This window comes from Dama dama, chromosome 20 (assembly GCF_033118175.1).
Source record: "Dama dama isolate Ldn47 chromosome 20, ASM3311817v1, whole genome shotgun sequence".
In the NCBI taxonomy this organism is placed as follows: domain Eukaryota; kingdom Metazoa; phylum Chordata; class Mammalia; order Artiodactyla; family Cervidae; genus Dama; species Dama dama.
Window position 1 is genome coordinate 64460856 of NC_083700.1, and position 144179 is coordinate 64605034.

Here is a 144179-nt window from a genome sequence, read left to right on the forward strand (position 1 = left end):
CGGACACAACTGAGCGACTTCACTTTCACTTTTCACTTTCATGCATTGGAGAAGGACATGGCAACCCACTCCAGTGTTCTTGCCTGGAGAATCCCAGGCACGGGGGAGCCTGTTGGGCTGCCGTCTATGGGGTCGCACAGAGTCGGACACGACTGAAGCGACTTGGCAGCAGCAGCAGCAGATGCTGTGATTAGTCGCTCAGTCGTGTCCAACTCTGCGACCCCACGTACCGTAGCCAGCCAGACTCCTCTGTCCATGGGAATTCTCTAGGCAAGAATACTGGACTTGGTTGCCATGCCCTCATTCAGGGGATCTTCCCAATCCAATAACCATGTCTCCCACATTGCAGGCAGATTCTTTACTGTCTTAGCCACCAGGGAAACCCAAGAATACTGGAGTGGGTAACCTATCCCTTCTCCAGGGGAACTTCCCCACCCAGGAGTTGAACTGGGGTCCCCTGCACTGCAGTCAGCTTCTTTACCAGCTGAGTTACCCGGGAAGCCCCTCTCCTGTGTTAATACGCACATTTTGCATTACAGTAGCTATACAGTATAGATGGGGAAACAATGGAAACAGTGAGAGACTTTATTTTCTTGGGCTCCAAAATCACTGCAGATGGTGACTACAGACATGAAATTAAAAGACACTTGCTCCTTGGAAGAAAGCTATGACCAACCTAATCATTATATTAAAAAGAAGAGACATTACATTGCCGACAAGTGTCTGTCTAATCAAAGCTATGGCTTTTCCAGTAGTCATGTGTGAATGTGAGAGTTGGACTGTAAAGAAACCTGAGCACCAAAGATTTGATACTTTTGAACTACTGTGCTGGAGAAGATTCTTGAGAGTCCCTTGGACTGTAAGGAGATCCAACCAGTCAATCCTGAAGTAAATCATTCCTGAATATTCACTGGAAGTACATACTGAAGCTGAAACTGCAATACTTTGGCCACCTGATCCAAAGAACTGACTCATTAGAAAAGACCCTGATGCTGGGAAAGATGGAAGGCAGGAGAAGGGGACAACACAGGATGAGATGGTTGGATGGCATCACTGACTCAATGGACATGAGTTTGAGAAAGTTCCAGGAGTTGGTGATGGACAGGGAAGCCTGGTGTGCTGTGGTACATGGGGTCACAAAGAGTCAGACACGACTGAGCGACTGAACTCAACTGAACTGAGTTTAAGTCCTTCAGCTTAATTTTTCAAGATTGTGTTGGCAATCCTATAGATCCTTTACATTTCCATATAAATTGTAGAATTCATTCAGCAGTTTTTTTTAAAATCTGCCTTCTTATAGCTTATTCTAACATAATGTTTATCACAATATATCATCATGATTTGTTTAAATACCTGTTTGTCTTCTACTGCGAGATCCCTCAAAGAAATGAATGTGTCTTATTTATTATATTCTTAGAATCTAGACTCTTATTATAGAGAGTGCACTTTTGAGATTTCTGATTATTTGTTAACTGACTAATACAATTAAGTCAGCCTTGAGTTGGTTCTTATGGTGTCTATGAAACAGAGTACAATCTTTCTCATAGGTTTTCCCCTAGGAAGCAACAATTAAAAAAAAAAAAAAGTGTCCTTTGTATTTTAGCTATTTGAGACTATTGAGCTTGTCTCCCCACTCCTTACCTATGATGAAATTCATTTTCCTAAATTGATCCATTTTCTCTAAAGATCCAAATTACTGATTGATCTACTAAGGTTAGAACATATTGCCACTTACCCAATAGGTCAAAAATGGCCAATATACACAACACTGTTGAGAAAAATTAACAAAGACCTATATTATAAACATGCTGTGCTCATCGGTTAAAAGACTCAATGTCATTAAAAATGTCTATTCTTCCAAATTGATCACAGAGTCAGCATAATCATTACCAAATATGATTTGGTAGTGAGAGATTGGTGAACTAATTCTAAAATTTATTTGGAAACATAAAGGATCCAGAATTACCAACATAATCTTGAAAAAAGAGAAAGTTGAAGTACTAATCTCAGATTTACTGTGAGACTCATTGTGAAGTTACTTCAGTACAAAAAAAAAGTGCTATTGATATGAGGATCTGTTCTGCTCTGTTCAGTCGCTCAGTCGTGTCCAACTCTTTGCAACTTCATGAACTGCAGCACGCCAGGCTTCCCTCTCTATCACCAACTCCCAGAGCTTATGCAAACTCATGACCATAGAGTGATGCCATCCAACCATCTCATCCTCTGTCATCCCCTTCTCCTCCTGCCTTCAATCTTTCCCAGCATCAGGGTCTTTTCCTTTGAGTCAGTTCTTTGCATCAGGTGGCCAAAGTATTGGAGTTTCAGCTTCAGCATCAGTCCTTCAGTGAATATTCAGGACTGATTTCCTTTAGGATGGACTGGTTGGATCTCCTTGCAGTCCAAGGGACTCTCAAGAGTCTTCTCCAATACCACAGTTCAAAAATATGAGGATAGACCAATAGAAAAAATAATAGAATCTAGGGATAGACCCACATATAGACATTCAATTGATTTTCAATTAAGGTGCCAAGACAATTCAATAGCATCAGTGTTTCTAATAAATGACATTGGAACAACTGCATATTCATATGGAAATAAACCTAAGGTACCCCATATACAAAAATTAATTTAATAAAGTCCGTGTACCTCACACAAAACTCACAACCATAAGTTCTTAGAATAAAACATAAAGAAATAGCTTCTTTTCCTTTTATTAGGCAAGAATTTTTTGGATAACACACAAAAAAGAAAAAAATAATAAATTGGACTTCATCAAAATTTTAAAGTTTTTTCAATCCAAAGACACTACTAAAGTGACAATAAAAAAGATGAATGACCCAATTAGAAAACAGTCAAAACACTTGAACAGACACTTTATAAAATAAGATATATAACTGGTCAACAAGCACATAAAAAGATGCTTAATGTTTTACTTCAACTCCTTTTTACTTAAGAGAAATTAAAACACAGATGTCTATCAACAGAAAAGCTTAGCTTTGAATGCTCACAGCAGCTTTAATAAGCCCCAAATATGGAACAGACCAAATATCCACCAACAGGAAAATAGATGAGCAAATTGTGGTAAGTTCAAGCAAAGAAATACCACTCAGTTAAAAAATAGAAGGTGATGCAAACAAATTACTAATCCATGAGTTAATCTCAAAAACATTTTGCTGAGTGAAAGAAGGCAGACACAAGAATATATACATATATAATTCCCTTCATGTTCCTTGTAAGAATAGGCAAATTGATCTCCAGTGATACAAGTACATGGAGGATTCTACAAATGAGACAGCCTTCTTGGGGCTCCATTAGCAGAAATGTAATAATAGCAATACTTTCCACAGAACAGTTATGATGATAAAATAAGACCATGTATGAAAAAATAGTAGCTGTCAGTAACATGAATCGAGTATGTAATATGTGCCAGGCACTATGCTGTTTGATTTATGGATTCTTCCATGTACTTGAACTTGATTGGTTTCCATGCTGATTTCCTCAGATCAAACATGGCTTCACTCCTAACTTTGTGAACAGGATTCTAAGCCAAAACTTAGGATTTAATAAGTATTTAGGCTCATCAAACACCTTGAGTTATCCCAAATGCAATAGCACCCCTGACCTAATCTGTTAAATAATTATTACTCCTAAGTTCTCACTCATCTTATCACGGCACAAGATTCCAGATGTATTAAAACACACACACACACACACACACACACACACATAAGTAGATTTGCTGCCTTCATTTCCACTTTTAATGTTTCCACACTGATTTCTAAAGTACTCAGTACAATATTCTTCACCTAGTGAGTTCTGTCATGCATAGTGATGATTAACTGACATTGAAGAGGTACATACCAACAAGATTAGGTTGATTCTACTAATGATTAATGTATTCTATTACCCTATAAAGGATAGGCCTTTTGGGATTCTGGTATTTTTAGAACATCTTTAAAATATCATATGCCTATTCAATATCTCGAAAATATCAAACACTTTGATTCCAGAAATACATTACTGAAGCATTCAAGAGATGAATGCCCAGTGATCAAAAACCTTTAGCAAAAGAGTTCCCATCATGGATTTTATTTTGCCAGTTCCAGGATGGGATGGGCAAGGGCTGGGGGAGGGGGGTTGGTAACCCTTTATTTGCCAAAAGCATCTAATAAAACCAATTGCTTTACAAACTAATGAGAAAAACTGTAAGAACCAAGCAGATCTTCTTGAAATATTACTTGTAGGATAAATAAACCACAGAGTAGGAGAAAATAACATATTCAGCCACACAATTCACTTTTTTTCTTTCCAGCAACATGCATTATCTGAAAGTTGAACCAGTACCAAAGAAAGGCATTCTAGGAAAATGAAGCAGAGAAAGGAGGAAAGAAGAAGCTAGTATATTCACTTAGAAATCCTGAAGGCACAGAATACCAAAGTGAAAAAGAAAATGTGGATATTGTACCACAGCCTTTCCCAGTGTACAAAGCAGTTGCCAGATCTCTAAGACTGAGTGATTCCTAAAACAGCGTCTTGCTCTCCTGTCCCAAGTGATGACATGGTCAATTCTCTGTGATTTTTCTTTAGATAACCATCATCTGCCCCAATGAAAGAATGTGGTAAAATAATTTTTAAAACTGGGGATTTACAAGCTTCTAGCATCTCATTGTTTGCCACAGTTTGGTAATTCTCAGATTAAAGTCATTTAACATTCCCATTACTTTGCCAACAAAGGTCTGTAGAGTCAAAGTTATGGTTTTTCCAGTAATCTTGTACAGATGTGAGAGTTGGACCATAAAGAAGGTTGAGTGCCGAAGAAGTGATGCTTTTGAACTGTGGTGTTGGAGAAGACTCTTGAGAGTCCCTTGGACTGCAAGGATCAAACCAATCCATCCTAAAGGAGATCAGTCCTGGGTGTTCATTGGAAGGACTGATGAGCTGAAGCTCCAATACTCTGGCTACCTGATGTGAAGAGCCAACTCAATAGAAAAGACCCTAATACAGGGAAACAATGAAATCAGGAGGAAAAGGGGACAACAGAGGATGAGATGGTTGAATGGCATCACTGACTCAATGGACATGAGCTGAGCAAGCTCCAGGAGATGGTGAAGGACAGGGAACTTTGGCATGCTGCAGTCCATGGGGTTGCAGAGTCAGACATGATGGAGCAACTGAACAAAGTTCCCATGACAAAAATTAACTTAGATCTCACAGGGAGATTGACTATCTTTAGATTTCTCTTACCTGCCACTACGACTTTGTTAGTGCAATTCTCCTAATAGTTTTGGGGGGTATTGGAGGGAGGGGTACTAACATAATTCCCCACTATATTAATATTTAATAGTAATGTTATGGTATGATAAACGCACAAGCCTCTTGGAGATTTACGAAGCACTTTTTGTTTACTTCAGTTTCATTGTAAAATATTGACAGTAATATATGTCTCATGGGGTTTTCTTATTTATTTATTTTTGTTTGCACTGGGTCTTCACTACTGCACACAAACTTTCTCTAGTTACGAGTTGGGGTTACTCTTTGTTATAGAGCATGGGCTCTAGATTGCCGGCTCAGTAGTTGTGGAGCAGGGGCTTAGTTGCTCCATGGCATGTGGGATCTTCCTGGACCAGGGATTGAACCTGTGTCCCCTGCATTGGCAGGCAAATTCTTAACCACTCTACAACCAGGGAAGTCCTCAAGGGGTTTTTTTGAGGGTTAAAAAATGTCCAAGTTCAACTATTGGAATGAAGAATACTCCAAAATTGTGTTTCCCACCCCTCTGTGCACACACACAATAGCCCCCTTTACCCAACTGCCCACTTGGTGCCCAATTGGTGTAGAGGTATATGAACATTAGTAATGTCAAAGGATGTTATTAGCCCTAAATTTCTAAGAGCCAATTATCAACTAGAAATGAATATTTCTTTTTTAAAAGGTATATTCATCCTGTACATAAATAAAAAGTATTTATTCTTTTTTTCTAGAAACCATAAATAAAACTTGTTGATTAAATGTACTTACAATGCAGAGTTTCAATTTAGGAAGGTGAAGAATTTGGGAGATGGATGCTGGTGAGAGTTTTACAACAATGTGAATGTACTAGTGCCATTGGACTGTATGGTTAAATAGGATTAAAATATTAATAGTATGCTTCATATTATGTGACTACTGCAATTAAAAAAACATTTAAAATATAGGCATAGCAAAAAAAAAAAAAGATGGGTGAGTATATTTCTAGAAGAAAACAAAGAAAGTGGTAAAATAATGAGTAGTATTTGGAGTATATACACTACATAATAGAATCTTTTAATCATTAAAAAAAAAAAAAAAAACACCAGGGTAATGATGGTGCTAGAGGTGAAGAATCCACCTGCCTATGAAGGAGATGCATGTTTCAATCCCTGAGTTGGGACGATACCTTGGAGTAGGAAGCAGCAACCATTCAGTATTCTTGCCTGGAGAATTCCATGGACAGAGAAACCTGGTAGGCTACAGTCCATGGGGCCACAAAGAGTCAGACACGACTTGAGTGACTGTGCAATGGAATTGTCAATCATGGTATCGATGTCCAGTCCTATAGACTATGTAATTTATACAGCTCTTTATTTATATCACCACATTAAAAATTACTTCTCATAGCATCAGTGTAGCCTCGATCTTAAGAGACTGGTGTTTTAATCCTCTCTCTGTGCTTTTAAGCAAATATTTTCACCAAATTATAGATTTTGTCTATTTAAAATGATGTAATAGTATAATGGAATAATACTACCAAGTACGGATCAAATTAGGTCACTGATGAGCTTATAAATCTAAAATTTCAGGCAGGAGAATTTGATTTCCAGAACTTGATAAAGGGGCCTACTTGCGGTCAAATTCAATTAGTCTCAGAGTACAAGCATAATTAGGGGCTTCCCTGGTGGCTCAGAGGTAAAGAATCTACCTGCAGGAGATGTGGGTTCAATCCCTGGGTTGGGAAGATTCCCTGGAGAAGGAACTGGCAATACACCCCAGTATTCTTGCCTGAAAAATCCTATGAACAGAGGAGCCTGTAGGGCTATAATCCATGGGGTCGCAAAGAGTTGGACACGACTGAGTATGCAGGCATTCACAAGCGTAGTTATTGGTAAACACACCTGAAAAGTAGAAGGGGACTCAGAAATCTCAGAGAAGGGAAAATGGTTTATTGGATTACCCAGACTCTCCAGAAAAGACCCACTAAAGACAAGATAATGAAGAACTTCGTTTGTGATGCTAAGTAATTTGGACAAATTTGATAGTAATGAAGACTGGAAATAATTTAAAGTCAGTTTGTAACTGTTGTTCAGTCACTCAGTTGTGTACAACTCTTTGCAACCCCGTGGCCTGCAGCACGCCAGGTTTCCCTGTCCTTCACTATCTCCTGGAATTTGCTCAAACTCATGTCCATTGAGTTAGTGATGTCATCCAACCATCTCACCCTGTTGTCCCCTTTTCCTCCTGCTCAAAGTGTTTCTCAACATTAGGGTCTATTCTAATGAGTCAGCCCTTCACATCACATGGCCAAAGTATTAGAGCTTCAGTTTTGGCATCAGTCCTCTCAGTGAATATTCAGGGTTGGTTCCCTTTAGGATTAGCTGGTTTGATCCCCTTGCTGTCCAATGGACTCTCAAGTCTTCTCTAGCACCACGGTTCAAAGGCATCAATTCTTTGGTGCTCAGCCTTATTCATGGTCCAACTCTCACATCCATACATGATCACTGGAAAAACCATAGCTTTGTCTAGACAGACCTTTGCTGGTAAGGTGATGTCTCTGCTTTTTAATACACTGCCTAGGTTTGTCATGGCTTTTGTTCCAAGGTGAAAGCATCTTTAAATTTTATGGTTGTAGTCACCATTTGCAGTGATTTTGGAGCCCTAGAAAATAGTCTGTCACTGTTTCCATTTTTTCCCATCTATTTGCCATGAAGTGATGGAAGCAGATGCCATGATCTTTGTTTTTTTGTGTGTGTGTGTGTGTGTGATCTTTGTTTTTTGAATGTTGAGTTTTAACCCAGCTTTTTCACTCTCCTCTTTCACTTTGATCAAAAGGCTCTTTAGTTCTTCGCTTTCTGCCATAAGGGTGGTGTCATCTGCATATGGTATTGATATTTCTCCCTGCAATCTTGATTCCAGCTTGTGCTTCATCCAGTTCGGCATTTTGCATGATGTACTCTGCATATAAGTTAAATAAGCAAGGTGACGATATACAGCCTTGACGTACTTCTTTCCTAATTTGGAACCAGTCTGTTTTTCCATGTCCAGTTCTAACTGTTGCCTCTTGACCTACATACAGGTTTCTCAGGAGGCAGTTAAGGTGGCCTGGTATTCCCATCTCTTTAAGAATTTTCCACAGTTTTTTTTGTGATCCACGCAGTCAAAGGCTTTAGCATTGTTAATGAAGCAGAAGTATGTGTTTTTCTGGAATTCTCTTGCTTTTTGCATGATCCAGTGGATGTTGGCAACTTGGTCTCCGGTTCCTCTGCCTTTTCTAAATCCAGTTTGTACATCTGGATGTTCTTGGTTCACATACTGTTGAAGCCTATAGCTTGAAGGATTTTGAGCTTTACCTGGTAAAGACTTTCCCTAGTAGTCCAGTGGTTAAGATTTTGCCTTCCAGTGCAGGGAGTATAGGTTACATCACTGGTCAAGAGATAAGATCCCACATGCCTAGAAGCCAAAAGAAACAAAACATAAAACAGAAACATTGTTGTAAAAACTTCAACAAATAAAGACCTTAAAAATGGTCCACATCAAAAAAACAGGTAACTAAAATAGAAATATTTTTAGGAGGAAAATTCCACATTCAATGTAAATGGTCAAAGTGGTTATTCTTTGTGCACAAAGTGGTTATAAAAAACAGTTAGGCAGACATAGATCAGGTGAAACATAATTCTTGATTGCAGTGGGAATTATAATGAAGAGCAAAATTTAAAAACTTACACGTTGGGACTCAACAGCCCTCTGTTAATCATCAGAGCAAAGAATGACTTGTATCCATAAAGAAATGTGTCACTGGGCAAGTGAAGGTCAAACCACACAGGCTCAGATGGTATTAATAGTTACAAATTTAATAATGAGACTCTCACTGACTTGCAAAACTTTTCAGAATTACAATTGAAATGCTGAATTTCAGGGGGTCATCATCTTGTAAAGAATTACTGGCATTGCTTATGAAAGTTGAATTATTTCCAAGGGCAGTGTTGTAATATAATGGTGTATCATCATCCATTTCTCCTTTTTAAATTAATTTTTTTGGAATATAGTTGCTGTACAATGTTTAGTTTCTACTATACAGCCTCTACTATATATAGTATATATTCCACTATAGTCTCTACTATATATTCAATTCACCACAGTGCATTAAAAGTAGAATTCCCAGTAACCTGCCAGGCTCCTCTGTGGAATTTTCTAGGCAATGATACTGGAGCAGGTTGCCATTCCCTTCTCCAGGGGATCTTCCTCACTCAAGGATTTGACCCGTGTCTCTTATGTCTCCTGCATTGGCAGGCACTTTCTTTACCATTAGCACCTTCTGGAAAGCCCAGTAGTATACATATATATATGTCAATCCCAATCTCCCTATTCCTCCCACCACCCCACTTTCCTCCTTGGTATCCATACATTTGTTCTCTATGTCTGTGTCTCTATTTCTGCTTTGTTATTCTTCAGATCTGCAGAAGTTTTTCTTCTGAGGCTAAAGACAATAATTCTTTTCCCGTGATGCTTACTTCTCACAAATTAAAATTCAGAAAACTTTCTAAATACCTACAGTGATTGACTGCAATGCCAGCACATAAGCTAAGCAACTGATGCCGCTTCATTAGGTCAGAATGAATTGCTGTCTCACTTCTGAACCGAATCACAATCCATGGTAGGTTCTCTTGAGAGGTAAAGGCAAGCTGGTCCAAAATGTATTTCTATTTTAGTCAGACATAAACTATAATGGGTTTAAATCAGTGGAGGGCCAACAATTTATCATCAAAGGTGTAAAGGATGGACTAGCATGTTTAGAAAAAAAGCCAATTGATACCTCTTGGCGATAGCACAAAACCACAACCAATGCACAGATACAAGCTGCTCTTCTCCTCAAGGCTTTGGCACGTGGAGTTCCTGGAACACCCGTCCCGATCACCACAAGTTTCTGATTAGTACAATTAATACGGGCTGGGAGATGAGTGCCACATACCAGAAAGAGGGTAAGACCCACAGGAGCCACAGTGAGATCATCTGGCGCATGCTCCCTCATGGGAAATGCCACTGTTTCTTAAGGCATCACTGAAAGCATCACTCAATGACAATTTTAATATCTGCTTAACCGCAGTTTGGAAAGCAAATAGCTATGCAGTGCTTCTAATTTTAGCTTCTTTAATTCTCAGGACCTTTTTGCTCTGTGTAGCATTTTCTTTTGAGCATTGCTGTGAGGAAATCACTAATCTTATAAAATAAAATCATAGAGTGATGACAAATGTCACAATCTTCAGGAAACTGCATCCAGTTGCTATTTTCCACTCTTTTAATAGTGCCATGTTTTACAGATTAGTGTATTTGGCACTGAGATTTCAGAATGATATATTTATTTAAAGAAGTGGCTACTTAAAACATGTTTATCTGTGTTTATGTTACCTTGTAAGTCTCCCAGTAACCAATGATACACTATTCTTGAGAGGGAGAGGAGCTTCCCTGGTAGAACCTTGTCTTGAAAAAGCGCAGCCAGAGCCTTTGCTTCTGTAGGTTTTTCCCTTTACCTTAGAAATACCATTTATTTGGTCTTGCATAACAGACCTTGTATTCTAACACCTTTAGAATGAGATTTTGGGTTCAAGTATTTTTATTTAGTTTTGGTCTGTTTATTGTCTACGGTTAGTCTAATTTAATTAACTTGACCCAAAAGCATTAGTATTATATTTTATTTGGAAACTGAAACATTTCAGTACCCCTCTGGGAAGCCAAAAACTGACTAAAGGTTTATTTTACCAAAGCAGCAAATTATTTTAAGATTAACTGAACTCAAGCAAGAGTAGAAAATGTGAAGATCAAAGAAGATTGTAAACATTGAAAGTGTAGGCAGGAAAATACAAAATTTATCCAAATAGCCTTGTAAAAGGTTTTTGGTTAGGGTTATAAAGGGTAAGCAATATTTTTGGGCTACTACGGGAATTTTGCCAGTGTACAACACAAAACTTCCTTTGACACCTGTAAGAAATTAACCAGCTAAACTGTGGCCTCACTTATATCTCCTTTGTCTTTTTGAATATGATTTTTACTGTCAATCTATATCATCCCATATTCTCCTAGCCTCTTTCTAGATAGCTCTTAAATTTTTCAAGCAAATTTTTTGGGATTGGAGCAAAAAGAGTGTTTATGAAAGGAATTAAATTACCAGTACTAAAACAGTGATACCATTTTGCCCTGTCAAAAAGTTGTTTCTTGGTTCATTCTGAGTAGCTGATAGACCAGTGGCTCTCAGAGTGTGGTCCTCAGACCAGCATTGCCTAGGGACATTCCCCTGGATCTTGTTGCTACTGCTGCTAAGTGACTTCAGTCGTGTCTGACTCTTTGCGGCCCCATAGACTATAGTCCAACAGTCTCCTCTGTCCATGAGACCCTCCAGGCAAGAGTACTGGAATGGGTAGGCATTTACTTTTCCAGAGGACCTTCGCAAAGCAGGCATCAACCCTCGTCTCTTACATCTCCTGCATTGGTAGGCAGGTTCTTGTTCAGTTCAGTTCAGTTCAGTTCAGTTGCTCAGTCAAACTGAGCAACTCTTTCTGACTGTTCTCAACTCTTTTGAGCAACTCTTTGTGAATGTTCTACTCTTTGTGACCCCATGCACTGCAGAACACCAGGCTTCCCTGTCCATCACCAACTCCCGGAGCTTACTGAAACTCATGTCCATTGAGTCTGTGATGCCATCCAGCCATCTCTTCCTCAGTCATCCCCTTCTCCTCCTGCCTTCAATCTTTCCCAGCATCAGGGTCTTTTCCAAATGAGTCAGTTCTTCACATCAGGTGGCCAAAGTTTTGGAGTTTCAGGTTCAGCATCAGTCCTTCCAATGAATATTCAGGACTGTTTTCCTTTAGGTTGGATCTCCTTGCAGTCCAAGGGACTCTCAAGAGTCTTCTCCAACACCACAGTTCAAAAGCACCAATTCTTTGGCATTCAGCTTTCTTTATAGTCCAACACTCACATCCATACATAACTACTGGAAAAACCATAGCTTTGACTAAATGGACCTTTGCTGGCAGAGTAATGTCTCTGCTTTTTAATATGCTATCTAGTCTGGTCATAGCTTTTCTTCCAAGGAGCAAGCGTCTTTTTATTTCATGGCTGCAATCACCATCTGCAATGATTTTAGAGCCCCCCAAAAATAGTCTCTCACTGTTTCCATTGTTTCCCCATCTATTTGCCATGAAGTTATGGGACCAGATGCCATGATCTTAGTTTTCTTAATGTTGAGTTTTAAGCCCTTTTTCACTCTCTTCTTTCACTTTCATCAAGAGGATCACTTTCTCCGTAAAGGTAGTGTCATCTGCGTATCTGAGGTTGTTGATATTTCTCCCAGCAATCTTGATTCCAGCTTGTGCTTCATCCAGCCCAGCATTTCTCATGATGTACTCAGCATAGAAGTTAAATAAGCAGGGTGACAATATAAAGTCTTGACTTATTCCTTTCCTGATTTGGAATCATACTGTTGTTCCAGTTCTAACTGTTGCTTCTTGACCTCCATACAGATTTCTCAGGAGGCAGGTCAGGTGGTCTGGTATTCCCATCTCTTGAAGAATTTTCCACAGTTTGTTGTGATCCACACAGTCAAAGGCTTTGGCGTAGTCAATAAAGCAGAAGTAGATGTTTTTCTGATATTCTGTTGCTTTTTTGATGATCAAACAGATGTTGGCAATTTGATCTCTGTTCCTATGGCTTTTCTAAATCCTTCTTGAACATCTGGAATTTCACAGTTCACGTACTGTTGAAGCCTGACTTGGAGAATTTTGAGTATTACTTTGCCAGCAAGTGAGATGAGTGCAATTGTGCAGTAGTTTGAACATTCTTTGGCAGTGCCTTTCTTTGGCATTGGAATGAAAACTGACCTTTTCCAGTCTTGTGGCCACTGCTGAGTTTTCCAAATTTGCTGGCATATTGAGTGCAGCAGTTTCACAGCATCATCTTTCAGGATTTGAAATAGTTCAACTGGAATTCCATCACCTCCACTAGCTTTGCTTGTAGTGATGCTTCCTAAGGCCCACTTGACTTTGCATTCTAGAATGTCTGACTCTAGTCCAGTGATCACATCATTGTGGTTATCTGGGTCATGAAGATTTTTTTGTATAGTTCTTCTGTGTATTCTTGCCACCTCTTCTTAATATCTTCTGCTTCTGTTAGGTTCATACCATTTCTGTCCTTCATTGTGCCCATCTTTGCATGAAATGTTCCCTTGGTATCTCTAATTTTCTTGAAAAGATCTCTAATCTTTCCCATTCTATTGTTTTCCTCTATTTCATTGCATTGATCACTGAAGAAGGCTTTCTCATCTCTCCTTGCTGTTCTTTGGAACTCTGCATTCACGTAGGTATCTTTCCTTTTCTCCTTTGCCTTTAGCTTATCTTCTTTTCTCAGCTCTTTGTAAGTCTTCCTCAGACAATCCTTTTGCCTTTTTGCATTCCTTTTTCTTAGGGATAGTCTTGATCCCTGCCTCTTGTCTAATGTTATGAACTTCCATCCGTAGTTCTCCAGGCACTCTATCAGATCTAATCTCTTGAATCTATGTGTCACGTCCACTGTATAATCATAAGGGATTTGATTTAGGTCATACCTGTATGGCCTAGTGGTTTTCCCTACTTTCTTCAACTTAAGTCTGTATTTGGCAATAAAGAGTTCACGATCTGAGCCACTGTCAGCTCCCAGTCTTGTTTTTGCTAACTGTATAGAGGTTCTCCATCTTTGGCTGCAAAGAATATAATCAATCTGATTTTGGTATTGACCATCTGGTGATGTCCTTGTGTAGAGTCTTCTCTTGTGTTGTTGGAAGAGGGTGTTTGCTATGACCAGTGTGTTCTTTTGGCAAAACTCTGTTAGCCTTTGACGTGCTTCATTTTGTACTCCAAGGCCAAATTTGCCTGTTACTCCAGGTATCTCTTGAGTTCCTACTTTTGCATTCCAGTCCCCTATAATGAAAAGGACACCTTTTGGGGGTGATTCTAGTTCTAGAAGGTTTTATAGGTTTTCATAGAACCATTCAACTTCAGCTTCTTCAGCATTACTTGTTGGGGCATAGATTTGGATTACTGTGATATTGAATGGTTGGCCTTGGAAATGAACAGAGATCATTCTGTCATTTTTGAGGTTTCATCCAAGTACTGCATTTCAGACTCTTTTGTTGACTATGATGGCTACTCTATTTCTTCTAAGGAAGTCTTGCCCACAGTAGTAGATATGATGGTCATCTGAGTTAAATTCACCCATTCCAGTTCACTGATTCCTAAAATATCAATGTTCACTCTTGCCATATCCTGTTTGACCTCTTCCAATTTGCCTTGATTCATAGACCTATCATTCCAGGTTCCTATATTGCTCTTTACAGCATTGGACTTTACTTCCATCACCAGTCACATCCACAACTTGGTGTTGTTTTTGCTTTGGCTCCATCCCTTCATTCTTTCTGGAGTTATTTCTCCACTAATCTCCAGTAGCATATTGGGCACCTCCTCACCTGGGGAATGCATCTTTCAGTGTCCTATCCTTTTGCCTTTTCATACTGTTCATGGGGTTCTCAAGGCAAGAATACTGAAGTGGTTTGCCATTCCCTTTTCCAGTGGACCACGTTTTGTCAGAATTCTCCACCAAGACCCATCCATTGGGTGGCCCTACACAGCATGGCTCATAGCTTCATTGAGTTAGACAAGGCTGTTGTCCATGTGATCAGATTGGTTAGTTTTCTGTGATTATGGTTTTCATTTTGTCTGCCTTCTGACAGAGAAGGATAAGAGGCTTATGGAAGCTTCCTGATGGAAGAGACTGACTGAGGGGGAAACTGGGTCTTGTTCTGATGGGCGGGGCCATGCTCAGTAAATCTGTAATCCAATTTTCTGCTGATGGCTGTGTTCCCTCCCTGTAGTTTGACCTGAGGCCAAGCTGTGGTGGAGGTAATGAAGGTAATGGTGACCTCTTTCAAAAGGTCCCATGCACGCACTGCTGCACTCAGTGCCTCCAGCCTGCAGCAGGCCACCACCCACCCATGACTCCACTGGACACTCCTGGACACTCACGGGCAAGTCTGGGTCAGTCTCTTCTGGGGTCACTTTTCTCTTTTCTCTTGGGTCCTCTCTTGGGTCAGTCTCTTCTGGGGTCACTGCTCTTTTCTCTTGGGTCCTGGTACACACTAGATTTGTTTGTGCCCCCCAAGAGTCTGTTTCCCCAGTCCTGTGTAAGTTCTGGCAGCTCTCTGGTGGGGTTAATGGTGACCTCCTCCAAGAGGCTTATGCCATAGCCAGGTCTGCTGCACCCAGAGCCCCTGCCCCCGCAGCAGTCCACTGCTGACCTGCACGTCAACAGGAGACACTCAAACACAGTTCTGGCCCAGACTCTGTGGGGTCTCTGGGTCCTGGTGTGCACAAGATTTGCTTGAGCCCTCTAAGCATCTCTGGCGAGTGTGGGTTTTGATTCTAAATGTGATTTCACCCCTCCTACCATCTTGCTGGGACTTCTCCTTTGCCCTTGGAGGTGGGCTATCTTTCCTTGGTGGGATCCAACATTCTCCTGTCTATGGCTGTTCAGCAGCCAGTTGTAGTTTTGGAGTTCTCACAGGAGAAGATGAGTGCACATCCTTCCGCTCGGCCATCTTGCCACATCTTGTTAGAAATGTAAATTTGGTGGTTCCTCCCAAGACCTACTGAATAAGTCAGTGGAATAGAGTCCAGCAATCTGATTCAGCAAGACGTTCAGGTTAAAAGGGTTTTCCAGGTGACACAGTGGTAAAGAATCCACCTGCAATGCAGGAGGCCTGAATGCAGCCTCCATCTCTGGGTCAGAAAGATCCCCTGGAAAAGGAAATGGCAGCCCACACTAGTATTCTTGCCTGAGAAATCCCATGGGCAGAGGAGCCTGGCAGGTTATGGGGTCTCAAAAGAGTCAGACATAACATATCAATTAAACAACAGCAAGGTTAAATGAGATCCCCAGGATGGACCCTAATCCAATATTACAATATTATCCTCATCAGAAGAGGATATTAGACACAGACAAAAGACCATGTGAAGATAAAGGAAACGGACAGGGAGACAGGCTTCATTAGAAATCAACTTTACTGACACCTTGGTCTCAAACTTCTAGCCTCCAGAAATGTGAGGAAATACATTTCTGTTGTTTAAGCCACCTAGTCTGTGGTGCTTTATTACAGCCCCAGAAAAATAATATACCTCCTAATTAACCCACCTAACCACCTGGAAACTACTCACAGTCATGGAAGACATATGGCAAACAGGAAAAATGGTATTACATAAATATTCTTTACTCAAAAAACAATTCAAATGCTGAGTCCTAGTAGTGATAGTGGCATTGTTTAATACTAAGGGTACTATTGCTTTTATTATTGTGTGGTCTAGACCACTGTTTCCCATTCTGAGTTAATAATAGAGGCCAGGTGAGCTAAGTGCAATATTTCAAAAAGCCTAGTGGAAATCTATCCAAGATAAGACTTCAAAAATATAACTTAGAAAAAAAATTCTGAAATTACTCTCATGATGTGGGATCTATTGGTTATATATCTGGAATTTAAAAAGAAAAGTTAGAGGCCCATTTCACATGACATACAAACATACATTCCATGAAAACTACACAGTTTAAAGATTAAAAACAAAACTCAAATTGTAGAAAATGACATAAGGGGATATATTTATAATCTTTGAGGACAGAAAGTCTTTCTAAACAAGAAACAAAAGAAGGAATCCATTAAAGGTTAGTTCTGCCTAAGTGAAAATGTAAAATTCTTATGTGCTGAAAGACACCTTCAATGCAGAAGAAAGTGGCAGCCTGATAGAAAAGTATTTGTAGCAAACATAGAAAAGTATCAATACCTGCTGTGGACACAATCATGTCTCCCTCGCACCAAATTCCTACGTGTAAGCCCTGTCTCCCAATGTAATGGTATTTAGAGATGGGGCCTTTGGGAGGTAATTTAGTCTTTATTTTTTAATTAACTTTCATTGGAGTACAGTTGCTTTAAAATGTTGTGTTAGTTTCTACCGTACAGCAAAGTGAATCACCTATAATATACATATATCCCCTCTTTTCTTAATTTCCTTCCCATTTAGGTCACACAGAGCACTGAGTTTCCTGTACTATGACAATAGGTTACCATTTGATGAGGTCCTGAGGGCAAGGTCTTCATAAGGGAATTAGTGACCTTAGAAAAAGAGACCAGACAATTTGCTTCCTCTCTCCGCCAAGTGAGGACATAGCATATAGGATATAGCAAGAAGATGCTTAGAAGGAGAGCCCTTGCCAGTTAATTGTCTAACACCTTAATCTTGGTTTTCCTGTCTCCAGAACAGGGAGAAATAAATTTCAATTGTTTAAGCCATCTAGTCTATGGTACTTTGTTAGAGAAGCCCAAGCTGACAAAGATAATATCCTTAATATACACAGTCTTCCTGCAAATCAAGAAGAAAAAATGAGCATATTAAAAATGGATAAAGGTCAGGGACAGGAAATTTACAGAGGAAGCGCAAATGACTCATAAACGTATAAAAAGTTGCTCATCTTCATTAGCAATGGAAAATGCAAGTAACCTCAAGGATGACTTAAATATAATTTATTTTTTGCCAATCAGATTGGTGACAATACAAAGATTGCTGGAATACACAATACCTGATGTCACGAATAGGGCATCTTCTCTTAAAAGAGGATGGGGGTACACATTGCACAATTTAGCAATGCAAATGAACATTGAAAATGAGCAAGTCTTAAGTTAGCAATTCCACGAAACACACATACACAAAAACATAAAGGTGTGCATATCAAAATAACATCATTTTTAAAAGGGAAATAACTGAAAACAAAAACTTTCCCTCAAATAGGAAAATTGTTAAATTATAGCACATTTATATTATGTAACACATTTATAAATGTGTATACACATATATTTATATTATTTATATGATGTAATGCTATTTAACTGTTAGCAGTATTCTGAATATATTGACATGGACTACAGGAGATCCAACCAGTCATTCCTAAAGGAAATCAATCCTGAATATTCACTGGAAGGACTGATCCTGAAGCTGAAGCTCCAATACTTTGGCCACTTAATGCAAAGAGCTGACTCGTTCAAAATGAACCTGATGCTGGCAAAGATTAAGGCAGGAGAAGAGGATGACAGAGAATGAGATGGTTGGATGGCATCACGGACTCAAAAGACATGAGTTTGAGCAAGCTCCAGAAGACAGTGAAGGACAGGGAAGCCTGGCATCCTGCAGTCCGTGGGGTTGCAAAGAGTTGGACATGACTGAACAACTGAATGACAAATTGAAATTAAAAAGTGCAGAACACAACAGCATGTCTTATATGATCTCATTCGTTAAAACTAATATGATGCAGGTGTGTATTAGTGTAAAATTGTCTCCTTTAGCATGGGAAAGGTAGCAACATAACAACAGGTGCAATTTGCTAATTTGTAGTTTTACCAATCAGACATTAAAAATAACTCAGATGAAATTAAATATGAAACTCTAAGATTGAGTTTATGTCCTAAGTAGAAAAGTAAAGGGCACTTCAAATCCAAAATACAGTTCCTTCAGATTTCAGTAATTCTATGTCTCCTTTTTATGACTAAGATGCCTATAAAACCAATGCATAATTTTCCTTTTCCAGCCAGTACAGAGCTACTTGGAGGCTGGTAGGGGTGGTGAGGTCCGAAGCAGCTTCTGTTTTTCTGAGCAGCCCTGGTCAGTACAAAATGGACCCAGTAGTCTTGAGTTACATGGACAGTCTCCTGCAGCAGTCATCTCACTACTGGATCCTCCAAACTGGCTCAATGACCACATTACTGGGTTTTCCTTTGAGCACCTTGCCAACAGTCAATTTCATGACTGCTCTGACCATGTCTGCTTCATCAGCCCTGAAGTTACTCAGTTCATCAAGTGGCTGTCAACCCAGCAGAGATCACCGTGTTCCTTGAACCCTTGGATCTCCCCAACAAGAGAGTTGTATTTTTAGCCATCAATGATAATTCCAACCACACAGTTGGGGGAACCCACTGGAGCTCGTTCGTTTATCTGCAAGGTAAAAATGGCTTTTTTCATTATGATTCTTATGGTAGCAACTCATTCCATACAAAGCAGGTAGCAGAAAAACTAGAGGCTTTCTCAGGCAGAAAAGGAAACAAACTGGCCTTTGTGGAGGAGAAAGCTCCTGCTCAACAAAAACAGCTGTGACTGTGGGATGTACGTGATATGTAACACTGAGGCCTTGTGTCAGAACTCCTTTAGACAACAGCCAGAATCACTATTGCAGCTAAATCACTCCTACATACATCACAAAGAATAGAGAAGAATGGACAGATCTCACTGCCAGACTCGCTTAAAAATTAGCTGTTGAAATATATTTGACTTTTGAAGTCTCTTTTGCCTGTCCCCATGTATTGGAGGGCTGCAGTCTCAGTGCCTGAGGGAAGATGCCCAGGAGAGAAAAGCTTAGAATGTTTTCCTTCCCCTGAGAGAAGGTTGTCCTCTGCACTATCCTAATGGAAAGTTTCACTTTAACCCTAACTTCAGAGCAAAATGTTCTGTGAAGAAGTCTTCAAAATATGCACCAAAACTGATTAGTTCCCTTTTGGGCTCCCTCATCCACACTGGTTTATTACAAAGAAAAAAGATTGATCTGTAAAACAAATTAAGAATACATTACATCTAGAAGCAAGAAGAAAATCATAGAGCAACCAAAAACCAAAAACCACAGCCCACATATTTCAAGAGATCAACTGGCTAGAAGCAGATTAAGACCTAACCTAATTCACAATCAAAGTATTATCAGTTACTCAGTTCTGTGACATCTCTTCCACTCAACAAGCAAAGGCTTTTCCAGGCATAACCTTTGCCAATACTTGATAAAGGTGATGTAAGCCCATAGTTGCCCATCTGATTCCTGGAGCACTTTAAGTGTGTTGAAATAAATGTCTGTGGTGGACCTCTTGTTTTGCTTCTGAAACTTACTATAAGTTGGTTTATTTTTGAGATATAAAAGAGAAAAAGTGACCTTTCTCAACTCTTTCACTTAATTCAAAATGCAGACAATGTAATTTTTGAAATGTGGAACCAAGAGTAAAAAAGAAATGCTATTCCTTCTAAATTAAAAAAAAATGCGTAATTTCACTATTTTTCCCACAATCTAGATGAGTAACTAAAAATTATACTTTAGCAAATATTAAATTTTTGATCATATAAAAATCTTCCAACTATTAATACTTTTTCATAATTGCATATCATATCTTTATCATATTACTTTCAGTTGATATTTTTGCAGGGTAGAAAGACAACTCTGCCAGAAATTCTTTACAATAACTTCCTACAGAATCTTTGAACAAAACATTCACTATACATAAACTTATATCTCAAGATTCCTAAGATTTCAATTTTGCCAGGTTTCTGATTCATTTCATATACTGTCATGTTTGGGTTCAAAATGAAGCGACTTGGTGAAAAAGAAAAGAAATATAGTTTAATCTTATTCTAGTGCTATTATCCTACTTTGGATTTTCTAACAGTTTGATAAAATTCAACAGCAAAGAGTATATTAAGGTATCAAGATATTCTAAAAGTGAAAGTGAAGTTGCTAAGTCGTGTCTGACTCTTTGCAACACCATGGACTGTAGCCTAATAGGCTCCTCTGCCCATGGGATTTTCCAGGCAAGAATACTGGAGTGGGTTGCCATTTCTAAAGAGACTGAAAATGCAAAGGTAAAAGTAAATTTCAAACATCTTCATTTATTAGAAAAAGAACTATTTCAGACAATGTTGCAACTAGGCTATTCTTGGCATTGTACAGAATGTTTTACTCCCTGCATTTTTAAAAACCAAGCTTTTCACTTTTTATTCTGTGGTGTCATCTAAAATTTCTATTAATTGCAAAAGGCTTGTGGAATATATATGGCATTCATTCTGCTTTTTCTTTGTAGATTACAAGATTCTTAAATAAATGAGACCTAAATATTAGGGATGTTTCTAAATACATTAAAAAAAAATTTTTTTTAACCTGGTTCCAGTTTGAATGCTCCTAGGAAGTCAATAATGAAAAAAAAAAAACAAAAAAAAAACCCAATTACCTAATATGGAAATCACTACTGCTATCCACCAATTTTTCTCAGCCCTCCTTTGAGATATTTCATAGTATTACACTTACCTGCCCTGCTTGAAGTTAGTGGGGCCATTTTACTTGCTTTGGCCAGAGATATGTGAGCAAAAGTAATATGTGTCACCTAAAGGTGGACGCTCTTAGAGCCAGTGCCTGATTCATCGGGCTGTTTTTCCCTTTAGCACCACAAACAGCAACATCTAAGATTACTGCTGCTTCGTCCCAAGGTCTCTGAGGGCTCCTCTTCTGAGTGGACAGTATCCACGGGTGAGATCCAAAGCTTCCTGGATTTATGGCACTGAGATTTGGGGGTTGTTTGTTATTACACGTATACTTGTGCCACTGTGTTTTGGAAATGATCAAATTCCCATCGGAATTATAACCTACCTACGTAAGATGAGGCACAGGAAAAAGAAAGAAGGCAGATGTCACAGAAGAGCGGACAGGAAAGGGATAGCAGAAGGAAAATAAGCTGAAATCCTTAGTTTAGGTTTCAGGAACCTAAACCTGAAAGTTCAGGTTCCAGAGTCCCAAACTGTATGTGATCTTCCTAAAAATAACCAGTCTTGATAAACACCAAAAGTTTATTTTTTAGGAATCATTTGTTTGAGGTTTTAAAAAAGTCAAAGCACTAAAATGACATGAGTTGCATACTGATGGAAGACACAAAATATACATATCACTATTTACTCTCTTATACAATCCAACAAGTATGAAGAGCATAAAATACATTTATTCACATAACACATTTCATCAACTGTTAAAATATGTCAATGACAAGTTGAAGTCCAACAATATTATTTACCAGGCAGTAGAATATTCCGACCCCCAGTGAAGCAGGAAAATGTACACTCCCATCCTTTATAGTCTCACCTTAGAAAATTAGTTTTGAACAATAATGATAATATATATGTGAAGCTTGCACTAAGTTTCACAAAAAGTTCACTCCACTTACTAAATGATTTTACTTGGACTCTGAACTCAGGTTGGGCACAAAACTAAAGCAGGTTTATCATTTTCATACTGAAAATGATCAAACAAGATCATTTGTTTTACAAGACAGATATATCTATGTATACATGTATATGTGTTAACTTAGTATTTTTCACTTCAGCAACAACAGATAATTAGAAGCAACTTTCTGCTTTTATAAAAAAAAAATGTTTAAAGAACATATTTCTATCATCTAGTTAAACCCATCAGTAAAAAGTCTGATATTTTGGGATATACTTAAAGCTAATTATGAAACAGCACTCTCTTTCTGTACACCTAAACACATCTGCTGGGGGTTTTTAGTCTCGTTTTCTTCAAGTTCACTAACATTAGAAAAAGCCTGCTTTTTCAAGTAATCTGCCTAGAAAAACATAATCCCCCAGAAATAATGTAATCAAATTGTATATGAAGTTGCTTAGATACTATTTTATCCAGTGAGAAGGGAAATTCAGTTACTCTGATGGTCTAACGATAAATTTTAAAGTAGACTGTAAAGCTTTAAATGTGGTAAGCTTGCTGAACACTACTTCCAGTCATTTGAACAAATATCCTTCCCCTTTGAACAAATATATGAAAGTTATTGGTAGATGCTCCACTTTATTATTCATTATATAATAAATTGTCAAACCACATGGAAATATATATAATAACAGAAATAAAATTGTGAAGTCAGATATGCATATTGTTGTGCTCATTTCATTTTCTGTGGACAAAAAAGCCTAACACAATGTAAGCACACACATTCTTTGACTATTTTTTTTCCCGATTTTTGGTGTTTATTTCTTGAGTTTAACAGCATCATGAAACCGATCTAGCTGTTCTAAACCTAAGCTCAGATAATAGAGATAACCCTTCCAGGATATGCAGAGAATGACTGCCCTGTCACTCCCCAAAATCTTGCATGCTAAGCTCATGCACTCCCATACACAGCCATGTCACAATATCTCCTCAACACAGACACACATGGCCAGAGCGACATCACAGCAAGAGAGAAACAATTCTGTCATTTGTCTTCTCAAGGAGAAGAGGCCTAAAACTGAGGTTTTCTCCTCCATATATCTCCTAGATTAGGCTCTATGGAACTGTTCACTGCAGCATCCCAACCAGCCTGAGGAGAAAGGATGGAACTCTGATTCCTTCTACCTCAGCTCACAGAACACCAACACTCTCTCAAGGAACTGCAGGAAATACATATCTCCTCTAAACCATCTATAAATTCTTTTAGTCTTTAAGTGCTCCTAAAACACGTGAGAACATTTATGTAATATAACAGCAATCACAAATTGCAACGGCTTTTTAAAAAGTATATACACTGGAGATAGATAGATACATACATCTTAAAATAACCAACATGTAGTTGTCAGCTTAAACTAAAAGTACACAAAACCTTTGCACTTCCATGCTCATTGGTACCAACATATCCTTTCCAGTAGTTCAATTTGGCAAGTATCAAGCATCTACTATGTGCTCTATATATGTGAATGACCTAATTTGGTGTGATTCATCATTTACTGGTCATAAACTAAGAATATCATATACCAGTGTGTATATGCATGTTGCCCTACTTTAAATTCATTGGGAAAGAAAACAGTTGTCTTTAAAGCTACACTCAGGCTGTTTGCTTGAACAAACATTCTTCTAGTGTATTCATTACATTAAGCATACATTCTTTTAATGTATTCATTAGAATTTACCAACATCACCAAAGTAAACAAGAACTTTTAAACTACCAGTCAAAAGCAAAAATTTGTAAAAATAGTAATTTAAGTCTAATTGATCTGTACAGATTTCCTAGAGAATCTAGTCAGTTTCACAAAGAGGATTAATATTAAAACAGACCCCAACTAATGAAAAAACCAGTTTTTTATAGAAATGCATTTCCTGACTATAAAGCAGAACTAGCTACCCTATGCTCTGACAGACTCGGGACATTTTGAATGATTGCTAAAATTCTTCAAGTTCAATTACACAAACAAGCAAAGAAAAAATTTAAAGTATTATTAGGAAATTTGGAGAGAGATTTTTATCCTTTGGGTAATCATTATAAGGGTCTCAAAATGTCTGGCTAATTGCCAAACTTCCCCTTGACACTGGTAGTACAGGCTTTGGAAGACGCCATCTTACAGATTTAAGGAATTCTTCTCAACTGAAATTTCTGATGTCCTTGGTGTGTGTGAGAGGATGTGTGTTTGTACAAGTGAGAAGAAACACTAGCTGCAGATGGTCTTGAATATTTTCCTCTAGAAGTTGTTTCTTTTGTTCCCTGACACAGAAATGACACTGTGTCAATGGCGCTCAGGTAAAGCACCTTTACCAATGTTCTGTGAACCCATCACTTGGGGTTTAACTTCTGCTTGTTTGCATCATCCATGGCTGAGCCCCTTAGGAACTGCTACAATGCAAGTCACCTCTACACCTGCTCACACAGACTTTGTTTCTCTACAAATTACTGACTATCCATGAGCATTTTCAGAGGAAATGGTGATTACTTGAAAACTGTGCAAATCTATGACTTAACAAGAATATCTTCAAACAAAAACTGACCTTCATATCAATAAATGCAAGCAGTCATATCTGTCAAATATGACAAAGAAAAGTTCATTCTAAACAGGCTCACAAGATCAGGCAACCTGACAGCCAACCACATATGTGGAAGTCATTATAAGAAGCCACAATCAATCCCCTGTGACATGACAACACATGTATTAACTGAGGCTATGTAATGAGGAGTAAAACAGACCAGATCAAAAGAGGTGCCCCATTTCACTGTGCCTGGTCTACATAAAGCAGTGACCCCCTAATTAGCCATTTCACTGTGCAGGTAGTAGACCAAATACATGCTTCAGGCGTCAAGAGAGTCACTCATTTCAAAGGCAACAATACCACAGATAAGGCCCAAACTGCTTTCAGTTTGACTCCTATGGCATTATTTTATCACATTTACCTCCAGTTGACAAAAGCATGTTAAAATATGTAATTATACAGCTAATTTAACAAATTTAAAAGCCAAGTCTGACAAAAGTGCCCCCATACTATCTGGGTAAGGGCTGATTTTTCCAGTTAGACTTTCTCTATTTATACAATTAACTGAAATATTGCCAACACTTTTTTAAATTTGGTCCTAGACCTACACTGATTTACCATCCTATTCAACTAGGTGCTTGTTTGCTGAGTTACTTTCTCTGTAACTGGTAAATCAGAAATAGCAGCCACCTTTAAGGAATTTTTAATGGAGCTAAGCTCCCAAACATGCAAGCTGATGACATGTACTCCACAACAGCGTCTGGTACACACATAGAGATTCCTAAGGACAGCCTTCCGGAGAAGAATATACACCCAAGGATCTAAGATTTGATTCCATGTTGCCATTCGAAGAGTAAAAAGGGTTCTTTCACAGGAATCCTTAAAATCTTGTATATTCATCCCAATGCTGGCCATTGTCACCTGCAAAACAAACAAAATAGAGAAATCAGTTGATAAGACATTTCCTCAGTCCTACAGTTTTTTAACTTAACAAATTGCTACATGGTATTTATTTCACTTTCCACAAACTGATGTTATTTTGCAAAACATTGAGAAAAAGAAATGATAGCAGAATAGCAGAAACATTGACACAGACATCTAAATCCTTTGAATTCAAACTGACGCCAGAACTACGAAAATGACAACTTGTACGGCAAGTCAAATGCGCACAAACAGAATGACCAAAGGGCAGACACTGATCCTGGTAACAGACCTTTTCTTACCTCTGGGAATAGAAAATTCAAAGCCAACATATTTGCAAATTTCGATGAAAAACTAAAGTTTATTTATGCAAATAGATTAAAGTATAGATAAGCTAAAGTTTATATAAACTATAGATAAGAGTTTTTAAATTTTTATTTAGAACAGCTGTACATTGTCACTAAGTCATGTCTGACTCTTTGCGACCCCGTGAACTGTAGCCCTCAAGGCTTCTCTATCCATGAGATTTCCCAGGCAAGAAAACTGAAGTGGGTTGCCATTTCCTTCTCCAGGGGATCTTCCCAACCCAGAGATCCTATCCATGTCTCTTGCATTGGCAGGCAAATTCTTTACCACTGAGGCCTATATACACCAGGGAAGCCCTAGCTATAGATTAGAACTGGTCTAAGCACTGAGCCTCGCTTTAACTTCTCAATGAACATTTGCAGAACAAACAAGATGTCTTTGAAAACACCTTGGATATAAAAACAAATAACAAATAAATGAACAAAAGGTAAAACTGAAAACTTAAGGGGGATTACACTATTATGTCAGCAGGATTAAGAAACAATGTAAAAGCCTAAAACCCAAATGAAAAAAAAAAAATCAAGTCTTCTTGGTCTTCTTGATGGGTCATTATAAAAAATAAAATGTTTCAATTTGGCTGGTGATACTCATGGTTGAAGGAGAAATGTCCCTTACCAAAACCCTCATTGTCTACACAACAAAATACAAACTCCTTAATTGCCTTCTTGATGACGCATCTGAAATCCATCTCTATAACCTCATCTCTCCTGCCAACACCCTATGCTCCAGCCACAGTAAAGGCCTCAACTGTCCCAGATCCACCATGCCCTTCTGAGCTTTGGCTTGTATGACTCTCATTTTGAACCTCTACTCACCATTTCTCTACCTGACAAACTCCTATCCATCCTTCAAACCCCATGTCATAATGGGCTCACCTCCATGAAACTTTTCCCAACTTCACTGAGATGAATTAGCAAGTTGTGCTGTCCCAGCACCCTGTCCCTACTCAGCTGCGTCACATGCCACACTGCATGATAACGATGCATTATTTACTTGCAAATCTATGATCATCTCTTCTTTTTATTTCTAATATCTGGTACAAAGCTGTCACCTAAGATGTTCTCAGTCAATGGTAAAATGACCAAAATTATATTAGTTTTTATTCACTGAGGCTGTTTCTAGAAGAACAGCATCTAGTCATCAGAGAAACATCTGCTCATCCATCACAATGGTCTGATATTTTGAGGCCTAGAATGTTTCTAAAAGTAAAGGATTCCAAGGCAATTTGTTGCCACTAAAAGTAACAAGATCTTGCAGTCCATGCAGATCCTTTGGGAAATTTTTTTTTCCTTTATGGTTCCTCTTGTAGGGGAAAAAATGGTCAAAGAGCAGGTCTAAAGATTCTCTAGCTAATAAAATCAACCAAGTTTCACTGCAAAGATAATTAATCCTCAGACAACAGTACCTGGGTTAGGTCCAGACTCTTCTATCACTTCTCCCCAAGTTAGCTAACAGGATTGAAGAAATAAGCCTATATGAGCCCTGTTTCTCTTAAAAGAAAGAAGGGCCAAGGCCCAGTTGGCAATTGACTTGAGATACTCTCATTTTATGTTTTTTCTTTACTTATCAAATATTTGTTGATTTGCTATGTGCCAGGCAATGTGCTAGGCTCTGAGGACACTGTGGCAAACGAAGCAGGTATTGCCTATCCTTATGGAACTTACAATCTATTTGCTTCGCCTTTTTTTTTCCTGGATGGGGGTTGGGGAGGAGTGGGTTCAAGAATGAAAGAAGCAATAGTTCTCATGCCTGATAAATATTAAGTGAATGCATTTCCTGTTAATGACTGCATGTGTTCCTAGAGATCTCAAAGCCCAGCAAAGACACTGCTCTCAAAGTAGCTGGGAACAAAGATGCTTGGTGCACTTGGATGAAACAGCTGGGCCTAGTTTAGAAACATGCAAGCTTAACATGTTTCAGTTACATGACATGCACTTCTCTGACTCTCCTCCGTCCCTTTCAAACACCAATGTGGTCACCAGCCATGAAAAAACATTGAGTCTTCTGCTGAGGGCAACTAGTACCCAGGGTTTTTTCCAGAATACCAGGGTAGTGGCCAGACACTCCTCACTCTCCCCTTCCCATGACCCCAGCCCCAGCCTGGAAACATGGTTGCTCTAGAACCTAGCTTGGGAGAAGCACCAACCAGTTACCCACCAATAAAGATGTGGGTGGAGTATTTTTGTAAAAGAAAGATCATTAGTATATTGTTGACAATAGTATATTATTGAAAATTCAGGACAACCCACGTATGCAACAAATCATAAATTATGGTAATTTCATGTAGTGGAAGATATGTAAGCATTTATGTTTGTGATTCAGTCTTATTTTAATATTTATTTTTATTTATTTATTTGGCTGGACTGCGTCTTAGTTGCAGCATACAGGACCTTTTCTTTTTAGTTGTGCTATGCAGGATCCTTTTAGCTGCTAACTCTCAGCTGTGGCATGTAGGATCTAGTTTCCCAATCAAGGATCGAACCCAGGACCCCTGTATTAGGAGCTCAGAGTCTTAGTCACTGAGCCACCAGGTAAGTTCTCAATTTTAATTTTTTAAGGCAAGTTACCAAACTATATTGACTGTCTGATCCCGATTTTGAAAAACTTTATGTAATTTTGTGCTCACATAGAAAAAAAGCTAGTGTATTTCAATGGGTTATCTCGGTTAACTCTAGATAGTAGAATTGCAGAGGACTTTGATTTTCTCCTATGCTTTGTCTCTAATTCACTACTTTGTTCGATTATGAATCACTTCATAATCTGTAATTTTTTCCTCAAGTAATCTGTTGAAATATACAAGCATACTTTGTTGTATTGTGCATACCTTTATTGTGTTTTGCAGATACTGTATTTTTTTTTTTTTTCCTACAAATTGAAGGTTTATGGAACCTCGTGTTGTCAGATGATGGTCAGCATTTTTTAGCAATAAAGTATTTTTAATTAAGGTATGTATATATATTGTTTTTTTAAACATAATGCTATTGCAAAGTTAAGAGCTTACAGTATAGTGTAAAACATAATTGATTGAAGATTGTTTGCCCTGGGAATCTAAAATTTCATGACTTACTCTATTGTGATATTCACTTTACTGTGGTGGTCTAAAACCAAACTCATGATATCTCCAAGGTTGTTGTTGTGGTTTTAGTCGCTAAGTCATGTCCAACTCTTGGCAACCCATGGACTGTAGACCATCAAGGTACTAAGTCCATGAGATTTCAGGCAAGAATACTAGAGTAGGTTGCCATTTCCTTCTCCAGGGGATCTTCCCAACCCAAGGACTGAATCTGCATCTTTTGCACTGGCAGGCAGATTCTATACCACTGAGCCATCAGGGAAGCCCTTGATCCCCAAAGTAGGCCTGTACTATTGCACTAAAGTCTCAGAACTAATGTTGATCATTTACGAATGTCTATGTTTATGTGAGTGGGGTACTAGAGAATTGCTGGGGAATTTCAGCCCTGATAAGCCTGATAGAAAGTTGGGAATTGGGGTAAGAGCAGGAATGTCTCCATTTTCCCCAGGCTCCATCAACGGTCACCTCACAAAACTTGAAAGCATTCTTCTCTGGCTGGCTCACTGGAACTTGGATCCCAGAGAGTTGTGCATAGATTCTCATCACTCATGCAGTCTTTCATCTAGTTTCTAAGAGCTACTTGACACGTAACTATGCTGTGTTATTTTCTAAAATATATTCCTTTAGAGCTTGGCAGGTTAGTCAGTCATCTTTGTTAATGATTATAACTCTAACTGAGAATTGAAAAGGCCAAGTGTTTAGATACTCTATGGAAAAACAAATGAATTAACTTGATACTTCTCAAGACACTCAACATTAAGACAAGAGAGAAATAATGAAATCAAAGAAGCATGTGGGCCAGAATGTTTGTGTTCATTGCTAGTTGCAAAGAGCAAAACAGACAGATGATACAATAAGATCTCCACTTATTTGGGCCACATAATACAATTAACTGTTAAGGTGACTTCATATTTCCTAGAATTAACATCTAAAAAGATGACCTTTTCATCTTAGGGGATGGGAATGCAAAGGTAGGACATCAAGAGACACCTGGAGTAACAGGCAAGTTCCGACTTTGAATACAAAAGGAAGCAGGGCAAAGGTTAACAGAGCTTTGCCAAGAGAACACACTGGTCATAGCAAACTCCCTCTTCCAACAACTCAAGAGATGAATCTAGATATGGACATCACCAAATGGTCAATACCAAAATCAGACTGATTATATTCTTTGCAGTCAAAGATGGAAAAGCTCTATACAGTCAGCATAAACAAGACCAGGACCTAACTGTGGCTTAGATCATCAGCTCTTTATTGCAAAATTCAGACTCAAATTGAAGAAAGTAGTAAAAACCCTAGACCATTCAGGTATGACCTAAATCAAATCTCTTATGATTATACAGTAGTGACAAATAGATTAAAGGGATTAGATCAAATAGAGTGCCTGAAGAACTATGGATAATTATTCATAACATTGTACAGGAGGTGGTGACCAAAACCATTCCCAAGAAAAAGAAATGCAAAAAGGCAAAATGGTTGTCTGAGGAGGCCTTACAAATAGCTAAGAAAAGAATAGCAGCAAAAGGCAATGCAGAAATGGAAAGATACACCCATCTGGATGCAGAGTTCTAAAGAACAGCAAGGAAAGATAAGAAAGCCATCTTAAGAGAACAATGCAAAGAAACAGAGGAAAGCAATACAATGGGAAAAACTAAAGATACTTCAAGAAAATTAGAGATAACAAGGGGACATTTCATGCACAGATGGGCACAACAAAGGACAGAAATGGCAGGGATCTAACAGAAGCAGAAGAGATAAAGAAGAGGTGACAAGAATACACAGCAGAACTGTAAAAAAAAAAGGTCTTAATGACCCAGATAACCATCATGGTGTGGTCACTCACCTAGAGCCATACATCCTGGAGTGTGAAGTCAAGCGGGCCTTAGGAAGCATCACTACGAACAAAGCTAGTGGAGGTGATGGAATTCCAGCTGAGCTATTTCAAATCCTGAAAGAAGATGCTGTGAAAGTGCTGCACTTAATATGCCACACCATGATGGTTATCTGTGCATGAAATGTCCCCTTGTTATCTCTAATTTTCTTGAAGTATCTTTAGTTTTTCCCATTGTATTGCTTTCCTCTGTTTCTTTGCATTGTTCTCTTAAGATGGCTTTCTTATCTTTCCTTGCTGTTCTTTAGAACTCTGCATCCAGATGGGTGTATCTTTCCATTTCTTAAAAAACTGGAAATAGAACTGCCATATGACCCAGCAATCCCACTTCTGGGCATACACACTGAGGAAACCAGATCTGAAAGAGACACATGCACCCCAATGTTCATCGCAGCACTGTTTATAATAGCCAGGACATGGAAGCAACCTAGATGCCCATCAGCAGATGAATGGATAAGGAAGCTGTGGTACATATACACCATGGAATATTACTCAGCCGTTAAAAAGAATTCATTTGAATCAGTCCTAATGAGATGGATGAAACTGGAGCCCATTATACAGAGTGAAGTAAGCCAGAAAGATAAAGAACATTACAGCATACTAACACATATATATGGAATCTAGAAAGATGGTAACGATAACCCTATATGCAAAACAGAAAAAGAGATATAGAAATACAGAACAGACTTTTGAACTCTGTGGGAGAAGGTGAGGGTGGGATGTTTCAAAAGAACAGCATGTATACTGTCTATGGTGAAACAGATCACCAGCCCAGGTGGGATGCATGAGACAAGTGCTCGGGCCTGGTGCACTGGGAAGACCCAGAGGAATCGGGTGGAGAGGGAGGTGGGAGGGGGGATCAGGATGGGGAATACGTGTAAATCTATGGCTGATTCATATCAATGTATGACAAAACCCACTGAAATGTTGTGAAGTAATTAGCCTCCAACTAATAAAAAAAATTTTTTTTTAATTTTAAAAAAAAAGAGTATGCTGTTAAAGTCTTGTACTCAATAGGCCAACAGATTTGGAAAACTCAGCAGTGGCCACAGGACTGGAAAAGGTCAATTTTCATTATAATCCCAAAGAAGGGCAATGCCACAGAATGTTCAAACTACCATACTATTGCACGCATTTCACATGCTAGCAAGGTAATGCTCAACATCCTTCAAGTTTGGCTTGAAATACATGAACTGAGAACTTTCAGATGTTCAAGCTGGATTTAGAAAAGGCAGAGGAACCAGAGATCAAATTGCCAACATCCGTTGGATCATAGAAAAAGAAAGAGATTTCCAGAAAAACATCTACTTCTGCTTCATTGACTACACTAAAGCCTTTGACTGTACGGATCACAACAAACTGTGGAAAATTCTTAAGGAGATGAGAATACCAGACCACCTGACCTGCCTCCTGAGAAACCTGTATGCAGGTCAAGAAGCAACAATTAAAATAAGACAGGAACAATGGACTGGTTAAAAACTGGGAGAGGAGTATGTCAAGGCTGTATATTATCACCATGCCTATTTAACTTATAAGCACAGTACATCATGCAAAATGCCAGACTGGATGAATCACAAGCTGGAATCAAGATTGCTCGGAGAAATATCAACAACATCAGATATGCAGATGATACTACCCTAATGGCAGGGTACAAAGAGGAAATAAAAAGTCTTTTGATGAAGATGAAAGAGGAGAGTGAAAAAGCTGGCTTGAAAGTCAGCATTCAAAAAACTAAGATCATGGCATCCAGTCCCATCACTTCATGGCAAATAGATGGGGAAAAAATGAAAACAGTGTCAGATCTTACTTTCTTGGCCCCCAAAATCACTGTGGACAGTGACAGCAGTCATGAAATTAAAAGACACTTGCCCCTTAGAAGAAAAGCTATGACAAATCTAGACAGCATATTAAAAAGCAGAGACATCACTTTGCAGACAAAGGTCTGCACAGTCAAAGTTGTGGTTTTTCCAGTAGTCATGTATAGATGTGAGAGTTGGACCATAAAGAAGGCTGAGCACTGAAGAATTGATGCTTTTGAACTATGGTGCTAGAGGAAGACTCTTGAGAGTCCCTTGGACTGCAAGGAGATCAAACCAATCAATCCTAAAGAAAATCAACCCTGAATATCCATTGCAAGGACTAATGCTAAAGCTGAAGCTCCAATACTTTGGCCTCCTGTTGTGAAGAGCCAACTCACTTGGAAAAGACCCTGATGCTGAGCAAGATTGAAGGCAGGAGGAGAAAGGGGCAATGGAGGCTAAGATGGTTGGATGGCATCACCGACTCAATGGTGTTCTGTGGTCCCTGAAATCACAAAGATTCATACACAACTTAGTGACTGAAAGATGACAACTGCCTATCCCGGCTTCCCTGGTGGCTCTGTGCTAAAGAATCCACCTGCCAATGCAGGAGATGTGGGTTCAATCCCTAGCTTGGGAAGATCCCTTGGAGAAGGAAATGGCAACCCACTCCAGCATTCTTGCCTGGAAAACCCCATGGACAAAGGAGCCTGGCAGGCTACAGTCCATGGGATTGCAAATGAGTTGGACATGACAGAAACTAAACAGCAATTCTGTATCAAACATTAAGGTCACCAAATTAAACAATCTTCCAGGCCACTCTACTCATACTCACAGAGCTCACATTCATTAAAGTTTTATTCTGGAAGTTACTCCATCGTCCCCTACCCTGTCTTCTGTTGACTGGAATCAGTACTCCAGTGTCTATTAACAATTATAAGCAATGTTAAATTAAGAATTATGCTTCTGTTCCTCTGAGTAATCATGAAAGTAAATCAATCCATTAGTGAACAGTTTCTTAGAGTATACTCCGTCCAGTCCTTCCAGTAGATGCCAGTGATGCAAAGAACAATAGTTAGAGAAATCTCAACATATGACATATTTTGCTTCTTTATTTAGATTTTGTCTCTGCAACTAAAATATCATCTTCGAGGCATGTATTTTTATCTGGTTGTCTGCTGTATACCCAGCACCTGGCATACATAGGACAGATCAATATTAGTTGAATGAATTAAATGAATGAAATCCCTATGAGTAGAGACTGATAAGAAAGCAAACAGTTATATTATTGTAAGTAATATAATAGAGACATATAAAAGGTGCCACAGGCAGAGTTACTTGCTAGTACATGATCACAGATGCAGTCATTAAAGTGGTGAGTTTTTGTAATTTTTCTAGGACATAAAAACTTCATTTAGTCAGACTTGAATAACTTTGCATTTATGGTGATTCTGCAGCAGTTTGTCTGTACTTCTCCTTAGCACCATTTTTTTAAGGAAATTTAAATCAATATATAATTAAAAACCCATTTCTGATAGAATGTTCAGCTTCTTTAGATACCAAGCCATTTTTAAGAATTTTATCAACATCTATTTTCAAATGAACAATGTCTATGACAACTATACATGGGTCTCATCTAGTCACTAAAACAGATAGTTTCATACATAGTTATCTCACTCCAAGAAGCAGACCATTCCTTCCTCCTTTCCATCATCAGAGAAGATTTAGTTCAGGGACACTTTTTTGGGGGAATAAAAGCATGCACAGAGGTAGAGTCCACTGATTTTCAAGTTATTGTCCCTTATAACATTGTTATCCAAAGACTGATCTTTAGGTTTGGCACTTAAATAACCACAGAGATGAGGGCTAATTCTGATTATGCAATTACAATCCAGTCTTACCATATGATGACAAAGGTCCATTTGGAAGTTTTACCAAAGAACCACTTCCTTATACCTCCATGTTTAAGAAGTTCAATCATTGTATAAATTTAGATAACTAGTGATAAAGAATGATGGATAGATGAGGGATTTTTAAATGTCATAGTACCTACAAAAATTCAAAAATTAAAAATTTAATTTTCATTTAATTTCATTTATATTGCCATAATGGCAATTTTTAAAAGGTACATAATCACTGAGTATAATCACTGAATCTGTCTCACTAGAACAGGTAACTTTTAAAGTTAAATATACTTATGGTGATTTAACTATAGCATTTATGCCTAAAATAGAATATTTTATCTCTACAACAGTGACTACAAGAACCTTGAGAAAAAAAAACTTAACTCTAGTTAAAAAAAACTTAACTCCTACATAATATTTTTAAAAAGTAACAAATTGAAATGTAGAAGCTCTAGCAGGATATATCTTTCAATTATGAACTTTTTCCATATCTAAATTTTATAAATTCTACATTGTTGAATATAGAAGGTAATATTTCAATAATTTCCTATTTATTGAGTACTCATTAAAATTAAGACAATATTTGTACTTGGTGAATGATGATGCAGAGATAAGTAAAAGAGAAATATTACAGTGTTGGGAGAAACAGACAAAAACATATATTATTTCTTACAACACAACTCTACAATATCTGTGAAATGTTACCTACCTCCAAAGTATACATTTATGCTGCATGATACAAACACTTGTACAAATAATCTTTTTTCTGTTTGATTTGTTGATAGATTAATCAATGGTCCAATCAACAGTGCATTTTTGTCTCTGTCTACAGACTCTGACAGTTACAAAGAAATGAGAAAAATGTGCATACTGCATTACGACAGCTCCCCCCTAGAATGCGACCATCCTAAATTATACTATTTTACATGCATCTTTGCTCCTTCCTGACAGCTGAGGAAATGAGGTACAAAGCAAAGAGCAGGAAAAATTTTCAACTGAACAGTACGTAAAGAAGAAAAAAAGTGTAACACTTGAAAAACAAAACTATTAATCTTTCCAGACAAGGGTAATTTGTAGAATACATGATTATCATTTTGTATTCCAGTATCTTCTGCCAGACCTGTACTTTTTTTGAGTCTGCTTAGAAGGAAAATTTATGCCAGAATTTCTAGGAATAATTGTCCACATAGGCCCCTGCTGCTAGTCTTTACCCCTGCAAAAGTTGTAATTTTTTGACACTTTTCAAAGGAATAAAATATAGTCATCCAAGAATACCAAACATAAAAAAATTTCTCAATAAAATGTTTACTTTTATATATATACATATACGTGCATGCTAAATTGCTTTAGTCATGTCCAATTCTTTGCAACCCCATGGACCCATAGCTTGCCAGGCTCCTCTTCCATGGGATTTTCCAGGCAAGACTACTGGAGTGGGTTGCCAAGCCCTCCTCCAGGGGATCTTCCCAACCCAGGGATCAAACCTGTGTCTCTGGCACCTCCTGCATTGGCAGGTGGGTTCTTTACCACTAGTGCCACCCGGGAAGCCCATATATATATATACATAGATATATATCACATGTGATCATTTCTCTAAGGAAGGCTATTGTTGTTCAGTTGCTCAGTCACGTCTGACTATGCGACCCCATGGACTGCAGCACACCAGGCTTCCCTGTCCATCACCCTCTCCTGGAGCTCGCTCAAATTCACGTCTATTGAGTCGGTGATGCCATCCAACCATCTCATCATCCAACCAACCTCTGTCATCCCCTTCGCCTCCTGCCTTCATTCTTTCCCAGCATCAGGGTCTTTTCTAATGAACTGACTCTTCACATCAGATGCCCAAAGTAATGAAGCTTCAGCATCAGTCCTTTCAATGACTATTCAGGGCTGATTTCCTTTAGGATGAACTGGTTGGATCTCCTTGCAGTCCAAGGGACTCTCAAGAGTCACATGGACATTTTTCACAAAGTAATGTCTCTGCTTTTTAATACACTGTCTAGGCTTGTTATAGCTTTTCTTCCAAGGAGCGAGAATATTTTAATTTCATGGCTGCAGTCACCATCTGCAGTGATTTTGGAGCCCCCAAAAAACTAGAGTCTGTCACTGTTTCCATTGTTTCCCCATCTTTATGCCATGAAGTGATGAGCTTCCCTGGTAGTTAAGCGGGTAAAGAATCCGCCTGCAATGCAGGAGACCCCAGTTCAATTCCTGGATCAGAAAGAACCCCTGGAGGAGGGCATAGCGATCCACTCCAGTATTCTTGCCTGGAGAATCCTCATGGACAGAGGAGCCTGGCGGGCTACAGCCCGTGGGGTCCCAAAAGAGTCTGACATGACTGAGCGACTAAGCACAGTACCTCTTAGGAGAAGGAAGGCTATGGATATGTGCTATGCTTAGTTGCTCAGTTGCGTCTGACTCTGCGACCCCATAGACTGTAGCCTTCCAGGTTCCTCTGTCCATGGGGTTTTTCAGGCAAGAATACTGGAGTGGGCTGCCCTTTCCTTCTCCAGGGGATCTTCCCAACGCAGGAATCAAACCAGTGTCTCCTGCACTGCAAGCAGATTCTTCACCCACTGAGCCATCCAGGAAAAAAAAAAAACATAAGAAATGTGAAACAAAATAAATCAAAAGATATGTTCCATGAATCAAACAGAGATTGTACTGAGTTACAATGAGAGCAACTTACTCACAACTGAATAACAGACTCTACAGTTAAAATAAAATGTATTACCAACTGTAGACTCTACCATAGAACTGGACCAGCATCAAAACACATGCCAGGACCCAGTCATAGGAACTGTCATACTGGTAGTTATGGGATACTAATTCTCAGCAAAGACAGACAGGCTGCTGTAAACTAGAGCAACATGCTATAGAACCTAAAGCAAGAGATACAGCCATGAATAATAACAACGAAAATCAGAACTGAGTATTGCCCTGGACTAGGAAAGCTCTTTTATATAGTAGGTCAAATAATCTTCATAATGACCGTATGACTATGTACTAATGTCATCTACACTTTGCAGATAAGAGAACTGTGGTTCAATAAGATATGGGACTAGTCCATGTGAAGTGCTGGGCTTGAATGAAAACATACTCAGGACCTGTCCTTCTAATTACTACACTAGACTGCCTAGGGGCCCTGCAATTTACTTGCTCAATATTCTTGCCAAACTTCAGGAGAGTAAAGAAAGCTTCTTAGGGAGAGGGAGACACTGGGAGAGAATCTTACCTGAGGGAACAGAGCTCTCACCACACCCGGGCCTAGGGAAGGAGGCCCCTGGAATCTAATGCTCCAGCCAACGTTTCCATCTACCTTGAGGAAGTGGTGGGGATGGAAGGAGAAACGGGTTCAGGATTGAAGTCCTGCTCCAGCTGTAAACATACCTGAAAAAGCCCTTCTCTTTTTCCTTTCAGAGTAACACAAATATATCCAACTTGCCACTGAAAGAGGTCAAGAATGAGCTCTTCTGTCCATGGGATTTTCCAGGCAAGGGAACTGGAGTGGGTTGCCATTTCCTTCTCCAGAGGATCTTCCCGACCCAGCGATCAAACCCGGGTCTCCCGCATTGTAGGCAGACGCTTTACCATCTAAGCCACCAGGGAAGTCCTCAAGAATAAGGCAGAAGCTACAAAACATGGTTTAGGATTGATGTCTCTGAGTCAGAGGGGTCTGAAGAACTATGTTAATGTTTTTGTGACCCAAATCCAGTCATGAGTAAATGATTATGTGTTTCTGCGATCACTACAGCTAAGATCCATGTTCATGTTTCAAAGATAGAATTTAATTGATTCTGAGAGTAGGAAAAAACAAAATGTGTTCCACTTATTATATACACATGGAACTGTCTCCATCACTTCACCTGAAAAGAAAAAAAATCACAAAATCTTAGACAACACAGGAAAGTCTCCTTTATCTAGTCCAGTCTTCTCCACAGAGCAGAAATTCCTTAATTAACTGTGAGAAAGACTCAGCGTTACTCATGAAAGAACCTCCTCCACTTTAACTGTGTGGGTTGTTGAACATTCCCTATTATCACAAGTTAAAATTTACTCTATGTATCTTATTTTTCTGCTCTCCAAAGCATCATGGATTAAGTCCACTTACTAAATGTCAGCCTTTTACATACTTTACTTTAAAAACAATACTGGTCTACCGTAATATAAAAAAGAAATAAAAAATATGGTATCTGAAAAAAAGAAAAATAATACTGATTGGTCTTACATTTTCTTCAACTCCTAGTTCTTCAACTACTTCTCATACAACATGGTTTGCAAACTCCTGGCTGTCTTCCTCTCATACCCTAGTCTGAATCCTCCTTTTAAAAAACTCACTAGTCAGAAATAAAATTAATGCTCTATGTATGGTCTAATAAGTACAAAGTTCAGTGGAACAATTATTTCCTGGGATCTGAATTAACTGCCTACCTGTGCCTCCAGTATTACGTCAGCTAGTTTCTCCTTTGCGTGCAGCCGGTGAATTGATTCTAACTCCTAGTATATCACAGGAAATTTAATTCCTCCCTGGGAATGACCTATCCTTCCACACTTCCTACACCGCCCTCACTAGGAAGCCTTACCTAAGCTGCCTATAGCTTGGTAATCTCTCGTTCTAGATTCCCATCAAGCTTGGCACCACTTCATAAGCACTGACAGACATAGTATCAGTATAACATGAAAAAAATATATTACAAAGAGATAATGACAGTATATGTATACTAGTCCTCCCCTATATTGTAAAAGCCTTGAGTAGGAATTATACTTTCTCAACTCCTTCTCTCTACGATACACAGGAGAACAGGGAAAAGACTCCCATAGCTTAGGTAAGAAAGACAAGAAGAAACAGGCCATTTCAAGAACAGAAGTTCAGAGATTTAAGCAGAAAGCAGGCCTGGCAACCCCAGATCCAAGTCAAGGACACAAGGTGAAAATCAACAGATGTAAAAGAAAGCTTATGTGGACGTGTGTTTCAAGGATTACCTCAGATCTTTGAGGAGAAGGCAATGGCAGCCCACTCCAGTACTCTTGCCTGGAAAATCCCATGGACGGAGGGGCCTGGTAGGCTGCAGCCCATGGGGTCTCGAAGAGTCAGACACAACTGAGCGACTTCACTTTCACTTTTCACTTTCATGCATTGGAGAAGGAAATGGCAACCCACTCCAGTGTTCTTGCCTGGAGAATCCCAGGGATGGCGGAGCCTGGTGGGCTACTGTCTATGGGGTCGCACAGAGTTGGACACGACTGAAGTGACTTAGCAGCAGCAGCAGATCTTTGAGACCATTAATTTCTAGTCTGCCCAAAAGTGTCTATTTACTTCAAGAGACTTGGTTAAAGTGAGTTCTAAATACTTAAAATTTTTAAGGTTAGAAATCAAACATCTTCTCAGAAACCTTTCCTGTACTTAGGGAAGGGTCATAATCTCAGGTCAAAACTGAGAATGATTTGGGAGGGTGAAGAGGAGCGATATAGATCAGAGATTTCTGACTGGCCAGATTCCAGAAGGACTAAGGAGCTTGGGAGGAGGGGAAATGGGCGCATCAAGGTGCTATAACACAGACCTCTCTGTCTTACAGGTTAAAAAGCTTGTGTTGATTATCATAGTAAGTGAAATAAGTCAGACAGAGAAAGATAAATCTCATATGATGTCACACTGGAGTCTAAAATAATGATACAAATGAACTTATTTACAAAACAGAAATAGAATCAGACATAGAAAACAAACTTAGTTACTAAAGAGGAAAGGGCGAGAGTTAAATTGGGAATTTGGGATTAACAGATACATACCACTATACATAAAATAGACAAACAACAGGGACCTACTGTATAGCACAGAGAACTAAATTCAAAACTTCATAATAACCTTTAATGGAAAAGAATTTGAAGTAGAACATATATATATGTTATATACATATATATATATACACACATATATAATTATATGTGTTATACATGTGATATATATGTGTTATACACACACATATATATACACACATATACTTTTCTGTACCCTTAAAATACTGTAAATCACTATATGTCAATTTAAATAAATAAAAGCCAATAAACAAGCAACAAAAGAGAAACACTGCATATCTATACAAGTACTGTAAAAAAAAGGTGTAGGACACTCGACATATCCTAATGGGGCAGTCTCCATGGTACGTTGTTAAGGATAAGACAAGCAAGGTGCAGGCCAAGGAGTTCAGCATGGTGCTCTGTGATGACCTAGAGGGGTGGGATGGGGTGGTGGGAGGGAGGCTCAAGAGGAAGGGGATATATGTATACATAGAACTGTTTCACACTATGTACAGCAGAAATTAACACAACATTGTAAAGCAATTACACTCCAGTTTAAAAAAAATTAAGAATCAAGGTTGCAGAAAAGCATTACATTTTGTATGAAGGAGATACAAGTTTATACATATAAATTTATGTTTGCATGCATATTCATAAAATGTCTTTGGAAGAACAAATAAACCAGTATCAGTGATTGCCTGTCAGGGATAGGACAACAGTGAAACAGACTTACCTTTTTAAAGCTTTTGAATCTTGAACCAAATCAAAACATAATGCAAACAGTAATTCAAATGGAGACAAATAAAACTGAAACTCCCCCCAAAAAAACTTTTCTAAAACCCTGATAAAATAATTATCTTACTTCATTAAGATAAAAAAATTGCATAATCTTTAAAAATTGGGAATCACTATACTGTACACCTGTAACATATAATATTGAACATCAACAACTTTGAAAAGATTTTTAAATTGTCTAAAAATTGTATCATTCCTTGAATAAGACTGTAGTGTTTGCTATCATTAAAAATAAAAAGAGCTTGTGCTATGCACCTTCTACATAATACATTGTCAGATTCAACCACTGTTAAATCAAACTCACTGGTAACCACTTAGGTTGATTTAATTTTAGAGAAGCCACCTAGCACCACTGGATTGGTACTAAGCCATGGGATATTCCCTTCTTTCACTGTCTGACACTTCTAGTCACAGGAGCGGAGCAGGAAGACGAGATCTGCTGGGGTGGCTTGGGCATAGTAGGAATAATAGAATTCTTTTACTCCACTCTGTCTTCAATGAAGGGCAGAAAGGGAAAGGAAAATTCATATTGGCACTTGATATATATTGACAAAACTCCCAAGGAGTTTTGAGACTATTTTTATAGTCTCAAATAGTCAATAGGGACTATTTTTCTGATACTACAGATAAGAAAACCAAATCACAAAAACATTAATTTGCCTGAGTTTACTCTGCTGGTAAATAGCAGAGGCAGGATTTAAACCCAAGTCTACCTGGCTTCAAAGCCCGTGACTTTTCACTGTACCATTCCCAGTAATGAGGCCAGTAGCGGTATATCATGTCCACAAACAAGATGATAAAAAGAAAATAAATAACATTCAGTGAATACTTATTATGTCCCAAGCACTGCTTTAATACTTTATTATCATCTTTAAGCCTGTCAACAATCCTTTGAGGAAAGAAGTATTATTCCTATATCAAGATAAAGAGACTGAGGCACTGAGAAGTTAGGTAACTTGCCTCAGGTCATGCAACTAAAACATGGTTGAGTCAGGATTTGAGAAACTGGAGATGATGAGGAACGACTCATGTACTAGTCTCCCTGGCATTGGTATGTCTCATTTTTAAATCTCTAGGTTTCTATTTCTGTCTGCCTATGTCTAGTTGTCTTTCTAGCAGATTCTGGCACTCTCTCACCCAGTATTCCTATTAATATACTTTTACTAGTATCACTTATTTAAATCAGGAACATATGCTTATAAATGCATTGCTCCAAATCTCTTGTACCCGAAATAACACACGCAACCGACAGGTAAGTCATATGAGCTGAGTACCACACAACTGAGGTGCTCTTCAGAAGGATGGTTGTCAAAAAGATGCAAGAGCAGAGGAGAGCTATCCACTCAGAAAGGAAAGGTATTTTTTAGCATTAACTGGGAGATGTAAAGTGATACAATAGACAAAGCTCTGCTGTGTGCTGTGCTTGGTCGCTCAGTCGTGTCTGACTCCTTGCGACCCCATGGACTGTAGCCCACCAGGCTCCTCTGTCCATGGGGATTCTCCAGACAACAGTACTGGGGCGGGTTGCCATGCCCTCCTCCAGGGGATCTTCCCAACCCAGGAATCAAAGCTCAGAATCTTTTTATTTTCCTTTTTTCATATCTACCCCATGATGAATGGCATGATTATTACTTTATTAGTCTCTTTCTTCTCATCCTTTTGACTGGTCTTCAAATACCCTTTTGGATCTTTTTTTTTTTTTCAGTTTACTTTTTTAAAATCCACACTTCTAAATTGTTATCCTTAGTCGATTATTTCCGTTCTTTGGCAATAATGAAAATTAAAAAATAGTAGGCAAAAATTTCAGGCCTTAGAAAAAGAAAACACCTGTATGAAAATACATGTTTCTTTATATGTCCTACCTGTTATAAAAGTGATATGAAGTATTTTACTTTGAACTATGCTATAGTAATACTGTAAACTCTGGCTTTTTCTAGCTATGATTATCTATCTCAAACCCATAATTAGACTTTAAAAAAAAATGGTTATGCTCTAAACATTAGCACTGATAGATACATAAGGTATTTTCATCCTAAGAAATGTTTATCTTAAATGTCATGACTAAAGTAATTATTAGCAAGTCACCTATGACTTAAAGGGAAAACAACTAGTTCAAAATCAATTGTAGTATTGGAGGAACAAAAGACTACTTTGTTTGACTGCTGGTAACATTGTTTTAATAGGAAAAGCAGACTGTAGCAGTAAGGTGTTTCAGACTGGATGTTAGGGTGTTTCAGTAAAACATCCACCCTGAAACACAATGTTTTTCCAAAGGGAAATTTACAACAAGCAAAGTTGGTTTGTTACCGCAGAAGTTTGGAAAGATTTTCTAAAGCCTCTTTTAGGCTCCAGCACAATAATTTATTATGTAACAGGAATTTTTAATGAAATGAAGGTACCTTCAAAGAGAAAAGATATCCACCATTTTTAAGAGAAAACTGGTCATTGAAAAACCCACAAACCAACTGCAAAGGCTCTCAACAACTTTATGGGTATGTTGGTCACATACTCTTTATAGATGAACAAATTGAGACACATAACACATAACTAGGTAGTCTGGGTCAGGATTATAACAAATGTCTATTTAACTAGAAAGCATAATATAAGTATAATTCAAAATGAAATCAACATATGCTTCTGCTCAAGAGAAAGAAAACAGACCTTGCAGATTATCCAGTCAATTTAGTTAAAAATAATTCTGTTTCATGACAGCACTTGAGTCACGTGTCTGTCTTGAGTCTGGTTGTTTAGTCACAAAGATAAGTTAAAAATGAATTATCAATCATTTACTGATAAATGATTAACAATAATATTAATCATTGAGATTATTTTTTACTTTCTGATCTTAATTATCTAGAGTTACATAATCACACTTTTAATTTTTCTTCAGGTTATCTAAGTAGCAAACTGAAATTCATCTTCCTTAGTTGTAAGTCAGTGTATACACTAGCATTCTTTTGACAACAGGCTACTGGCCTAAATCCAATAAAATTCACTCTCTTCCATGTGATTTTCAACACTTAGCCACAAAGCTCTGTTCCAAATCCATTTCCTCTATGAAACAATCTAGTGCAATCATTATCCCCCACATGGTTCTTTCTCTTGATACTTTGTTCTGTATTACCCAATCACCAACCATTTCACAAGCATATACCATGGCCCCACTAAACCATCAACTCTGCAAAGAAAAAGACTGTCTGACTTGTAAATCTTCATCCTTAGTGCCCCCCTCAGTGTGCAATACATAATAGTGAAAAAGTCGCTCAGTCGTGTCCGACTCTTTGCGACCTCATAGGCTATACAGTCCATGGAATTCTCCAGGCCAGAATACTGGAGTGGGTAGCCTTTCCCTTCTCCAGGGGATCTTCCCAATCCAGGGATCAAACCCAGGTCTCCCACATTGCAGGCAGATGCTTTACCAGCTGAGCCACAAGGGAAGCCCAATAAATACCAAATGGAGGAATGAATGAGAAGAAATTTCATGGTCCATGGAAGCCACACAAACCACGACTCTTCCTTTACACTGCACTGGGCACATAGTACTGCCTAGTTGTTAACTGGCATACATCCTTCGCAGTAATGCCGAAAACTATCCCAGTTGGCTTCAATAGTTGCATCAGCGTCATAAATCAATGAGTAGCCAACATTCATCAACTTTATGATACTGTTATGTTCAACATCCAATAGAAAGCAAAGTTAATGAGTTGTAGCATTTGGGAAGAGAGGATCTTTTAAAATTTATTTTATTTTATTTATTTTTGTCAAGAGACTAAGTGAAGTGGTAAACTTGGACCTTGAAAGTCTAGCATAAATATGTCACTGATGTGTCTCTTTGGCATGATTTTAGGAAATGCAATTACAATGACATTTTGCATTCCATTAATCATATTTCCCTAAGACTTTAGAAAGGCTGTCATTTACTGGTGTATTAGCATCATCATCATCAAAATTTTACAATAAAACTTTTGTTAGTTTAAAATACAGTTAAGACCCAGAGGCCAGCAATAATTGTCTAAAAATTAAACCATTTTACTACAATATGAAAAATTATTGCTATTCACTGGTAAAAAGATTTAACCTTTTATCCCACAGCTTTCTCAAAAGTCATAAAAAATCTAACTTGTAAATAAAAATATTTATTTTTTTGTGCAGTATATACAGTTTTTAGGTTGAGTTGATAATCTTTCTGAAAATAAAGTAAATAAAGTACTGACTGCAAGATCTCTGTCTTTTATACAGCATTTTATCTTACCTAAAAATTCATAGCTGATACGAATCGTATGGCTTGTGGGAAAGTATAAGAAGAAGACTTTGAGAATTTGCCAAAGCGGTCTACTGGAAAGGAAACATCAGTCATGCTATTTGCTATTTGATGAACTTTTGTTCATCCTTAACAAGGGTTACACAGCCTTGTGAAATTTGCCTTTTATGAAGCAGATTGAATCCTCTACCTATCTTATGGATAAGTTATGGTTGTCTCCACAAGTCACACAAACGCATTCTCTTCCTTTTAATGAGTGACTGAAACCCACCCATTAAAAACCTCCTTGACTCACTACTGACCATACTTTTGCTCTACCAGACTCTTCACTCCTATTGCTATCACAAATCACTGTGTCTGTTATGGCTATTTCTTGCTACACAGTGACACAGGTGGTGATCTCATTCTTTTCACTTGTCCCAAATGAGAATCTATGTTTTAAAGAATATGCAGAAATGCCAGTGACCCAACTTCATTCTGATAAAATTACTGGTGTTCTTGTCCTGCCCCTCTATGTTCAGAAGGACCTATAGGTGAAACTGTTTGGGACCGTGGATGTCTGTGGCAAACTGGGTATTAGCGCGATTCACTAACAACACACATTTCGATCATTCCTCACTGACAAATGATGCCAAACAAAGCAAAAGGCAAGAGCACTAGGACACATCTAGCAGGATTCAGTCCTCTCATTTAAGATGTGTGGGACTGTGTCATGCCTATAATGGAGGTGCAGGAATGTTCCTCCCTTATCTACTCTCGGTGTGGAGTTACACTTGCTACATCAACCCTGCACTTCAGCAGCCTCTCAGAGAAATGTATTGGTTGTCTTCAATTTTTTATCACCACATAGGACACCACTTTGAAATAAAGATCTAGCAGTAAATTTTTAGTTTCAGGGAATAACATATTCTGTATAGTTCTTGCAGTATTGGGCAGGGCCTGGAATTTTTGTTTGTTTTTTGCTCATAAAGGCATATTGCCAATCTAATAAAAATAAGTATCAGTAATAGATTTAAACCAACTAGAGTACTCCTTGGTGCAAGCATTATATAAACAGTTATTGATATTATACAAGCCTATCACTAATTTTCTGGTTTTAGAAAAGGCAGAGGAACCAGAGATCAAATTGCCAACATCCGCTGGATCACTGAAAAACCAAGAGAGTTGCCGGGAGAAATATCAATAACCTCAGATATGCAGATGACACCACCCTTATGGCAGAAAGTAAAGAGGAGCTAAAAAGCCTCTTGATGAAGGTGAAAGAGGAAAGTGAAAAAGTTGGCTTAAAGCTCAACATTCAGAAGACTAATATCATGGCGTCTGGTCCCATCACTTCATGGGAAATAGATGGGGAAACAGTGGAAACAGTGTCAGATTTTATTTTTGGGGGCTCCAAAATCACTGCAGATGGTGATTGCAACCATGAAATTAAAAGACGCTTACTCCTTGGAAGGGAAGTTATGACCAACCTAGATAGCATATTAAAAAGCAGAGACATTACTTTGCCAACAAAGCTCTGTCTAGTCAAGGCTATGGTTTTTCCAGTGGTCATGTATGGATGTGAGAGTTGGACTGTGAAGAAAGCTGAGCACCAAAAAACTGATGCTTTTGAACTGTGGTGTTGGAGAAGTCGCTTGAGAGTCCCTTGGACTGCAAGGAGATCCAACCAGTCCATCCTAAAGGAGATCAGTCCTGGGTGTTCATTGGAAGGACTGATGTTGAAGTTGAAACTCCAGTACTTTTGCCACCTCATGCGAAGAGTTGACTCATTTGAAAAGACCCTGATGCTGGGAGGGATTGGGGGCAGGAAGAGAGGGGGATGACAGAAGATGAGATGGCTGGATGGCATCACCGACTCGATGGGCATGAGTTTGAGTAAACTCCAGGAGTTGGTGATGGACAGGGAGGCCTGGCGTGCTGCAATTCAAGGGGTTGCAGACAGTTGGACATGACTGAGTGACTTAACTGAACTGATCACTAATTTTAGAAGATTGCTTATAATTTATAACTAGTGAATTGAAACAGCTTCAAAGATTTCTAAGCAGCAAACAAAATATTGTGATACTACCCTTGGTCCTGTAGTATAATAAAGAATTTGGGTGGCCATTGTCCCCTGGTTCCTGGGCAGTAGTCTCTAAGCCCTTGAAATTTCCCAAATGATAAATGTGTCTATTATTCATGGTGGGCCCCTGGAATCAGGCCTGAGTTTATGCTAATGAGGTGACTCATGGTGGTCCCTTAAATAATTTCAGGATGGGAACAGGCCATGCTGGAAAGACCATTCACGTAATTAGTGGGTTGGAGCTTTGAACCACGTGAGATCACCCTGACCTCCTGGAGGCTGACATGGTCAGTAATTCAATCAATCATGACTAGGCAATGAAACCTAATTAAAAACTCTGGACACTGAAAGCTTGGGTGAGCTTTCCTGGTTGATGCTGCACATTGATGTTTTGGGAGGGCGAAACATCTTGAAGACATGTAAACTTGATATTGTGGGACGCTCCCAGATCTTGCCCAATGGGTCTCTTCCTTTGGCTAGACTCATTTGTATACCTACTCTACAGCAAAACACTAAAGATAATGCTTTCCTGAGTTCTATGAGTCACTCTAGAGAATTATCAAACCTGAGGAGGTAGGAGGAATGTCTGAATTTATTTCCAGTTGGTCAGAAATGCAAGTGGCCTGAGAATCTCCAAGCTTGCAGTGAGTGTTTAAAGTGAGGGCAGTCCTATAGGAGACTGTGCCTTTAATCCATAAAATCTGAAATACCTGTGACCAGTTAGCATCAGAATTGTATTACAGGTCCCTTGTTAGATCTTTGCACATGTACGTGTGATAAAGGTTAAGACTGGAAATATTATAAAAGTCCTGGACTGCTTTAGTTTTGGCATCCTGATATTGATCTTACACATGATGGAATTTGTGATCAAGATACCATTTTCATACCTTTAAAAGGCAGTCAGAGGATATACGTGAACTAAGTCATGGTGGATACCATAGGCATTGTGCTTATTCGGGTTGAGGTGCTCAGTCATGTCCAACTCTGTGGCCCCATGGACTGTAGCCTGCCAGACTCCTCTATCCATGGGATTTTTCAGGCAAGAATACTGGAGCGGGTTGCCATTTCCTACTCCAGGGGACCTTCCTGTCCTGGGATCGAACCAGCATCTCCTGCATCTCCTGCATCAGCAGGTGGATTCTTTAGCACTGACCACCTGGGAAGCCCACCCTAGGCATAATCACTAGCAAAAAAATTCTTGCATTTGTTCAAAGTATAGAGTTTCCGATAAAGTTATTATGATTCCTTTCTGATTGGCATAAGATAAATACTTTATTAGAAAAGTATAAAGGATGGAGTCAGAAAAAAACCTTAAAAATCATATACCTTGGCTATTTGTTTCACAGGGAATAAAATAACTGAGGAAAAGGACATTAAGTGATTTGCCCAATAGCTATTTAACATCGGAGCTGGGACTAGATCTGTAACATCTCAAATCACACTGTGATGTCCAAACTCCTTGTGGTGAAACATGTTCAGTTACCAAGGCAGATAAATTGTAGTCTAGTAGTTTTGCCAGTGAGAGAGAGCGAAAAATAGCTATGTGGGATACAATCATATGCTTTGTCTTTCTTCTGTTGATCATTAAAGTAGCACTTTTCATATTTTCTTTACATTTCTGCTGACTTACCTAACAAAAGAGGTAGCCAATGCAGAAAACCACTCATTTTATAAGCACTTATAAAGCATCTATTATAAATCATATATTATAAACCTGTACTAGGTACTTAGAGATGTCAAGATTAATTATTAAGCCCCTCTTTTCTAGTGAGGAGAACTTGATCCTTCATTAAAAAATAAACACAGTTGTATAAGTCCTGTGGTGGCAGCCATGAGAAAGCAAAGAGAAGAAGGCTGGGGATATCACGGGTGGGTCTTCTCTAGCCATCTAAGGAATTTGGCCATTATTCTGTAAGCCTGACAAGCCATTAAAGGGTTTTAAGCAAAACAAACAAAACACAAACAACAACAAAACAGAGGAAAAAAACAAAACCCTCCTTTATTGCATATTTCCCTAATGCGTACATGGGATATGACTGCCAACTTGCTTGACTCTCTTAATAGAAATGTTTTCTTATCTTGCTGCTTTTCTTTCCACATAGCTCAACAACCTCAGTGGTTTTGCTAAAACTATGAAGGAAGCCAGGTACACTCTAACTTAGTGTTTATTCAATCTCTATCATGCTCCTGCTGTTGCTGCTAAATCACTTCAGTCGCGTCCGACTCTGTGCGACCCCATAGACAGCAGCCCACCAGGCTCCCCCGTCCCTGGGATTCTCCAGGAAAGAACACTGGAGTGGGTTGCCATTTCCTTCTCCAATGCATGAAAGTGAAAAGTGAAAGTGAAGTCGCTCAGTTGTGTCCGACTCAGCAACCCCATGGACTGTAGCCCACCAGGCTCCTCCGTCCATGGGATTTTCCAGGCAAGAGTACTGGGGTGGGGTGCCATCGCCTTCTCTGAATCTCTATCATAGAAGTCTTATAATAAAGAAGGTAGAACCAGTTCCTTGTCTGAACAGTTAAAACTCAGTTTTGCAATTCCTGGCTCAAGTGAGAATCATGATGGAATCTGAACCAGGCAGACAGTAAAGGAATCAGGTACCCACCTGAGTGTATAAGCACCTTCTAGAGCCCCTACACGCCTGTGGCCCACTGCGTCTCCAAGGCACTGTCCAGGGAGAAACCAAGTCAGAGATTTCTGGTCGCAGAAAACCTTCCAACACATAGCTCTCCGTTCCATAAGGAACGTGGGAGGCGTGCTGCTATTTGCAGAATCCTTGGGTAGCTCCTCAGGATTCCAGGGACGAAGAATAATACAGTCCATCAAAACAAACACACAAGTATAAATTATTTACACAAAAAGTTAATTCAGTCTTGGTTTAGAGGCCTAGCAGTTAAGACTATCAGTCTATGATCCAGAGCTAAAGCCAAACTGAGGAACTTCCTACAAACTAATGACAAAAACTCTTCAAAAGTGTCAAAGCCATAAAAGACAAGGAAAGACCATGAAATTGTCACAGAGACTAAGGAGACATGACCAAGGAGTCACATCAGTGTAATACTGGATCTCAGATTGGACCTGGAACAGAAAATGGTCTTAAGTAGACTCCAAATAGAGTCTATATTTAAGTTAATTATATCATACCAATGTGATTTTCTTAGTTTTGATAATTGTTCTATGGTAAAGCAAGATATTAACATTAGGGGAAGCAAGGTGAAGGATTTCTTTGCAACTATTAGTAAATCTATACATATATTTTTTAAAACAATAAGCTTGTATGGTTTTTTGGGTTTTTGGGGGGGGGTGGGTTTTGCGGTTGTTCTGTTTGGGGAGGTTTTAGCTTCTTGTTGTTGTTGTTGTTTAGTTTTTAAAGGAATATACGTTTATGGAAAAAACCACTACAATACTGTAAAGTAATTAGCCTCCAACTAATATAAATAAATGGGAAAAAAAAAAAGGAATATAGGTTTTAGAGTCAAAGTCTTGGGTTTAAAACTTAGTTCTATTTCTTACTAGCAATGTAGCCTTGGGCAACATCCTTAATCTCCTTTAATCTCTGCACTTTACTTTCATTATCAGTAAAATGAGAATGAGCTTTCCCAATGGTTCAGAAGGTAAAGAATCTGACTGTTATGCAAGAGACCAGGAGAGGTGAGTTTCATGGTTGGGTTGGGAAGATCTGCTGGGGAAGAAAATGGCAACCCACTCCAGTATTCTTGCCTGGGAAATCCCATGAACAGAGGAACCTGGTGGGCTACAATACATAGGGTTACAAAGGGTCAGATATAACCAAGAATGCAATCTGACATTTGAAAATGGGAATAATAAAAACATATTTGTAAGTGAATAAGGTTAAATAAGATATTTAAACACAGTATTGTGTCAGGTACATAAATTCCTACAAAGTTATATCTAGTATTTGCTAATGAACATTACCATAATTATTAAATTTACCATTATTATTGTTGTTATTATTAGGATTTTCTGGTTCTGGAGTCACTTCAAGAACTAATAAATGAGCAGTGGTATTATAGATAGCATACATTTACTCTCTTGCTCATTCTGTGGGAGTCAGAAGGAGTAAACGGGCTCCAGTATCTTCTGGGGTAAATTAATTAATCAAGCCTAGGGCATGTAACGTTGCTGAGTGTGGTGTGAGAGGGGTGGAGGCTGAAGTGGACAAGTACATGGATGGAGGCGGCTTCACCAGCCTATAACAAATGCCCTCATCAATTTATATAATTCTCTTTCAATGAACAGATGATTATCCTCAATAAGCTACTATACCAGCTGCCTGAAAGGTACCATCAAGATTAAGAAATCCATGAATTGTTGTAAACTGTCAGTTACAACCAGATCTTTGTGTTCCAAAGAGCTGATGAGACTTTGTCTTCAGAAATCTGGTATTGATATTTTTGCTGCATTGCAGGCCACATTTAGACATACTAGGAGTACAGTTCCCAAGAGTTAAGAGTGTATAAGGACAGCATTTGAACAAATGAGTGACTGAGTACTTTAAAAACTTTCTGGACCCATTCTTTAAACAATGAAACATAAACAGTACCTGATATACAAACTTTTGAAATATCACTCATTTATCAGTTACTTTTTAGAGTACAGAATACAGCTCACATAACAATGCAGAATCAAATTTAAAATATTTTGCATTGACACAAAATATTAACTAAAATAAAATTCTGTTGCAATGTTAGTAATCCTTACACACACACAAAGTTATTTTGTAAATTGAACTTTATATCATAACTGAGGGCTTCCGTGATTGCTCAGTTAGTAAAGAATCCACCTACAATGCAAGAGACCCCAGTTCAATTCCTGGGTCGGGAAGATCCGCTGGAGAAGGGACAGACTACACACTCCTGTATTCTCGGGCTTCCCTTGTGGCTCAGCTGGTAGAGATTCCACCTGCAATGTGGGAGACCTGGGTTCCATCCCTGGGTTCTGATCCTTAGAGTTCCGATATTCCAGTTAATCCAAAGACACTTATACTTGTCCTTCACATTCTCCTTTTCCCCAGATGCTATTCTCCAATGCAGAATTTTTATTCCTGACCACCACCTCCCCATGAGCTCTGAATTGAACTGTTTCTCCTCCTTTGACTGCTTCAGGGTACTGGCCACCTTGGACTCAGTCTCTAAAGATATTACTCCCTAATTTTACAACTTTTTAAAGATGTAAGTGAGACTTCTGGTAGAAAGGAGAGGGAAGTCTACAAACTAGTTTAATCTGTCTGTAGGACAATTTGGCAAAATACATCATATGTCTTTATAAGATATTTTCCCTTGAAACTATCAATTTTATGTCTACAAATTTATTCTAAGGGAGTAATAGGAAGAGTGTGCAAAAATCCACAGGAATCTCATCTCAGTGTTGTTCGTAAACAGAAAGCAGCCTCTAGAAAAAAGAAGCAACCTCTAATAAGCAGTAATTTGTAAAATAGGTTATAGAATAGCTACAAAATGGGACAGCATGCAGCCATTAAAATGATGTTGCCTAAGAATGCTTACAGAAAAGACAAAATATTTACATTGTAGTTAAGAAAATAAAATTACAAAATAGTAGCATTTTAGTTTGATTATAATAGTAATGACAATAGCTGAAATTTACTGCATAATTACTACATGCCTTCTGAAATAGGTACTACTAATAATCCCATTTTAATTACAAGGAAAAAGAGACAAAATAAAATTAATCAACTTGCCCAAGGTCAAATGGTTAGTAAAGACAATCTGACTCCCAAAATTACACATATAATACAGCCTCTTTAATACATGTGTATATGCTTTGAGAAAAGCATGGAAGAATTTAACAGAAAGATAACAGTACTTAACAGAGGTTGGGTATGTACCTGCCATAAGCAGAATTTCTAGACTGACCCCTAAAGATATTCCAACCCAATCCAATGTAATGAGATGTGCCTCCCATGATTATGCTATATTATAATAAGGTACATGGACCTTAACACAGTGAGATTGTCCAGGTGGACCTAATCTAATCACAAGAGCTCTGCTAAAAGCATAGAACTTTCTTCAGCAGGTAGGAAGGAGTCAGCGAGATCCCAAGGATTCAGTGTGCAATTTCTGCTTTACTGATGGAGGGGACCACATGAGAAGAGAGGTCAGCTGCCTCTAGGACCAGAGAGCAGCCCCCAGCTGACAGCCAGGAAATAGGAACTTCAAATCTATGGCTGTAAAGAACTGGACAACAACCGGAATCAGTTTGGCAGAGGATTTTTTCCCCAGGCCTCTAGGCTGGAGCCCAACCTCACTCTTACTTTGATGTCATTCTCAGGGCAGAGAACCCAGGTGAATTCACCCAGACTTCTGATCTCCAGAACTGCGAGGTAATAATGTTGGCAATTTCACACTGCTAGGAAGGACTGATGTTGAAGCTGAAACTCCAATACTTTGGCCACCTGATGCGAAGACATGACTCATTTGAAAAGACCCTGATGCTGGGAAAGACTGAAGGCAGGAGGAGAAGGGGACGACAGAGGATGAGATGGTTGGATGGCGTCACCGACTCGATGGACATGAGTTTGGGTAAACTCCAGGAGTTGGTGATGGACAGGGAGGCCTGGCATGCTCTTGTCCATGGGGTTGCAAAGAGTTGGACACGACTCAGTCATATCTGATTCAGTCCACGGACTCAGTCAGACACAGACTCAGTCGTATCTGATTCAGTCCATGGACTGCAGCAAATGAGTCAGTTCTTTTTAAGCCACTCGGCTAAGTTTGTGTGAATTTGTTATCTAGCGATAGAAAACTAGAGTACTCACAAGGGACTTAGAATTAGGAAACAATAAAATTTATATATTAAAAACCTACAACAGCATTATACTTGAAGGAGAAAATCAAGTACAGACACTTTTTAAGATCTGGAACAAGGTAAGGACATGTGTTATTACTACCATTGCCTGAGTATTGTAATTCCTGGCCAATGCTATTTTTTAAATGAGGTATATAAGAATTAGAAAAGAAGAGATCAAATTTTGTCATCTTGAAATGATTAGAATCAATAAGTGATTGGAAGCAATAAGTTTATCAAAGTTGCTGAATACATGATCAAGTCAGAAAGATAGAAAACTTTTCTCTACACTGACATAACCAACCACAAAATATAAGAGAAAACTCATTCAAAAGAGCATAGAAATTATAAACTATCTAGGAATTTACTTAAACAAGAAATAAACAAGCCCAATAAAGGCCCTTACATTTTTTACCTCTCCTTTTCCATATTTTCCAAAATTTATTTAATGAACACATATGGCTTTGCTAATAAAAATATACCATATCAATGGCGATACTCAAAATATTTAGAACATTGGTACCAACCAGAATGGCATGGGCAATAAAGAAGTCACTCAGCCATTCAGGTATTTGACAGGTGAAGAAGAGCCTCACAACCTCTAATTGTTAATTATTGTATTTCTCTCCCTGAATTGGCTGGGAAGAACAAACTTCAGCCTTACACTTTATTTGAAAATTTTCTCTCAATTAATTATTTTTTCCTGTGCTCACAAAGAAAGAGAGGACAATTAAATCAATAAGGCAAGCTGGCTTACTTTAAAAACACATGAAACAAACAAAAAAAACATAAGTGGCATAGAAGGGAAAAGGCTATGTTCGCATGGTTTCACATGGGATGGAGAATGAAAGAGTAATAAAGCAAAACCAGGGAATTCCCTGGCGGTCCAGTGATCAGAACTCGATGCTTTCAGAACTTGGTGCTTTCACCGTAGTGGCCTGGGTTCAACCCCTGGTCAGGGAATTAAGATCCCACAGGTTTCATGGCTCAACTAAAAAAAAAAAAGTAAAATCAGCCCATGTGGCCTGCACATGATCAGTAGGCTGAGCATGTTATCCTGCCTGCGGGAACAGAGTAGAAAGGTATGGCTCAGATAACATGTCCCACATGAACCCAGTCATTCAGAAATGCAAACAGGAGGGCCTTGCAATTACTTGCCTTCAAATTATGAAATGACCAGATTAAAAATCCTTGGAGCTTGATTTTCAGACCCCGGAGGAAGCAAAAAGACAGTAATTAAAGCATGTGAGCATATTAAGTAAGTACTTTTATAAAATCCACCAGAGTGGTAAGTGTAACAAAAAGTAACTTAAGAGGTCAAATTGGTTTTTTTTCTTTTTATCACAATGCTGGTATCCCCAACAGATAGCTTGTTTCTCTTAATTCAGAATTGTTTTAGAATGTCAACACATGACTTCTAAAAACATGCCATCTCAGAATTTTGCACTTACTCCTTTCCATCTTTGGAGAGTTTTCAATATATTATTCATGCAACTAGTTCACTATCAAACATCAATGGTGCCTAACAATATTTGGCCTTGCACAAAGCCATAAAATATTTAAAACTGAGAAAATGCACATATCCACTTTACAAAACAGAAACAGACTCACAGACTTAGAGAATGAATTTATGGTTACCAGAGGGGAAGGGATAGATTGGGAGTTTGGGGTTAACATGTACACACTGCTATATTTAAAACAGATAACCAATGAGGTCAAATTGTTTTCATTTTACAAAAACATTCAAGGAGCATCAGAGAGAAACACCCTCTGTTTACTTTAACCACAACTGATCCCAAACTGAAGGCAGTTTGCTGTCAAATTGCACTAATTCATATCACTCAGAAAGGTCTAGCAAGTCTGAAAATGACCACCAAATGTATCAAGACTGTTCTTCCCTTAGGAGACTGTCAACAAATGCTCCGGAAATTTCGTCCTTGCACTACCATAAAATTGTGGTTCCATGCCACTCCCTTCTTTCCAGTATATAAATTCCCTGTTATTTTTTCCATCAAGCTACCAAGTTTTCTGGTATTATTTGTGAAACCAGAAAGCCAAGACCTTCCTCTGTGGTTATATAGAAGATACTGTATTCCTAAGAGGTTTTGCAAATAGTACCACAAAAATTGTCTTGCTTAAAAGAAAATATTTCCCAGAAATAAACAAGAGGAGATAAACATATGGAATCAACAAGAAATCAGGCTTTGCATTCAGGTAAGTGTTTTGATAAAGGACTGAACTAGCCTTCAGATTCCTCTGCTTGGGTTAACCAGTGAAAGATACAAGATCCAAAACCCTGACTTGCACAGGTCCAAAATCCCAAAAGGTAAAACGGTGTCAGGTTGGCACCTTCGAGAAGAACTGACCTTATTAAATGCATTCATATTAAGAAGCACATCATGAAAAGGACGGACGCAGTAGAAACTGAAAATGACATTTACAACAAGTTTATGGAAAAGAAATCCGTGTGGGCAAAAGATGAGATCATTTAACCCAAGGAAGAAAAGAAAACAAAACGTTTATAAATCAGTGATTGAATCATAAAACAAGATTTGCAATTCTAGACGAGAACTCAATCTCATGGTTGGTAGTTAAGAGCCTGCTTCACTAAACCTAAAGACCACCAGAGATCACATAAGCCTGAACTCAAGGGAGCTTTAGTCAAGAACTCTCTACCCTCCACTGCTAAGTGTAGACTAAATACAGATGAAGGTGTCAGCAAAGCTGCTCCTTGGAAGGTCATGGGCACTTGTTCACAGGGTACTTCTGTAATATAGTCAGTTCTGCTCATGCCTCCCCAAATAAACCACAAATTCCTTTGAAGTTAGGATCCCATTTTATTCATGTTTATATACCCACAAAGCACATGTGCAAATGCCCATGGTACACACTTAGTGACAGTTCTTCAAATTACTACTTAGCTTTACTAAAGTACCATATGGAATAATGGTCATAATAATAATCAAAACAATCACACGGCACCTCTCACTGGATGCTTACCAGGTATCATGTGAAGATTCACAGGATACTTAATCAGTGATATAGTCAGTAATGTCATCCATATTTTACAGAAACTAAAAGTGAAGCCCACAAAGATCCTCAATAATTTGCCAAAGGAGATGTGGCTAGTCATAGGTTGGGAATCAATGCTGATCCTTTCTTCCCAGCAACTGAAGCTGAAGAATAGTTAAGCACTTTGACTTAGAAGGCATAGTCTCTATACAAGTCAGAATTTGCTGAGGCTTTTTACGGGGGGCTTGTTCTTTTCCTCTGCCCTTAAATACTTTAAGCCCCTGTAGAAAAAGTCTATAAAATAAAATGCCCCGTGATGCTTCACACAATTTAAACAGTGGGAACTATAGTAATAAAATAAATAGTTACATTTTTTAAAAAGTGTTTCTTATTCCAGAATCAAAGCCTGAAAACCCCAAACAAGGGATCTGTAAATACTTGGCTCATGGTCCATCTGACATGGAATATACACTCTCCTAGAAATAAATGTCATTCTTCACACTGTAGTCACAGACACAGTAATGGTTGAATGTTTCTCTTTTGTAGTCAAATAATTAGTAGGGCATTTCAAAACTGATGTCTCTAGAGTCAAGAAACAGAAAATCACTTGTAACTAAAGCATGGAGTTATGTAATTTGTGTGTACGTGTGTAGCTGTGTCAAACCAAAAAAAAAAAAACAACTCATAATAAAGGGAATCAAAAAAGAGTCAAACAACCTCATCTCAAAAGCAACACAAAATGGATAATTGCATATTTTCAACCAAACAAATGATCATCAAAATGCCCTGTGGTAAGTCGGTAGAGAAGACATACTGAGATTATTGACCAAGTAGAACAGATAAGATATAACTAACTGTTTTTCTTTAAAATTTTTGCCACACAATATAATTGCACATTAAGCCTTAAGAAGAATTGTTTTCAAAGTATTTCCTTTGTTACTCACAAGTTAAATCGTGATTTATTATTTGCCTTATCTCCCAACATAAGTTCTAGAAAAGCATTGTATTCATTACACATATTTCAAGTGAAATTTTTCAAACAACTTTCTGCTCTGTTGTAATCCATCCTGCTCTGTTGTAATCCATCCTCTATGCGGTAGCCAAAGTTATCTTTTAAAATCATACATCAGATCATATTTTTATCTTGTTAAGAAAGCATTTCAACCAAATTTAATCCAAACTCAGTGACCGAAAACATCCTCGACAATCAAAGGTCCCCGACAATCTGACCCTCGCCTTCCTCTCCATCCTCAAATCCTACCACCCTCACCTGTGCACCCCTTGTTTCAGTTAATGGTCTTTGCCCTGTTTCTCACTACAAGGAGCTCATCCTCACTGCTAACTTTTTGTGCCATTTGTTCCCACTACCCGACCACCCTGCCAGTATATCTTCCTGTGGTGGGCTCCTTTCTGTCATCCAGGGTTAGCCTCATCATGAGGCCTTCCCTGACCACCCAACATAAAAGGGCCCCAGACCCACCCTGAGCAACAGCACTTACATCTATATGAAGTTATTCTGTTAATTTCCTTGGTTACTTCTCTCTCTCTCTGTCTCTATCTCTCTGTCTTTGTCTCTCTCTCTCCAAACAGTCCCTACCCCTGGCAACCACCACCGTTAGACAAATGGAACCTCCATGAAAGAGGGAATATTGCTGTCTTGTCCAGCATCATGGACTTCCCTGGTAGCTCAGCTGGTAAAGAATCTTCCTCCAATGCGGGAGATCTGGGTTCAGTCCCTGGGTTGAGAAGGTCCCCTGGAGAAGGGAAAGTCTATTCACTCCAGTATCCTAGCCTGGAGAATTCCATGGACTGTATATATAGTTCATGGAGTCATAAAGAGTAGGACACTCACCATCTAGCACCATAGTCCTAGAATACAGAACAACGCCTGACACATGGAAGGCCCTAAGAAAAATATTTATTGAATAAATGAACATTTCTAAACATATTATATTTATGGATGCATTTTAGTTGTTTTTAATAGTGAATTTTCACTAAGGCCCTATCTTCAACTGCCTAAAAATCAAGCACGATGGCTTCCTCCAACTGCAAATATGTCTGACTATGACTGACTGCAAGACATTTGGAATAAACAGGCTGTTCAGTGAGAGATGAACACATTTTCAACATAAAAGTTTGTTTTGTAGTAATCAAAATTCTGAAACTGGCTCCTCATGGCACCCTCTGGTTTTAATCAAGCCTCACTGGTCCCTCCAAACATTCAACAAGGACAGTCTCCTCTGATTTCAACTTTCAATGCTGGAAGAGCAGAGAAAAACACTTCTCAATGGGTGGAAAAAAAAAAAAAATCTGTACATTATCTAGGCTACTTTTGATATTTAATACCAACTAACAGAGCTGTCATTATTATTTTAAATTTACCCAGATAAATGAGGACACATTTAGGTTAAGGACAGCAGAAAAAGCTAGAAGACTAAGGACATAGTCAGTGCTCTGGAAGGGAGAAGAGAAGCAAATTCTTTTTTCCAATTATTGAAGGCAGACTTGTTAGCATACTTGTTCAAAGACTTACTCCCAGTCAGGACCATGTCAGGATAAGAGTGGAGTACAAAAATAATCCTCCTTTTAGTCCTGTTCACCTTTTTCTACAAATCACAACCTGCTCAGTGTCTTTCAGCTGTCTTCATGTCAGAGCTCTTATCTGTGAATCTTGACTTTCTGAAGATATTTTAACTAAAATTTGCATTGTAACATATGGCCAGTGATGTTACAACTGCTTATGATGCTACATGCAAATAACATCCAGTCTTATATGACTGGATTCTTTGGGGAAACCTTCTGAACATAGAGAATTATAGTTTCCTTGTATGAAGAAATATAGAACTGAAAAGGCAATAGGGATTCAGTGCACTAACATCATGGCTGCTGCCATGAAATTAAAAGACACTTGCTCCTTGGAAGGAAAGTGATGACAAAACTAGATAGCATATTAAAAAGTAAAGACACCACTTTGCCAACAAAGGTCCATATAGTCAAAGCTATGGTTTTTTCTCAATGGTCATGTATGGATGTGAGAGTTGGACCATAAAGAAGGCTGAGCGCTGAAGAATTGATGCTTTCAAATTGTGATGCTGGAGAAAACTCTTGAGAGTCCTTTGGCCTACAGGAAGATCAAACTAGTCAATCCTAAAAGAAATTAACCCTGAATATTCATTGGGAGGACTGAAGCTGAAGCTCCAATACTTTGGCCACCTGATGCGAAGAACCGACTACTGGAAAAGACCCTGATTCTGGGAAACATTGACAGCAAAAGGAGAAGGGGGTGGCAGAGGATGGGATGGTTAGAAAGTATCACCAACTCAATGATCACAAATCTGAGCAAACTCTAGGAGATAGTGGAGGACAGAGGAGCCTGGCGTGCTGCAGTCCACGGGGTTGCAAAGAGTCAGACACGACTTACTGGCTGAACAACAGCAACAAACATTTGTAAAGTGCTAAGAGTGTTGTCTGGCATATGTCAGGAGCTATATGTGAAGAGTTTTAATTAATTAATTTTTATATTACAAAACAAAATTTCTAGGCAAAAGCTTTACATTTAAAATGATCACAACAATTACAGTTTCTAGTTATATTTCATGGAGAAGGAAATGGCAACCCACTCCAGTATTCTTGCCTAGAAAATCACAGACAGGGGAGCCTGGCTGGCTATAGTCCATAGGGTCACAAAGAGTCAGACACGACTGAGCGACTAACACTTTCACTTCAAAACTAACATTTAAAAACAAAATCCTGATGTGACATCATATGAATTTAATAACCACCATTATAAGGATGCTGTTTCATTCACTAATTTCATTTGTGATGAAAAGATTCTAAGAGATGAGCTGCATTTTCCTTGAACCTCTGTAAGTAGTGTACCATGCACAGCAGGATAAATAAAGTAGAAAAATATGGCCCTGACTATGTCATCAAGGGCTCCTTGTTTGTTTGCGAGATTAGACAGTTATAAGACAAGTAGTGCAAATTTACAACTATATAGAAATTTGATGCTATACTTTCCCCATAGGAAGAGAGATAAATATGGGCTATAATAATCAGAATAAGTCATGAAGAAAATCATTACAGATATAAAAAACAAATCAAGACTTCCAGAACTGTAATTCTCTAAAAAAAAGAAAATCAGATGTGCATCAGTGTAACATGTTATAACAACACATTCTCCTAGAGAGATGATCTTTAGCCAACAGCCACATATACATTTGATTATACTTCATGCTAAACCATGCAATTTGGACATTTTAGTTATGAAATTCAGATTTTCTTTAATAAATTTTGGAAGGAAAATTACATTACTTAATCAACATTTGTATATGAGCATTCTGATTTTGGGCTTCCCTGATAGCTCAGTTGGTATACAACCCGCTTGCAATGCAGGAGACCGGGTTCAATTCCTGGGTCAGGAAGAAGGGATAGGCTACCCACTCCAGTATTGCTGGGCTTCCCTTGTGGCTCAGCTGGTAAAGAATCTGCCTACAATGTGGGAGACCTAGGTTTAATCCCTGGGTAGGGAAGATCCCCTGGAGAAAGGTTGATTTTAATTATAAAAGCATACTCACCTGTTCTTAAAGTCATGCTAGCACATTAATTTCTCCCTCCCCTCCTCAAGCTGGGGGATAGGTCTGTCTCTGAAAAGGGAGGCCTAAGACCGAACTTTTCCCTCTACCCACCTCAAAGAAGGCTCTTGTTTCCCACAGATCCCAATGGCCTTCGTGGACAGAAAAAATGAGGCTAATTCCAAAATACAGACCTTCATCCTTCAAACTGAAACATTTCTGTTTTGGCTGTGGGGGAGGGGTGATGGGGCATTGGACCAAGAAACCCCTCAGGACTCATTAGGTTCTATTACTTTGCTCAGGACATGAATATACAGGGCATCCTTCAGAAATCACTTTGATGCATGAATTTCAATTGCTTGTTTGCTTGTCTCATTATCCTGTTTAGCATATAAATAATCTCTGGGCGATTTGAACTGCTGTGTATTTGAGTTTTCAGCAGCTATGTAAAACAAAGCAAGAAGTCCAAGAGAAAGGTGACACCAATGCCATGGTTAAGCTTAAATCAATTCATACTCAAAGCAGATATTCAAGACCAGGGCACCGATACAGGTAAACCAGGTTATTCATTCATCTTAACAGCCAAACATAAAATGGCTTGCTAAATCAACCATGAAATCCACATCAATATAAAACCGTAGAAATAAGCAGAGTAGCTTTTGCATTCCTACCATTTATCTTAGACAGACCTAAAGCGGGCAATCAGGAGAAGGTCAATAGCACACAATGGAAATTACACCTCGACAGACAGACTACTGTCTTCTCTACCACTCAGGAGAGATTTTAGCAAGTAGTTCTGGCATCCATAATCACACATCAGCCTGCTTCGAGCTGAGAGAGATGTACTAAAAAGGCGAAGATCTCCTCTAAATGTCATGCATTTTAAACTGCCTAGTTTTTTGGTTTGTTTGTTTTTGACTGAAAACTGCAATTCTTTATGTTGTTCAGTTGCTAAGTCATGTCTGGCTCTTTGCAACCCCACGGACTGTAGCTCGCTAGGCTCCTCTGTCCATGGAATTCTCCAAGCGAGAATACTGGAGTGGGTAGCTATTCCATTCTCCAGCAGACCTTCCCAATCCAGGGATCGAATCTGCGTGTCCCACTTGACAGGTTGATTGTTTACCATCTGAGCCTCCAAGAAAGACCCAAGGTCCACTGTGGTCTTCAGCAAATTCGTGGGATCAGGCAGAACTGACCTACTTTCTACACTGGAAATTAGCCATGCTTTTCCCTTCATGACCTGCTCCCCTTCTGATTTAACTTCATACTCCCCAAATTAGCAGAACTAAAGTATCCACCAGACTACGGACCACAGAAAACATGAAAATTTACTCCCCATGTTGTCTTTTTTTCAATATCAGAATTCTAGCACCCAACCAAGAGTTATTGGAGGCATGACAGAAAGAGGAAGAAAACTTCTTCTTATTCTGCTTGAATGTTATGATGATGCTATATTCCATTAATAAGAATGGCATGAAAAGATTCTTAGACTATTCCAATAATAGTAAATGCACAAACAAAATCTAAAATAGTCAAAAAGTCTATTGCTGTCATTGCAGTAATAAAGCTCACCTTCAATATAAGATAAGGAATTTAAAGCAAAACGTTTTTAAAGGGAGAGGGAAGATTGCTTTATATTTATAAAAGGAATAATTTAAACAAAGATATAACAGACATGAATTAACCCCTGATGACATTACATTGAAATCTAAATCTTTGAAATCCAGTGAAAACCATTAGAAATACAAACTAACAAAACACAAATATAATGAAGTCTAAGTTCTCATACATATTATTTGACAGAGCAATTAGAAAGAGACATAAGAAAATAAGATTCTATAATAATTTGATTTAATAGCTGTATATTGAACTTTGTAACTTAAAAAATAGTATAAATTCTTTTCAAATGCCCATGGATATTTATAAAATCTGATAATAAGAGCTTAACTAACTTGAAAACAGTAAGATTTATAAGTTGATATAAGACATTTTTAAACTATTAAACAATCCTCTGTGAAGACTAACTTAAAAAGAAAAATTTCAAATTTCATACAAAATATTCATAAAATAAACACATTTATAAATGTATATATCCATATTTTTATATATATAATATATATATTAGTAGAGAAGAATCTTAATAAGCAAATTCTCAAAACAAAAATTTGCTACTAAATTTATACTCTCAAAAATTGATTAAATTATACTAAAATGTACCAATATTGGATCAAAAAAAGTATGAACCTCAAACCAATAGACAGAAAAAAACTAAAACTTTAAGAAAATAATACTGAAATGATTCCATATCATCACAAAACAGCTGATATCCAAGTTATTTCAATTATTCCAGAACACAGAAAAAAATTTTCCTACTCTTGTTCAAAACTAACATAATTCTAGTATTAAAAGCAAAAGAATAAAACAAATGAAAATTATGGACCAACAAAACTTTTATAAACATAAAAACATGCATGAAAGACCTCTCCAACAAAAATATATGCAAGTACCAACATGCACATGAAAAAAGTGCTCAACATCATTAGTCTTTGTGTGTGTTAGTCGCTCTGATGTGTCCAACTCTTTGTGACCCCATGAACTGTCGCTCACCAGACTCCTCTGTCCATGGAATTCTCCAGCAAGGATGCTGAGGTGGGTAGCCATTCCCTTCTCCAGGGAATCTTCCCAAACCAGGGACTGAACCCAGGCCTCCCGCATTATGCTACCCAGGAAGCCCTTCATTAGCCTTTAAGGAAATGCAAATCAAAACTAGAAACGACTTACCACATCAACGAGACACAATATATAATACAAAATGTTTTAATAAAATAAGTGTTGGCGAAAATGTGGAGGTACTAGAACCCTCATACATTGTTGACAGGAAAGTAAAATGGTCTACCATGTGGAAAAGAGTTTAGTGGTTCCTCAAAAATTTAAAACATAGAATTACCATATGACCTAGCAATTCCACTCCTAAGTATAAACTCTAATGAACCGAAAATAAACGTTTAAACAAAAATTTGTACACAAATGTTCATAGCAGCTCTATTCCCAACAACCATAAGATGGAAACAATCCAAATGTCCATAAGCTAATGAACTGATAAACAAAATGTGGTCCATTTATCTGAATGAATACTATTCAACCAAAAAATGGAATAATGTATTGATACATACCATCACATGGAAGAACTGTGAAAAAGTTATGGTAAGTGAAAGAAGCCAGATACTAAAGGTATAAGCTTCCATTTACATAAAGTATCAAGAAGAGGCAGATTCATAAAGACAGAAGAGAGAGTAGTGGTTGCCAGGGATCACAAAAAGTGGGGAATGGGAAAATGATTGCTTAATGGGCATTGGGGTGTTTTTTAGAGGAAAATTAAAATTCTCTGGACAAGACAGGGATAATGGTTGCAGAATACTGTGAATGTACTAAATGTCACTGAATTGCATCTTTTAAAGTCAAAATAGTGAATTTTATACTATATGAATACTGTCACAGTAAAAATAAAAAATAAATGTATCAAGATCGGTGCTTTCTTATATAATGATATGAAAAATAAAATAAAATAATAAAATAAAAAGATTTTATTATGATGATAGGAAAACATTTTAAAATCTTAGGATAAAAATGTTGTGAAGCACTGTTATGAAGGAACTACAAAATTATTATTCAAAACATGACTATGATTGTGAAAGGAAATACTCTTATACTATAATAAACTGAACACAAGTGTAAATAAAATGTGAAGAAAAGTTAAAGATAGGTCAATAAGATGAAACAAAGGGTATAGAAAGATTCAAACACATTTAAGAATTTCATATATAATAAAGGTAAAAATTCAAAACAGTTGCAGAAAGATGATTTAATAAATGATTTGGGATAACAAGCTAACCATTTAAAATGAAAAGAGTGTCATGCTATTAACTTGTAAATTAAATCAACATAAATTTTAAATGTATTTAAAAAAAAGACAAAAAAATGAAAAAGCAAAAGTGATAGGAGAAATGAATACCAATATCATCTTAGCCAGAGAAAGTATTTCTTAACATGAAACAGAAAGCAGTAACTACAAAAAAATTATTGACTCATTCACTACTTATAATGAAAATACTAAATTAAAAAGCTAACAATGAACATGGAAAAACAACTACTTTTGTAACAACTGATTTTATAATTATTTTTACATATTAGCATTATCTAATCTTTGTCATCCAAAGACTTCCTGAAAATCATTTACAGATAACCATACCTTCACAAAAGAAAGGAGATAATGCCCAACAACATAAGAAAAAAGCTCACTCTGTTAATCAAGGCACTTAACTAGTATGTAGTCTGTTTCTGATGAGTAAAAGGATGCACCCAGTATACTGACAGTGTTTATCTCTGGGTAATGAGATTTAAACGATGTTTTTAAATTTTAATTTGTACTTTACTTTCTTACAATAAAATTTTATGGTTGAGGAAAACCTTGCCTTTTTCAGAGTAGCTTGAGGGAATATAACACATGAAAGTCAATATTCCTCAATAAGGAGAAGATGCCCATGGAAATAAAGGGAGGTCTTTTCTTTCCAGTGGAGTTTCTACGACAGGAGAGCATCTCTCCACCCTCACACCCAATAAGCCAGTTTTCTGCTGCCTTCACTGCCTCATCCCTGCTCCTCTCCCCATCCCGTATTCTGTCTCTCTGTCATTCATATGGTTTTTATTTTCCTTGTTTTCTGGTCCTCCGTCATGAACATAAATGCACGAAGCAAAATAGGAAAGATGCAACCATAGTAATAACAATAACAATTACTGTTGCTGCTGCTGGAAGTGAAAGTCACTCAGTCATGTCTGACTCTTTGTGACCCCATGGACTATACAGTCCATGGAATTCTCCAGGCCAGAATATTCGAGTGGGTAACCTTTCCCTTCTCCAGAGGATCTTCCCAACCCAGGGATCAAACCCAGGTCTCCCGCATTGCAGGAGGATTCTTTACCAGCTGCTGCTATTTGATACTAATGTACCTTTGGTCCCAGAGGGTCCTCCACTATTGCTAAAGAAATTAACTCTCTGCTGTGCTCCCAGGCAGGGCCAGAAAAATACATATAGTTATATTTATGTCATATCAAACAAAGAAAGAGAAGGAAAAGTAGGATGTACATAAGAGAGATTGGAGGAGCAAGTACAAAGCTCACAGGTAAACTGAAGGAGCAAGAAAGCATGATTTCTAGAATTTGGCTCAGGAATATTTTCCCAGGTCATGTCTTTATCTCCATGCTTTACTCTTCACCTAGAGAGATACCCAGCCTTTTGCTCAACAAAAAGCTGCTGAAAGAATAAATCAGCGAATAAGTTAACAAGTAGATTGAAGCATAAATGATTTAATTTCCTTCATTTATATTTATTAATGTTCACAGCAACTTGCTTTTAAGTCCTTGCTAACATTTTCTTAACCTAACTTCTTGGAAAGAGTTAATTGCTTTTGTAATGCTTTCACCAACATTTATTTCTCTTCTATATCCTGAGTCACTTTCCTTCTCAAAAGATAATCTAAAAATACTAATTTGAATCATTAAATTTTTATTAATCTGATTCAATTTTTCTGCTAGTCATATTTTACTTGAAAAATCATCTAGCTTTTAATATTAATTTATTACAAACTGCTGTTTTCTAATCTTGTTCAAGCCTGTTCCAAATATTAGAGAGTTTATTTGTACACTTTTATATCTCTAGTAATTATATACATTATTACATTATTATCTCTTTTCTCCTGGTTTTACATTACAATTTACATCACTTGACTTTGGATCACAGTTTTTCCAGTAATTTTTCTTTGTAAATGATGTGCTACAGATATTTATAAGTTATCAAAACAGTCTCACCCACTACATTCATACCAGAATACCTGCTATTCTTTTTTGCCATAGTTTTGTTGTTTTTTTGTTTGTTTGTTTTTCCATGCAAAAGCATTTATTTGGTTATCCATTTTAAATACAGCAGAGGGATAGTTAGGGAGTCCAAACTTGACTGCACCTGCTATTGTATCTGCTATTTTATTCTAACATAAAGTATAATCAAATATCTTCTTATCTCAATTTTCTATATATGTCCTCCATTTTCCTTTTCTATAAGTACTATTAATTAAGGCCATAGATATCACTACCAATTAGATCACAGAGATTGTTATTCTGCATTTAGAATACTGCCTGGCACCTGGTAGTGCTCAATAAACATTTGTCAAATAAATAAACAAATAATTCCTTGTGGACCACCAATTTGGGGGTAACAGCTTCCTGCTGTAGCACTCATATTCATTTAACAACTAATTAAAAAGTGCCTTTGACCATCTTGTGGACAAATGATCTTTTGTTGGCGTTTGCTGGTCGGCAGCATTAATATTTAACAGTAACAGCAACAATACTGAAGCATATGGTATTTACTCTGTCAGGCACTATATTAACTCGGTGGTGGTTTAGTGGATAAGTCATGTCCAACTCTTGCGACCCCATGGACTGTAGCCCAACAGGCTCTTCTGTCCATGGTATTTGCCAGGGAAGCATAGTGGAGTGGGTTGCCATTTCCTTCTCCAGAGGATCTTCCCGACCCAGGTTCTCAACCGATGGACCCATGTCACTTGCTTTGCAGGAGGATTATTTTACCGTGGAGTCACCAGAGAAGCCCAATTATTTTAACTCACATCTATTAATTTACTTAGTCCTCAAAAACAACTCAATGAAGTGATACTATTATTCTATTTTACATATGAAGAAACTGAGGCAGAGTGGTTAAGGACACATAGAAAGTGGAAGAAATAGGACTTGAACCCAGACTCTTAACCACTACATGATAATGACTCTCCAAGACCAAGTATTTTAATTCTTAGGGTGTATCTTTTACTCCAACTAAGTTATAAGCTCTTCAAGGAAAGAGCTTAATCTTTTACCTCCTGGAATCAGTCACAGCCCCAAGATTAGTGCCTTATATGTAACAGGCTCAATAATTTTTTGCTAATTTTAGCACTGACCAATAATGCATAAGTCAATATCTAATAAATTATACTATAATAATAAAAATTTGAATTCATATAAGATGGGAAAGATTAGCATGAAACATCTTTACTTCTGGTAAGGCAGTGAAATGAGGCACAATAATCTGAACTGTTGGGTGAAATTGTCCAGGAACATTATCTGTAGCTATGAGCTCCCTCTGTTCCTTTCTAATGTAACCAAACCTTCTCAACAGAGGAAACATGGAAAACATCTGAACTAAACACAGACGATTATTTCTAATTGAGATGGTGTGTGGTAATGACAGCAAAAGATTTTTGAGGATTTGGGGATTGTGTTGAGCATACTATGTGCCAATCACCATGTTATGCGATTGAAAGCAGGGCAGATCATACCTACTGACAGTACTTGTCAGTAACTACTATTATCATAATCAGTTCACAGATGTACAACATTGGCTTAGAGTAACTACAGGTCACAGCTAAGAGGTGGTGGGGTTGGGACCTGGCCTATGCTTAAGTAACTAGAGTATTCTAAAAGGAAGATTTGACTGGGGATTATGCACCAAAGTCTAAAATCATGGAACAATAGACTGGTTCCCAACTGGGAAAGGAGTATGTCAAGGCTGTATATTGTCACCTTGATCATTTAACTTACATGCAGAGTACATCATGTGAAATGCCAGGCTGGACAAAGCACAAGCTGGAATCAAGATTGCCGGGAGAAATATCAATAACCTTAGATATGCAGATGACACCACCCTTATAGCAGAAAGTGAAGAGGAACTAAAAAGCCTCTTGATGAAAGTGAAAGAGGAGAGTGAAAATGTTGGCTTAAAACTCAACATTCAGAAAACTAAGATCATGGCATCTGGTCCCACCACTTCATGGAAAATAGATGGGGAAATAATGGAAACAATGAGAGACTTTATGACTTTATTTTTGGGGCTCCAAAATCACTGCAGATGGTGACTGCAGCCATGAAATTAAAAGATGCATGTTCCTTAGAAGAAAAACTACGACCAACCTAGACAGCATATTAAAAAGCAGAGACAATTACTTTGCCAACAAAGGTCCGTCTGGTCAAAGCTATGGTATTTCCAATAGTCATGTATGGATGTGAGAGTTGGACTATAAAGAAAGCTGAGTGCTGAAGAATTGATGCTTTTGAACTGTAGTGATGGAGAAGACTCTTGAGAGTCCCTTGGACTGCAGAGAGATCCAACCATTCAATCCTAAAGGAAATCAGTCCTGAATAATCATTGGAAGGACTGATGCTGAAGCTGAAATTCCAATACTTTGGCCACCTGATGGGAAGAACTGATGCATTGGAAAAGACTCTGATGTTGGGAAAGATTGAGGGCAAGAGGAGAAGGGGATGACAGAAGATGAGATGGTTGGATGGCATCACTGACTTGATGGACATGAGTTTGCGCAAGCTCTGGGAGATGGGGATGGACAGGGAAGCCTGGCATGCTGCAGTCCATGGGGTCACAAAGAGTCAGACACAACTGAGCAACTGAACTGAACTGACTGACTAAAATCTAAAATGATACCTTTTACATAATCCAATTGTCTCTGTCTCCTCTGCCATCACACCTAGCCACACTTCACTTTGGCATTTCACTGTCTGAATTTAATTTGGGGGTTCAATAGCTTAGCAGGAGTGAGAAAAACCACCACCTCCCCACCTCTGGATAAAACCACAATTGTACCAACTCCTCTGTGGCATCACCATCCTGACACCCAGCACTGACAAATTTACCCAAACTTTGAAAGGTAATATTTGAAAATATCAAAAGGCAAATTTCTCCTATTGAATGAAATTCTCTCTGAACACAGTTAAATGACATTGATAGACCTGGTAAAATCTGGTGCGGCTATGAATGCCTTCCAAAGCAAATATAAATGAAATGCCTTTTATACACCTCCTGTAAGAATAAGACTAAGCAAATAAAATTAAAACTGGCAACCCAAAGAGATTCGGGGCACATCAACATCTTGAATTGTGCTTCAAATGTTTTGGGGCTTAACTTAAAACTCCAAAGCACATTAAGGCAGAAGACTTTCAGATCCATGATGGTATAAATTTAATCCACATGTGTCTGATTCATTTACACTTGAAGCATTCAAGTAATGTTTTGTAAGTGCCGTCTCAATGTCTATGACATCTCTGGGCATTTTTATGTCTTTCTCCTTAAAAAACAGGAAATCATGCTTTGGCAAGAGTAAATAAACTTAAAATACCAAAGTATTACAGACCACCAAGCACAACTAAATCAACAGACTTTTGTGTAAGTTCTCAATCCAGCAGTGTCTTTTTTATAATTAGATTGACTTTTGCTGGTCCAATTTTACACCATTCATTTCCATGAAGGGAGATGTTATACTCAAATATGAGTTCAATTCCAAAGGCCTATAGACAGCTCAACAGATTTACCAAATCACACTGTAAAGCTATGTGTAATATACTTTATATTGAGATAACGTGTGAATAAATGGACTTCTAGAAGAGGGTCCTAAGCCAGATTCTGTGGGAAACAGACTTTGAGACAGTGATCTACATGCAGAAATTTTTCTGAAGGGTGTGAGGCGATGAGGAAAGCAGGATTTGGCAGAAGGAGGCGCAGAGCTGGAATGCAGTTACAAGTTCTGAAGGGCACAGGACCCTTCAGAAATGTCCCACAGGAGGCAAGGGTGTGCTTTAGGTCCCCACACCCACCCATCACTGTCCACAGAATGACCAAAGAGAAGGGGCACAACCACAGACAAGGCAGTGCCCTTTGGCTGAGGGTAATTTCCCTGAGGGGAAAACTCACCCCATAGGGGATCCAAGTGGAATACCAGTGTCTACTAGACAAGGCTGTTGGGATTTTCTGAGAATTAATCCTCTGTGAATATAAGACCTACTCAGTCTTTTAGTCTGATTAGCAATACAAATTGAGCCATATATTCACTCAATCAGCTAGCAAAGGCTTGAGGTAAGCAAACTCATTTTATAGGGAAATTTCAACATTTACTATGGAGCTTTAATTTATGACAATGTACGACCAGTGTCTGTAGGTCTTACTCAAAGAAATTTTCTCCTCCTGTGTCCTGAAATAATCCCCTCAAAGATAAAACACATCTTGGAGAAAAACACATCTTGGAGAAAAAAGTTCTGCACGTAGAGAAGAAGGCAGTGCTAAAGATAATAATGGGGCAAAAGTAACTTTGAAGAAGTTGTATCACCTAGCTTTTTCTCTTTGCCATTGATAATACACATTTGATACCTGGTTCCTTTTCATTCATTCATTCAATAAACATTGGTTATGACCTACTTCTTGTAGAAACTAAAACATAAGCCAGCAAATAGCTCTTAAACGCCAAGAACCATTGAGACTAACAGAGGAAACTGACATGTAAACAACATAACAAAATAATATCAATCCCAGTTTATCTACGAACTTCTTTCAGATTGCTGATGAAATTCCTAAATTCTAGCACCAGACTCAAATTACAGAATGTTCAGGATTCTCCAGGATGCAATTCTAATACTCCTGGGAAACCTCTGAACACACTTTCACCTCTTAGATCTCTCCAATCCAAATCCCAATCCACAGTTTTGAAGTATACCCAAGGCCAACCAATCAAGTCCTGACCCCATCAGCAGACTGAGTCCAAAGTGGAAATGAGAACCACTACCCACTGAGCGCTCATTTACATTAGATTCATTTAGAAAATACTTATTGGGCCCAACTCTGTGCCAGCCATTGGTCTTAGAATTGAGGACACAGCAATAAACAAGGTTCCTTCCTTCAAGGAGCTTACATGCTAGAGTCAGAAGCCAACAACCACCAAGTAAGCAGATAAGTGTATCCCATATTATCTGATACTGCTAAATGCTATGAGAGTAAATAAAGCAGAGGCATGGAATAGAGAAGAGAAGGGTTACTTTCTAAGACAGCCTGGTTAGACAATACGGTATTTAAGAAAGGAGTCAGGGAAGAGCCACATGGAAGTCAGGAGGAGAGTACTCCTGGCAAGAGAACACCAAGGCTTCAGGCTCGGGATGTGTTCCCAAATGTCCCGTCCAATGGAACTGTTCCTCTGCCAGCTCCTGTCACTGACTCCACACCACATACTTCATGTCCACCCAAACACAAGAGCAGCCTGAAGACCATCATAGAAACTACATTTAACTATCTCTAAAATGTGCCTTATCTTCTGGATATGAATTTTGAGTTGTGTCTGAGTTGTTTAAGAATTTCATAAAAGTGGGGTTTCCCTGGTGGTCCAGCGGTCAAGAATCCACCTGCCAGTGCAGGGTATGTGGGTTAGATCCCCAGTCCTGGAAGATTCCACATGCTGAGAGGCAACTAAGCCTGTGAGCCACAAGTACTGAGCCTGCGCTCTGGAGCCCAAGCTCTGCAACAAGAGAAGCCACCACAATGAGAAGCCCACACACCACAACTAGAGAGTAGCTCCTGCTCACCACCACTAGAGAAAGCTTGCATGTAGCAACAAAGATCTAGTGCAGTCAAAAATAATAAATAAATAATTTTTAAAAGAATTTCATAAAAGTAGAACCCAAGTATTATCAGTCCTTTCTCCAAACATCATCATTGCAGCTTCCACAATCTAAACCAGGGAGCACTCCCACTTCACAAGGGAAACCAGCTAAAACAATTATCAACAATATCACCTCTAAATTAGTAGCAATGCAAGAATAGCCAAAAAGATCTGACATAAAGTTATAAAACAATCCAGTTTGTTTTTAATTTTAAAATGAAGCTCATTCAAAGTCCTTTATTTGGTACAGTGAGATCCAATGATGGATTGGTTAATTGATTTTTTTAGTTTGGGAAGTAATTCAAACAGGTACACATTATGTATGCAAATATTTATACATTTCCACATTTTCATTTGAAATATGTAAATGTACATCCATTCACCATCTTTTTGCTGTAGAGCCAGGTGGAGAGGACACATACACAGATTGTCATTATACAGTTTTTACACATGATAATGAGGGCCAGCCTCTCAAAGAAAGCAATCTTACTAATAGTCAAAATGTTCTATTCTGTTGTGTTATTCCACCATTTGCCACTAGCCCTGTAAGATCTGGTCTTTATGACGCCAATACCTTTAGCAATTCAGTAGAATTCAATTAACCATTCAGTTATTTGATTTATATCTGACAAACATCTTAGTGACCAAATGTTTAACTACATGACTAGAAATACTAGCAGAAGAGTAAAAACCTTAGAAAAATTAAAATCAAACTCTATGTATGAAACAAAACACATTTCTTGGGTAAATTCACCTATATAAGTTATCATTTTGCTCTTCATATACTTTCCAATTCAAATTGATCCTTCCAGTAAAAGACTGCTAAAGTTGAACTGTGTCATAACTCGACAGTTGCTCACTTACGGAACAGATTAAAAATTACCATTTGGTTTCAATATCTGCTTAATTAACTTACCTACAGAACTCAGAACCCACATTCTGGTAAATCATTTCCCATCTCTTGACATTCATACTACTTAAGTTACAGTCAACCAGTCAACAAGTATTTATTGCTCTGCCAAACTAGTGAAATAAGTATAGGAATAATAATAAGTTCTTTTTAGGATTACATAGTCTAGAAATGGAATGTTAAAAAGACTCACTACCTGAAGAAAGACAAAAGTAAAGAATATTAAGGAAATGTTACTTAGAAGTGCTGGTAAGTGTCTTCTTTTTCCACATCACTCTAGAAACATCAGAAAAATATCTTCAAGGTTTATTTATTAGGAAAAAGTGGTTCACCTAAGATGCATGCAAGACAATTTTATAACGGCCATTTGACTCTCAAAGATTTTTGTATTAACTTGTTGCTAAATGGAATTGTAAGTTAGTCAGTACCTATTGCATTTCCCTGTGTTTTTCAGTTGGGATTGTAATTAAATGAATTTATATGAATTAACAGTGTTTAAAACTATAAAATTCAGATATTGAAAATTTTTACAGACATTAGCAAGTTACACTTTAAGCTAACATTATGATTATGTTTCTAAGTATCAATTCCTGAAAATAAGCATATACAGACACACACATACACATATATTCCTCCTTTTGTGGGGGAAAAAATAGGGAATTTTTAGGGCAGTGAAACTATTCTGTATGATACTGTGATGGTGGATACATATCAACATACATTTGTTAAAACCCACATGCCGTACAGCACAGGGAGAACCCTAATATAAACTGCAGACTTTATAATGTACTCATATTGGCTCATCCATTGTAACAAATGAACTACATCAATGCAAGATGTTTATAGTAAGGATTACTGGGTGTGAATAGATGGAGACATGAGGAGGTATGTGAATTCTATGCTTTCTACTCATTTTTCTGTAAACCTACAACTACTCAAGAAAAATAGAATCTACTAAAAGAGATTTCTAACAAACATCATGATCATCTTACCTTTGTATTAAACTCAATCATCAAGATTAATAAAGTATCCCCTTTTTCATCAGCCACAAGTTTTAAAAGTTTTAGACATTATGCCAAAGCTATTGATAAGTTTTGATGCAGTAAATCCTGCCAATCCCAGACACCAGCACCTGCATTACTCACTTCCTCCTTTCAGTTTATGCATGCACCGGTACCCTTATTCCAGTTTGAGGCTTGAAAAATGACAGTGAACACAGGTCAAAGACCGTCTGCAGATGTTCATTCAAATTCAACATTTCATTCTTATCAGGATGAGAGAAGGCACAGTGTAGAGTAGGGCATTGACCTGGAAGATGTCACAATTATAGCGCATCTGTGGGAATTTAGAAGCTCAGTTTCAGAGATATGTTTTAAACATTTAGAAGCTTCTAAAATGTAGGGTGCAGAATGATGGCTCAGTCATTAACACCTATGCAGTTCCTCCTGGGCATTCAGAGGATAAAGGAAAAATGGTTCTATAGGGAAATCAGTGTTGGGTGTTATTTTGTCATTCCCAAGCTAGGGTTTTTCATTCAGGTTCCATTTAGAACTGTCTGAGGGCCTTAACAAAACAAGTAAGGCACTTGTTATAAGTCACATGTTATAAATCCTTTAACCAGAACTTGCCATGAAGACCCAAGACTTCACAAGAGAAAGAAACTAGGAATGCAAAGAATGCTTGAAACAACTTAAAACATCAATTCAGCATGGGCTATCTGTGGTAGACCTACTACCCATCTGATGCAGAAACAATTTTCCACACTAAAAAGCACTTTAGAAGTAATGATGCATTGGGGTCATAAGTGTAGCAATAATTCACAGTTAAATAGAACACAGACCTCAGAAAATGTTTCATAAAAATAAAATTATATTTCCACTAGGATATATATTCAAGATATTAACTAAATTGCAATATCTATTTTAGCAGTAAAGAAAACCAAAACTTCAGGAAAAGAAATTAGAGAAAAACATAAATTCAAAATACTCCTGGTTAGGATGAAACTTTGTTACCTTCTATTTTCTGACAGTAGTTAACCTAAAACTCCTTGCTCAAAGTCAAAAGCCAAAATTAAGTAGAATTTTAAGGGTGACTGGAAAAAAAAAAAGCAAAAACCAAAACACCAGTGATTAGCCCAGGGTTACCTGTGTCTCATTAAGTTCACTACTTCATGGTTTTCAGGCTTTCTCCAGAGCTTCATTTTTACATTTTCTTTAAATATTTTCAGCTACCTCTTTTCTCCCTTTCTTAGCATTCCCTTTCCAACCCTCAAATCAGTCATTTTACTCAGACTCACTTTTTATTTTAAAAAGCTACTCTATTTCAAGTTTAAAAGAAAAGGAGAATTATTCTAAGGGAATTCCCCTTGTCAAGTAGCATAAATTAAACTCTCCAAGAATGAACACTGAAGGGATTCCAAGTGTTGCCAGAACTTTTCTCAGCTATTCACATTCAAATAACTAAACTATGAGCTCAGATGAGACCCCCAAGTTGGGTTCACCTAAGGCCTCCTAAATTAACAATAAGCAAGCTTCGACATGTTGACTTGCCATTGACAGATGTAGCCTATCCTCCACTAGATTGGGCACCTCAGACCAATTCCAGAATACTGTGTAAAAAATACTTAAATGATACAATTCCAGTAGTTAAATTCAAATTGTGAGGAAAAAAGAGGTATAGAAATAAAGAAATATTTTAAAAGCAAGAAATCCTTTTGCAGAGTAAAATTGACTACCATAGGATCTATCTGCAGCAGCAACTCTTAAGACTTCTGTTCACCAGGACCATCAGGATTGTTTATTAAAGCTCTACTGGCCACAATTCTTAGACAATGAACCCACAGGGGCCTAGAGAAACTGCATTAAAACAAGCAAGAACAAGCACTTGCATATCACTATGCAAGGTACAACCGACCATGACCTTTGTGTTATGGCTACCTTTGTCTTAACACTTTTGCCTTACCTCTACCTGAGTATCAGCTGTATTACTAGCTTTGAATACCAATCTGTTTCCCCCTTGGTAAACAGAAAAAGGAATGGAAATAATCTTTACTGCCATCAGTAGCTACATACACAAGGATGTTTTTTCTCTTTCATTGTGTGTTATCACCTTTTCCATCATAAACAGTTGCACAGAGTTATGGCCATACTTATCAATCACAAGTATTTTTTTGTCTTCTATTTAGAAAGTCATATAAATGATTTATGTTTGTTGCTAATTCTTTAACCTTAGCCTTCATTTCCAAATAAAAATACCAAGATGTTAAATATAGCTGCTGGAAAAAGAGGCAATGAAATGATAAGAGAAGATTCCTTGGCTCTCATATCCCTCCCTGCATTACTATCATCCTCGGTTAATGAACTAGAGATTTCTTTACCTGATCTACCCATTGAGGTCACCTGCACGATCCAACTATCTCAACTCATCACTTCCCTTTGCAAACTGAGACCTGGTCATTGTGTGTTGGAAGAAGCCAATCTATAAATCACAAGCCCGTGTGATTTTCTATCAAGACGTACTGGAGTCCATTCCAATATTGTTTTATAGTCATTTTTTCACATTTTAGAAACTAATCATATTCAGTATATTAAAACTGTCATTTCTGCAAAAATTACTTTATACCACACTGCAATAGGTAACACTATGGTTAGAATTGTTTAGTGAGAATATTTCTTTTATTTCCAGGCTTGTGGGAAAATAACCATGTGTCATAGTTAGCTTAATTCTAAGCCAGAGATGAGAACTAAAATAAGTTCTGAATAGGAGTAAATTCCAGCACTCAAAAGATGAAACAGCATTGCCCATCAAGACTAACATCTTTGAAAAAGACAACAAACCATGTATTGAATATGGATTAACTGAAAAAAGCAAAAAATTGTCAAAACCACAGATCCTTACCAGAAACGGACTCCAACAAATGCAGGAAACACACATTATACCCAGAAGCTGGATGACCATTTCAAAGTGATGAGACCTGCCTTGTCTGTGCTGCTGACTTCTAAATTTAACTTTCAAAAGTGAAATTCCCGTGATGGCATTGCAAACAAATGAAACACCCAGGGCTAGGAGCCCCAGAAAAGCAAAAAGTAAAAGATAAAACCTATCTTCCCAGTCTTTGATTTGATCTGTTTTGTAGAAACACCAGGTCCTCGAAGCTTGAATTTTATAGTCACGATGCCCAAGGATGGGCAGCAAAGCTACAAAAATAGCAAAAAAGCACACCCCACTCAACATCATTTTAACATGTTTGGTTGTAATTTTTGTAGAGTGAAATATTGGTTTGGTGACTCCAATACATCGCTCAATGGCCATCAGACTGCCTAGAAAAAGTGGGCACAGACCAGAGAACACCATGCAGATACCAAAAATACTGCAAAGGATATTTGACTTGTCAAAGTAGATCCAGTCTTTATCAGAAGCATACACAAAGACCGCTATAGTTCCATTGATGAGGTGCCCAAAGAAATCTGTGATCACTAGAGCACTAGCCAAAAGCAAAAACGATGACTTGTACTTCTGTCTAAATCTCTGGTATGCCTTCATGAGAATAGCAATGGCAAGGCTGTTCGATAAGATTCCCACTGTCATGAAGATTATTGAAAAAGATATTGAAAGGTCTTCTTCCAGTTGGCAAGTTGTATTTGAAAGGAGCTCAGATGCAGGAGACACTGACTCTATAGAACTGTTTGTGGACATTGTTGTGGAGATAAGAACCGGCCACTCAAGTCATCTCCCTCTCAAGAGTTTAGGCTTGCAGTCCAGAGATCTGTAGCATAAAGACAGAGAAATCATGAGCCCTGGAAAACTGCTCATCTGGCATCCCAGCACCCTATGGTGGGAATCAGATTTATCCAGCCTATCAGGAGCCAGGTTGCATCATGCTGGAAACAACACACATCTGCCTGGGGTTCCACATCTCATTTTCAAGGTAAAGAAGCTACCAGAACTGAGACCTCTTGGTTAACTTCTGTGTCTGCTCTGCCAATGAGCACCTCCAAAATCTCCTCCTGACACTTCACTGACACCCTAAAACTTCAGATTTACCAAGTCACTTAACAAGACTAGATTTAAACCCAACTGAGTTTTTAAAAGTGTGATAGTCTATTCTAATAACTAAGTGACGGTTTATACTTTTTGCTTTTTCCTCTGATGAGCTTTGCCCCAAAAGTGTAGATTATTCCTTTGGGAACTATGTCTGTTTGTCAGGCAGACAAAAATCATCATCCCCAAATTTTGGGAGGGTGCAGGGTGGAGCCGCAAGCGCACTGACGCTGCACGGGCTTCTCTGAATAAGTTCTGAATTCGAGCTAAAACTATGTGATTTAGCTCAAATAACAGCAAACCACACACCTCAGTGACCCATGGAAGGCTACCACCTGTGCAGAAATGCAGGTGGGTGACAGCAAGGGAAACGACCACCCTCACTGTGGGCACTTCTGCCTCGATGCTGCTGATCTTAAGTTACAGCTTCAGGGCAGCAATATCCAAGGCGAGTTATTCATTTGTAGCTCTTTCCCTAAGGCTTCCTTGGTAGCTCAGACGGTAAAGAGTCTGCCTGCAATGCAGGAGATCTGGGTTTGAACCCTGGGTCAGGAAGATCCCCTGGAGAAGGACATGGCAACCCACTCCAGTATTCTTGCCTGGAAAATCACATGGACGGAGGAGCCTGGCGGGCAACACCCCATAGGGTCGCAGAGTCGGACACGACTGAGTGGCTAATACACACACAGCTCTTTCCCTAGTGAGCTGAGACCTGAGTCACAGACCCTCTATGCCCACCCCCGCCGCCACCCCGCCCCGAGCTCTTTCGGCCGGCGTTTCCCCAACAGCTTTCCCGGAGTTTAGGAATTCCGAAGCCAGCCTTTCCTGGGACCGGCCCAAGCGGGGCCGCCCCGGTCTGCCCGCAGGGCGGCCGCCTCCTCCGAGTCTTACTCACAGCGCTACTTTCGCCCGCTGCTACCCCAACGCCCCCAGGCCTCTGCTTGCAACATCCTTCCCAAACCTCTTAACTGGCTGAAACTTTCTGCGATTGCTCAAACGCCAGAGGGCCGGTCTCCCTCCCACCCCCGGGGCGCCAAAGACCTGCGGTGATCCGGATGTGGGGGTCGAAGTGTCGCGGGCAGGGAAGCGAGGGTTGAAAGGGGATATTTTCCTTCACCCGTTTCCCTCCTCTTAGACCCTTTCTCCCGGGTCCCAGTCGCGCACCTCAGAATCCGGACGGGTCGGTCTTTCCTCTGCGACTGTATCCTTAGCTGGGGGCATCTGTTCCAAACGTGTTGGCCAGCGCAGGCTCAGGTACCCTCGGGTGCGGCTGCCTGTCGCCGCCCCGGGCGTCCGAGAGTGGGGTGGCTAAACCTCAGCCGGCTTGAGCATCCGGAGACCAACGCGTGGGAATCTAGCCGCTAGAGGGGTGGTGACCTTGGCATCCCCGGCTGCGGGCAGGGCTCTAGGCGGAGCAGAAGGGGGCGCCGGCCCGTGGGCCATCCCGCGCCCCGCTCTGCTTCGCCGCCGCCGCCGATGCCGCCTAAGCGCAGCTCCGCGCCCGCGCCACGGCTCCGGCCCGGACTCGCTCTCGCCGCGCGTCCGCCCGCGCGCTCGGCCAGCGCGGAACCTGCCCGCTGCGCGCGGCTAGCCGGGTCCTTTAGCACCTAGCGGCGCTCGCCGCCTGGGCGGGGAGGAGGGCGCGGTTGACCTCCGCCCCTTCTTCCCCGCCCCTTTCGCCTTGAGCCGGACCCAGAGAAACTTCAGCACCGTGCTCAGATGCTACAGCCCCCCTCCTCAGCATCACTACGGCCCTCTTAGCTGCCCGACCACTTAGGGGAAAGTTTTGTTTTAAACTCATTCTCCAGCTAAAGGCGCCATCTCTACGGCTGTAAAAATAGGAATCAGGAGAGCCGAGGAAAGCGTGCAGACAGCAGTCGTGAGAGCGTATTGAAACTGTCAGATTGTAGTTTGCCGACTGTTCATCCCAAATCCAGCTTAAAAAGAATAAGCCAGGTACAAAGAAAGAGATGGTGCATCTGAGATGGTGGGCTTAGGGGCCGATGTCCCCAAGAAGTGAAAAACATTCGGGCCACGTGTTGTCAGTGGGAAGTCGCTGCCTTAGGCTTCGCTGTCCCTTAGAGGACTGGACTGTTTCTAGCTTTCTAAAGAAGGTGAGAGGGGAAGGGTGAGGCGTATTCTCGCAGGACACATGCAGATAAAGCAGTAACATTTTAGTGATTTTAAAAGCCCAATGGTGAGAGAATTTCTAGTGGTGTGTTTACTCAAAGAAACTAATAAATTTTGCTGAAATCGTTTCATAATCAAGTAAAGAAATATCCATTAGGAATTGTAATTCGAGTCATTTTAATGTTGTAACCGATTTTTGCTTATATTGTTTTGATCTGTACCTATTAACTTTATGTCATCTTCATAGTTTATGGAAATGTATTACTGATCTTTGCTGTTTTTGTCAGTAAAATATTGCCACAACTTATGTGAAAAACCAATGCCACATGGAAATAAACCCTCTTTTCTCTGTTCTAAAATCAGAAGGGGCCTCTAAACTCCTGGAAATTAAAAAGGACCATAAAATGAGATAAATAAATTAGCCATTAACTATAGAGAAGAATGATTGCAGTTTTTTTTTTTTTATTGCAGTTTTTCTCTATGGTAGACACTGAGTTTTTTTTTTAATGATATGATCATAGCTTGTAAAATAAAGTATTACTCAGGTAGAGTCACTTGAAAAATCTGGTTAATCAAATATTCCAGTTAGTAGAGAATAGTATGTCTGAATGACCAGTGTCCAAAAAACAACTATGTAATAAACCACATGGAAAATGTGAATCACACAGAGCACTATTCTATCCTTTAGTGATTAATATCACTTGATCACATTGGATACAATTATCTATTTACTTACGCCTCTCCCACTGAACTGCATTTCTGCAAAGGTCTTATTCATCTCTCCATCCTCACCTAGGACTATCCTCCTGGTCACTTACTAACATTGTTTGAATTCATCGGTGGTACAACCAACATTCTAGGATCACACTTCAAGATCTTAAAGAGTCCCCATCTCTCACTGGCACAGCTCACTAACAACAGCTACTTAATCTGCTGAGTGAAAAACAGAAAATTCTCACGAATGCCATTTCAAGTCATAATGTTTATTATGTATATTTAAAACATTATTAATTTATTTTTCAAAGTGCTAGATAAATCCTATTTTTTTAAAGTACCTACTTTGAAAAAAAAGTGTCTACTTTGCATGTATTCTTGGAGTTCTATTTTTAGAATCCATTCCTTAATCAAGAAACATTTCACCTGAATCTTAATAAAAGATTCTAAAGAACCTACATCTCTTCTCAAGATAGAGTATATTAGTATCAGTAGAGAAGGTACTAACTAATATGGAAGAGTAAATAATTAACTAACGACTCTTAAAAGAAAAAAATACATATCTGGCCTTATTGCACCCAAATCTGATCCCTATTCAAAGTTCCCAATGGCAGCCTCTGACTGCTTACATAAGGAATTGCTAAGTCACTTTAGTCGTGTTCGACTCTTTGTGACTCTATGTCTAATAGCCCACCAGGCTCCTCTGTCCGTGGGATTCTCCAGGCAAGAATACTGGAGTGGGTTGCCATATCCTTTTCCAGGGCATCTTCCAGACCAAGGGATGGAACCCACGTCTCCTGCGGCGCCTGCATGGCAGGCGGATTCTTTACTGCTGAGCCACCAGGGAAGCCCCAGTGTGAGGAAGAAGTGCTGGCAAATCAGCAGATGAGAGAAACAAACAGATCAAAAATTAGTTGGTGGGTGAAGGGGGTGAGAGATGGTGAGGGGGCAGGTGGGAAGGGGGTGGTTGATAAAATTCTTCTGAAAAACAGTAGTTGGTATCATTACTGCTGAGAAGCAGACGCACGTAAAACTCAACTTACACATTCATTCAACAAATTTCTTGAGTGTCTATTTTGCATCACACACTGTTTCTAAGAAGCAGAAATACAGCTGTGTGGACAAAGCATCCAAGCCCCTGCTCTGGTGTGGCTTTGAAGTGAGGGAGGGCACTTACTTTTGTGGCGCCTATGCCTAAAACCTTCATGTGATTTGGTGGCTTCCCTTTAATGGAGCCAAAGCTGATGTCAGCCTGTCGACAGGAGATAACACGACAGGTGTGGGCTTGGCAGTCACGTTCATTCAGGATTAGATGCAGAACACTCTGCTCAGAGAAGTGTGCACATTCTAATTAAAGTCAGAGAAACCGGGACTCAATGACACTGAGGACAGAGTAAAAACTCCATAAAAATTAAAAGGCGTGTTGGAAGTTGATTTTTATAGTTTTAATAAAACTGTCTAGGAAAACTTTTCTGGAATTTACCATTGACATTCATGCTAGAAACTATGTCCCAGTTTGGCAGTAATTAAAATAACAACTTCTTTTTTAAAAAAAATTATTATGTAACTCTTTGAAGCACCAAAAGTAACATATGTAATGCATTTGTAAGTTGTGAATTATTATATAAAATAAACACCCATGTACCTACTATCTAATTTAAGGACTATGTGGATTTCCTAGGGCTGCTGTTACAAAGTACTACAGACTGGGTGGCTTAAAAAACAGAAACGTATCTTGCAGTCTGGAGTTTAGAAATCCAAAATCAAGGTGTTGGCAGGGTTAGTTCCTCCTAGGGGCTGTGAGGGAGAATCTGTTTCATATCCCTGGCATGGCTTCTGATGATTTGCTGGCAGTCTTTATCATTCCTGGATTTTAGATGCATCACTCCAATCCCCACTTTCATCTTCACATGCCATTCTCTCAATTTGTCCTCACATGGTCATCTTTTTATAAGGAGACCAGTCATATTGGATTTGGGACCCACCCTACTCCAGTATGACCTGATCATAATCAATTACATCTGCAACAACACTATTTCCTAATACAGTCACATTCTAAGACACTGGGGGTTTGGATTTCAATTTATTTTGGGGAGTGTAGGGGGAAAGAGTCATTCAATCCATTGCAAAGGCTATACAAGAACATTACTAACATTGTTACATCTATCTTCATGTTTCTGTCTCCATTTCATTCTTCTGTATCCCTCCCCCAGAGATAAAGGATATAACCACTATCCTGATTTGTATGTTTGTCATCATTCTCTTGCATTGTATTGTTTTATTACATAAATATGCATATGAACCAATGTATTATTTAATTTTCCTTGTTTTGTAACTTAATCTCCTGTAACTTGTTTTTTTAACACAAGATTTATAAGATTCACAGATACTGTTGTATGCAATAGGAGTTATTCATTTACAAAATTCTACAGTCACAAAAATTTGGGTATCCAAATTTTTAAAATATCATCCTGTTAATGGTTATTAGGATTATTTCCAGTTTTCTGTTCTTAGAAAATAATCTACTATGAATAATCTTGTATTTATCACTTTGTGTAGGAGTTTCTCTAGGACATATACCTAGAATGAAATCACTGGGTCACAGAGTTTGAGAATGTCCAACTTTCCAAGATAAGGCTGTGCCTAGGAGTTTTCTTTCATATTTGTGACAACACTTGGAATTGTCTATCTCTTTAATTATTACCAACCAGATGGTTGTAAAATAATATCACATTGGGACCTAAATTATATTTCTCTTTGCATTCCTGTCTCTTTTTCTGTGAAATATCTGTTTGTCTCTTTTGTCCAAATTTTTATTGGATTTGTTGTCTTTTTATTAATTCTTTATGTGTTCTAGATACTAATTCTCTATCAGTTGTAGAGACAACATCTTTTTCTAAATCACAGCTTGCCTCTTCATTTTCCCTACTCTCCTTTCTTCGCTAGCGTTGTTTTACACAGTGCTTTACTTAATGTGATCAAATTTCAAGATCTTAAATCTCATCTTTTATGCTGTACTTCAGCATCTTTTCTGTCACATTTTAAAAGCCTTTCCAGAACCTGGATTATAAGATATTCTACTATATATTTTCTAAACATTCTAACATTTGTGCCATCCACATTTAAGTCTTTAATCCTACAGATAATTATTTTTCAGTATTTGTGAAGTAGGAATCCAGGAAGTTCCTCTATACAGATAACCAATATTTGTGGTGCCATTGGTAAATAATCTCACTATTATGGGTTGCATTGTGACCTTTAAAATTCATATATTGAAGCCCTAACCCCCAGCACCTCAGAAAGTGACCTTATTTGGGGATAAGGCAGGTAACCAGAGGTAACCAGGTTAAAATGAGGCCATCAGGATGAGTCCCATTCAATCTGAGTGGTATCCTTATAAAAGAGGGAGATTCAGAGACAGAGACACGTACAAAGAGAACACCACGTGAACGTGAAGATGGCCCAGTTACAATACCTGCCATGGAAAGAGGCCTAGAACAGGGTCTTCCCTCACAGCCCTCAGAACAAATCAATGCTGCCAACAGCTTCATCTTGGACTTCCAGCCTCCAGAGCTGTGAGACATTTCAGTTGTTTAAGTCACCCCATTTGTGATACTTTGTAATGGCAGCCTTTACAGATTTGTACATCCTCCCTTCCTCATGAATCTCTCATAGACCAAGTTTTCATATATGCATGGGAAAATAATTATTCCTTGACAGAACTACTATACTCATTGGGTTCCACTGGACTCTGGTTCCCCTGGAAAGTACTATTTGGGGAGTGCTATTGTTACCCTTAGGATAAACTGAATTTTTTAAGGTGGTTTTCAAGACTCTTCTTAATCTATGTTCCTACTTCTGCCATGAGGCTTAACTCTCCTTCCTCAGCCCTAAAACTCTTTGCCCAGTCACACTGACATCCTCAGTTCCTACAACCTGTCCCTTGGCCTTCTGCCACCACTATCTTTAGTAATCTTCCTTCAATCTCTCACACATTGCCTGATCCCTATTCAGACTCCAATGTTCAAAAATTAGTGTGCTTTCTGTACATCATGCTAACTGCACGTCTGTCATTGCCATTGTATGTCCAGCACTTTGCACATGCTGTGGAGGTGCTCAGGAAAGAATGAATGAATGAAGGGGACATACTTCAGAAGTGGAAATCCGAGCACAAAGAAGTAACTTGCCTGATTAGAGTGGCAAATACATGTGACAAAACCACATCTATCTGACCAAAAACCCATACTCTCACCAACTCTTCGTATGGCTTCTGGGTTTACTAGGACATAAAGTGCTGTCCTTTATGCACAGTTTGTTGCTGCTAAGCCTACCACCAGAAGGGCAGATGCCTGTATTGTTTTCCTTTTGGTACAAGAAGTTTTGCAATAATCCATCTACATTCTTTCACAAGATCCAAGACCCACAATGCCACTGTTCCAGCACTTATGCTTTTGTTAACTCTTCAAGACAGGCAAAATGGAAAATCTATGTGGTGAAAAGAAGGGAAAACTTGGAAGGAAGCAGAAGAGAAATGTATTGATTTTCTGCCCTTTGCCCAGCACTGTGATGGGTTCTTTAAGTGTACACATCAATGCCACCAGGTGGTTATTCTATCCTCATTGCACAGAGGAGAGATGAGGAAGCTGAAGCCCAGAAAAAAAAATAAATTCTTTGCCCAAGATTACACACCTATGCTGAAAGGGAGGTGCAGATCAAACCATAAAATACTCAGCAATTTCTGCTTCATTCAGGGATGGGGGCCAGTGCAGATCCTCTTAAATCTCCTATCCATCCCCACATCTCCCCATTAGCCTGGACCCTGCTATTGGCTACTCCCGTGGAGCTCTGGGTGTCTATCACCATTCACTACTTATTCTACACATGTACTAGACTCAAAGTGAGCAACGTGTTATGCTAACAAATTTTGAAATGCAGGGATCAGGTAGCCGCTGTTTCTGCCCTTAAGGAGCTTAAAAATCTAGACTGGCATGCTAGTTCTTGTTCATGACCCCCTGTTTTTTTCCCTCTTCATTCCATTTCATCTTCATCCTTTTCCAGGATTCAATTAGCCCTCTTCATATTTTTCTTCCTGTCTTATCTGACTTCAATATTTCATATAGATATCTAGGATCCAACTAAGAAGCAAATTTAATCCACCCAGTACCCTATTATCTTTAAGTGGCCCCTGAGCAGGTGAGACACAAGACATACAGTGTTTGACAAAAGTGAAGTGACGAGGACAAGTTTGCACCAGGGAAGAGAATGGACCAGACACAGCATCACAGAAACTCCTGAAGGCACTGGGGACCACAGACAGGGGCCACAAAGGAAGACTGTTTTGCAAAGAAACTGCCACCTTCACTTTTTTCTGCATGCTTGCATATGAAAAGATATAGGATTTACATATATGGAGGTCTGACTGTGTCTCAATGATAAATGTTTTACATATATATTAAATTAATTTTTCCAAGAACTCTATTTAGAAAAGGCAAAACCATGACCTTCACTTTGCAGAGAGGTAATTGAGGCACAGAAAGATTAAGGAGTTAAACTGCTTAACACAGAGTGAATTCAGTACCTGGTCTGCCCAACTTCTTGATCCTAACTCCTAGCCCAACTGCCTCACTGGCAGCTAAGACACCCTTGCACGCTGTGGTCTAACATGCAAGGTTTCCCAGTATTGGCAGCTGTCACAGAATGTCCTTTTGTGGCTAAGCGGTTATCAGGGGTCATCTTGATTCTTTATCTGTATTCAATACTTGTCTACAATTTTCTCATGGATTTTACTTCAGTGAAATTTCAAAACACCCACATCCAAACCCAGAGCAAATCTGAAACCACATCAAAAGATCATGAGACCATCCTTGCCAAAGTAAAGAAAATCCCCCTTAAAAAGAAACACTAAAAATGAGTCCCTTGCTGGAAGAAGAAAATATTGATAGATTCACTTTTCCCCCAACTTGGCACAAAGGAGAAATTACTTTCTCTGAAAGATGGAGCTGTCTCAGGGGTGTAAAAAAAATATCCAAAAGCTGAACTCAAGTAGGACTGCCTGCTTCACCATGCAGCCAGTGCCATCTTGAAATTTCTCAATCACTTTAGCTTTGAATTGTGTATTTAAGTAAAGTCCAATGAGACAATGGAGCCTGCACCCCCAGCTAAGACCTCTAAATCTGGTACACACCCACATCCCCGGGATGGGCTTCCCTGGGATGGGTTCTTGGCCACCCAGTCCCCTGTCCCAGACCTCAGCCAGACTCCATCGACACCCTCACATGATAACTGCTGCCATTCTTCACTGAGGAAGGGGCCTGGCCATGAGATTGGGTAGGGTGGGCACAAGGGTCACTCTTCACCAAGGAAGGGCCCTGGCCATGAACTTGGGTAGGGTGGAGATAAGGCATCTCGGGGCCAAGCGTGGCTGCTACACTCCCACTCCAGGTGAGCTTATCTGGGCCCAGGCAGGGCAGGCTTCTCACCCCCTCATCCAGCTACTGAGCACATCTGGGCACAGAGGTTTAAGATCTTCACATGCTCAATGGCTCAATCGTGCCCAACCCTTGTGACCCCATGGACTGCAGCCCATCAGGCTCCTCTGTCCATGAGATTTTCCAGGCAAGAATACTGGAGTGGGTTGCCATTTCCTTAGGGGTCTCCCATCTACTATGAACTAAGGCCGTAGGCCCATGGAAATAGGGAGCCACCTGGTTCAACCCCCCTGGCCCAAGCCCCCTACGGACACTGCACATGGGTCCCTAGTTTGATGGGAGAAGGAACCCAGTAGCCATCAGGCTCAAGCAAATTCACACACACCTCAGAGACACTTGAGTACCTGTGAGGGTTTTGTATTGGCCCCTGTGCCCCAAGGGCCCCTCAAAAAGCTCCAGTCTGGGGAATTTTCTCTTCTTCCTTCCAAGTCTTTCTCATTCTGTCTTGAGTTTGTCTCTGACCAGCTCAAGGCAGCCTTGAAGGACAAGCCACAAAATAGAAATTGTGTAATTTTGGTGACTCCACACCCAAGTGAAATGTGATATTTGCATTTGAATTGGCATTGCACAATATAGAAAGGAACAAGAAAATTCATCCTAGTAGTCTAACATTTTAATTTCTATTTCTTTAGAACATCAAGTAGCAAATAAACAACACCATGACAAGTCCAGAGAGAGACCAAAGGGAAAAAATTTATGTTGTAGTATTTTTAAGTGTACTTTCCCCCTACTTTTTACATTTCTTTCTCAGTTTCCACACATCAAACACTGGATCCCAGTTTTCTGGGTTCCTCTAGGTTACAACATACAATCAATAAACATTTGGTAAGTGAATGAATAAATTTCTATAACAATTTTCCCTTATGGCACTAAAAACTCTCTACCTGCTAAACTGACAGCGAGGTTGTGTCCTCTGTATTTTTGTATTTCCCTAAAACTCAGCATAATTCCTTTGTTGATGATCATTACAGTGTATTGAATCACCACATACACTTTTATTTTCCCTTGTCTCAGTAACTGTATCTCTCTAGACATTTAGACTGTGTCTCATCTAGACATTGTGAAGTGGAGATCAAAATTATAGGCTGAATAAATAAAAACGAAAAATACTCTCAAATTATCCAACACACAAAACAGAAAAAAATTGAGAGGAAAAAATCGTTCTCAGATGGAATTGTGCAACTCATTAGCCATCTTCTCCACAACTTGCTTCCTACCCAGGCAAAGCTGAGGCATCAAGTCTCATTTTTCTAAAAGCCAGTTAGAACTTAGGGTAATATGGTTGATGTTGTTTCCCCTCCTATTATAAAATTTTTTTTAATCAAACTGAAAGTTGAAAGCTCCACATGGTCATAAATTTTTTTTAGTTCAAAAAAATCTTGGCTCTCAGATGTGACTTCTCCAACAGTAAGAGGCTCTCATTTTGTGAAAGTGTCTGCCAGAACCAGTTATCACTAACCAGAGGGAAAACACTGCTGTCAGAACGCGGTGTCCTTGACAAACAGAAACAGTTTCTCCACACATGTTGGGAGTTTGTCTTTGCACATCATCATAATTGAGAATAAATCTTTATTCTCAACAGGACAATCGTCAGACAGAAATGTCTCCCTTTCCAGAACATTTCTCCTACACAGTGAACACCTTCTGCATCTCCATCACAGCTGATGGTCTAAGCACAACTGAATGAGGCTGGAACTTTGTCTCAAAATGTGAACATTCTCCTGATATTTCTGTTCTTTTTAACAATCCCAAATATCCAGTGGGTCAACATATTAGCCATTTGTGATGCCCCCTCTCTCCCTACTCCAACAATGGCTCAACATGCCAACTTAGTCATCAATTTGTTGATTATCTTAGACAAGTCACTGGACCCTTCTGATCTTCAGATGCTTCATCTACACACTGGAGAACAAGAGGCAAGGGAGAGAGAAAAAGAGAAATGGCAGGGCTAGAATAGTCTTTAGGATTCTATGTTGATGTTTAGTCACTCAGTCATGTTCAACTCTTTTGCAACCCCATGGACTGTAGACTGCCAGGCTCCTCTGTCCATGGGATTTCCCAGGCAAAAATCCTGGAGTGAGTTGCCATTTCCTCCTCAAGGGGATTTTCCTGACCCAGGGATCAAACCCGCATCTCCTGTATTACAGGTGGATTATTCACCACTTAGCCACCTGGGAAGCCCTAGGATTCTGGATTAGTTCTCCAGAAAAACAGAATAAATAAGGTACGTGTGTGCTTGTGTGCATATGTGTATGTGCACATATACATTACAAATATATACAACACTCATATTCAAATATATATCATATATAAGATATATATGACATATGTATACTTAATATACTACATGAGTATTCAGCCCACAGGCAGAGACTCAACAGAACCATGCTCCAGTTTGAGTCCAAAGGTAGACAGCTGGGGAATCCCCTCTCACTTGGGGAGGCCTGCCTTTTTGTTCTATTCAGGTGTTCAATGTATACACACACACACATAGAGCCTAGTGGCTCTCTTTCTCTGCAGAACCTAATACAAAATCCTAATCCTACTCTTTGACCTCAACATGAGAACAACCATTCCATATACCAGGTGGGAGGTCAGGGCACCAGCATCTGGATAGCACTCCATACAGAATATGAGTCACACAGGGAACTAGAGGACAGAATTAAAAAACTAAGGGGAAAGCCATTTGTAAAGACTAGGTGAATGTAGTGGGATTAGTGGAAATCAGCTCACTGGACATGCAAGTGCCTAGGACTCATCCCACATACTCCATGGGAAACTCTACTCCAGTTCCCCTTGGCTTGTGATCTGAGTCCACTGATAGCTCCATCAGGACAGGCCCAGGAATCTGCTAGAGAAGATTCTAGCAAGGACAGACACACCCTGCTAATTCTACCACTGGCTTACACATTTATTCAACAAACGTTTATTTCTTTAGCTTGAACAAAGTTCTGGGTGCAATGATTTTAGGCTTTCTGGAGTGAGTTTGCCATCCAATTAAAGCTAAAACTTAAGTGGGCAAGAGACCTTTGATAAAACTGGCATGATAGTCACCACCCAACTATAACTTGAAGAAGAAAGAGAAGTTGAGTTCATAATCCACATCACATCTGCATGTTATCTCAGAATTTAACTACATCAGGGTGTGGTATAGAAAACACACTGGGTAAGCCATGCTGCCACTGAAAGCCTGAAGGAGCTTGGAATATGAAACGAACCACTGGTCCAGGATTAGACTGGCCATCACTGTGTCATTGTGCCTTCAACTTGCCAAGAAATCTCCTCAAGTGGTCAGTCTAGGCTGTTTGGTCAGGAAGGCCTGAGGCTGACACATCTAACTGAAATTTAATTACCTCTGCCTCATATATAGATTCTACCAGTTTCAGATACATTAAATTCAGACATCAGTTCAGTTCAGTTCAGTACAGTCACTCAATCATGTCCGACTCTTTGCAACCCTATGAACTGCAGCACGCCAGGCTTCCCTGTCCCCCATCAACTCCCAGAGCTTACTCAAACTTATGTCCATTGAGTTGGTGATGCCATCCAACCATCTCATCCTCTGTCATCCCCTTCTCCTCCCACCTTCAGTCTTTCCCAGCATCAGGGTCTTTTCAAATGAGTCAGTTCTTCACATCAGGTGGCCAAAGTATTGGAGTTTTGGCTTCAACATCAGTCCTTCCAAAGAATATTCAGGACTGATTTCCTTTAGGATGGACTGTTTGGATCTTGCTGTCCAAGGGACTCTCAAGAGTCTTCTCCAACACTACAGTTCAAAAGCATCAATTCTTCAGCACTCAGTTTTCTTTATAGTCCAACTCTCACATCCATACTGGAAAAACCATAGCTTTGACTAGATGGACATTTGTTAGCAAAGTAATGTCTCTGCTTTTAAATATGCTGTCTATTGTACTTTGTACTTTATAACAATAACAAAATAACTTAACAAATGAAATAAAAGTAATACTGTGTGCTGTATTAATGGAAAAAAAAATATGCTATCTAGGTTGGTCATAACTTTTCTTCCAAGGAGCAAGCGTCTTTTAATTTCATGGCTGCAGTCACCATCTGCAGTGATTTTGGAGCCCAAAAAAATAAAGTCTCTCACTGTTTTCATTGTTTCCCCATCTATTTTCCATGAAGTGATGGGACCAGATGCCATGATCTTAGTTTTCTGAATGTTGAGCTTTAAGTCAACTTTTTCACTCTCCTCCTTCACTTTCATCAAGAGGCTCTTTAGTTCTTGTTCGCTTTCTGCCATGAGTGTGGTGTCATCTGCAAATCTGAGGTTATTGACAGTTCTCCTGGCAATCTTGATTCCAGCCTGTGCTTCATTCAGTCCAGTATTTCTCATGATGTACTCTGCAAATAAGTTAAATAAGCAGGGTGACAATATACAGCCTTGACAATATAAATCCAGACAGAGACTATACCAAAAGTGCATAATATATGTTTTATATATATGTTTATATATATGTTTTACACATAATATAGTATATGTGCATAATATATTGCAAAAGTGTAAGACTATATGCCAGAAGAAGAAAAAATTTTAGAAGAAATTACTTCATCAGAATTAAAAGCTTGACCTTAAAATAAGCAAATATTTATAAAATTAAAAGAGGCAGTGGTATCTGCTAAACTCAGTTGATTTCAAGTACAGTCATTATATATTTACACTCAAAAGCAATGGAAAACTTTTTTCTCACATACATCATCGGTTGATTGATTTCACTCTCCCAAACTGGTATTTTGAAACTAATTTAGACAATGTCTGTATGTCTACAGTTATCCCCTATTTAACTTAACAGACCAGATATTAATGGTTTCCTCTTCCTAACAGTAGACTCTACAAAGGCTTACATAAATAGCCTGAAAACTACTTCTCTAATCGTCCTCTGCCTCTCACCTTAATCACCTTGGCTATTTTTCCCGCCTTAGGGTGTGTGTACGGTTGCTCTCTCCATCCGGAATAATTTTCCCACAGATATCCACTTAGCCAACTCCTTTACCATCATCATGTCTTTGTTCAGATCTCACCTTCTCAATGAGTCTGTCCCCTAGTTACTCACCCCACCAGCCCTCACCAGCGCCCTGCACGGATCAGCCCTCTCCCTCCCACTCTGTGCTCCTTTTTCTCTTTTCCATGGTGCTTTCTACCTGCTAACAAAATACATGATTTCCTCCTTTATTATAACTTTTTTGCTATCTCCTCTTCTAGAATGACATCTCCATGAATGCTTTAGTGTCCCATGGCTGCAACAACAAACTACCACACACTTGGTGGGTTAAGCAACATAACTGTTCTCTCTTATGGTTCTGGAGGTCAGACGTCCAAACTCAGTGTCCGTAGGCTTCCGTCAAGGTATCAGCAGGGAGGCTCTGATGGAAGGATCCATCTCTTTCTCTTTTTCAACTTTCAGAAGCCATCCTCATTTCTTGACTTGTGGGCCTTTCTCATAACTTCAAAGCACACTACTCCAATCTCTACCTTCTCCTTTACTGAAGGAAAATCTCTGTCTCCCTCTTGTAAAGACACTTCTCATCACACTTAGAGGTGCACCAGGATAATTCAGGCTAACCTCACATCTCAAGGTCCTTAACTTAATCCTACCAGCAAAGTCCCTTCGCCACAAAAAGTAACATATTCACAGGTTCCTGGGACCATGATGTCAACTATTTTGGTGGGCATTTCTCAGCCTACCTCAATGAGAATAGGAATCTTGTCTGTTTTGTTCCCTCAGGTTATCTCAACCCAAACCTGGGACACAGTAAGGACTCAATAAATGTCAATTAGCAAAGTTAAACTGCATAAGGTAAAATCATACAAACAGTTTACAACATTTAGTTGAGAATCTGAATGTATAATATCTGATCTTGAGAAGCATCCACAGATGACTGCACAACGTGTTTTTCGTTGTTGTTGTGCTCAGTCGTGCCCAACTCTCTGTGACTCCATAGGCTGTAGTCCACCAGGCTCAGTAGGATCCCTTTCGCCGTGAGATTTCCCAGGCATGAATACGGGAGTGGGTTGCCATTTCCTTCTCCAGGGGATCTTCCCAACCCAGGGATGCAAGCGCCATCTCTTGCATCGCCTGCATTTACAGGTGGATTCCTTACCCCTGCACCACCTGGTAAGCACCTCATAATGTGATAAAGCATCCAAAGAAGCCAGACAGCCGAGTGTCACTCACATCATCTTTAACCTCCTTCACATCTTAGGACATTTCTTTTTGTGAAATAAATGAATTCCCTATTGCATTGAATTGCCCCTGAATGATCAGACTGAAATATGACCTCTCTTTTGTTTCTTTTTAAAAAATTCTTCCACCTTTTTGCATTGTCTATGTGCTGTACAATTCTCTGTGAAGGACTGCTTCTCAGGGTGCATACATTCAGAATCACTAATTCATAATGCTTAACTAACCATTAGTCAACAGTTATCGCATGACATATTCCTCTTGGCATGCTCTTAAAATCGTTATTACCTCACAGAAAGGAATTACAACTCCAGATAACAACCCACAATATTGACACTCAAAAATGTATACTTTATCACTTGATTATTGGAGATTCATAAGACTTGTGGAAACAACCAGAAGCAGTGGTCACTCTCAATCAATAACTATCTTATCTTTAATCCATCCCATGAAGCAATGAATCAAGCTATGGATATAGGCTTTATTTATTTATTCATTTGTCTTGCTCCACAAAAGATCTGACTATGGCTTAATGGGTGCTGTTTGAATAAAACAGATGGTTAATTTTTATTTTATCTTTTAATTTATTTTTATTGAAGTACAGTTGATATACAATATTAAATAAGTTACAGGTGTACAATATAGTGACTCACAACTTTTAAAGATTATATTCCATTTAAAGTTGTTATAAAACATTGGCTATGCTCCCTGTGTAGGACAATATATCCTTGTAGCTCATTTTATATCTAATAGTTAAATTAAAAATCCAAATTCAGAATTAAAAATTATGACTGGGCAAAATACCAATAAGAGAGTAGACATCAATATCAGGAAAACTTAAATATGCAGTTTATCAGCATTATAGAATTACTGTATTTGAGTCTGCATTGGATCCAAGCTTCTTAGTAAGCACCACTTAGTAAGTAGAGGAAGTTATGTAGTTGTTTCAGACAAAGAAAGAAGGGAGAAATGTCAGTTCTCTGGGGTGGGGGTGGGGAGGATTCTCTTGGCATGTGAATGAGAGATATCATGATGGAAGATGCATAATATGATGTCACACGCAATGTGCAAATGTGACTAAGAACACTAGGATCATAAAGATCTGGCTTTGAAAACTGGCCCCACTACTTAACCTCTGTAACCTCAGTTTTCTCATTGGTTAATAGATATTTTTTAAGTACCCACCTAACAGCATTATTGTAAAGAGCAAATTATGCTTAGATGCAAAGCAGTTTAACATGGATAGCAATATCTACTTGAAAGGACTGCTGTACAGAATAAGTGATGCAAGTGATGCAAAGTAATGCATCATTGTCAGACACAGCAACAGATGCTATGCCAAAGGTTCAAGCAATGTAAGCTATTATTAACATCCACTAGCATTTTACATCTAAGATAATTGTCCTACCTGGAATCTAACTGGAAGCTTAAAGTTAAATGTGAGGCTCTAGTGTACTGTACGCTGGGCTGGAGGAAGCACAAGCTGGAATCAAGATTGCCAGGAGAAATATCAATAACCTCAGATATGCACCCTTATGGCAGAAAGTGAAGAAGAACTAAAGAGCCTCTTGATGAAAGTGAAAGAGGAGAGTGAAAAAGTTGGCTTAAAGCTCAACATTCAAAAAACTAAGATCATGGCATCCAGTCCCATCACTTCATGGCAAATAGATGGGGAAACAATAAATAGTAACAGACTTTATTTTCTTGGGTTTCAAAATCACTGCAGATGGTGACTGCAGCCATGAAATTAAAAGATGCTTGCTCCTTGGAAGAAAAGTTATGACCAACCTAGACAGCATATTAAAAACCAGAGACATTACTTTGTCAACAAAGGTCCATCTAGTCAAGGCTATGGTTTTTCCAGTAGTCATGTATGGATATGAGTGCTGGACTATAAAGAAAGCTGAGCACTGAAGAATTGATGCATTTGAACTGTAGTGTTGGAGAAGACTCTTGAGAGTCCCTTGGACTGCAAGGAGATCCAATCAGTCCAACCTAAAGGAGATCAGTCCTGGGTGTTCATTGGAAGGACTGATGCTGAAGCTGAAACTCTAATACTTTGGCCACCTGATGCAAAGAGCTGACTCACTGGAAAAGACCCTGATGCTGGGAGGGATTGGGGGCAGGAGGTGAAGGGGACAACAGAGGATGAGATGGCTGGATGGCATCACCGACGAGATGGACATGAGTTTGAGTAAACTCCGGCAGTTGGTGATGGACAGGGAGGCCTGGCATGCTGCGATTCATGGGGTTGCAGAGTCAAACACAACTGAGTGACTGAACTGAACTGAACTGAAGTGTACTGTTTTATATAAATAACAATGGCATGGAATTAATTTGATGATTTCTAAATGTATTGCCAACTTTGCTCTTCAGCTCAGTTCAGCCACTCAGTTGTGTCCGACTCTTTGCAACCCAATGGACTGCAACATGCCAAGCTTCCCTGTCCATCACCAACTCCTGGAGCTTGCTCAAACTCATGTCCGAGTCTGTGATGCTATCCAGCCATCTCATCCTCTGTCATCCCCTTCTCCTCCTACCTTCAATCTTTCCCAGCATCAGGGTCTTTTCCAATGAGTCAGTCCTTCACACTAAGTGGCCAAGTATTGGAGTTTCAGCCTCAGCATCAGTCCTTTCAATGAATATTCAGGACTGATTTCCTTTAGGATGGACTGGTTGGATCTCCTTGCAGTCCAAGGGACTCTCAAGAGTCTTCTCTAACACCACAGTTCAAAAGCATCAATTCTTTGGTGCTCAGCTTTCTATATAGTCCAACTCTCACATTCATACATGACTACGGGAAAAACTATAGCTTTGACTAGATGGACCTTTGTTGGCAAAGTAATGTCTCTGCTTTTTAATATGCTGTCTAGGTTAGTCATAGCTTTTCTTTCAAGGAGCAAGCATCTTTTAATTTCATGGTTGCAATACCATCTGCAGTGATTTTGGAGCCAAAAAAAAAAAAATAGTGTCTTACTGTTTCCATTGATTCCCCATCTATTTTCCATGAACTGATGGGACTGGATGCCATGATCTTAGTTTTTTGAATGTTGAGTTTTAAGCCAACTTTTTCACTCTCTTTCACTTTCATCATCTTCGCTTTCTGCCATAAGGGTGGTGTCATACAGGTATCTGGGGTTATTGATATTTCTTCTGGCAATCTTGATTCCAGCTTGTGCTCCATACAGTCCAGCATTTTCACATGATGTACTCTGCACAGAAGTTAAATAAGCAGGGTGACAATATACAGGCTTTACGTACTCCTTTCCCAATTTCGAACCAGTCTGTTATTCCATGTCGAGTTCTGTTAATTCTTGACCTGCCCCCTCATAGTCAATAAAAGAGTCTGAACTTTGCTGTAAATAATGGCAATATCTGATACTATTGAGTGCCTGCCATTCAGCCAGACATTGTTCCCAGTAATTCACACAGACTATATCACTGAATCCTCGCTACAAATACTATCCTGTTCCTCAATGCACAGATAAAGAAACTAAAGTTCCAGGAGTCTAGGTAGCTTGCCTAACCGCCCAGCAAGGAAGTAACTGATAACTCTAGTTCTCTCCAAATTTGATTGAATAACTATCCCCATCTTATAATAACAGTAGACTGGAAAGTTCAATTAGAGAAGCTTGAATGTAACTCCTCATTTTAAAGACGGAGAAACAAGTCCCACAAGACACTGCAGACTTGTCCAAAATTCTCAGGTAATTATGGCAAAACTAACATAAGAAGCTCTTCACTCTGCAGGGGAGAGCAGGAAAGGTGTAACGGATAACTTTGTCAGGGAGAGGTGTGGTTGGTGGGTGCATTCAAATGTATGATGATGAGAATGGCTCCAATACTGCTCTATTGCAACATACACTTGACACTCAAAAAAAAAAAAAAAAATCAGTGAAAAAAACTCATTAAAATTAATTAATGTTTGACTAAGTCTGATGACTGTGTTCCAGTGGCTCATTTGATCTCCTCATTAGGCAGGACCACTGTCTTATTCTCCCCACAAAATGAGTAATGAAGCACAGTGCTGATCATCAAGAGCACAGTAAACCAGGCCCCCATTTTGCTACTCTGTTCTGACCTTCTGCTCCGCAATTAACAAGATGACTAGATCTCATTCAATGGGAGCCGTCTCTTTTATTTCTCGTAGTCTCTCACCAGACATCTATTAACAGTTCTCATAAAGTATCACATGCTTTGCAGATTCTTACTATTGTCTGTTTTCATGCTGGTTTTCATAAGTAAACTTTAGGTGGTCACCAGAATGCTTTGACTTTCGGAAGTAATCAACATTTTTATGCATTTTCTATGCTTCCAAGAATTTGCTTAAGTACTTTCCTTGTATTAACCTCACTAACACATTTTATTCTCAGGACAGTACTATGAGGCAGGTACTCTTATTACCCCAATTTTGGAGATGAGGTAACATACAAAGAGGATAAAGAATGCCTCCAGGATAAGGATAAGGAATGTGCCCAGGGTTTCAAAGTTAGTAGGTGGTAGACTGAGAGACAAACTCAGGCAGTAATGATCCAGAGTCCACACTCTGAATCAAACCTAGCTGACTAACCCCACAGCAAAGATGCTAAAATGAAACTGGAATATATTATTACAGTCATTTTGTTCTACAGAAACTGAAGTGATCAAAAGAGGAAAAGGCAAAAAAAAAAAAAAAAAAAAAAGAGGAAAAGGCAATATGTAAGAACGGAGCTCTTCTCACTGAAGAATTTGTACATTGCCTGTGCCCTGAAAGGTAGACTCATCTGCCCAGAGCACCCACCAACTAAATGCTGTGCTAGACATGGGACACGATCTTGTCCTCTTATAACTGATGAGTCCACAAGCTAAAACACTGCTTCATGCTCACTCAGATTTTAACCCTACACACGCAGCCATGTTCTCATCCTCCCTAATAAAACCAACAAGGGATCAAAGCTAAAATAAGATACGGTCAGGGAGAGTAAGAATTAAAGGATCTAGCGAAACTTAGAGCACAGTTACTGCATGTTTTTATCCATTTTAAGATATGCAGCACCTTATGAGTTCAAAATATTTTCTCACATTACAATTTTCATGATTAAGTATATAAAATGTATATTTATAATATATTTATACTTCATATACTTTATATATTTGCAACATTTCTCACATCACAATTTAATTGAACACTTTAATAGATTCTTTTCATTTCTTTTTAAATCAACCTATTTCCAAGTTAAAATGGACTTACATAGTTTTCCATACTTTTGAAAACTAAAAAAAATATATACCAGACACATTCTATTGCAGTTTTCTCCTTCATGGTTTCTGAAGTTCATTTCACAACCGAATTTCTTATAGATATCATTTGTGATAGAGGATCAAGCAGCTTGATATTCATTTTAGAGTTCATTTGTCTCCCTTCCACTCAACCCCTATACCGTTCATTGAGGTTTAAGATAAGCAGAACGCTAAATATTAGAGAAATGCAAACCAAAACTACAGTGAGGTATCACCTCATACCAGTCAGAATGACCATCAACAAAAAGTCTACAAATAATAAATGCTGTCGAGTGTGTGAAAAAAAGGGAACCCTCTTACACTGCTGGTGATAATATAAATTGGTGCAGCCACTATGGAAAACAGTATGGAAGTTCCTTAAAAACTGAAAATAGAGTTACCATATGATCTAGCAATTCCGCTCCTGGGCAAACATCTGGAAAAGAGTAAATGTCTAATTCAAAAAGATACATATTCATAGCAAGCACTATTTATATTAGCCAAGACACAGAAGCAACCTAAATGTTCATCAACAGTTGAACAGATAAAGATGTGGTATATACATACAATAAAATATTACTCAACCATAACAAAGAATGAAATAATGCCATCTGCAGCAAAATGGATGGATTTAGAGATTATCATATTAAGACAGAGGAAGACAAATATCATATGATATCACTTATATGTAGAATCTAAAAAATGATACAAATGAACTTACTTACCAAACAGAAACAGACTCACAGACTTAGAAAACTTATGGTTACCGATTAGGGAAGGAGGTGGGGAAGGGACAAATTAGGAGTCTGGAATGAGCAGATACAAACTGGTATACATAAAATAAACAAGGTCCTACTCTATAGCACAGGGATCTACATTCTATACGCATAGAATAGCCCATAATGGAAAAAAAAAACTGAAAAAGAAAACATATACATGCATGTGTGTGTGTGTGTAACTAAATCACTCTGTTGTACACTTGAAACTAATACAACACTGTAAATCAACTATACTTCAATTTTAAAAATAAATAAAACAAAATTTTAAACTTAAAACAAGACAAGCAGCACACATCTCTCTGAAGCTGTATCACACACTAAGAGTACAGGTCCTGGCGCCAACATCCCTGTTTCACCTCCATCTTCATCATGCATTAGTTAGGACCTTCAGTGAGGTACTTGATCCCTCTGTGCCTTGATTTCTTGCAAACTGGGGGTAATAACAGTGCCACCGCTAGTACTAATATTCTTCACCATGCACCAGGATGGGAGATCTGGCTCCTTAAAACACTGAAATACTTCCATGCCAGTAGATAACCTGCTGCCATCTCAAGCATCACAGTGCCCACTCACACAGCCTCCACCCAGGCCTCACCCCCTATGTGGCCTCTATATTGTAAACATTAAATTTAAACATTGAAAATCTAATGCTCTGAATAGCAGGAATCTGACAACCCTGATCCAGCTGTGTACCCCAAATTCATTCCAGTGGGCCAGAAACCAAGCCTTATAGGTTGCTAAATGCTTTATATCACTTATAACTACCTTATAGGGTTGTTACAAGAAGCAAATAAATTTCACACATTATAGGAAATGCTCAAGAAAACTTTATTATTACTTTGATCGAAACTATTGACGAATAATATGTAGTGACAACTATATGAACCACTTGAAAAATGTTACTGGTAGTATTTCCTTATCACATAGCTTCAATTCTTAAGGCTATTTCAAAGACAAAGCAAGGGCTTCTCAGACTCATGAAAATCAAGCAGTGAGAAGAATCCCTCTGAGAAAAGCTCAGTTGTAAATGCATGTGCTTATTAATATTAATAATACAAAACAAATAGCTTTTCTTAAAAATACAGATATGAAGGGGTTAAGAGGATATCCAATAACAAGTGATGCTGCTATCTTTCTAACATAATATGATCTTTTCTAATATAATGAATGCTTATTTAAAGTGTCTTTCCTTTAGAGTCCAATAAAAACTTAATTAAAAAGTAAGAACTCTTAAACACCATTAGAAGGTAAAAATAAAGTTTTAAAATAGTTCAGAGAGGGTTTTTTAAGTATTAAAATGAATATTTGAGCTAAAAATAAAAGTTAAATTGTATAGATCAATTCTTAAAATCATGTCATTATAAAATTACACAAAAAGCTGTATTTATAACTTGACACCATTTTCTCTCTCCTAATGGTTCCTGGTATTTAAATGCAAAAATAGAATTTGCATATGTATATGTATGTAGCAGGGTAGAGGTAGGCTGAAGCTGGTACAAGCTAAAATAACCAGCTACAAATAAGAAGTAAGAACCAACTGCCTAAATGAATGCACTTTTTTTTTTTTCCCAGTGGATTTTGTCATACATTGATATGAATCAGCCATGGATTTACACGTCTTCCCCATCCCAATCCCTGCTCCCACCTCCCTCTCCACCCGATTCCTCTCGAAACATCCCACCCTCGCCTTCTCCCACAGAGTTCAAAAGTCTGTTCTGTATTTCTATGTCTCTTTTTCTGTTTTGCATATAGGGTTATCATTACCATCTTTCTAAATTCCATATATATGTGTTAGTATGCTGTAATGTTCTTTATCTTTCTGGCTTACTTCACTCTGTATAAGGGGCTCCAGCTTCATCCATCTCATTAGGACTGGTTCAAATGAATTCTTTTTAATGGCTGAGTAATATTCCATGGTGTATATGTACCACAGCTTCCTTATCTATTCGTCTGCTGATGGGCATCTAGGTTGTTTCCATGTCCTGGCTATTATAAACAGTGCTGCGATGAACATTGGGGTGCACGTGTCTCTTTCAGATCTGGTTTCCTCAGTGTGTATGCCCAGAAGTGGGATTGCTGGGTCATATGGCAGTTCTATTTCCAGTTTTTTAAGAAATCTCCACACTGTTTTCCATAGCGGCTGTACTAGTTTGCATTCCCACCAACAGTGTAAGAGGGTTCCCTTTTCTCCACACCCTCTCCAGCATTTATTGCTTGTAGACTTTTGGATAGCAGCCATCCTGACTGGTGTGTAATGGTACCTCATTGTGGTTTTGATTTGCATTTCTCTAATAATGAGTGATGTTGAGCATCTTTTCATGTGTTTGTTAGCCATCTGTATGTCTTCTTTGGAGAAATGTCTGTTTAGTTCTTTGGCCCATTTTTTGATTGGGTCATTTATTTTTCTGGAATTGAGCTGCAGGAGTTGCCTGTATATTTTTGAGATTAATCCTTTGTTGCTTCATTTGCTATTATTTTCTCCCAATCTGAGGGCTGTCTTTTCACCTTACTTATAGTTTCCTTTGTAGTACAAAAGCTTTTAAGTTTCATTAGGTCTCATTTGTTTAGTTTTGCTTTTATTTCCAATATTCTGGGAGGTGGGTCATAGAGGATCTTGCTGTGATTTATGTCAGAGAGTGTTTTGCCTATGTTCTCCTCTAGGAGTTTTATAGTTTCTGGTCTTACATTTAGATCTTTAATCCATTTTGAGTTTATTTTTGTGTATGGTGTTAGAAAGTGTTCTAGTTTCATTCTTTTACAAGTGGTTGACCAGTTTTCCCAGCACCACTTGTTAAAGAGGTTGTCTTTTTTCCATTGTATATCCTTGCCTCCTTTGTCAAAGATAAGGTGTCCATAGGTTCGTGGATTTATCTCTGGGCTTTCTATTCTGTTCCATTGATCTATATTTCTGTCTTTGTGCCAGTTCCATACTGTCTTGATGACTGTGGCTTTGTAGTAGAGTCTGAAGTCAGGCAGGTTGATTCCTCCAGTTCCATTCTTCTTTCTCAAGATTACTTTGGCTATTCGAGGTTTTTTGTATTTCCATACAAATTGTGAAATTCTTTGGTTTAGTTCTGTGAAAAATACCGTTGGTAGCTTGATAGGGATTGCATTGAATCTATAGACTGCTTTGGGTAGAATAGCCATTTTGACAATATTGATTCTTCCAATCCATGAACACGGTATGTTTCTCCATCTGTTTGTGTCCTCTTTGATTGCTTTCATCAGTGTTTTATAGTTTTCTATGTATAGGTCTTTTGTTTCTTTAGGTAGATATACTCCTAAGTATTTTATTCTTTTTGTTGCAATGGTGAATGGTATTTTTTCCTTAATTTCTCTTTCTGTTTTTTCATTGTTAGTATATAGGAATGCAAGGGATTTCTGTGTGTTAATTTTATATCCTGCAACTTTACTATATTCATTGATTAGCTCTAGTAATTTTCTGGTAGAGTCTTTAGGGTTTTCTATGTAGAGGATCATGTCATCTGCAAACAGCGAGAGTTTCACTTCTTCTTTTCCTATCTGGATTCCTTTTACTTCTTTTTCTGCTCTGATTGCTGTGGCCAGAACTTCCAACACTATGTTGAATAGTAGTGGTGAGAGTGGGCACCCTTGTCTTGTTCCTGATTTCAGGGGAAACGCTTTCAATTTTTCACCATTGAGGGTGATGCTTGCTGTGGGTTTGTCGTATATAGCTTTTATTATGTTGAGGTATGTTCCTTCTATTCCTGCTTTTTGGAGAGTTACAAATAAGCTACAAATAAGAAGTAAGAACCAACTGCCTAAATGAATGCACTTTTTTAAAACTAAATAACAATTTAGGAACAGACTTATAATTACTGGAGCAATAACAATCTTAACTGTGAAACTACTACTGTGCCCAATAGTATTTTCTCTCAATAAGCACTGAAGACAGATTTTGTGATTCTTAGCTCTAAAAATTCATCCTTGGTATTTTTATGAGGTCCAAGATGATTTTATAAAAACTAAGACCTAGATTCTCTGAACATTTTCCAGAAAAGAAAGGTTTAGTGTTACTATGAAAAATAATGTCTACCATTCACCAGCATTTCTAGAAAACTCAGGAAAGTAGATGGAGTGATTCAAGGGGGCAGAAAGTAGAGGTCCAAAGGCTATTTGGGAAGATCCTCCTATTTCAGGCTGTTTACAGCACTTGCTGTAAACTATGAGCCATGCCATGCAGGGCCTTCCAAGATGGGCAGGTCACGGTGGAGAGGTCTGACAAAATGTGGTCCACTGGAGGAGGGAAGAGCAAACCACTTCAGCATTCTTGCCTTGAGAACCCCATGAACAGTATGAAAAGGCACAAAGATATGACACAGAAAGACCAACTCCCCAGGTCAGTAGGGGCCAAAAATGCTACTGGAGAAGAGCAAACAAACAGTTCCAAAAGGAACAAAAAGGCTAAGCCAAAGCAGACATAATGCCCAGTTGTGGTGAAAGTAAAGTCTGATGCTGTAAAAAGCAATACTGGAACCTGAAATGTTAGGTCAATGAATCAAGGCAAATTGGAAGTGGTCAAACAGGAGATGGCAAGAGTGAACATCGACATTTTAGGAATCAGTGAACTAAAATGGACTGGAATGGGAGAATTTAATTCAGATGACCATTACATCTACTACGGTGGCCAAGAATCTCTTAGAAGAAATGGAGTAGCCCTCATAGTCAACAAGAGAGTCCGAAATGCAGTACTTGGGTGCAATCTCAAAAATGACAGAACTATCTCTGTTCATTTCCAAGGCAAACCATTCAATACCACAGTAATCCAAGTCTATGCCCCAAACAGTGATGCTAAAGAAGCTGAAGTTGAACGGTTCTATGAAGACCTACAAGATCTTCTAGAACTAACACCAAAAAAAAAGATGTCCTTTTCAGCAAAAGGAACTGGAATGCAAATTTAGGAAGTTAAGAGCTATCTGGAGTAACAGGCAAGTTTGGCCTTGGAATAAAAAATGAAGCAGGGCAAAGGCTAACAGAGTTTTGCCAAAAGAATGCACTGGTCATAGCAAACAGCATTTTCCAGCAACACAAGAGATCACTCTACACATGAACATTACCAGATTTCAATACCAAAATCAAACTGATTATATTCTTTGCAGCTAAAGATGGAGAAACTCTACACAGTCAGTAAAAACAAGACTAGGAGCTGGCTGTGGCTCAGATCATGAACTCCTTATTGACAAATTCAGATTCAAATTGAAGAAAGTAGGGAAAACCACTAGGCCTTAGGTATGACCTAAGTCAAATCCCTTACAATTATACAGTGGAAGTGACAAATAGATTCAAGGGATTAGATCTGATAGATAGGATGCCTGAAGAATGATGGGCAGAGGTTTGTAACATTGTACAGGAGGCAGTGATCAAAACCATCCCCAAGAAAAAGGAATGAAATAAGGCAAAATGGTTTTCTGTGGAGGCCTAACAAATAGCTGGGAAGAGATAAGAAGCAAAAGGCAAAGCAGAAAAGGAAAGCTATACCCAACTGAATGCAGCGTTCCAAAGGATAGCATTGAGAGATAAGAAAGCCTTCCTCAGTGATCAATGCAAAGAAATAGAGGAAAACAATAGAACGGGAAAGACTAGAGAAATCTTCAAGAAAATTAGAGATACCAAGGGTACATTTTATGCAAAGATGGGCACAATAAAGGACAGAAATGGTTTGAACCTAACAGAAGCAGAAGATATTAAGAAAAGGTGGCAAGAATATACAGAAGAATGATATTAAAAAATCTTAATGACCCGGATAACCATGATGTTGTGATCACTCACCTAGAGCCAGACATCCTGGAATGTGAAGTCAAATGGGCCTTAGGAAGCATCACTATGAACAAGATAGAATTCCAGCTGAGCTATTTCAAGTCCTAAAAGATGATGCTGTGAAAGCACTGTACTCAATACGTCAGCAAATTTGGAAAACTCAGCAGTGGCCACAGGACTGGAAAAGATCAGTTTCCATTCAAATCCCAAGAAAGGCAATTCCAAAGAACATTCAAACTACAGCACAATTGCACTCATTTCACATTCTAGCAAGGTCATGTTCAAAATCCTCCTCCTTCAATAGTACATTAACCAAGAATTTCCAGATGTTCAAGTTGGATTTAGAAAATGCAGAGGAACTAGAGGTCAAATTGCCAACATCTGTTAGATCATAGAAAAAGCTAGAGAATTCCAGAAAAACATCTACTTTTGCATCACTGACTATGCTAAAGCCTTTGACTTTGTACACAATAAACTGCGGAAAATTCTTCAAGAGATGGGAATTTTAGACCACCTTACCTGCTGTCTGAGAAACTTGTATGCAGATTAAGAAGCAACAGTTAGAACTAAACATGGAAAAACAGACAGGTTCAAAATTGGGAAAGGAGTGTGTCAAGGTTGTATATTGTCACCCTATTTATTAAACTTACATGTAGCGTACATCATGTGAAATGCAGGGTTGGATGAAGCACAAGCTGGAATCAAGATTGCCAGAAATATCAATAATCTCATATATGCAGATGACACCACAAGTGAAGAAGAACTAAAGCACCTCTTGAAAGTGAAAGAGGAGAGTGAAATAGCTGGCTTAAAACTCAATATTCAAAAAACTAAGATCATGGCATCTGGTCCCATCACTCCATGTCCAATAGATGGGGAAACAATGGAAACAGTGACAGATTTTATTTCCAAAATCACTGCAAGATGGTGATCACAACCATGAAATTAAAAGACACTTGCTCCTTGGAGGAAAAGCTATGACCAACCTAGACAGCATATTAAAAAGCAGAGATATCATTTTCCCAACAATGGTCTGTCTAGTCAAAGCTTTAGTTTTTCCAGTAGTCATGGATGGATGTGAAAATTGAACCATAAAGAGGACTGAGCACCGAAGAATTGATGTTTTTGAATTGTGGTGTTGGAGAAGACTCTTCAGAGTCCCTTGGACTGCAAGGAGATCCAACCTGTCCTTCCTGAAGGAGATCAGTCCTGGGTGTTCATTGGAAGGACTGATGCTGAGGCTGAAACTCCAATACTTTGGTTACCTGATGTGAAGAGCTGACTCATTTGAAAAGACCCTGATACTGGGAAGGATTGAGGGCAGGAGGAGAAGGGGATGACAGAGGATGAGATGGTTGGATGGCATCACAGACTCAATGGACATGAGTTTGAGCAAGCTCCAGGAGACGGTGAAGGACAGGAAAGCCTGAAGTGCTACAATCTATGGGGTCGCAAAGAGTCAGATACTACTGAGCACAACAGCAGCTGAGGCCTGGCAGGGCAAAAGTCTGGCACTGAATGATCCTGTTCTCCCCACTTGCAGTGCCTTTAGAGGAGAAAGTGAAAATATTAGTCGAATAGTCAGGTCTGACTTTTCGTAACCCACTGGACTGAAGCCTGCGAGTCTCCTCTGTCCATGTGGTTCTCCAGGCAATACTGGAATGGGTTGTCATGCCCTCCTCCAGGGGATCTTCCCAACCCAGGGATCAGACCCTCATCTTATGTCTCCAGCATTGGCAGCCAAGTTCTTTACCTCTAGTGCCACCTGGGAAGTCCTTTAAGGGAGAAGTGAGTGTTAAGCTTCTCTGAACTGACTGCAAAGAAACTTCCAAATAAATGCTTGGGTCTTAGTATCACTTCCTTCATTAAAGAAGGGAAGAGTCAAAATTTTCCATTTCATTGTTTATCAGAGGAAAATCCGAAAATATGTACTACTGAAATTAGATTTTAATTTTTGCTGTTTAAAAAACACAGTTTATCAATGGCTAATGGAATTTTGGGCTTCCCAGGTGGCACTAGTGGTAAAGAACCCTCGGGCAAGTGCTGGAGACATAAGAGATGCAGATTCGTTCCCTGTATTGGGAAGATTGCCTGGAGGAGGGCACAACAACCCAATCCAGAACCACATGGATAGAGGAGCCTGGTGGGCTGCAGTCCAGTGGGTCCCAAAGAGTCAGACATGACTGAAGTAACTTAGCATGCACACACTCAATGTAGTCTTAGACTTTCAGCTAATTGCAGTATATTTCTCTTATTATTTTTTAAGTAGAAGTTCAAAAAATTTCAAAATAAGAATGCATATTCAGGATTTGATAATATTTCTCAAGAAATGGCAAAATTAATGTTCATGAAGAAAAAGGATGTTCGTAGAAATAAATTTTTGTAATTTTTTCTATTATGTTTTAATGAATATTACAAATGTTAATATGCACACTTAAGAATAAAATATCAAATTGCAAATATAATTGAATCACAAAATATCACTCTGCTACTTCCCTCTCCTTCCCTTTTTGAAGTGAATAAACATAGTTGTGGAAAGATCTTAAAAATATAAAGCACAACTAGAAGGTAGAATAAAAAAGAATTAGATTGTCAAGGCAGAGAGGAGTAACGGTGGACAAAAACAATTATTACTTGCAAAATTTTCATAATTTTGCAAGTAATAATAAAAAAATTTCACAATTTTTATATGAGAAGTTGTACAACAGAAATCCATAGGCTCCCTGTTATGAGATATCATTAACAGTAAAAATTTACTAACTTAACAAATAATTTTGAAGGCATTTCATGACACTTTGAGGATGTGTGTGTGTGTGTGTGCGTGCACGCATGTGTGTGTGTTAGTCAGTCAGTCGTGCCTGACTCTTTGTGACCCCATGGACTGTAGGCTGCCAGACTCCTCTGTCCATGAGATTCTCCAGACAAGAACAGTGGAGTCAGGTCCCAGGCCCTCCTCCAGGGGATATTCCTGATCCAGGGATAGAACCCATGTCTCCTGCATCTCCTGTACGACAGGCAGATTCTTTACTGCTGAGCGACCGGGGAAGTCCTCTGAGGACATAGCAGTGAATAAAATACCAAAATCCCTTCCCTTGGAAACCTTTCATTCTAATGGGAAGAGACCTGGGTCCTGGCACTAGCTGTTCCCACTGGCATGGCTGTTCTTACTGTGATTCCATCAAGTTCCTCTCATACTTCAGGCCCCCAGTTTGGAGGTAACCAGACTAACCCACAAAGGATATGATGGTGGCTTGGACCAGGTTGTGAAAATGTGAGAAGAGGGTGAACATATTTTGAGGGTAAAGTCAATAAGATTCACTGATGGATTGGACATGGAGTGTAAAGAAGAGTCAAGATGCCTCCCAGATCTTGGCCAAAGCAACAAAAAAGATGAGGTTCCTAATAGCTGAGAAGAGTAAGAATAGGTATAGAGATGGTTTGATAAGGTAGATAGGAATTCAGCTGCAGATGTGGTAAGTTTTAGATGCCTGTTAGAACTACAAGTAGATATGTTGAGCAGGCAATTGTATACATAAGCTTGGAGATCAAGCAGAAGATGTAAATTTGCAAATTATCAATATTTACCTATAGATGATTTTTTAAAATAGGAGACTGAATGAGATCAGTAAAGGAGCAACTGTAGATAGAAGAAAGAAGAGGAGGACTCTCAGTTGAGTTCAGGCTGATGACAAAGGAAGAGCAAAAAATCAGAAGTAGCAGGTAGGTGGAAGGCAAATCAGATAGGTGTGATATTCTGTGGGGCAAAAGTAAAGAAAACAGGTAAAGGTAAAGGACAGAAAAGTAATCAACTATGACAAATGCTACCAGGAGGTCAAATAAATTCCTAAGAAGTGATGCTTAAGAAAGTGGAAATACATGGTGACTTTGACAACAAAACCAACTAAGTGCTATATTAAATACTACACATGCATTCAAGATAAGTCGCTTCAGTTGTGTCCAACTCTTTGCAATCCTACGGACTGTAGCCCACCTGACTTCTCTGTCCATGGGATTTTCCAGGCAAGAGTAATGGAATGGGTTGCCATTTCCTTCTCCAGGAGATCTTCCAACTGAGGGATCAAACCCACATCTCCAGCAGGTGCAGATTCCTTACCAAGAAATCCCTGGGAAGCCCAGTATATAGTATATGTGAAAATGAAAGAAAGTGAAAGTCGCTCAGTCATGTCCAACTCTTTGCGACTCCTTGGACTATACAGTCCATGGAATTCTCCAGGCAAGAATACTGGAGAGGGTAGCCTTTCCCTTTTCCAGGGGATCTTCCCAACCCAGGGATTAAACCCAGGTCTCCTGCATTGCAGGCAGATTCTTTACCAGCTGAGCCATGAGGGAAGCCCAACAATACTAGAGTGGGTAACCTATCCCTTCTCCAGTGGATCTTCCTGACCCAGGAATTGGACCGGGATCTCCTGCATTGTAGGCAGATTCTTTACCAACTGAGCTGTCAGGGAAGCTCAATATAGTATACAGTATACAGTTTAGAGTACATAGCTTAAGGCGCAGTGGTAAAAAAGTCTGCCTGCCAATGCAAGACATGCGGGTCCAATGCCTGGGTTGGGAAGATCCCCTGGAGAAGGAAATGGCAACCCACTCCAGTATTCTTGCCTGGGAAATCTCATGGACAGAGAAACCTGGTGGGCTACAGTCCATGGTATTGCAAAAGAGTCAAACATGACTTAGAAATTAAACAACAAATATACTATATATTTAATAAACATATATCAAATACCAAATTCTATATTTGGATTTGTACTATATTATAAGAACGTTTGGAAAGTGAGTTATAAAGTCAGGTCTCCAAAAAAGGTCATCAGACCTCACCTTTATGTTCATATAATTTATAAATCTTAGTATGTAGAGATACATCTCAGTAATATTGTGATCTGCAGGGAGTCCCTATATGACTCTTGGGTTACTTTTTGCTCAAAGGTGTCTAGCAAAGGGAGCGAGTGGGGCCCAAAGTGTGTGAATCTGCAAAGCTGGGAACACACTGTGCACTGTTCTGTAAGTTACTTTTCTCTTGTACCACATTGCAAGCATTTCTCCTGTGGTCACACTTGGACATTGCTGGCATGTAGACAGTGTTTAAAACTTAGGTAAGAGTGAAATAATCTTGGGAGAAGTAAAAATAAATAAAAGAGGAAGGCTACTAGGATGTTGAGCATAAGAGAAACAAAGAAAAAGCAACATAAATACAACATGGAGATCATTAATGAATTTAACAAAAGAAGTTTCAGTGGGGTGATGGGGTTTATAGAAGCCAGATTAGAGTTGGTTTCAGAGTGAATGGAGTGAGAAGGAAGAACAACATGTGTAAGATGACTTTCAAAGAGTGTTGTTTTACATGCATTAACTCATTTTATTCTCTCAACAGCCTTATGGAATAGGTACTCTTGTTATTCTTATTTTACACATGAAGTAATTTGCCCAAGGTCACACAGCTACTAAGTGCTCGAGTTGGGATTTGAACCCAGGTCACTGTAATTCTTAAGCCCATGCTCTTAACTGCTGTTCAGTATGGCAAGGTACATAGCACAAGATAAAGTACAGATTTTGATATTCACTGATTCATTCATTTAATGTATAAGAGTTAAATCACACAATAAATTCTTAGATGTTTACCTAACCCAGAAGCAATTTTTGAATATGTGAAAAACTAGATTTTCTGTTCAAAATCTGGTATTTATAATAGAGGAATGAAATGCTAATAAACTCCTCAAATATTCACTCATCACTTCTTATGTACTTAAGGTAATGGTGAGGTAACACCAAGTATGAGACTTGTCTGTTCTCAACTAGCTGAGCCCACTTGGCTGCTACCTTGATAAAGTGATGGACCAAACCGTCAGCACTGTGTGTGATCTAGATAGGATCTGCTGATATTAGTATGTGGGACAGTGGAAAGAGATATTTGCAAGGCTATTATAAGCTCATTTTAAAATACTCAAGTCTAGCTTATTTTCCAGGCACTTTTAAAACTGTGAAAAGTTAAGGTTTCAATACTCTTTATCCGTTTTTCTCTTTTATCATCTGATTACTTGAAAATCACATATATTAGGTATATATGTCTGGCAGGTCTGGCATATAACTTTACAGGTCATATGGTTATAAAACATGTAGTAACACATTGTTAAGAGTAAATGATTCTTATGTCTTGACTTTCCAACGTGGATTTTAAGCGGTGTAAAACTGAGTGTTTTATATCCATTCCTATGTTCTTGAGAAGAATTTCCTTCAGTACTAAGTTGTTCCAGCAATTATCACACTATAATGTGTCCTTTCTTCTACACCAATCAAAATCATAAAGTTCTTTTATTAAATAAACCTGTAAATTTTTATACTTTTCCTTGCATTGCTCTAGGTTCTTCCAGATGATTTAATTTTATCATAAGATTTTCCATGGGTAAACTTCAGCCAAATTCTTAAGATTCATGCTTGGTTTTTATACTGCATTGCTTCCCAAATTCTCCACAAGTGATTTACAACAGGACTGACAAACTAGAAAATTCTCTATGTGTATTTATAAGTAGTATCTGTAATATACAGTACATGTGTATTCAATTCCACTTAACAGTTAGGAATTATATATATATACATATATTTACATATACATCAGTATTTATGTTAATAAGAATATTATTATCATTATGAACAGCACATGTTCTCTGACACATATTTGAAAATAACAAATATTTTCAGAAAAGAATTCAATATAAAATTGATAAGAATCTAAACTCTAAGTCAAAGTAGAGCAATCTACATATATATATATATAAAATATATAAATGGAATATGCTATGCTCCTGTTATATATAATTATATTTATTTATTTTAAAATTAGTTAAATTATATTCATTAATTTAAATTACCTGAATATATACTAATTTACTACATAATTATATATTTATGTAAATATTGTTAGTGGACTAGAGCAGCTCTATTGTTCTACCTTGATTTAGATTTCAGACTCTCATCAATTCAGTATGTTGGATTATTTTCCAAGAATATTTGTTATTCCCTAATAAGTCAGAGAATATGGTTCCTATATATGAAAAGAATGTTGTTGAACAGCCAAAACTTGTCATCTTCCTTGACTGGGAGATGCTGCCAGACTTTATCAATCAGTTGAAGAGCAATTGAGCGTCTCCTGATGCTGGAGAGCCACTCACAACAAAAGCTCTAGCACAGCTCTATTGTCATGCTCACATCATTTCATGAACAGCATGCCCATGAGATTATGCTCACCAGATCAAGGGTAATTCTGGGACTCAGCTGAGAACTGGCAAGGGATCTCAGTCGTCTTTGGAACCCCAGTTCTTGGTACACAAGGTTTTCTGCAAATGTTTGCAGAATGAAAGAAGGATGAAGAAAAAGAAGGGTGGGTTAATTTAAGTGTCTCTAAAACTCCACTGTAACTCTGTACCTCCTTTCCACCAACTGAATAATCTGAAAGTCTGTTTCCCTAATTCCTCTAACTCCCCAATCCCTTTTACCTAATCTGTTGGTAAATTTAATTGGTCCTACTTCCACTATAAATCCTGACTCCATCTATTCATTCTCTCTCCTTCTCTCCACAACCTAGCCCAAGCCACACTCTAAACCTCACCTGAAACACTACAACAGCCTTCTTCCTAGGCTCCTGATTCCACTTTGTCTACCTCCAATGTTCCATAATACCACTTCCAGAATAGTTTTTTTTTTTAAATATAAACCTAATTAATGCCACCAACTTGCCTAACGTGCACCAACAACTTTCAAATATGCTTAAATGAAAGCCAACCTCTCTCCTCTAAAAACTCTGCATAATCCAAGCCCTGTCTACTTCCCAACTGGCATCTTCCATCATTCTTCCCCAAGCGCACACATTTCCAAGCACACAAGCCCAGTTGCAGTTTCCCAAACACACAAAGGTCTTCAAGATTTGCACACACACTCTTTCAACTGCCAGTTTGAAAACATAACAGAAAAATCCTTCCCCAACAAGGGCTTGATTCTTTAATATCAGGGAATATACCTAGACATTTTCTGGTGAGATTTTTTAATTCCACAGATATAAAGAAAGGGCTACATGCTTAAAAAATAATTTTTACAAAATTATCCCCAAAAGAAAGAGAATCAAAGGTTTTAGATTTCTAGCTTATATTATTGAGTATAGAATTTAAAAAGTAAATCCCTTAGCCATTACTAGAAAAAAATAGAATTCTGAACAAAAGAACTGTGACCTTGGAAATATTTATTAGATCGAGGAGAGAAAAACTAAATAAAATAACAGAAAATTAGAATAACTTGACAAGCTTGATTTATTAACATGTAGAATTTTGTACCCAATAAAATACTCATTCTTTTCAGATATTGTGGAATTATCTTTAAAATTAATAATACAGTAAACCATAAAAGAAATCATAATAAATTCCAAAAAGTAAGAATATTACAGTGTGCCTCACTAACCACACTGCTATAAAAGCAGTTATTACTAGCAGGTATCCTCCATCCTCCCACCATCCAGCTAATCATCTGTGACTTTAAAAATCTTCCTCCAAATAACTTGGGCTAAATAGAAATTGATTCTGAAATTATAGAATTTTTAAAGGGAAAGGCAATGATAACACATTGAAACTTTAAGATGAAATCAAGGAGTACGGAATAAAAATAATATAACTCTAAATACAAACATTAGAAAATAAGAAATATCAAACAGGTTATTTCAGTATTCTTCTAAAGGAGCTAGTGAAAGAATAAGTAAGTAAGCCAAAAGGCAGTCAAAAGAAGGACTCTGTTGAGATAGAAGCAGGAATTAATAAACTAGAAATGTAATATTTCCAGAAATTGTGAAATGGCATTAAAAACCTTTTCTAGCACAAATAAGACAAAGATTTAGCAAGTCTGAATAAAAATAAAAATGGGAAAGAACAAAAGATATGCAAAATTAGCAAAAAGAAAGCCAATATAGTCACAGATACAGGTGAAATTTGAAAATCTAGATAAAATAGGTGACACTCTTAAAAAAATAATAATAAATTATCAAAATCATCCTGAGGAGGCAGATGACCTACGAGAGCTAATTCTAAAAAATAAAATATAAATCTGTCAAATTTGTACCATCCTAAAAGTCACCAGGCCTTCAACAGCTACCATTAATATTCAACATAAGCAAGAGGGATTGTTAGCAGTTAGCACTTTCCAGGCATTGTTTTGAGCACTTTGTTAGGTGACTGACTACAATCTTACTTCTTTCTATAATCAAAGAAGCAGAGACAGGCCAAGTAATTTGTCAGCTTTCACACAGCTATTAGGGGGACTGGAACACAGACATAAACATATACACTGCATGGTATGTAGTGACCACAAACCTAACATCTTGACCTCTAAATTATGTGCAAGAGTGATTTCACGTGAAAACAAGGTATTATTTTTAAGAGATACAGAAAAAACATTGATCATTTCAATAAAAGTAGAAAAGGTTTTGATAAAATGTAAAAGCTATTCCTGAGTTTAAATAGAAACATTCAACATTCTATACCGGATAAGAAAATATTTCTCAGAAACCACCAGCAGACACAAGACTCAAAAGTGAAACAAGAGAGCAGAGATGCTTAAACTGTTATTAAGGGAGGAGATATGCCCAGGTATGTTTAGAAAAACATCTTTTGCAGAACAAATAAGTTGGTTTGTTTAGCTATTAAGCAAATTAAACGGGTTTCTTTTATATTGGGGCATTTCTCAGGGCTTTAATATGTTAATATGTTTGTTCCATGATTCCTCTGGAATGGAATTTGCTGTGATGTTTCCCAAGCTTCCACTACTGAACCCTTTGTTCTCCCCACTGGGAACTAGGGTACACACCTACACAGTTTAGAAAACACAGCTTTGAAGCCTGATAGTGCTAAAGGTATTGGCACTAAAATTACTAATAAAATAAGGATTCTCACTCTGATGCCTACTATTTGCCATTACTCCAATAACCTAGCCAATGCATAAGAGGAGATAAATAGAGGTAGATATTGGGAAGGAAGAAAAAACAATATTTGTAAATGATATGATGGCCTACATAGAAAATTCAAGAGCAAAATAGCCTATCAAATTATTGTCTTAAAATAACAATAACTTAGATATATTTTTAGATACAAAATAAGTATGTGTAGAAACTGGCCTCCACACTCAATAAACTCACAAGGCAGAATTTATATGCAGTCAGAAAGGGGTGAAAATAAGGAGAAGAAAGGGGAGAAAAAAATCACTGAACATAAAATACATCAGTTAATAATTTCCCCATTTTATCTCAAGAGTAGCAACAAGATTAAACACATTTCCTTTGTTTTGAATTTTGTATTCAAGGAAAATTAAAACAAGCCACATGATAGTGGATAATACAATTAAAAGTAAATCTGCTTATAATTAGCTGTGTAAACTTTTGACAAGTTAACTTTCCTACCAGAATCTCAGGATTTAGAAGAATGTTACAGATCACCTAATATGGATCAAAAGCCTTATAAATATTTACCTTGATATATCAGAGCCACTTCAGAGAATTTATCATTAGAAAGAAGTCCAAAATATGCACAATGCCGAGATCACATTTTAAGAGTGCAACATCACAAACTTCAGTGCATGCAAAAGGCTATTTTCTTAAAGAAATTACAGTATATTCACACTGTGTACCGAAACTGTGTTTACTACACTGACCTTAAAAATCCCATGACCACGTGAGAAATGTTTGCAAAGTGGCACAAGAGAAAAGTAACCTACAAAACAGTACACAGTCATTACCGCAACTTTGCAAATTCACACCCTTAGGACCTCACTCGTTCTCTTTTTTTAGGCCCCTTTTAAGCAGGAAGTAACCTGAACAGCCACATATGGATGCCCTACAGATCAAAATATTACTGATTCTTATCTTCATGTACTCAGATTATATTAAGATGATTTGTATTTTCCTCTTAGGGTTCCCATATCTGCAAAGTCTACACAATTCTTTGTAACCAAAAAAAGTTAACAAATAGCATTTTTAATTTTCTAGGTTAACCACAAAGCCTGTTCTTAGTCCTCTTGAATTATACTCCTCCCAGCACCTTCTACCATTCCATATTCAAAGGTCTCCAATGACATGACCTAAAGACTTCCAGGAAGATTTTGAACACTTCTCAACTGTGAGAGAATTTGTTCTTGTATTGAGCTGTAATCTGATTCTCTGTAACTTCCACACAGTGGCCGTGCAAAATAAGTTTATTCCTATTATAAGCAAGAGTTTTTCCAATGTTTTTAAGATATCAAGCATGTAGCATTTATTCTTCTTTTTCCAGATAAAATAGCTCCCAATTTTTTACAACTTTCCTCTTAGTGGCATAGATTTGTAATATTTCTATCAATGTGTGGAAAGATCTTTTAACATATATAGAGTGTGAAAGAAGTTAACATAGCCTTGGCCAGTATCCCTAACCAGAATAGGCATCATAAAAATAATAGCTGAAATGTCACTTAATGATGTAGCATTCTTGCCATACTGCCTTTGCTAATTTAAAGCAGCAAATGTTTTTTTTTTTTTTAATTTATTTTTATTATTATTATTATTTTTTTCCAGTGGGTTTTGTCATACATTGATATGAATCAGCACACTGAGGAAACCAGATCTGAAAGAGACACGTGCACCCCAATGTTCATCGCAACACTGTTTATAATAGCCAGGACATGGAAGCAACCTAGATGCCCATCAGCAGATGAATGGATAAGGAAGCTGTGGTACATATACACCATGGAATATTACAAAGCAAATGTTTTTTTAAAACATGTTGTTCAAATTATTAATCTATTTTTTAAAGAATCAATGCCTGCTTATCAAGTATGTAAGTGGGGGTTAGGGTATGTCACAGCCTGAAAGTTGTTCAAGTAGTGAATAAGACCTTTCTCATTCTGTTCTCTTGCTCAAGAACTCTCATAATGGTTCCTTCTCTTGGGTAAAGAGTCACCAGAAAGAACTCTCCCACCCATTTCTATATAAGAGATGAGAGACAAAAAGAATGACACACATTATTAATGAGAAATTTCCTAGCCCCCAAGGATTTATAAAGATTCCTCATAACAGAATATCTTAACAGAAAAGTTCCAATAAAAGCAAACAAAAGTATACAAATCACCCATGCAAGCTTGTAAAACCTACTTAGTCATACAAACAGATTTACAGTATAAAGAAAGTAGACAGGAGAAAACAGAAATATGGAATTGAAATATGGGGTTGAGGAAAATGTGGTAACATTCAAGTATGTGAAAGACTAAAGGCATCACCACAGTCACATGTCTGGACCGAGGGATGCGTGAGAGCCATTGGAGGAGGAAGGAGGAAAGCATAGCTGTCCTCTCTCAGCTCACCTCAAAGCCCTCGCCTCTCCGTCACTGAAATACTGTGGCACATAGGGAAGATGACTCCACCAAGCAAGGTCTGGAATTGTCTTCAGTTTCCTGTGATAATTTTTCAACTAGGAGATTAAGACACAGGCATCTTCCCCAAACCTTATTCTGCAGTTATCCCCATTCTGCGTTTTCAATCTTACCATCTCTATTCAATCATCCTGAAGCATTTGGCCATGCTCTAAGGTCTTCCTTCCTGGACCTCACCCATCCCCAGCTACGGTCCCACATCCTTGCTCTGCTTCACAACAACGCTTAGCACCTGGTCACCACTTTGTTATCCCCCATCCCCTTTTCTTTTCAACATTTCTATTAATTTTTAATTAAATAAATATGTTTATTCACTGTTCCTCGTAAAGAAATGCAATGGTCTAAGGATGTCTTATGTAAGGTCACAAATGTTAATAACATGGTTTATCTTGATCCACATCCCCTTCCATCTATGCAAACATATATGCTTTTATGAAAAAACTCTGTTATCGTTTAACAAACTGAAACTGCACAGCATAAAGTATTTGCCATTTGCTTTACTGATTTGAGAATTCATGATAGAATCCACTTGAGTCCTGCTTCTGACCTTCCACAACCCTGAAATTGTTTGTCAGTCTCACTGTATTACCCCTGTGCTGAGGCCTCTCAGGTGGCTCAGTGGTAAAGAATTTGCCTGCCAAGCAGGAGACCCACATTCGATCCCTGGGTTGGGAAGATCCCCTGGAGAAGGAAATAGCAACCCACTCCAGTATTCTTGCCTGGAAAATCCCATGGACAGAGGAGCCTAGCAGGCTACAGTCCGTGGGATTGCAAAGACTCAGACACAACTTGGCAACCAAACCACCACCACCACCACCCCTGTCAAGTACAACAATGTAAATACTTCCATGCTGTCAAGTACAAGGATCACTTCTCTAGTTTTCACCTTGCCCTGGCTCCTGGCAGAGTATGAAAGGTGACTACTTTCTTAAAGCACAGTCTTCACTTGGTTTTGTGATGCTCCAATTCCTGGTGTTCTTCCTATCTCTCTGGATGTCTCTGCAGTCTCCTTTGTTGGCCCATCCACTATTGACCATCAAACGTTGGACATCTTGGACTTTTTTTTCACTTTGCTACCTCTGCAACCTTTATTTGACATCTAATAGAAATATTATATTTCTCATGTTCAAAATGTAATTGATCTTCATCTCCAACTACCCATTCACTCCAACAAACATCCAAGCGGGTCATTAGGAGGGTAGGTAGTGGATATACAAGTTTGGAGATCAAGGAAGAGTGATGAGTCATAGTATAGATGATTTTAAAGCCATGGGCATGAATGAAATAACCCAAGAAGAGATTCGAGTCAGAGGCTTCCCCCAGTCCTTTGAAGAAATCAAAGAAAGGAGTCTTTTATTAAAGTTTGAGTGTTTTTTAAAATAATAATGCAGCATGGTGACAGCAACAGATTATTTCATAACAATGGGTCAGCTCTTCAGTCCTAAATTTGAAAGGCTCAGACAAGACAGCCAGGAGTTGTAGAGGCCTACAGGACCCACACTGAACCTGGCTGCCTCCAGCCAGGGTGACACAGGCAGGCCAGGGGCTCCTTTTCCTAATCGGCTTTCACACATAAACTTTACTCCAGTTGCACTTCTTTGTCAAAAGCCAAAGAGTAACTATCCAACCATTATTTCTTCATTATCCATAGAAAGAAGTTCATTCCTTGAATTTTCTGTTGTTTTGAGAAATGCAAAAAATTGTAGGGAGATTCTCTGGGCTTCTTATCTGAAAATCAGTCCCAATGCTAGAGCCAACTGAGCCAGATGAAATGTTGAAATCAAATTGCTGGCCTAGAGAACATACGAGCTGAACAACAGTCACATAAAATCAATGAAATAACCATTAGTTCTTGTCTTCCATGTCAAATGAACTCAAGTCTTAAAAAAAAATTTCATTATCATGATCAGACTGCTCATGATAGTGATCAGCCTCTTTGAAGAAGATAATGTGATTGTGTAGTTTGAGATCTGTGTCTCTCCCTGAGTTACAGAATATTCATTGATTTTGAAGCTGAGCCTATATAACAATACTTAACCAATAATGTGTCCAAACAAATGTTTAATGTCATATATTCCGAGCATCAGGAGAATGAATTACTGTTTTGAGGAAATCAAGAGTATCACCTATGAGTAGTCACAGAATAAAACTATTCATAGTCTACCTTAGCAATTCATTCCAATTCATTGTCATATCAGATATCAAGTAAGTTCTGGGATAGAAGATCTGCAATCTAGATGGGGACCCAAAGAAGTTACACCTCCAAAAGCAGCACCCATTCTTCCATTCGATAACCAAACACTGGTTGTCACCCACTATTTATTAGACACTCATCCCTGGAGAGACATCAGCATGACATCCACTCCCTCAAGGCACTCACGGTCTAACACCGTTATGAACTCAGAATATTATATATACAATGATGGAATGTGTATGTACTATGAGGATGTGTTTTTTTTAACTTCAACCCTTAGAAAGGAGCTTACAAAGGACCAGGGAACTTTAAACCACTAGCAAATTGATGATGGTGAAAAAAGGGCTCACCATCAGCAATTGAAAAAATTTCAAGAAGGTCAAAATTTTAAAATATAATAACAAGAGATGAACATAAAGAAAATTGAACCATGTCAGAGTTGAGAAATTTGACTTATCCTTAAGAAAACAATGCTGACAAAAAAAAAAAAGAAAACAATGCTGAGTATACGAGAAAATATCCTCCCTTTTAGAAGAAAGTTCAGCAAGCTAGAAATAGTGCTGAACAAAGAGGGTCTAAATATCAGAAATACAAACACCAGAAAAGCAACTCATGAAATAGGGTTGAAGAGCATGAGACCCAAGGGTGGGGCCCCAGGCAGAGATTGCAGGTTTTAATTCTGAGCCCACTGTCTATTACGTTGTGTGACTTTGGGGCAAGTTATCAGACCTCTCAGTACCTTATTTTCCCTGGTTGTACATTAAAACTGTACGCCTGATGCGAAGAACTGACTCATTGGAAAAGAGCCTGATGCTGGGAAAAACTGAAGGCAGGAGAAGGGGGCGACAGAGGACGAGATGGTTGGATGGCATCACCAACTCAATAGACCTTAGTTTGAACAAGCTCTGGGAGTTGGTGATGGACAGGGAAGCCTGGCGTGCTGCAGTCCATGGTTGCAGAGTCGGACACGACTGAGCAACCAAACTGACTGGAATAGACTGTGTTAAAGACTTATTTTGAAGCTGAAAGTAAGTAAGCTGATCTACTTAAAATACTTAGCTCAGCTCCTGGCACATAGGTAAGATCCACACAAACATTTTCTATTATTACTAGGTTTTCTGGAGAATTCGTGCTTTTATTTCTCTTATATTTATAGAGTGCAGCAAGTAGATGATACACCGCCTGAGGTGTCACTGAGAAAACATTGGGCAAACAATATTGAAAAGAATCGTGTCCAAGAAGGGCTTATAACTGGCAACAGAGAGAGAAATAACAGGTAATCACAGTGTAATGTGAACTCAGAAAAGGGAAGTAGGAATGTTTATAATTCCCATAAAAATAATAAAAACTAAAAAATTTAGTTAACCACTGCATTGACCAACCTCTATTTATTAAATGCCCTGAATGGTTAGGCAAATTGAATTTACCATCTATTTTAGCCTCCTAACAAAGCACACCAGTTCCCTAAGTTAACACAGAAACGGTGGGGAGAAGGCAAGTAGAATACCCTGCAACAGGAATTAGGCTGTTCAGAAGAGTTGTTAGAGAGAGGCCCTATCCTTCCTCCAAAGAAAAACAGCAAATGTGAGTTCTCTTCTCTATATTTGCTCCTCCTCTGACCTCATCTAGAATAAAAATCTGCAAATTAAAAAGCTGGTAATGTGTTATGGGGAAATCAGTCCAAACAATGAACATCTGAATTAAAGAATTTTCCATTGCAGTTTTACTACTTTTAAGCATATAAAATAATGAAGCTATTTCACACACACACAAGGAAGGATATATATCTTGAAAGCAAGAAGGACATATATCTTGAAATATGCATGTATGATGTGTGTGTGTGTGTGTGTGTGTGTATATATATATATATGTATATATATATATAAAATCATAGTCCCTGCTTTCAAAATGCCCCAAATTTAAGAACTCAGGCTACTGTAAATGTGTCTAACTTAACTCTTTGCCTCTGTTCTTGCTGCCTTCCAATTCATCCAGGAGCCTGGGTAATCTTTCTAAAATCAATTTGATTGAGACTCCCCTGCTTAAATGGCATCCCTAGTGGATCAGACAGTAAAGAATCCACCTGCAATGCAGGAGACCTGGGTTTGATTCCTGGGTTGGGAAGATCCCCTGGAGAAGGGCATGGCAACGCACTCCAGTATTCTTGCCTGGAGAATTCCATGAACAGAGGAGCCTGGTGGGCTACAGCCCATGGGGTCACAAAGAGTCAGACACGACTGTGACTAACACAACTTCATGAGACACAACTACTTCTCTGTTTAAAAGCCTGCATTGCTGTTAGAATAAAATGCAAACTGCTGAGCATACCACAGCCAACCTTAATCTAGTTGCCACTACTTCTGCAGCTTCATCCTCTGTCATCACCTCACCATCCTTCTCCTCCTCTCTTCCTCTTAAAACCTATACTCCCAGCCACATGAGTGACAGACATTTCCTTAAAAGTGCCTGTCTTTGTTTATGTGTCTCTATCTGCCTAGAATGCCATTGCTTCTATTCCACCTGATAAACCTCGATCTTGGAAGGCATTCCCCGCATCATCTCTTCTATGAAAACTTTCACTGACAGACACATGTACATACACACACATGCACACATGTGCCTTTTCATTCTTCATGGTACCCTAACTCAGTTCCATCACTGAGTCATAATACTGTGTACCCCGCTGTAGTGTGTGGTGTCCGGATCCCCACTTTAGAACTGAGATGCTGAGTCTCAGCTGAATGCCCCAGTGAAATTTGCCTAGGCCAGCTCAAATCCAGGATGAGTCAATAAAAAATAGGATACAAAGCGCCTCTTGCTTCAACATGAGATGATTCTGAAGTCCATTCCTGCTCCTGAGCTCCTGGGAGGACATAACAGTTCAACTCCTTTCACTGCTCGATCCTCTTCCCCCACTTCCCTACAGAGACCGACCAGTGCACTCACTCCCCAGCTAACTCCACCTAGGAGTGTATTTCCCAGGAGCCCTAACTTTAGACACTGTTTTACACTGACCTTTTTACAGCTATTTTCACATACCAACCGTAAGTACTTTAAGGCATGGGCTCTATGTATTTGTGTCCCTCAGCGCAGGCTGTCAATAAAGTCTTACCAAAATAATGAATAAACATTAATATGAACCAAGTTGTACAAACATTGCTCTTGGTAAAAAGTAACAAAGACTGCATAGTGTCTCCAATAACAATTTCCCCTCTTCTCTACTCAAAACATCTTTGCATTTAACTGGACCCATGGCCACCGAGAAAGGAAACTACATTTCTCAGCTTCCCATGGACCTAGCTGTGGCCATATGACCAAGTGCTGGTCAGGGGGATGTTAGAGCAGAAGTGATATGTGCAACTATTGCTCCATGTCCCTATAATAGATAAATGTGCTCTCCTTTATCCCAGCTTTGTCCTCCCCACTGTGATATGAATACCGTGATTATAATTTGGCCCTTCTATAACCATTTACACTAGGCCAAAACCTTGGGATGGCAAAGCCTGGCTTCTAAATATCAAGGAGCTATTCTATCAACAATGGGCTCAGAGTGTTAAATGAAAGAAATATCCATTTCAATCTTATTAATCTCCTGTATCTTGGAGTCTATTTATAGTATCCTGCACCCTAATTAATATCAATAATTGCAAATGGCTACTCCGCCTGAGGATCAATCTGCTAAATGCTAATTTGTCAAATTAACCAAATGCATCTATTAACCAAATACATCTATTAACCAAGAACTTTTTCTTTTAAATTTTTTATAAAGTTGTCAGAAATATACTGTCCTCCAATGAGAGACTGTGGGAAGCCAGACTCTAACCTCCTTAGACCTCCAAACTCTCCCTGTCCCCGTCCCCTCCCTGGCCCTCTGCTCCTTAGTCTCCTCACTCTCAAGAATAGACAGCTGAAATAAAGCTCAGACTGACTCTCCTTCTTTTTTCTAGTAGAGGATCCCTACCTCTGCCTTGGCTCTTTTCATCATGGAGTTCAGGGGGAGACAAACTCAACATTCCTTTAAAAACTGTTATGAAAAAAAGAATGAAAACTCATCAACATCTAACATTGTTTAAAGCTTCTAATGATAATTAAAAGTATTAATATTTCTTATCCAATATAAAGCTTTATAAGTATTTTAAAGAAACACAGGCATTTGGTGAAAGATAAATTAGGAAACTGGTCATTTGGTTGATTTTTTGGTGAAGAAGTATTCAAATAATTGACTTCAGGGATTTAAATGGGGTTTCTCCTTCTGGAGAAACATAGACTGGCTTGTTTAAGGTCCATCCTCTTGCTGAGAACATAAAAAAGAAATCTGGACTTATTATTTTGTTTTTGCTTTTGTGAAATTTATTTCTTTTTAACAGAAGGATAATTGTTTTACAATATTGTAAATATTGTACAACAAGTACAATATTGGTTTCTGCCATAGATCAACAGGAATCAGCATGTTCTTTCCCTCCTGAACCTCCCTCCCACCTCCCACCCCATCCCATCCCTCTAGGTTGTTACAGATCCCGGTTTGCTTTCCTTGAGTCATAAGGCAAATTCCCATTGGCTATCTATCTTACATATGGCAATGTGTATGTTTCCATGTTACTCATTATTATTTTTTAAAAATCTACTTAAGGGTATCAGTAAGTTACCAGTAGTAGAAGTTCAAGAGAAGGAAAACACAGAGGAATTAGTCTGAAATCTGTTCTTAGTATTCCTCATGAGTCATTTACTGATTCAAAACCTGCAGCTAAAGTTCAGAAGGGACAAAAATGGAAACTCAGAACCCATTAAGAAGGAGGGATCTTGGGAAACAAAGTTTTCAAGTGGGTCCTTGGAAGCATGTACCTTAGAACTGGAAGTAAAGTGGAACTACTTACAGCTGAAGAGCAGCTCCTACTCAGCTCAACCCTTGACTGAATTAAAGAGGTCTGCCTGTGTTCTAACTGCTTCCCTGAAGTGAAAGCAAATTCACTCTGAAGGAAGACAACACATCCAGAGGCTCAAATTATCTCTGTAATTCTTCATAAACAGTGTTGTTATGACTGAATTATATCCCCCAAAATATATATGCTTAAAGCCTAAATTCAGTACCTCAGACTGTGATGCTATTGGGAAGTAGGGCCTTTAGAAAGCTAATTAAATTAAAACAAAGCCATGAGGGTGGACCCTAATCCAATCTGACAGGCATCCTTATAAGAAAACAAGATTAAGACACAGACAGACATCACAGATGCAGAAAAGAAAGACCACAGGAGGACATTGTGAGAAGGTAGCCGTTTTCATGCTGAGGAAACAAGTCTCAAGAAAAACTCAAACCTGCTGACACCTTGATCTTGGACTTCTAGCCTCCAGAACTGTGAGGAAATAAATTTCCATTATTTAAGCCACCCAGTCTGTGGTATTTTGTTATGACAAACTTAGCAAACTAGTACACATGTCCAGAAGTTAATTTTTTTTAAAAGAACAAAAAAAAGAAGAAGAAGAATGAGGATGAATACTCATAAGCTGCTTCTATCTCTTTAGAGTCAGGATCTTGTCTGGGGTCTCTTCACAGACGTTACTGTCTCACAAATATATGCCTATGATCATATTTCTTTTGCCTTAAAGTACCCTTTCTTCTCTCAGTTTCCTGGCAAAACTCTTTTCCATTCTCTGTGGCTTCCCCTGATCCACAGAAAATCACTGTATTTTTCCATCCTTTATGCACTATGTCCCTGGTACAGGGACAGAATGACTTAGAAGAAATGGAGTAGCCATCATAGTCAACAAAAGAGTCCAAAATGCAGTACTTGGATGCAATCTCAAAAATGACAGAATGATCTCTGTTCGTTTCCAAGCAAACCATTCAATATCAGAGTAATCCAAGTCCAGTACTCACATATGGATGTGAGAGTTGGAAAGTGAAGAAAGCTGAGCGCCGAAGAATTGATGCTTTTGAACTGTGGTGTTGGAGAAGACTCTTGAGAGTCCCTTGGACTGTAAAAAGATCCAACTGGTCCATCCTAAAAGAGATCAGTCCCGGGTATTCATTGGAAGGACTGATACTGAAGCTGAAACTCCAATACTTTGGCCACCTCATGCGAAGAGTTGACTCACTGGAAAAGACCCTGATGGTGGAAAGGATTGGAGGCAGGAGGAGAAGGGGACGACAGAGGATGAGATGGCTGGATGGCATCACCGACTCGATGGCATGGGTTTGGGTAGACTCCGGGAGTTGGTGATGGACAGGGAGGCCTGGCATGCTGCAATTCATGGGGTCACAAAGAGTCGGACATGACTGAGTGACTGAACTGGAAATGGAACTGGAATCCAAGTCAATGCCCCAACCAGTAATGCTGAAGAAGCTGAAGTTGAATGGTTCTATGAAGACCTACAAGACCTTCTAGAACCAACACTGAAAAAAGATGTCGTTTTCATTATGGGGGACTGGAATGCAAAAGTAGGAAGTCAAGAAATACCTGGAGTAACAGGCAAATTTGGCCTTGAAGTTCAGAATGAAGCAGGCAAAGGCTAATAGAATTTTGCCAAGAAAGCACAATGGTCATAGCAAACACCTTCTTCCAACAACACAAGAGAAGACTCTACACAAGGACATCACCATATGGTCAATACCAAAATCAGATTGATTATATTCTTTGCAGCCAAAGATGGAGAAGCACTGTACAGTCAGCAAAAGCAAGAAGGGGAGCTTACCGTGGCTCAGATCATGAACTCCTTATTGCCAAATTCAGAAGAAAGTAGGGAAAATCACAAACCATTCAGGTATGACCTAAATCAAATCCCTTACAATTATATAGTGGAAGTGACAAATAGATTCAAGGGACTGGATGTGATACACAGACTGCCTGAAGAACTATGGACAGAGGTTTGTGACATTGTACAGGAGGCAGGGATCAAGACCATCACCAAGAAAAATAAATGCAAAAAGGCAAAATGGCTGACTGAGGAGGCCTTACAAGTAGCTGTGAAAAGAAGAGAAGCAAAAGGCAAAGGAGAAAAGGAAAGATATACCCATTTGAATGCAGAGTTCCAAAGAATAGCAAAGAGAGATAAGAAAGCCTTCCTCAAAGATCACTGCAGAGAAGTAGAGGGAAACAAGAGAATGGGAAAGACTAGAGATCTCTTCAAGAAAATTAGAGATACCAAGGGAAAATTTCATGCAAAGATGGGCACAAAAAAGGACAGAAATGGTATGGACCTAACAGAAACAAAAGGTATTAAGAAGAGGTGGCAAGAATACACAGAACTGTACAAAAAAAGATCATGACCCAGATAATCACGATGGTGTGATCACTCACCTAGAGCCAGACATCCTGGACTGCAAAGTCAAGTGGACCTTAGGAAGCATCACTACGAACAAAGCTAGTGGAGGTGATGGAATTCCAGTTGAGCTACTTCATATTCTAAAAGATAATGCTATGAGAGTGCTACACTCAATATGCCAGCAAATTTGGAAAACTCAGCAGTGGCCACTAGAGTGGAAAAGGTCAGTTTTCATTCCAATCCCAAAGAAAGGCAATGCCAAAGAATGCTCAAACTACCGCACAATTGCACTCATCTCACACGCTAGTAAAATAATGCTCAAAATTCTCCAAGCCAGGCTTCAGCAATACGTGAACCGTGAACTTCCAGAGGTTCAAGCTGGATTTAGAAAAGGCAGAGGAACCAGAGATCAAAATGTCAACATTCACTGGATCATCGAAAAAGCAAGAGAGTTCCAAAAAAACATCTACTTCTGCTTTATTGACTATGCCAAAGCCTTTGACTGTGTCGATCACAATAAAGTGTGGAAAATTCTGGAAGAGATGGAAATACCAGACCACCTGACCTGCCTCTTGAGAAATTTGTATACAGATCTATGTCCAGTTAAAACTGTACATGGAACAACAGACTGGTTCCAAATCGGGAAAGGAGTATGTCAAGGCTGTATATTGTCACCCTACTTATTTAACTTGTATGCATAGTACATCATGAGAAACCCTGGGCTGGATGAAGCACAAGCTGGAATCAAGATTGCCAGGAGAAATATCAATAACCTCAGATATGCAGATGACACCACCCTTATGGCAGAAAGCAAAGAACAACTAAAGGGCCTCTTGATGAAAGTGAAAGAGGAGAGTGAAAAAGCTGGCTTAAAACTTAACATTCAGAAAACTAAGATCATGGCATCTGGTCCCATCACTTCATGGCAAATAGACGGGGAAACAATGGAAACAGTGAGAGACTTTATTTTTTGGGTTCCAAAATCACTGCAGATGATGACTGCAGCCATGAAATTAAAAGATGCTTGCTCCTTGGTAGAAAAGTTATGACCAACCTAGACAGCATATTTATCTTTTTTTTTTAAATAATATTTATTGACATGAATAGACAGCATATTTAAAAGCAGAGACTTTACTCTGCCAACAAAGGTCCATCTGGTCAAGGCTATGGTTTTTCCAGTAGTCATGTATGGATGTGAGAGTGTGACTATAAAGAAAGCTGAAGGCCAAAGAACTGATGCTTCTGAACTGCGGTATTGGAAAAGACTCTTAGAGAGTCCCTTAGACTGCAAGGGGATCCAACCACTCAATTCTAAGGGAAATCAACCTTGAATATTCATTGGTTGGACTGATGCCAAGGCTAAAATTCCAATACTTTCACCACCTGATGTGAAGAACTGACTTATTTGAAAAGACCCTGATGCTGAAATGATTGAAGACAGGAGGAGAAGTGGATGACAGAGGATGAGATGGTTGGATGGCATCACTGACTCAATGGACATGAGTTTGAGTAAACTCCAGGTCGTGGTGATGGACAAGGAGACCTAGTGTGCTGCAGTCTAGGTGCAAAACTCAGACACGACTGAGCAAATGAACTGAACTGAACTGTCCCTGATACATACTTCTATTATTTTACTTAGCATGATATGGTGTGATATTTTTAATATTAGACTTCCTAATAAACTATGGGAAACTTCAGAGTAAATACTATCTTAATCACATCTGGGTTCTTACCTAACACACTGTCTGAGGTAATCATTAAACATTTATACAAGGAACTGAATGGATAATGTCCTACTTTTAATGAGAGTATCAGAACATTTCTGAATCTTTCCTCCAACAAGGAAAATTAAAACCTGAACAAGTTTTTAATGAAAGATTTTTTACATGGACTGTGTCATTATCTTCATGTATGACATGAAGAGCAGTATTACACATCCCCTTTTTTCTTTATTCGACTCTACCAGCTTGTAATGCCTAATAAAATCTATATTAGAAATCCATTGTTTCAAGTAAATAATATATAAATAAGAAATACCCTAATTTTCTTTATTAAGAATATTAATACTTAAATGTGAGCATTTAAGTGTTTACACTGTGTAAACACTTTACAGTGTGTATCTTTGGCATTGTCCCCCAGCCCCTCTTTTTCCAAGCAACATGACCTTCACATCCACCTAGCCTCATCTGCATGGTAAAAAGAATAGCTCCCAGGAGTCACAGTTATGCATATGATTCCCATGCCCTAAAATTGACTAGCGTGAGAGTAAGTACCTTAACCAAGCTTGACCAACCAAAGTTCTGCCTCTAAAGTTTAGAATTTAGAACAAAACAAAAATGTAGTCTTTCTTTCAGTGGTTGAAATTGTTACAAGTAAATTAGCAACTGTATGAGTGATGTTCTTCCCTGTAGCCCAAAGAAGTAAAAACCTGTCTGCAGGAGAGAAAAATGATACAAACTCATCCAAAGTTAATGACAGACACAGGAAAGGCCAGATAGCATTACATCCCCTGGTTCCAGTTGTAACTACTATGCAATCCGTGGGTACCATAAGTTATGCATATATCCTCTTTGTGCTTTAATCTAGCTCAGATGGAATTCTGCTGCTTGCACCAAAGTCATAAGAGAAATTTATTAGAAACTCTCCAACTAAAGTCTAATGCCATTTTTCTTCAACAAAGTAGTGTTGTTTTTGTTGCTCAATCACTAAGTCATGTCCAACTCTGAGACCCCAGGGACTGTAGCCCACCAGGCCTCCCTGTTCCTCACTATCTCCTGGAGTTCACCCAAGTCCATGTCCATTGAATCAGTGATGCCATCAAACCGTCTCATTACCAAAGTAATCTGAACAACTGTAATTAAATAATGCAGTACATTTCCAACACCTTTCTCCCCAGTGTGGTGCTGGCTATCCATAAGGTAAATTTTGATGAGAGGATTATTTGGGAACTCCACAGTGGAGGATTTAAGTAAGAGAGTGCAGGTTACTCACAGCTACAGGACACTGAACATCTGGAGAGATGCTATGGATCACAGAGGAGCAATATGTTTGCTGGGATGGAAGGGGACTAAGATGGACATTTCCCTACTCTGCAATTGCCAACATGGATCCAAGGATATGATTACTGAGATATACCCAAGGAAAAAAGTGAAATACCAAAGAAAGAGCAAGAGGAGCAGAAGGAGAAGATGAGAAGGAAGAGGAGCAAGAATCAGGAATGACCCAAGACAGATGAGGTGACCTTCAAGTTCTCTTCAAATGTTAAGAGGAAATATGAGCTATGAATGGAAGAAGCTAATTCTTGAATGTTATAGCTCAACTGCAATAATAGTGCTGTGCAGATTTTTTAAAAAATAAACAGCATGCCTGTTAAATTATTGGGCTTTTGAATTCTAGCAATTCACTGGGAAAGGAAAATTTGAACTTCCTTAAAGTTCTTATATTTGAATCTTTTTTCTTTTAAAAGAGATAAATGATCAATCATCAGGCATCATCACAGTAAACAATTTCTAAACAACGGGCTAACCTAGGAACACTTTGGGTTTGGTGATTATTTCAAGATATTTTTCAAATATCTGTGATTTTACCAAAGCCAAAACACATTTTGTGTCTTACCAAACCCAAAATAAATGTTGCCAAGAATTTTTTTACATTTAACTTTTTTTAAGTCATGTGTATTTTATGTGAAATTTAGTTCATACGTTTCTGATTTATTTATATACAAATAATCAAAATTTTGTTTTTTAAGAACCATTTGATGTCCACAGAAGCATTTTATAAATGATCTAAAGTGTTTAATAATTTTTAAAGCCCTTTTTCCTATAAATAGGCAACCTTTTTCTTTGAATTTACTTAAAGCTTCTCCTTATTCCCCAACCATATGCCCCCAAAGTTAAAATATTAAAGTTAGCAAATTTTTGGTTTTAATTACAAAATAAGGAAGCGCCATGCTTTCCCTACTAACCTAAAGATAGAAACCTGGGAAGATTTTCTTGCTTATCCCTTATTCTACTTTTTCACAGTATTTTTATTTCCTTTGTTCCACATGTTATTAGTGGAAAAAACTATGTATGCTTAAAGTTTAAAGAATTTGATTTCTCATTTGACTCAGTTCTAATAAGGTGGATGAACTTAGAGCCTGTTATAAAGAGTGAAGTGAGTCAGAAAGAGAAAAACAAATATTGTATATTAATGCATATATATGAAACCTAAAAAGATGGTACTGGTTAATATTTGCAGAGCAGCAGTGGAGACTCAGATATAAAGAATAGACATGTGGACACAGTGGGGGAAGGAAAGGGTGGGACAAATCAAGAGAGTGGCATTGAAACATATACATTAACATATGTAAAATTAGATAGCCAGTGGAAAATTGCTATATGACACAGGGAGCTCAAATCCGGAGCTCTGTGACAACGTAGAGGGATGGGATGGGATGGGTTGGGCGGTGGGAAGGTTTAAGATGGAGGGGACATACATGTACCTATAACTGATTCATGTTGAAATTTAGCAGAAACCAACACAATATTGTAAAGCAATTATCTTCCAATTAAAAATAAATAAGTTTTTAAAAAACAATTTGATCTCTGAAGAAAAATGACAACTTTGGTAAAGTTTATGGAGCATAAACAAAGATAAACAATAATTAAATGAAGAAATAACAGCACAGCACCATATTTTCACTGATAATGCTAAAACCAAAGAGACACTAGACTAAATTGACAAACAGCCATTATTGATAGCTAGTTCCCTGAAATAAGATGCAATCAAGGGAGCAAATTAACATATTTTTATGTATCCTTTTGCCCCTCCATTCTCTTCAACTGCCCTATCATACACAAGTACACATTTTTAAGATGAGACATTAAAATGTAACATTTGACATTGTAGTATGATCCTTTTTATCTTTTCTTCTGAATAACCTAGAATTAAACCAACTATCCTTGATCATTTGGAAAGACTGCCTCTTTAGAGCAGTTGTTGTTCTTCAGTCTCTAAGTCATGTCCAACTCTTTGCAACCCCAAGGACTGCAACACGCCAGGCTGCCCTGTCCGTCCTTCACCATCTCCCGGAGTTTGCTCATATTAATGTCCATTCAGTCAGTGATGCTATCTAACCATCTCCTCCTCTGCCACCCCGTACTCCTTTTGTCTTCAATCTTTCCCAGCACCAAGGTCTTTTCTAAGGAGTTGGATTTTCACATCAGGCGGTCAAAGTATTGGAGCTTCAGCTTCAGCATCAGTCCTTCCAATGAATATTCAGGACTGATTCCCTTGAGGATTGACTGGTTTGATCTCCTTTCAGTCCAAGGGACTCTCAAGAGTCTTCTCCAAAAGCACAATTTGAAAGCATCAGTTCTTGGGTATTCAGCCTTCTTTATGGTCCAACTCTCATATCCGTACATGACTACTGGAAAAACCATAGCTTTGACTACACAGACCTTTATCAGCAAAGTGATGTCTCTGCTTTTTAAGTCATAGCTTTTTATTTTTCCAAGAAGCAAGTGTCTTTTAATTTCATGCTGCAGTCATCACCTGCAGTGATTTGGGAGCCCAAGAAAATTAAATATGTCACTGCTTCTACTTTTTTCCCTTCTATTTGCCATGAAGTGATAGCAAATAGAATGGGTAAAAGTAGAAGCAGTGACAGATTCTGCAGAAGGGTCCTGCTTAATTCAATGAAGCTATGAGCCATGCTGTACAAGGCCACCCAAGACAGACAGGTCATAGTGAAGGGTTCTGACACAGTATGGTCCACTGGAGAAGGAAACGGCAACCCACTACAGTATTCTTGCCCTAAGAACCCCATGAGCAGTATTAAAAGGCAAAGAGTTATGACAATGGAAGATGAGCCCCCCAGGTCAGAGGGTATCCAATATGCTACTGAGGAAGAGTGGAGAGCAATCACAAATAGCTCTATAACATAAATACCAATAATATTAAAATTTGTACATTTAATTTGAAGACTTAAGTCTATAAAATTATTTCTATTCCTACATTAATAGTTTATCCCTTTAGATGTACAAACTCATACAGCTCATGCTCAACATCACTAATTATTAGAGAAATGCAAATCAAAACTTCAATGTGGTATTACCTCGTAACAGTCAGAATGGCCATCATGAACAAATCTACAAATAATAAATGCTTGGAGAGGATGTTGAGAAAAGGGAAACCTCCTACACTGTCGGTGGGAATATAAACTGGTGCAGCTACTCTGGAAAACAGTAGGGATGTTCCTTAAAAAACTAAAAATGGAGTTACTATACAATTCAGTGATCCCACTCACTCATGGACATATACGTGGAAAAGACAAAAACTCTAATTCAAAAAGATACATGCACCCCAGTGTTCATTGCAGTACTATTTACAATAGCCAGACATGGAAGCAACCTAAATATCCATGAACAGATGAATGGATAAAGATGTGGTACATATTTACAATGGAATATTACTCAGCCCTAAAAATGAATTAATGCCATTTGCAGCAACATGATGGACCTAGATAATATCATACTAAGTGAAGTCAGACAAAGACAACTATCATATGATATCATTTATTTGAGGAATCTAAAAATAATACAAATGAACTTATTTACACAATAAAAATAGACTCTCAGACATTAAAAAAACTTATGGTTACCAAAAGGAAAGGGTGGAAGGGAGGGAAATATTAGGAGTTTGGTATTAATAGATACACACTACTAATGGGCTTCCTAGGTGTCTCAGTGGTAAAGAATCCACCTGTCAAGCAGGAGGTGCAGGCTCGATTCCTGGGTCAAGAAGATTACCAAGAGAAGGAAATGGCAACCCACTCTAGTATTCTTGCCTGGGAAATCACATGGACAGAAGAGCCTGGTGGGCTACAGTCCATGGGGTCATAAGAGTCAGACTTGACTTAGCGACTAAACACACACATGCATACAAAAAACAACAAGGACCCATTGTATAGCACGGGTCATTATATGCAATATCTTGTAACAACCTATCATGGAAAATAATCTGAAAAATAATATATATATATATAAAACCGAATCACTTTGCTATATACCTGAAACTAACACGTTGTACTCTGCAGATGGTGACTGCAGCCATGAAATTAAAAGTTGCTTACTCCTTGGAAGGAAAGTTATGACCAACCTAGATAGTATATTAAAAAGCAGAGACATTACTTTGCCAACAAAGGTCCATCTGGTCAAGGCTATGTTTTTTCCAGTGGTCATGTATGGATGTGAGATTTGGACTATGAAGAAAGCTGAGCACTGAAAAACTGGTGCTTTTGAACTGTGGTGTTGGAGAAGACTCTTGAGAGTCCCTTGGACTGCAAGGAGATCCAACCAGTCCATCCTAAAGGAGATCAGTCCTGGGTATTCATTGGAAGGACTGCTACTGAAGCTGAAACTCCAGTACTTTGGCCACCTCATGCGAAGAGTTGACTCATTGGAAAACACCCTGATGCTGAGAGGGATTGTGGGCAGGAGGAGAAGGGAACGACAGACGATGAGATGGCTGGATAGCATCACTGACTCGATGGGCATGAGTTTGAGTAAACTCCGGGAGTTGGTGATGGACAGGGAGGCCTGGCGTGCTGCGATTCATGGGGTCGCAAAGAGTCGGACACGACTGAGCAACTGAACTGAACTGAACTGACTGAACATGTTGTAAATCAACTATGCTTCAATAGAATTAATTAAATTTTAAAAATAGCTTATCCTTTTAATATTTTGTTCCTCCGGGCACAATTCCTTCTATTCCTACAATACTAGAGTTCAACTTCTTAACCTTCTATCCCTTTGCTAAATATTTCATTCTTTTTTTAAGTATTATTTACTGGACACTTCCTATCAACCAGGCACTCTTCTAAGTTCTAAGGTTACATATGTGGCTAAAACTGACAAAAATCTCTGTCTATATGGAATTTTTCTTCCAGAATATGTTAGTATCATAAAATTAATTAGAAAGGATAGATAGTAGTCAGATAACTTAAAATTAAATGTTATAACTGAGGATATACTACAGTGCATTAATAATCACCTAACCATCACTCGTGTCATTATAAGGATTTCATCCTTTAGCTCATTACAATTGTACCTGATATTTGTGCACCTACCCTAATATCTGCACCAAAAAATATCACAAATAGATATTAGGACTAAAAGCCACAGCCCCGACAGTTCTATGAATAGCAAATTCTATTTACATTTCTGTCTGTGGTGCATACCAGTCTTTCAGATCAAGAAACTACTATTTTAAGGATTCCACCTTTGAAGACTTAGAGACATTATATTATCATCATAAGATCACAAAGTTCTCAAACAGGTATCATATTCACTACCCAAAGTTTGGGATGTTAAATTTCCTCAAATTTCATCTCCATGGATACAGATTGGGAAATACCCTGCCAGTGGGAAAACAAAGCCTGCCTGCAGCACTCAGCTTACAGAGGAAATTAAGCAATTTGCTAACCGTTGTACTTCAAGAGCAGAAGCAGCAGAAAAATACACTTCTCCCAGTAACTACAAATTATTCCTCAGGATATATTTTGTTCAACAGTAATACGATTTTGCTTGAAATTTCTGGCCCAAGATCCCTGTTATCACATGAGTCATAGACAATCACCCCAGCAAATGCACTATTTTATAGTCATATAGTGCAACAGCAGGGAGGAGAGCTAAGGGGTCGGTTCTGGATTAGAACACTGTCTTGACCACTTTCTAGCAGTGTGACATTGACTGGGTCACTTTAACCTTCTTGAGATTTATAGGGTTGTTGTGAGAATCAAATGTACCAGATACTACCAGTTATGCCTCACTGAATCTTCACAACAATCCTGAAACAATTCAATAAGCTGTCATAATTGAACAGGTATTCTCGAGTGGAAGAAATAGTTTAGATAAAATGTCTTCCATGGAACCAGGCCACAAACAAACACTCATAAGTTAGTTCCATTCTCCCAGTGCATTCAAGTGTGTGAAGCCCCTTGTATGCATAAGGAAAATAAAATGTGTATACATACAGCTGTTTAGTCACTTAATATTTGTCTCGGTCTTAGTAAACTCCATTCATCCTGTTTACACTCAATTCTTGGATCACTAAGAGACAGCTGTGAAGTGTAGGTCCCTCACTTTCTACTGCTTCAGACAAAATTTTTCTATCCTTTCACAAGTCAAAAGCAGCAAAGCTTATTGTAAAGACTAAAGATAAGTGAGTTTAGTTACATCACATTCCAGTACTTGCCTTTCTTTTGGTATCTCTTTAGGGAGAAAGAAGGGCCAGCATTTAAGAATACTAGTCCTCATAAAGATGTGAATGGGCTTGTCTTCCCCATTTTCTCCTACCCTTTCAATAACTGTTATTGTTCATTCTGTTGAACGCATTAAGGAGAACAGTTGACTATCTACATTTTTTTTTTCTTTTATGTGAAAGGGAAATGCACACAGTAGTTTGGTTGGTTAGGAACTGAAGAAAAAGCCCCAAAGAGGAGATAAAAGAATTCTCCCCTTGACTCCAGACGGCAGCCTTCCTGAAAGGACCTGGGACAACACCATGAAAATGCCTTGAGTTATTTAACTGTTGCTGTTCTTACTGTTTTCTTTTGCATACACCACTGAATTCTGAGTCATTGATTCACAACATAAGTGTGTCCACAGGAGAACCCTGAAGAATCAGAGTGTTAGAAACAACAACTCTTCACCTATCACTGCTCTGAAGTTTCAGTCCATGGTACTATTTCCATTCTGAGCTCTGCAACCCATGAGAATCACCTAGTAGCTTTTCTTTTCCTTTTTCTGTAGACTTTTCTTCCTATAACTACCATATTCAAACATTAGGTTAGATGGATTTTTCGGCTATACAATTGGATTTGTACTTCTGTTTGGCAACATATTTGTATACTTACAAAACTTTTCTTACTGTTTATATTAAGAAATAGAGTTTTCTTAATATTTATAAAATATTTTTTTATTTCTTAAGACCCATATTAACTTCTAATTCATTAAAATAATGTGGTTCCTCTACCTTTCTACTTAAAAATACTTGATTTCAGACTTGGTAACATTTTTAAAGTGAATTCTCATTGACAGTGAGCAAGCTTCTGGCATACATTTTCAAGTTAACCTTCATTCAGATGTCTAAATAGTAACTGGATATTTATGTATACTGAAACTCAAGAAATATTAAACCTCTATACATGCACAGAACTGTGCCACGAATTAAATATGATAGCATGTGTGAGATTTAAACCAAAGTAACGGCAACAACATCAATCCATGTATTATTAATATCAATAACAGTAGAATCTCTTAATTCACTTAAGAATGTAATTCATATAATATAATAACTATTTCCTCCCTATATTAATAATTTTAAACCCTTTAATAATCTAAAATTCTATTCCTGCAATAGTTTAGTTCAACTCCTTAATAATCTATCTTTGTGTCTAGGATACAAAATAATTTGCTAAATAAAAAAGCAAACTATGAACATAATCTTATTTTTTCTAACTGGTGGCCCTATCTCCCACTTCTCTAGAATATATTATAATTACTTAACAAGTACCTTTTTTCACCATGCAGTCATACTATTTTCTTCAAGCAGCTGAATAACCTATTTTTATGCTTAACACTAAACGGTCCAACAGTTTATAACCAATATGAAGCTCAGCCATAAAATTCACCCCATCTTCATAGCAGGGTTCAGTCCTCTGGCTAAAGAAATAACCACATTAGAACTATATAATTTACAGAAAACTTAATAGAGTCCTACAAATAAATAGCCTTCGCTTGTTTTACTAGATAAGTAGTTTAACTTTCTAACTTTGGGAAATAAAGCAGCTAATTGCTCAGTCCTCCACATCCCTTTATACAAACAAGGCCCAATTCCTCTAGCCACACAAGGTGGGCAGTGCTGTTTATTGCTCACCTACCCCCCTGGCACACAGTGAAAATTAATGAGTTGGTGTTGAAAAGCAAAAAGTGCCTCATATAAAAAGAAAATGTAAATACTAAGTGCCATTACATCATTAGAAATAAAGATCACTTGAGTGGACACGGCAAATAAAAAGGAACACTGAGAAGCTGCCACTAGCTTGTATTCCCTCCTCCTGGAGCCAAAGTCATGCTGACTGCCCTCTCCTGTGTTTCCTGGCTCAAGGATTCTATAAGACCATATAAGGAGAAGGGAATGGCTACCCACTCCAGTATTCTTGCCTGGAGAATTCCACGGAATTCAAAGGAGCCTGGTGGGCTACAGACCACGGGATCATAGCGACTAACACTTATAGATATATAAAGGAAACTATAAAACCCAACCCCTATTCTATTTATTATAGGATGATTAAAGCATGCCAATTGAATGATTGCAACAACTGATACCGACATCAGAGAATAGCAAGATTCAGGAAACCAAAGGATGCGTTCCCCATTGTGATGCCGATGACCAAAGAGCAGTCACGGAGTCTGTGATATTATGTGACATACTTTATTCTCAGCTTCAATGCAGAAACAGATAAATCACTGACAAAATGGCAGTTTCTTGATGCCCCAAGAGATATCACCTAACTGTGCCTAACCTAGACATAAATACTTGTTGAAATTGTCATGATCTCACTTGTCTCCTGTCCGATAGAAGTTAAAAGGGGGAAGGGGTCTTTGGAATGGAGATAAGGCAATGATACAAATATTTATTAGCTCTTCCTTTTTACAGAAGGATACATGTTGAGGACAAATGTCCTTCACATGCAGATTGATTGTTCTAAGAAACCAATCTAAATAAAGCTTCATTTCCTGGTCCCCACTCCTCCCTGCTGTGTTTCTGGGTCATTCTCCCCTAAGAGCTGATATGCAACCTTCTCACCCTCCCATGACAGAACAGGTAAAGTCAAGTCTAGGAAGTTTCCCAGCAACTCCTGAATCTACTTTTCCAGAATGACTTGGTTGAAAGAGTTATGAGCCTCAGATACACCTGTACACAAATCCATGTCAAAGTTAAATAATTTTTTAAATTATCTTCCTCACTTCTCCTAAATTAACACACTCAATCATGTTCAATAAAATAAAGAATGATTATAGAAGTCTGTCAGCTTTAGAGTCCTGGCTCAGACCCTTGTTGATCATTAGCAAGTTAATGAATCTTTACAAACCTATTTCCTGTTTTGTAAAATGGGTATGACAAGGCCCACCTATCAGGAAAATTGCTAAATAATAAACTTGAGCTCCCAACACATAATAAACACACAATAAATATGAATCATTACTCTTTTGAACTTGCTATGAAATTATCCACAGAATCCTAATTCCTGATCCATCTTCCTGAGAACTTGCTTGGTCAAGCCACCCACATTGTTTTCCCCCTTCATCTAATAAAAAAAAGTCAGGGTGGTCCATAGTCAGAATGCCCCTTGGCCACTTTTTATGTTCATTCTGGCAGGCCTTTGCCTGACTACTAACCAGTGCTCATCCCACACCATTACTAAACCTATTCCTTAAGATCATCTAACAATGTCTTTCTCATTTCACAGTTTCTGCCCCACTGCATTGTCTGTAAAGCAAACTTTATAAACCAACTTTTCCTCTTACTCTTCTTTTTTCCTTTTCATTTCCTTCCTAAACAATTCAACCTAAAAGCTTTTAGGTGGGCTGAGCAAGGTAAGCATCAGACCAGGGACTATGGGTGCACGGTGGCGTCCTGGCTAGAAAACTGGATGGAGCCCAAGCAGAAAGAGGAGCGTGTTCACACACTGAGAGTGGCATCCAGTTAGGGGTGGGGGAGCCCTAAAACGAGTAAAGAGAACATCCTTGTCAAGAGACATCTCAGAGTGGATTGTCAAAGCCTGAGCGGGGTGAGGAAGGTTATTGATGCAGAGGGATGGCCAGGTGCAGGCTGTCCAAGTGGAGTGAGAAAGGTCTCTATGCAAATGACAGCACGGGGCGTCACAGCCCAAGCAGGCTGAGGTGTTTGGTTTCCAGGTCTAAGGAAGGTACATAGAGTATCAACGCAAGGGGTGTTCACAGTGGGAGATGGGTGATACACAGGAGAACTGAGCAAAAAAGAAATATATTGAGGATATTAGGGGCTAGATTTTTCACAGTTGGTGAAGGGAGTTACAAATGTGGAAAGGAAAAAAACCTAGACTGAATCTTATGGTATTAGGCTGGAACTGGAGATATCTCTGTGACCTCACAGATTCAACATTTAGATAAACATAGAAAAATACAGATGTAAAAAATATATATTATTTTTTCTATTGCTACTCTTGGGTGGGTGCTTGAGTAGACAAAGCAGAGGAATATATAATTATACATACATATATATATAATAACAAAGAATATATAATGTTATAACTACACATTTTACATAATATACATACATATATATAATAACAAATAAAGAATATATAATGTTATAACTACACATTTTACATAATATACATACATATATATAACAAATAAAGAATATATAATGTTATAACTACACATTTTACATAATATACATACATATATATAACAAAGAATATATAATGTTATAACTATACATTTTACATAATAAATAAATAATATATAATTACAATAACACATATTCCCCAGCTTTGTGCATTCAAGGGACCTGGAAGCAAAAACACTACAATAGCAGCAATGAGTTTATATAGCACCAAGATCTTGGTTTCTAAATATCATTCTCTAATGAAAGGACTCAGAGATCCTTGGAGAAATAGATGATTCCAGGACTGAGGCAAGGAAAATAAAAAATGATCCCAGAACCTATTCTTGTGCTGGAAAGTACAGATGTGTTCAAAGGATGAGCTATGTCAAAAGGACATAGGAGCCACCTTGAAGAAGATTTCCCTGATCAAATCAGTATATAATTTAAGTTCAAAATAAATAGTGATAGAAATATATTGTAAGTGTTGAATAAACTAGGAATTCATGAGTAATGAGTGAGAAAGCGCAAAATGACAGATAAGTAGGTAGATAGATAGATAGGAGGGGGGATAGAGGAAGGGAGGGAAGTAGGGAGGCAGGAAGAAGAAGAAAGCAAGGAAGAAAGAGAAAGAAAAAGAAGGAAAGGGAAAGAAAGGACGAAAGGGAAAATGTTTGTTTAAGAATGGCATGTCTAGCTATCCTCAAAAGACTGCTTTACAAAACATTTGTTAATAACAAAGAGTAATTACAAAGATAAACTTGTATATACCAGTTTACAGATTAACTATTTTAATCAAACGATCACAAATCATTAAATGATTGATGAACACACTGTCAATAATGAAGCAAATAGAAATCCTGATGCATTATAATGAGATGAACTCAGCACCACTTTTGTAATATTTCTGCCAAAGACACATAAATTGACTCTAATCAATAGAAAACAAAAGTATACATTGAGGAATTTGCACAAAATAACCACCCTATAATTTTCAAGGTCATGAAAGTCAAAATAAGAGTGGAAAGGGGTTGAAGGAAACTAAAGAGGCACATTTGACAGCTGAATGCAACATGTGATCTTGACATGGATCGTTCTGCTACAAAGGGTATTTTCAAGATAATTCACAAATCTCAAATGGTGTTTGAGGGTTAGATGGTAGTAATGCGTCGATATTGATTTCTGAATCTAATGGTTTTACTGTGATTCATTAGGAGAATGTTGGCAGTAGAAGGAAATACACTAAGTATCCAAAGGTTATGGGCAACTTGCTCTCAAATAGTTTAGGAAAAAATTTCTTTGTACTCTTCCTGCAATTTTTCTGTAAATTTGAGATTGCTTCAATGTAAAATATCTTTTTCTAAATAAACACACTGACATAAATGCAGTGAAGTACAAGAACCTTCAATACGTCATAAAAAGATAAAAGCAGAGATGTCAGAACAAGGCAATGGTCTCTGCAAGCTACCTGACAAGTTTTATGTGAAGGTTTGTAAAATAAAATCTATCTTATTGTTCACTGCATGGCCATTTCACTTCTGGGTGTCTGGCTTGCAGTGCTGATTCTGCCACTGTTTTTCTTTCTTTCTTTCTTTCTTTTTTTTTTTTTTTTTTCTGCCACTGTTTTTCAAGTGGTACACACAGAGTAGGCACTGGGAACAGAAAAGTGACTCTTCAGTAAGAACACAGTCAGTTTCCATGTCAATTTGAAATGCTGAAATTGATCAGGGCCACTCATTTCTTTGTTTACCTACTGGCATGGAAAACCCTTCATGCCATCATGATTTAATATCCAAGCTAATTTTTAAAAACCAGAATTGGCACTCCATAGGTCAGTTCCAGACAGCCTGTCACATGTGTGGTTTTAAGAA

General features: G+C 38.4%; 1 protein-coding gene and 1 pseudogene across 3 annotated transcripts; one reads left to right on the forward strand and one right to left on the reverse strand.

Annotated features, from left to right (window-relative positions):
* The first annotated feature begins 18964 nt into the window (after nucleotides 1-18964).
* LOC133040254 (sentrin-specific protease 8-like) lies at nucleotides 18965-19591 on the forward strand (annotated as a pseudogene).
* A 2479-nt stretch (nucleotides 19592-22070) lies between these two features.
* Nucleotides 22071-81089, reverse strand: PTGFR (prostaglandin F receptor). 3 transcript variants are annotated; one of them, XM_061121559.1, is made up of 3 exons: nucleotides 80805-81089; nucleotides 78498-79365; nucleotides 22071-25794 (listed from the first exon to the last, which is right to left on the reverse strand). In XM_061121559.1, exons 2-3 carry the CDS (start codon nucleotides 79293-79295, stop codon nucleotides 25504-25506), a joined length of 1089 nt encoding a protein of 362 aa, XP_060977542.1. In that variant the 5' UTR covers nucleotides 79296-79365; nucleotides 80805-81089; the 3' UTR covers nucleotides 22071-25503. The 3 variants fall into 3 exon arrangements, with proteins under 3 accessions (XP_060977542.1, XP_060977543.1, XP_060977544.1); XM_061121560.1 differs by lacking the exon at nucleotides 80805-81089 and adding an exon at nucleotides 80682-80772; XM_061121561.1 differs by lacking the exon at nucleotides 22071-25794 and adding an exon at nucleotides 75701-75935.
* Nucleotides 81090-144179: the final 63090 nt, after the last annotated feature.

Excerpts from the sequence above, each read along its gene's own strand:
- PTGFR (XM_061121559.1), bottom strand. The coding sequence starts at position 79,295 with ATGTCCACAAACAGTTCTATAGAGTCAGTGTCTCCTGCATCTGAGCTC. Across the intron at positions 25,795-78,497 it reads TTTGTTGGAGTCCGTTTCTG|GTGACAATGGCCAGCATTGG; the intron begins GTAAGGATCTGT and ends TTTGTTTTGCAG.